Raw genomic sequence first — 144,179 nt, 5'->3', positions numbered from 1 at the left:
GATCTTTTCAAATACACACATATGAGAATCATTATTTTTTGTTAGGAAACTTGAAGTTTTAGACCGGGAGTCCCTTAATACATATTGTTTTTCATTTTATTGAGGTAAAGTGCACATAACATAAAATTAACCATTTTAAAGTATATGATTGAGTGGCACTTAGTACATTCACAACATTTTGCAGCCATCACCTTTATCTAGTTCCAAATATTTTTATTATCTTGAAATAAAACCCCATATCCATTAAGCTGTTACTCCCCATTTCTCCCTATTCCCAGCCCCTGACAATAGCTGATCAGCTTTCTGTCTTGATGAGCCATAATTCAGTTTTAAACTTTGGGAATATAGATATATTTTCTTTTTCTTTCGAATATTGGATGAACTAGGATGAGAGATCTACATGAATAATGGTGGACCAGTGAAGATTTCATAAATTTTATCCCAAGGCTAGTTATACATGATTAAGATGGTGAGATTGATTCTGTTTAAACCAAATCCCAGAGATATAACATGTTACAGATTTGTTGGGAAACACGCCTGGTCTTTGTAGGATATTTTCATAGGCAACTGCTAAACTGACAAAGAGGGAAAAAAGGAGATAGATTTATCATTGTGCCATATGTATCAAAGTAAGATATTTTTTATATTTTAGAATGACTAAATTTGAATAAAAATTCATTATTTGAAAGAAATAATTAGTCAACTGGACCGAGTGATCTAGAAACTGAATCAGTAAGTTAATATATATGGCAAACAATCTGGTTTATAAGTAAAGAGAATACAGTTTATGTTGAAAGCGAAGTGATTTGCCACTTATTTCAATAATGGATTTACAGTTTATGCTTCATTATCTGAGGTGTAGAAATTATTTCTCCTTTTCAAGATTAAAAAAACAACCTTCTTAGAATTTTTTTTGGTCTGCCTTTTGGTGAGGAAGATTGGTCCTGAGCTAACATCTGTTAGTCTTCCTTGTTTTTTCCTTTTATTTTTCTCCCCAAATCCCCAGTACATAGTTGTGTATCCTAGTTGTAGATCATTCTAGTTCTTCTGTGTGGGATGCTGCCACAACATGGCTTGATGAGCGGTGCAAGGTCCATGCCCACGATCAAAACCAGTGAACCCTGGGCCACCAAAGTAGAGTGCACAAACTTAACCACTTGGCCACGGAACCGGCCCTTAGAAATTTTTGCAAAGAAAATTTCCAGGATTTTTTATTAATTTTTTTCTTCCTATTCAGATTCAAGTTAAATATTTAGGATTGAAGATTACAGGTGGTATAGGGAAAACAGAGCAAACTCTCCAAATACTTAGATTGAAAGAGTCATCTTTGAAAGTGAAGCCAAAGTTCACTTAGCGCCTTCAGTATCCACTTCATATAAAGTTTTCTACATTGTGTGGATCTTGGTTCCCTAATATTTCTTTCTTGCTTTTCCTATCAAACTTTTCTCTCAGAAATGATCTCAAATTTACTATTAGCAGTGTCTGAAGAGCTAATAAAATTTCAAGGTGAAATTAATTATAATTTAACATGAATTAAAACCTTAAACTAATTGGATAAAGTTTTAATAGGGAAATTGTTCGGGGAAAATAGCAGACCTATTGAGGATCCCAGGGAAAAGTACTGAGGCATCTCCTAGACTGCGCATAAGAGGTCTTTCCTGATGATGCAGATAAAATATGATGGTGATTTATCTCAATAGGTAATGAGCACAGATGAAAAACAGAATAGGCCATAATTTGATTGTTGTACAATGTTACTCAACAGTGGGAGAAAATAAACTATGCTTTGTAATTCAGTGAACATTTATTGAATAACTAACGCAAGCAAGAAAATAAGTTAGAGGAAAATATATAGGATATAGAAATATACTAAAAATTCCTAATGAAGGAAAGTATCTTGATAAAGTATTATACTCAAGGAAGTATATAACAGATTCTTTAACTGTGGTACAAGAATGTTACTAGAATTCATAAGAGAGAGAAAAAAATTATTACTGGGCTATTGAGGAAAGCTGAATAGAGGCAGTGAGTAGAAGCTGGACGTGGAAGAAAATCTGATTTCTAAACAGCAATAAACCTAATCAAAATTGTGTGACATGAACAAAAAAGAAATTATGGTTCTGCATACTCAAAATAAGACTTGCGTTTGTGTTTGTCAACAAAGCACAGATCTTTGAGAGAGTCCCTGGAAGCCAGAATGCATGGGTGGTTTGGTGGATGATCATTACAAAAAATGGTGCAATTCGAATTAAATAAATAGTGCTAGAAAACTGGGAAGGCAGGAAGATCTATATTGTTTCAATATAAACATGTTCCAAAGAATCATGGCACTGTGAATGACAGCACCATTGCTCCCTATTCCCCATATCAAGAAAGGGACAGATGAAATTAGCCAGAAACAGCACATTTGAAAATAAAGAACATGAAGAGATATTTTCTGGAAACTACAAAGAATCTTCATATGCACTCAGTAGACAATAAGGAAATTTATAACTATCTTTTCTCTACTAATTATTTCTAAATCTTCACCAATTAATCACCATCGCCCACAAACAGACAGAGGACCCTGCAGATACTTCTGGTGAAGTCTGAGCATTTTCACAGTCTAACGTCAATAAAAAATAATTATATGATAGAATAAGACGACATTTCTGAGTGAATACAGTGTGCCAGACACTCTTCTAAGCATTTTGCCTAGAATGCTCCATTGTAATGCTTAGAGCAACACTATAAACATAGTGCTCCTATTATCATTATCCCCTTTTGAAAATTAAGGGAATTAAGGACCCTGAGATTTCTAGAATTCAATATAAAAGTGTTCTGTACTTCAGGTGCCAGAACAATTTTGTGCAACATATAGAGATTGGCAGATTTGCCCTTCCTTGTCAGCTCTGCAGCATCCTTTCCATCTGGCTGCAAAACTTCTCTCCTTGGGTTTCTGGTCTCACAAAGTCTCTCTTGACCAATACGCTTTCCCACTCTCACCAGTATCTTATAAAGATAAACAGCAATCTCAGCTTCTGACCCATGTGAGATTTCAAACTCATGTGAAGAGAACACATTTTTAAAACCTGCACCCTTTGTGTCTGGGCCAGCCACCAAATCACCAGTATTCCCGCCTCCTCCTATCCTCTAAAATAAAGTAAAATACAGCAAAAAGCCTCCATGCGTATCAGTAACAGAGACAGTGAAGTGTCAATTACTGTACGTACACCTGAACTCTCACCTAGGTAGGCAGAAAAGCATGTTATCTTTGTCTAATCTCCAACACTTGCATATCTAGACACCCCTGGGCAGGTATTAATAAGCATTTTACAGAGGAAAGAATGACTTATTAGATCAAGTATGTCTATACATATTTAGTTTTGCATTGATTGACTTTTTTGAAAATTTGTTTGCCAGTAAATTTATTGTTTTGTAGCTTCAGAGAGAAAAGATCTATCACTTACCTAAGAGCAAGTATACTAATATTCTTCCAGTTACCATTTTCTCAAGTAGAAAATGTTCAAAGGAGAATTAAATGAATCATACAGGATAAAGCTGACACCTCAACATATATTCTTTAAATAGAACTCATCAAGCGATATGTAGAGGAATAACACTGATTATGGGGAGAACATTAATTGATATGTCAACAAATAAATGGTCCAAAAGCGTTTCAGAAATAAAAACTACTATACAAATATTCACTGTTAATAAGTATTTTATTTCATATTGTGTACTATAGGTGCAGGTTGCCACTATTTACCTTTGAGTTTACAATAGAATTACAAAACAACCACTGGTTATTTTTTGAGAAAACAATTTGCAAGCACAAATGGGAAAAAATAGTCATATCTGATATTTACTGACACATGACTTTAAAAATCAAGATAGACTAACTCTTAAAATTTTCAGCAGACTTTGTTTTGGTTGCACACTGAATTTTCTTGATAAAAAGCATCTGAATAGAAAGCTTGATGTTCCATATTTGCTTAAAGTCAACTAAAAAGGCATATAAGCTTGAATTTTCACTAGTTTCATGTCACAAACTCTAGTATGACAGCTGTCATATTTCACTTGCTTTCTGATCTTTTTACTAATGTTTCATGAAGAAACCATAAATAAGCACATTGATAAAGCTCAACTCAGGAAAATTGGCTTTGGGTTGAAAAAATGAGTAACGCTATGAAACAGGATGTATTAACGTTTTCCCAACTGTGTCATTATTTATTTTTGTAAGAGTACATTTGATCCTCACTATTGCATCATGGTTGAAGTTAGTAAACATAGTTCAGATGTTCATGAATATGCTACATTTCAGAACATTCAGCTTCTACTACTTAACCACTTTTGTTTGGTCCAATTCAGATCCATGATATTTTAGACTTTCTTGCAATACATCATGTAGCCTCTCCAACCAAAAAGATATTCATAAACTGATGAACTTGGCTTTCCTTAAAGAAAAAGAGCACATCAATGGCAAATGCACTGGACCAGAGAGTTTGGAGACCTGGAGTCTGGTCTGACTCTGCAGTAGGTGATATTGGGCAGGTTTTTTCGTATGCTTCTTTGGATCTGTTCCCTCATCTGTAATGCCAAGGATCTAACTGAGACAGCAACTTGCAGCTTAAAATTCTGCTCATTTAATCTCTAGACCTCCTACTTCATCCATCACTGATGCTGAGTTTGGAACTTATGCTGTGAGTGTACAGTGAATAAGGAAGCTGAAGTCACTCACTACTGATCTATCAAAGCTCTGCTCAGAGGGCTGGATCATGTTGCTTAGTCTTGGAAGGGCTTCCATGGCCCTTCCCTCACTCTCTACCTTCCTCCCGCATCTTTATCCAGTAGTGACACCGAAGAAGAATAAAGGGTTCCAGTATCAATGCAGATGGTGGGAGTAGTTTTAGCAGATAAGCTTAGGAATGGATGATCCCACAGACTTCCTGCCCTAGGACAGCTTTGTGTTTGAAGCTTTACAGATTGAGGAGAACACTTGATAGGGAGTAAGGGTCTGTTTACAACAAAGGTGGCAAATTTGTTATACGAGTATAAGGCTACCCCTACTACCACCAGGAACCAGATCTTATGCTCCATCCTACTCCCTTAAAAAAGGTAAAGCTCTACTTATAGCAGGAATATATATGTACATACATATAAGCATATATATACATTTAATTTAATTTTCTGTTCATGCCCTCATATATAAAAGCAGGAGATTAGGCTGTGTTTGTGCTAATATTTCTTCTAGCCTCAGCATCCTGGGAATTCATTTGGTATAAAAGCATTCCTTATACTATATGAAATCAGAAGTTATGCCATCTGTCTAGTGATGTTTCTTTTATATCTCCATTTAGGTAGCCATCCATTTTATTTACTTTCATGTTTTTATTGCTTCACATTTTATTTTGGTGCTAGGCTTGAACCTATTGAGATGATATTTGCTCACATTCATCTCATTTTTTTCTCTTCATGTTTTCTTCCCTTGGGTCAGCTGAAAAAACTCAACCTATAGACTTTCCCCAAATCATCTAACATTTCTGCCTCTTCTTCTAAAATATGGCTGTTATTACTCCTCTGCTCAGTGTGTTGTTTCTACTTTAAAATTGGATTGGTGAGAGCATGCCTGAGGCAATGAAAGACAATTATTTCTCTTATGTTCTGCACGGTGATTTTTTTCAGAAATTCCTTTTACGAAGACATGTTCTCCTAGCATTTTAAGTCCCACAAAGCCATTGTGAAATTGTCACTGACATGATTTCAACATAGAGACTAACTAAACATCTTTGAGAGAAAAATGCTGACAAAGTCATCATTATGGGCTAGAACTTGAATCTGGAATATACATTTCCCATGTTACAACCACTTGAGGCAGGCATTAGCAAAGAGATGTGAAGTGCCTGCAAGAGTAAGAAAGTCATAACATTCACTTTTATATGCATGCACAAGTGCACTTACTCTCTGCCCTTTGTGACTCCTCCAGACCCCATTTATTTGGGGTACCTTGACCATCTAGATTAACAGCCCATGTCTGTGTATTGTTGGAGAAAAGATGGATGCTTACCCTTAAATTAAGAAAAATCAGACTCCAAGGCATATCTTTTCCAGATTTAACAATGACCACCAAATGTATTGGGCATAGAATCAAAATAACCTGAGTTTAAATCTTAGTTTATTGCGAGCTTAGACAATTTTCTAAACTTCTCCAAAGTTCAGATTTCTCCGCTTTGAATTAGGGGAAATGAATACTTACTTAAGCAAGGATTTTAGAATAATTAAATATGATAATACATCAAAATACATATCACAGTGCCTGGCATATATTCATTTAACAAATAATTTAAATAAAATTTTAATAAACATTCATTTACTAAACATTTTATGACTCTCATTTTACAGATGAGAAAGATTAGGAGAGAGTTTAGGTAACTGAAGTCTCAAAGCTAATGAATGGGCTATCGTGGTTCAAACCCAGGCAGCAGAGCTCAGAATGCATGCTCTTGACCTCCGCTTTCAGTAATGTGTAGTCCTTATCAATATGTTTGGATTCCATTCCTCCTCTTGACAAGAGCCAAAGGTTTCCAACCATGTCATAGTCCTCATAAAAAATTTAGTATAAGCCATGAACACTTTGCTACTACCACTCCAAATTCTTCTACAATGCATTACTCCCAACAGGTTTCTAGAATACTGTTTTTCTCTCATTCTTCTCTAGAACAGCCAAAGCAGTTTAATGGTTCTCCAAGTGCCCCCGAGATTTTTTCTCTGGCAGTGAAAATGGCTTCAATTTGATATCAGGTACCTGTGAACCACTTATACCATTTCAGAGCAACCACAGAGGCCCATGGAAGAGCTGACTGAGTCGAAACTTGTTAATCTCTTTGATATGGATTTTGGTGGTTCATAGAACTTAAGAGGCCAGGATGTTTAATAGGCTTTACTCATGCTTCTGAGAACATTCTATAACTCTGTGAGGCTCTGTTTACATATTTTTGTTTTGTTTGTTTTTTTCTCTCCAAGGAAATGAAAATGAAGGGCAAGGAGAAGAATAGGAAAGATGGTGGTTGCTTAATGAGTATTTAGTGATAGGAGAGAGGGAGCTTGGGACATATAGGTCTCATAGCTTATTTTTAAATTTAGACAAATTGGCATTTTTGTAAAAATTAAGAGGACATTAGGCCTATTTGATTCTTTCTGATGAACACTAAAGCCTTTGCCTTGGCATTATAAGATATCATAACATAGTTTCAATAATCACCACAAAATTGTAATCTCAAAAATATATGGCCACTTGATATTTACCAAAATCTTGAAAAGACACAAAAATCAGCTTATCCATTCTTTTATATAAGCTACTATGACTCTCTGGATTATTCAGTCTGTAAATTAGAAAGACGTCATTTGTCAGAATGCATTTGAGAAGTTTGATTGTTTCATTGAATAGAGTTGTGTTTCATTAGGTTTATGGTTGCATTTAATTTCATGAAAAGAAAAAAATCTCATAACTATTTTTCAAGTGTGTTGCAATAAAACTTAAAGCCAAATCCTCTATGAAATGTGTAAGGTATTATCATCATGATCATATTTAGTCTTCGTTGAACATTTACTATACTCTAGATGCAGTTGTTTAAGTGTTTTTGGGCATTTTGTAATTTGTCTTTTACACCAGCCCTCTGTAGCAAGGAGTGAAGTATCAATTTACATTTGAGAACTCCAAGCTTAGAGAGTTAAAGTAATCTCTCTAAGTCAGGTAAATTTGCAAGCAGGAGATCAAACTTAATTTAGCCTAACTCCAAATTTATGTTCTTACCCACAATGTTATAACACCCTGCCTTGCATACATTTTTTTTCTAGTAAATTCACTCATACTTTCCTTCCTCCATTTTTCATTTGTTCTATTTATCACCTAATTCAAATATGTTATCTTGCTGAATTATATTTTGTCTGTGCTTATATATGCATAAATCCATATGCTTATATTTCCACATAGCACTAAATCTAAGTAGACACAAGGCAGAATATAAATCAATAATATATAGGAAATGGGAAACTGTGATTAATGGGGGGTTACAGAGGAGCAACAAATCAATAAGGGAAAAACCAAACATACAATCTCAAAATATCCCTTGCTACAGAACAACTAAGGTGCAATTTAAATTGCAGGATTATATTTCGAAAAAATGTTATTCAATTTTTTAAACCACTGCCAAAATGATCAGATATTGAAATCTTGCAAGGTAAATTCGTATGGTCATTAGGATATTTCCTTGTCAACTAAATCATGGGTTTTTGTCAGTCCAAGACCATAATTTACATAATTTCACAAAGTCTATTTCTAGTTTCTGTCTCATTTTTGTGAGAATGAAATATTTCAATTTTCATGATAGGAATAACATGTAATTAATTGAAAGTGACTATGTTAAATATTTAACAAATTGTACTTCTACTGAAACAAAAACTAAAATAAAACCCTTGTTATTGGGACAACATTATATTTCACTTTGGTTTAAGTTTATGGCCTTAAAAATATGTTTCTTTGGCAAACTTACTCAATTCTTCTTCTTTTTGCTACTAACACTGAAGGAAAAAAGTCTTCACCTTAATTAAAAGTACCCTATTATATTTTTTAGAATTTCAACATCTGCAAACAAAATTATGTAAACAGATTTTTATAAGGTGGTCCATAATTCTATATTTGTTTTCCCTGAACACATTTCATTTATAAGCACCATAAGACATGAGATATTTGAACCAAATTCATAGCTAGAGGTGGCAAGTTTCATCTAATTAGGAACAAGAGCGATATTAACCTTTGTGGCTAAGATTTTGCTTACATATTAAAGAAACAGCTGAAGATAAATGAAGCAGGGGTAGAGGGGGATGTGACACATGAATTTACAAATGGCTGGTGAATGGTTTGCCTTTCTGGAGTACATTATTTAGTTAACTTTTAAGATAGCATCTGTTGTCCTGGTAACCTTTTAAAGCATCTAATCAGAGCATCTCACAAATGCAGGGAGGATGCTGAGAGAACAGGTTTTTGGCTTCTCAGTTCGTATCCTGATGGGAGCTTTATTCATCTGAGCCATGAAAGAAAGACAGAATGCATACACAGCAAAATGGTGAAAGGAAGCTGATGTGAATGTCTGGAGCTGATCTGAGCACAATTTGTGTCCCCTCATTAATACTTAATTTACTTAATAAAATTATGTTGTAAGTAAAACTGTCTGTACAAAATTAGAGGAATCTAAAATTATTAATGGAAAATTGAGGGAAATGATTCTTTAAAACACTTCTTTATTGAGGGCTCATGAGGATTGGGCTTTGTTTTTAGTCTCTTCTGTATATTATTTCATTTAATCTCCCAAGAACTTCATATAGTAGGTACTAATATAATGACTACTTTTCATATAGGAAAACACTGGCATTATGTTCAAAAATAATATAACTATTAAGGCATAGAATAGGGATCTCAACTCTGGCAGCGTGGACTCTTAACTACTAGGCAACGCATCCTCTTTGGCTCTGCATTGTTTTAAATAATGATGCTCTCTCTGCTATCCACATATTTTAAATCTCCCCTTAAAATTGTCATTACAGCTTCATATTACCAAGACAGTCTTAACTTCAATGTAAGATTTGGCAATTAGGTGATTTACTAAAGAGTAAAACCACAGGCTAACTGGCATACGAAGGGACAACAATGCCTACTAGGAATCAGAAAAACAGTGAATTGATAGAAAAAGAGAGAGAGAGACAGAGACAAAAACAGAGAGAAAGAATGCACACTTTACACTTAGTGGAAAAAAATTAGAAAACAGGATAATGCCACTTGACTGTGGGAATGGTGATTCATATACTTATCAGGAATGTCAACGGTTGCAGCCATTTTAACAGGCAATATGGCAATAGCCATACTAAAGATAAAATAATCTCATATCCTCTGTCAAGCGATTCCATCATCCCACACCCCTATTCTTTTCCCACATAGATCTACTAAGGGCTGTGCACAAGAATGTTCCTTGCAATGATGTTTGTGGTAAGGATTTAGAGTACGATAAGAATCTACATATCCATTACTGGCAAAATGTAGAGGATTGACATCAAAGTATACAATAAAGTTAAAAGTAACTGGCTAGACAAATATTTAACAACATAGATTGAACTTATGAACAAATTACCTTAACGTGTGTTAATAACGCATATGTTAACAAACACCTTTTACATGAACAAACGAAGTCTAACGAAATGGTTGTCAGTAGGATGAGAGATGAATGGGAAAATTAATAGGAATGAAATCAAATTAATAGCCAAGAGAGGGCCCATGTGGGTGCTTATGATGATAGTGTGCCAAGAATTGAGGACTATGATTAACTTAATCCTCTGCGTTGTGGTCTAACTGGACTGGGCAGCTAGGGTGAAAAGGTGGGAATATTTAATTAATCTCTTATTCAGCAATCTCCCTTACACTCACATGTTCTAACATGCTATAGTAGCCTATTGATTCTGGACGAGTCTATATTCATCATAACTAATTGACCCAAGGAAAGCACTCTTTCTCTCTTTAGAGTTAGTAAGAGAAGATTTTTTTATATATTCACGTGAATTTGGATTGTTGTGGTCTATAATATTTGAAACCCCAAATTTTTCTTACTTCACTGGGCAGATGGTATCTTTGTACGGGCCTACCTGTTGGGCTGAACATAAGTGAGTTTCTGAGCCAAGATACATAAATACTTTATCTCCTTAAGGGATCCATCTTTTTCCTTCTCCGTTTATACTGCTTGTTAATGATCTGCCTACCAGCTAGTTTGGCATGAACGTGTTTCTTCATGCAGGCAACCATATTGTTTCATAACAGATTGAGTGACATTTTCAACATAAATTCCAACAGGGCACTTTTGGATCTTTGGAATTAGCCTTCATATTCTAAATGGAAGTCACTGTAATTATGCTTTTCTTTTAATGAGTTTTCTAAAGGGCTTCCCCCTACCTAGTCTACTCTTAGAAAACAGTCCATGAAAGACATAACAATTGTCAGTTAAAAACATTTAACTTCTTACTTTTTGTGTATGACTAGGATTCTAGATAATCACAGACTTTTGGAATATAAAGAGGTATCACTTACACACAGAAAATACACGCCACATCCTCTAATTCAACTGTCCAGAGTCAATTATTAATCTAACTATAAAGTGTCAATGATTCTAGATCAATATAAAAGATGTATCATTTCCCATAAGACTAAAAATTACTCCATTTTTATAGAAAGATCAGAAATGTAAGAAAAAGAAATTTTTTACTGTTGCTGAACCTGATTCTCATTATTTTTTTCTACCTACCTTAACTTCTGTTTCTAATTACCATGTTTTTGTTCATGATAGATAACCTAGAATGGATTAACTTTCTCCTGTCTTCATTTTCATTCTCTTTTTCAACGTTACACCAGCTACTGACCAGGGTAGCTTCAATCTGATCAATATCATCATAGTCTTCTGCTTGCCTTCGAAAATTCTGAATAGATATTCTCTTCCTGGTAATGTAAACTTCTTATCTTTATCTTCTTCTGGCTCCTTCACACTTGTTTAAAGGGTTGCTGAATCATCCTACATTATTCTGTCTATTAGCCTACTTTTTACTAGATTTCATGTCACATCCAATTGGGGTCACATCATTGTACATGAAAACTACAGGAACTCTTGCCATTTTTTGACAAGTTTTACTGAACTACTCTCCAACATACAATCCCTTCTATCATTAACGTTACTGTTTACACATACACAAACACACATACACACACACAAAATATGTTATATATACATACATTATACACACATTAAAATATTCATTTTTTCTAAGATGTATATATGTTCAAGGAACAGTTTGAAGATACAGACAGTATAAAGAAGATGCTTTTACATTCCAAATCCAACCACACCAATATAACAACTAATACCATTTTTAATGTTTTTATCTTTGATGTTAGAGTCTTTTTTCACATAGCATACAGAAAAGGCATCAAAATGTACTATTGGACAATAATATTTTTAAATAAAATTTAATTAACCTAAATGAGTCTAGTGTATATATATATATGTGTGTGTTGGGAATGTTGCTGAGGCTGATAAAGTCTGAGCCGACCAAGTTACCAAAATAATTTTTATTTACATGGGTTGATGGGAATATCCCACACCTTGTGTTTATCAATCTTGCTACGTTCTGTCAGACCTAATGCTTACTTAAAGCAATCTATGAGTTTATTGTTAAATTAGGTTATAATAAGCTCACTGAATTGAAGGGGGAAGGAAGTAACCAGAATATTTTCATATTTGCTTTGAAATAAGTTCTTGTGCTTTTATTTGATTAAAATTTTTTTGAGTGTGCTTACATGTTATTATGTGTTAGAACTGACAATTCATTTAACACAAATTGTCCTTTCTTTTACAAACTGTAACCCATCTATTGCATATCTTTCCTACTCTATTCCTTCCTCATCCAAACCTCTCAAAACTCACTCATTCCCAGCTCTTTCCTAAAATAAATTCTGGGAAGAAATAGTTTTCCTATTGATAAAATTCTTGATTGTGCTTTTTATTTTTTTTTTAAAGGAAGATTAGCCCTGAGGTAACTACTGCCAATCCTCCTCTTTTTGCTGAGAAAGACTGGCCCTGAGCTAACATCCATGCCCATCTTTCTCTACTTTATACTTGGGGCGCCTACCACAGCATGCCTTTTGCTAAGCGGTGCCATGTCCGCACCCAGGATCCGAACTGGCTAAATGCTGGGTGGCTGAAGCAGAGAATGCAAACTTAACCACTCGGCCACAGGCCAGTCCCTTGAATATCAATTTTATTTGCATTCTTTACCTATTATACAAACATGGAAAGTTTTAATAGGGGCAAATGGCAAGACATGAAATTGTGACCTGTTACAATGTTACATTTTCTATCTTCAATCATTTCCTGAATGATGCTCAGTAATCCTCTTACTCAACTATATTGAGCTTCTCCTAAGGCTTAGTTCTACAAGCCCTGTTGTCTCATAACTCAAAATCTTATCTACCTTTGCCATCTGCAGGAATAAAACTCTGTTCACTGAAAGCTGAAGTCAATTTTACCCTCCTCTTCCTAACATATCTATTTATTATCTACCTATCTATCTATCTTTTCACCCTTTCTTCATTTGTCTAGAAAAAGCAAAACACATCTGGTCCTCCCCAGTCGGCCTCCAATAGGCCTCTTCCACGAAGATCCTTGTGGTGGAAGGTCAAGTGTGTCTCTGGGAAATACAGGTGGTCAGGACAAGATGTGAAATAAGGTGGAAAAGCTAAGGAGCACTCTGAAGTGATCCAAATGGAAGTTTTGAAATATTTTTTATGGTAAATGAGAGGGAGAGCTTTGGCTTCTTTGCCTTGTTTATTCTTCGCCTTTTAAGAACCATCACTTGAATCTTGCTAGTGGAACCACATCTTTCTTCCTTATTGATTTTCTCTTGGTTGGCATGCTTAGGTCTCTATCTACACTCTTTGCATCATTTCTATATCTAATTATCCTGTTAAAGTAAAATCTTCATTTCTGTCTTTAATGCAATACTTTATCTCCACAGCATGTAAACATAATGGGCTACTTCTGCAGCTTGAAAAAATTCATTTGACACTGATGTTCCTTCTCTTTACTGATTTATTTTTCTCCTTACTTTGGTGATCTATACCAATGGCTTTATTTGCCAACTTAGTGTTGAACACATAAATGCATAAGTAAATGCACTCATGAAAGTCACTGGTGAAACTACCATTGTCAAAAAAATGGGATCATCTTGATTTTTAATTTTCTGCAGGATGAGAAAATCTGAACCACCCGTTTTGAACTTATTTGATATTCTTCCCCATCCAATGTTAAACATTAAAAATTGGCAAGAACTTATGAAGTTATATTGTTTTTACTCTTTCACAAGGCTAAGATTTTTCTTTAGCTTCAAAGTCAACCTTTGGGTGAATACTCTAAGTCATGTTTGTGATAGTGTACTCATTATTTTCAAGGCAAAGTGTATTTTTTGTTAGCATTAATTACTTTAAATCAGGCTTCACATTGACCAAAATCAACCTGATAATCTCCCAAGCTCTGTTAGGTATAATAAAAAGCACAATATATATTTCCATTAATATTCTTTAAGTATTGTTTGGAGACAACTATTGATACACCCTTCCTGTTGCCATCACTCTACCTATTCTTTAGGCAAAATGATTACAGTTCTTTCGAAGATTATTCACTTGACATTTTCCAGGCATTTCACTATCACAACAGCCCTTTTCTTAACTTTTAATATCCTTCTTATAAAGTGATGCCTAAATTTACATTCAATACTTTCAGTTACGATATTAACAAAACAGAACTGAATTCTGATCCCCTTTTACCTCCAGCCCACAGGGTGGCGGTAGCTTCCTGCTCTTGCAGTTCCTGGATTGTGTCAACATTTTCTGCTGTCTTTTCAGCTCTCCCACATCTGTTATCCCATTTTCAATTTTCACATGGAACTAACTAATATCAATTGTGATCCCAACTGATCTTGACTGATATAAATGCAAAACAATTGTGAAAATTCAAGAAGTCCTTAAAATAAATCTTAAAAGGAGAAATCAACAACAGTGACAGTAAAACTCTAAAAGTAGCAAAAAGAAGAAAGAACAAAAGACATTATGAAAGAAGAATCAACAAGTCTGGGTGTTTGGAGGTAAGAATAAAGGATGTAGGAAAAACGGAGTTAAAAGTGATGTCAATATTTTAGACCTTGGGATCAAAAGAAAAAGAATATTCACAGAGCAAAGCAAAGACAGTCAATAAAGGCCAATAAATCAATTTTTGAGCAATAACGATGACTGTGCTTTTGGATCTGATGAGAATGAGGTGATGGTAGAAAGTTGAAGTAAAAGTTGTGAGTGGATAGGTGCCAACCATATCAGAATTAGAAAGAGAGTCAAGATTCATCCACATAAAACTAATGTGTGGTCTACTATATTTTGTAGGACAAAATAAAATGCATTAATAATGAACCTTGGAAAAAGTCAGTGGTGTGCATGGAGAAAGGAAAAAGAAGAGCAGGTGCAAAATGATACACTAATATGTGAATAATTCTTTACAGTTTACAAAACATTATTAGATGTGGATGCTTATTTTGACTTCACAGAAACCTGTTAAGTTGGCAGGGCAGATGGCAATAGTTCTTGTTTACAGGCAAGGAAAGAAAGTGGGAGAATAAGAGAAAAAACAGCAAAAGATGAAACAGGAAGTGGAAACAGGATAGGATAAGATCATGAAGCAGGAGGGTAAAAAATTGGCTTAAATGTTAATGACATTATTTTTACTCATATTGAGAATTAATTGAGATGCTGAAGTATTGACATTAATTCTGAAGTATTATATTTAATTCTATTAATAATAATTTACATCTAAAAAGAACATTAACAGATAAAGAGGAGGCAATGAGAATGATAAATGGCCTGGAAAAATGCCACATTAGTGATGATTGTTTTCAGAAGGTGGGGTCAGGAGGGAGATAAATATTTCCAACTTATGTTATGAATGAAATTAAAGCTAAAATCCATTTGGTATATAAAAAAATGTTTTACATAGGGATTTAGAACTATGATGGCACTTTCCTAAACATAATTTCCTTGATCAGGATCCTCAGAACTTGGTGCTGCCCAGTGGGAACTGGAACTACTGAGGAGACATGACTGAAGCAGAGGACTTTTCCTGTTTTATAACTTATGCTCAGCTTCCAGTCTCCCACCAGGACCAGCCATTGGCCAAGCCAAGCTGGAAGCCAAGGGTCATGGAAGCTTGAGAAACACAAGATGGGGAGGGTTAGCTCCCCACATAATTAGCAGAACGGATGAAAGGAAGGAAATGCATCTGCAAACAAATGACTGGAACTCCTATGGTATCTCATTTAATGCTATTGCAATCTCACGAGGAAGGTATTATTTCTATTTTACTGGAAATAGAGGCTGAACTAGCTGTCTTATTTATTCTGACTACATGTTCTGGGATGCTATGTACATTAAATTAAAATTGTATAAATATTTATTACTTCAATCTTGTTATCTTGACTTATAGTACTATTTCAATATTTATTAGTTTTCTCTTATGTTTCAGAACATGTTAGAGACATCATTTAGGCTTCAAATATCCTACTGTTTTTCCTAATAAGAACCAATGATTAAATAAATGATAGTAAACATAAGTTTTGTGCAAAGTAGTACTCATATCCAAATTGTACTTGTAATTATTTGCATTGTGTGCATGCAAAATTGATTGGGATTTACTTAATTTAGTAATTAATTGTGCATTCCCAGAAAAAATGGAGATAAGATAAAGTTATATTGAACTCTCATATGTGAGTCGGTGGTATGTTTTCTGCTTTGCCCCTGATTTATGGGTTCAAGTTTTTAAGTTTCATCCTTCATTGAGATGAATTGTGTAAAGTATGTGGAATAAGTTATCTCTCTGCTAATGATGATTTTAGAAAGTGGATGGGGAAAATTAAATCATCCTGATTGATGTTATAGATGGAATCCAAAGCTAAAATGCATAAACAGAGGTTTAACTAACACTTGCACAGCAACTGATAAGAAAACACTTTCCTAAATATTATCTTTTTGATCAGCAATTACATCAACCTTTTTTTAAGGAATCTCTATTTTTGTATCTCTATTTTTTTTTAAAGTTGGCCCTGAGCTAACATCTGTTGCCAATCATTTTATTTTCCCTTTCTTCTTCCCCCAAACCAGCCCAGTACACAGTTGTATATTCTAGTTGTAGGTCCTTCTAGTTCTGTATTTGGGACGCCTCCTCAGCATGGCTTGATGAGCAGTGCCATGTCCGTGCCCAGGATCTGAACCAGTGAAACCATGGGCAGCCAAAGTGGAGCGTGTGAACTTAACCACTGGGCCACAGGGCTGACCCCTTTGTATCTCTATTTTCTTAGACATTATGAGAGTAATATTCTATATATATGTTATATGTATACAGACACACACACACATATATATATACACACACACCTTATATATTGTTATTTATCTCAGGGTATTTTAATAGAATATGTTCCTTTCTGTGGAAAGTAATCATCCTAGTTTCTTAGGGCTGCCATAACAAATTGCCACAAACTACGTGGCTTAAAACAATAGAAATTTATTCTCTCATAGTTTTGGTGTCTAGATGTTTGAAATTAAAGCATCAGCAGGGCCACACTACCTCTAGAGGCTCAAGGGAAGACTCCTTCCCTGCCTCTTCCTAGCTTCTGCTGTCTCCAGACAATCCTTGCCTTGACTTGTAGCTGTATCGCTCCAATTCCTGCCTCTGTTGCCACATGGCCTTCTACCAGGTGTGTGTATGCCTCCATATTTCCTCTCCTCTTCTTATAAAGGCAGCAGTCATTGGATTTAGGGTCCATCCTAATCCAGTAAGATGTCATCTTAACTAATTACATCTGCAAAAACCCTATTTACAAATAAGGTCACATTCTGAGACTCTGTGTGGACATGAATTTTGTATGTAACTGTGCAACCCACTAATGTGGTGACCAAACAAGGAGGGCAAGAAAGCAATGGTGTGAAGGAGGTCCACGACCAGGACTGAGACTTTGCTTCCAGTCATCTGTGATTAGAGCATTCCAGGAATCTATCTGGGGAAGAAAGGGCCGTGATTAATTTGAAATCAGCACTGTAAAATACTTTTTCTAATTAGTAATATTACTACCAGAATATCAATTAAGCAAAAGGATATAATGTCTCTTAAAACCAGTATCTATGTATACCTAAAGGGCCAGGAAAATTAGGAAGTAGAGCATCCACGATATTTTTAATCAGTATTTTCTATTTCAAAAAAAGTTAAATCCCTGAAATTTCTTAGGCCACAAATAACAGCTGTGAATTTTAGTTTAATTTTTTTATATATGTGTTGGTGTGTGTATATGTGTGTGTTTAGGAAAAGATCATATTCTGAATGCAAATTTATGTTATTTGTCCATTTAACTTAATAGGGTCAGTTTTCCATAAAACTAAATGCTATTTGAAAACATAACTTTAGTTTATATCATCAGTGAGTCATCTTCCATAAGTCTGACGGAAGGTTATTATTGATTATGTAGGTGAGTGTTGTGTTTTTGTAAATAATTTTGGTCTTTCCTGGGACTAACAGCAGTCTATGGCCGGCAGTTAAAGAAGGTGGAACAAGGCGGGTCCTTACTGTTATCGAGCCACGGTGCTAGTTCTGCACCACTGCTCAGAGTGTAATGTGATAAATACATGTTCATCCTGTTTAAACAACTGTGTTTTGTCACCTCATATTACAACAGCCTCGTCAGTTTCACAAGTAATTAAGGTTGTCTATTCAAAAATACATTAAGTTGTTTTGCTAAACAAAAGCATATCTAATTTGGGTCTACAGTTTTTCTAAGCCTTTCTTGCCCCCAAAATAGCAGACACGTTGAAAACATAATCTCAGGAAACAGCAGTGAGCTTAATCAAGAAAGTGGCATGTGTGCCTGGCTGACTTCAGAAATGTTAATGAGCATTAACTACTGTCTCTCCCACTTTCCCAGTTTGTGTCTGGCCTCATCTATTATGCTTATCCTATGTCTGTCCCATCATTGTTTGTTGGGAACATAGGGATAAATGCCTCGTCTCTTTAATTCACAGATGTTCATATTGAAAGAAATCATACTCAACGAACGTCTTCTGGACCTGAACCTCTTTAGATGACAAGATCATGGCCTGACCTTAAGCCCAATGTTGTAAGGGAACGCAATTTAAAGTGAGTGCTGGGCGTTGGGAGGAGACACTTGTATTTTACATATAGGAGGAAAGTAAGTAAATCGAAATCAGAGGGCAGGCTGTGGTGGTTTTAAAACACGGCTGCTAATTCTTTGACAATCCAAGTCTCATTGAGAAGGGCCTATGTCCCTTCCCCCTGAATGTGGGTGGGCTTGTGACTGTTTCAAGCAATAGAGTAAATCAGAAGTGACACTATGTGCCTTCTGAGTCTAAGTAACAGAAAGTCATGTAGCTTCTGCTTTTTGCACTGGAGGATTCACTTTTGGAGCCCCAAGCCTTTACGTAAAAACCTGAAGCCTAGTCAATAGCAGACCAGGGACCTGCAAGCTGACACTGTCAGCTAGAATTCTCACAGCTTGTCTCGCCATGTTGTGTCGTGGAATGCATCTGCTAACTACTTCCCAGGTAAGATCTATTTTCTGAATTTGGTTGAGGCAACACAGTCCATAAGCATTTCTAGATCCTCAGATTTGCTCCAGTACCACCAGTATCTAGTCTACCAGGCGCTAACAGCTAATTACAGCTGTTTCAAATACCATAGTAAGTGACAGACTGAGAAAGGCAGACGCTATGACAAGGGCCAATAATAGGAGAGTCAGTCAAAACATGTGGTAGAATGATTGGTGAGTGTCTTTTGTAGAAAATGTTAAATAGAGTGAACTTCCATAAAAAGTCATTTATTGATAATATTTTAGAATCTTAATTTGGCACACTAGGAATCTTAACTAATTTCTTGAACTATTTGAGTATGTAATGGTTTTCTATAGAAAATAGCCATGGCTTAGTAACCACACTGTGCTTATGAGTGCTTCAACCATAAAAGTGCAGTAGAAGTAACTAGGTGCTACTTTCAAGGTTTTGTCTTTGGTTTTCAGAATTTTAAATATGATGTATCTAGTTGTGGGTATCTTTGTGTTTATTCTACTGGGAATATATTGAGTTTCTTGGATATTGCAGATTAATTTTTCATCAAATATGGGAAGTGGTCAACTCTCACTTGAAATACATTTTCTGCCCTTCCTCTCTCACTTGTTTTTCCAGGATTCCATTGTGCAGTTGTTGGTATGTTTGTTGGAGTATCCCAGGTCTCTAAGGCTCTGTTTAGTTTTCCTTTCTGTTCTATAGCTTGAATTATCTCTATTACTCTGTCTTAACATTCACTGATTTATTCTTCTGTCAGCTCACATCTCTTTAACTTCCTCTAGTGACATTTTTATTTCAATTATTTCACCTAACTCCAAAGTTTTCACTTTGTTCTCTTACATAATTTACCTTTATTGATACTGTATATTTGATGAGTCAATATTGACAAACTGACCTTTATTTTATACATATATATATATTTCCTTTGGTTCTGTAAACATTTATAATAGATTTTTTGAATTCTTTCTTTGCTAAATCCTTACTAGTCATACTTCTAGCTAATGTTTTTTTTCAAGTGCATATATTTTAATTTCCTGTTTCTTTGCGTCTCATTTTTCTTTTGAAAATTTAAGATTATAGGTAATATATTGTTTCAACCCTAGATTCTAATCAATCCTGCTTTTGTTTGTTTGGTTTGTTTGCTTGGGATAATTCAATACAGTATGTCTCCCCCAGAATGAATGGCTACTGAAGCCTCTGCTCAGTTTTTATTTTTATTATTATTTTTTTCTTCATTTTTATTATAAAGCCTGGCTGCCTAGCATCTTTTCTCAGGTCAACATAGTTTAGTGATCAGTCAATGATTGGTAAACAGTTATACTTAAAATCATTGAGTCAGTAGGCTTTACTCTTTGTTGCTAGATCTGTGTATGGTTTGGAAATAAAATCGAAGGTCAATAATTTTACAATTCTTCTCCAGCTTTTAATGTCTGTATGCTGAAGCCCTCATAGTCAGCCAGAAACAAATAGACAACTAAGGTTTTCTCTGGTCTTTCCTGAGTGTGAAGAGCCTTGCATATTGCACAATATTCCACACCATCATTATTGCATGAAAACTTATCAAGACTCATAATGCCTGTCTAGTTACTCAGAACTTCCTGCTAAATTTATGGCTAGTCTGCTGGTCTGTTGCTTACTCTAGACTCTATCATGGCATTAGACTAGGTATGATGTGGCCATCTCAGATTGTTTGCTATTGTTCCAGAGTTGTTTCTCCATTGTTTTCAATAGTGTGTCCTGGCATGGATTTTTTTCAAGCTCCCATAACAAATCAAATCAGACACTTTGGCAGCAAAGATGCAGAACCTCATGGCCTGCCCTGTCCTCCATGCAGTGGAGTTGTATTGGGGCAAAATGGTAGACCCTCCTCAGGCTAAAACACCACAGATTCTCACTATGCTTAGAGAGGTTCAGGACTTCTCGAGTAAACATTTCTCAATTTGTGTATGCCTTTGGTCAATTTCCAGAATCCTAAAGTAGTTGTTATTGACAATTTGTCCAATTTTATCATTGCTTTCTTTTTTAAGATTTTATTTTTTCCTTTTTCTCCCCAAAGCCCCCCAGTACATAGTTGTATACTCTTTGTTGTGGGTCCTTCTAGTTGTGGCATGTGGGACGCTGCCTCAGCGTGGCTTGATGAGCAGTGCCATGTCCACGCCCAGGATTCAAACCAACGAAACACTGGGCCGCCTGCAGCGGAACGCACGAACTTAACCACTCGGCCACGGGGCCCGCCCCTATCATTGCTTTTTAAGGAGCAGTTTTATTGAGCTCTTTGCTCAGCGATTCCAGAATTTTCCCCTGATCACTCATTTAAAATGTACCTTGCATCTCTGAAGCCCCTAGCACATAGTGGTTTGGACACAGGAATTAGTCTACTGTTTGAATTAAATGTAAATGTTTGATTGCATTCACAACAGGGCACTTGTCCATTTGTATTTAATGTCTAAAATGCATACCTCCTTGTTTGTCACTCTCCTTCTTGTTCATTTTTTAAAACTACCGAAACAGAATACACTCTTGACTTTTGCTTAGCTACTCTTGTTATTTCTTTCTATCTCCTTAGCTGGCTCATTCTCTCACATCTGTCTTTCATATGTTAGGATTTCCTAATGACTTGATGTCAGGTCCTCTTCTTTTCTCGCTTGACCCTCTTTCCTCTGGGGGACTTCATTCACAAGCCTGACTTCAATTGGCTCCCTCTAACTGCAGATGATACTTAATGTCTAGGTCAGATATCTGAGCTCCATGGTTTCGGTTCTTTCAGTCTAATTGACAGCATCTTTCTGATGCCACAAACATACCTCATATTCAGTATATCTAAGTCTGAACTCACATTCATCCTACCAGAACTGGTCCTCTTTATATATTTCCTATTTCATAGAATGGCATCACAATCTATCCATTTGGACCACTATATAACACATGAGCTATTCTTGCAATTATGCTTATTTGTTATCCCACATTATGATCATCACAACAATGACGTTCATTGTTGCTTTTAATTTCTACCCTCAGAATTTATGCTTTGATATACAAACTTTCTTATAAAAATTAATGAGTCTCCCCAAAATTGTACAGTTGTGAGCTCCTTCTTCTTGAAAAAACAGCATTTTGGTGTTGTGCCCATAACGAAAATAAGTATAGAATTAACACTACAATGGAAGAATAAAATGATACAAACTGTAGTACAGCACTGTTTAAAAATTATGTTTTCTTTGATATGATATTATGACATTAAAAAACGCTAATGGCACTATGAAGAATATTATGCTGAGGTAATCTTCTTCTTATATAGAAAAGTCAAAGTTTCCTGTCTACTTTAGGATAGCATTATGTCCACTTTTCCAAAGTATTCAAAACACATGTAGATGTCTTGGAGAGGTTCCAAAAGAGGTCATGATAATGAGTAAGAGGTGAAAAAACAACACCTGTGCTGAGAAAATGAACTACTGGAGAAGAAAAAAGGGAATTTTACAACAGTTTTCCAATAGACTTATATTATCCTTGTGTCAAAGTTTATTCCAATGGCTCAAAATCCCATCCAAGCTAATAACCATAACAATTGTGATGAAGAATGGAAAAGATATCATCATTGCAATTACACAAATGAAAAAATTGGGGTTCAGGGGGGTTGGCTTGTACAAAATCTTAGAGCTATTGTGGAGGAGAATTTTCAGCTTCAAAATGTTGGGCTTTTTTACTGTAGGAGCAATCACATAGACAGTTGTTACTTTCATTTGATCAGTGTGGAAGGCTGGCAAATTTTTTCAATTATATGCAAAATGGATAGAATTCAAAGGAAATTTATTCATTAATTTGAAAATAATAAATTCAGTTCAACATAGAGTTAATGAGCATATGTTCTAAACATAAGCCTGTCCCAGGAATTAAGTTGCATCCACTTTAGTGTTTTGGATATAGCTCTTGATCTTTTAGGACAGGGGAAAATCTTTAAGGAAACCACACTTAACTATTTTAACAAAGATTTTCTACCCTATCAGAAACATGGATTTTTTTGCATGTGAGTGAAATTTCAGAAAAGAAATCAGGGATGCTAAAATCAAACAAACTTTTGAAGAAACACATCTTTACACATTTATTGCCCAGTCACATTCAGAATAGACAAAAATATGAAATGATTTTAAGTCAAAGCAATGGGGTTCTCCATTTACGTGTAAGGGGAAAATATGGTTTATAAATATTTATCTTTCTAAAGCATATTACTGAATGTATTTCAAGGAACAAGATCTGATAGAGTAAATGCTTATTCATACCTAGATTCATAGAAATGGAATCTGAATTAAATTAGAAAGATTATCCTTAGGATTAAAATATGATGCTGCTTCTTTTTTCCCCCTTTTTAATCTTTTTTTTTAGCCTCTTTATTTGACATTATATTCTCACTTAAGGAAATGGGTGGTTGTTTATTCTTCCACTCTAGCCTTTAAAGATCTTTCTGTCACCTATGGTCCCAAGATAGTGTATGTATTTGGTGGAAGAAGAGCAACACATTTTTGGACTGAAGAATGAAAAAGAACTCTTGCCTTTGTGCCATTTCAAGTGATTTATTTTACTCAGCAGGTCTCTCTTATTGGCCTGGGAGTTTACTTTGCCCAGTGAGCCAAGATGGGTTGGCTGGGAAAGGTCCTTTGAAGTGCCAGACTCACACTGATCCAAAAACAACAACTATCAAATTGACAGCCTCTGAGCCTCTGGCAATGGTTGCATGCACTGAGCACCACCTGAAAATTTTATGTTTGGTTGATTAACAAATAGGAGGTGGAAGAACAAGAAACAACATGATATTTGGCATAAGGATGGAAGACAGTAAGTTAAATAATGACTATAAATTATATTAAAATTAAGTAAGTGGAGTAAATAAATTACTATTTGTCAGGTAATATGATGGTTGTTATCACATGACATGTCACATAGTCATATCAACTGCTGTATGAAAAATTTTACTTTTTAAAGATGAGGAAATGAGCCTAGATGTGTAAACAGTTTGCTGCATGATGTACATTAGGTGATCATCAAATTGTTATTGATGTGAATAAACAAATGAATAAATATTTTTTTGAATGGCAAAATCGGGGCAGAACCTAGTGCTTAAAAATGGAAATATAATTTTCTTTCCAATTCACCACTCATTTCGAAGTACAATTAGGGGAACAAATAATTTTATAATTCAAAGACACTCAAGATCTATAAAATTACAATAAAATGATTACCAAAAATTATTTTACTTCATATATCATAGTGTTTTGAAATAGTTTAAACCTATTTATTTTTGTTATTTGGTTGCTGACTCAATGTTTACTACATTTTTCAACTTATGTTAATAGAATTCATCCTTTATCAAGATTGATTATATGTAAATTTAGCCTGTAGTGATTATAAATATTATTTTTAAAAAATTATCATGGGGTCTGGCCCCGTAGCTGAGTGGTTAAGTTCGCGTGCTCTGCTTTGGCTGCCCAGGGTTTCGCCAGTTTGAATCCTGGGCGCTGACATGGCACTGCTCATCAAGCCATGCTGAGGCGGCATCCCACATGCCACAACTAGAAGGACCCACAACTAAGAATACACAACTATTACCAGGGGACTTTGGGGAGAAAAAGAAAAAGTAAAATCTTTAAAAAAAAATTATCATGGCTTCAATCTCCATGTAAAGGACTTGGTCACCTATATCTCTAATTGACCTCTCTGATTCCTAGTTTCTTATCCCTAAATACTTACTTTGCAGGCCTATTTGTCATCATTACTATTAACCCAGCAAGCATAGCAGAGAACTCATAACGCTTTTGCTTAAAGAGCCTCCTTTTTTTGTCTTCCTTGTTACAGGAAAAGCTCATAACCATGACTGAAAAGGATAAAAAATAAAAGTTGGATGTATCCTTGGTTGGTAGAACTGGCTGGTAGGGAATCAGAGGTCCTACCATTAATATACTTCTTGGGCAACATGTGAAATTAGAGGTCAGACTAGTAAGAATGTCAGAGTAAGAGCCAAGTGGTTTGAGTGGACAAGAGTGACCCCAAGTGTAGAGGAGATGTTGAAGGTGAAGAGAGATGTTTTAAATAGGGAGAATAAAGACAATCTACAGGCAATCAATCCACAGTTGGTTAAGGGATATTTTAATTCAGTTCAAAAGAACAAATTCTTCATTCTTATGAGATTTCTTTTATGGATAAATCTTAATGTGACAAATTTTCTTAAAATTTTATAAAAGCTAAAATATTCATATCTGTCACTATGTTTGTTAATGGCCTATCTTAAAAAAAAAAAAAAAAAGCATGTCTTTATGAAAATTCCCAAAGGACAGGAATGGGAACTATTTCAAAATTTCCAATGATCAAGTATCATCTCTTATCAAATGATGGAGTAGCACTCTAGTGAATTTCTCAGGAATCAAAAAGGGATACTGTGCCTTGAAATCTAATCTTTGGACAAAAGGAACTCAAGTGAAAGATCACTTTTCCAGATAAAATTCACTTTTAATCTATAGACTTGCTATAGGGCAAGTACATACTTCTTAGAGCCAAAAGAAAAGCGATTAGTTTGTTTCAGGGCAAGGCGTAGATGTCTCTAAGATTATCAAAGTGAATTGGCATCTTAGGCGATAGGTAGGCCACTTTCAGTCATGACAATACAGTAAGAAATAGGAAATAAGAATCTGTATGTAACTCCAGTAGTAGAAAGATCCCTGAATTCTGATCTGTCTCCACCACACCCTAATGGTATAAGGATCAAAATCCTCTGTTTCTTGGCTCTTTTGACCTGGCTTGCTTCTTTTCTCTGGAAAACAAGGGAGAATTCAAGGAGCTACATAGGTCTTACCTTAGGTTTGCATTATTTTGCTGGTTTGGTAGTGAACCTAAGTATATCTGTGTTTGGCCAGGCTCAGTTTGACACATTGTGAGTTTATCAAATAATTATTCTGTATTTTGAATATGGAAGCTGGACATGTTTGTCTTTTTAAATACTTCTTGGTTTAAATTATAGGATATTATTCCAAGAATATGTCCAAATCTCAGTTTCTTGATTTATAATGTGATCTCATTGAATTACTCGATTGTTTCTATGGCCACATTTAACTTAAAAAATTATTAAAAAGTTGTAAAATATGGAAACACAAAAATATTTGACAGATATCCATCTTTGGCCATCCTGTCCATATGCTGTGTTTTATTGATTGACCCAGGTTCATACGCAGCTAAATTCAGCTCATGCTTCAACAAACATTATGGCGTTTCTACACACAAGCACTGTCCAAAGTGCTGGAGATATACAAATAAATAGAGTCTCTTCCAAACCTCAGAGATAGAAGTAGTTATTAAAGATGCTATGATAGAAGTAAGGATCACTATGAAGGCATAATATAAGTAGTGGCCAAATAATTTGTTTTTAATCATTTTAATTTTCATAGGAAATTTAGCGTTTGGTGATCATCTTTGTTTCAGCAGTAAAACGCTTTCCTGGGCCAGTCTCCTGCTAGGATTTGAGCAGCAGCTTATTTTACAACCAGAGCAAAGCAAGCCAAGGAGTTTATGCTGCCAAGAAAGAAATCCATAAATTCAAAAGATTAGTGTCAGGCCTAGGGCTTTTCGTTACTTGAACTGCACAAAACTTAAGTTGCACACTCAGATTCACGTTTTCCACTTGGAGAGTTCAATCAGATACTGGAATTAAGTCTTCAGCTACTGAAGTAAAGCTTTTCTTTTCTCTTAACGTTAATAGAGTTAGCAATGTGTCCATGAGTGGAAAGATGATGATGATTCCACTGAGGTTCAGATCAGAAACCACTCTAAAGTTATGATAAAATTGCCTGAATATTAATAATAGTTCACCGTTGAATTAATAACTATTAGCTCCACAACAGTCTTTTTTTATTTACCTGAGAACATGCAATTCATTTTCTTGAGGCCAGTAACAGAGGAACTTAAAAATATAAATTTTTACATAGTACCTATATAGAAATTCTCATTAAACATTAATACTAATAAAGGTCATAGGTGATTGCCCCTATTTGTTTCAAACGACAAAAATGCCTAAACTTTCCGTAGCAAGTTATGAATATAAAATGTATACAAATATAAGAAAAAGCAATAACATATTTTTTCTCATAACTGTACTTGGACAAGCAATAATAAATGGTGAAATGTAACATGTTTCCAATTCCCTTGCTCATCACAGTTTTACAGAGAAAATTACTGAAATAACCTGGCTTCTCTCCAGCTATTAGTAAGGTCTCTCTTGAGTTTCTTATTTCCATAAACGCTTTTGTTCATGATCAGACAGAGGAATCAAATGCTACAAAAGGAATCTGTCAGGATTATTTTGAGAATAAAAATATCATGGACAAAAAGAATAATTGATGTTGCCCTCAGGAACTCCTCTTATGAATGTCATTTAGGAATCCCTATTCAATTTTTGTGAATAGACATGATAACATAAACACAAATATGATTCATTCATCTGTTTGCAAAAATCAAGGCATGGAGGGGGCTGGCCTGGTGGCCGAGTAGTTAAAGTTTCACGTGCTCTGCTTTGGTGGCCCAGGGTGACATCCCGGGCACAGACCTACTCCACTCATCAGCCATGCTGTGGAGGCATCCCACATACAAAATAGAGGAAGACTGGCACAGATGTTAGCTGAGGGTGAATCTTCCTCACCAAAAAAAAAGAAAAAGAAAAAGAAATCAATGCATAGAGAGACACATGATTCCTCAAAGATAAATCTATAACATTTTCATCTGTACATCTCCAAAAGCTATTTTGTAGTTTATTGGTGTTTCTGTAAATGTATTTTAGGGAGCTTTCTTCCAATTGCCCTAAATTCAGGTCTTTTTCTTGTTTGTTTATCTTTTAGTGTTCATTCATTTATAAGCTTTAGTTTTATTTTTTCATATATATACTAATGTGCAAAAAAGCAAAGCATAAAGCTATTTTATCCTTTAGCCTCACTCCTTATGGAAAATAATTATATCAATATTTTGGCTTAGATTTTTCTTTTTAAAGATTGGCACCTGAGCTAACATCTGTTGCCAATGTTCTTTTTTTTTTTTCTCTTTATTTTTTCTTCTTCTCCCCACAGCCCCCCAGTACGTAGCTGTATATTCTAGTCATAGGTCCTTCTGGCTCTGCTATGTGGGACACTGCCTCAGCATGGCCTAATGAGTGGTTCCATGTCTGCACCCAGGACCTGAACCAGTGAAACCCTGGGCCACTGAAGCAGAGTGCGTGAACTTAACCACTCGGGCACAGGGCCAGCCCCTCAGCTTAGATTTTTAATCATAAGATTTATGCTCTGCAGAACTGACTGGTCAAGTATTTCATTGTGTTGTTTAGCTCACCATACTTGTAGAACACATTTGTTGTTTCTCAACAACTGTTTCAAGCAATTTAAAAAGGACTTCCTAAACTATTCAAACCAAGTACTTGCTCAAATGCTCATGGAATTCAATATGAATCAGTTCTACTTGAGTGAAAAACTGTTTCACAAGCCAGCAAATCTCAGAAACCACTAGTATCTGTTCTGGTCATATTTTGTCCACTGATACAATTCATTCTTTATGACTCGCCACATTTCTATAACAATGGATCAAGTTGTGGGACTGTTGAGAAAATATTTCATGTTTCTATATGCTTAGGGCTTTCTGATTACATATATATATTCTAATACATATTTCTGAATATTTATATCCATATTAGAATATTTGAATAACCATCTCTTTGAATTTCTCATCCATAATGTAGGATTTGACAAAATATTTTGTGAAACTACACCTTTCACCTCCACTTATAAGCCAAGAAGAAGGCCCTATAAGTATTTCCAAGATAGAAAGGGCAATTTATAACACTGGGAAGGATTATGCTTTTAATATTAGATGCTCCTATTAGAGTCTTTTTGTAAAAGTTAATGGAAACTTCAGTGGATGCTTTACCTATGTATGCGTATAAGATTTTATTGAAAAAACTCAAGTAAAAGTAGTTCTAAGAAGAAAAGAGAAATTTCAGTCAAGAGTTTGTTAAAAAATCAGAAATTATTATTAAACACTTTGGAAAACCACCTTTAGCCATTTGATAAATCACAAAGCTAAGAATCAAACTGAAAAATGAAAGTAACCTCCTAGTTAAAATGACTACTCATCTGCTTAAATATCTATTTTGCTGATCTTTTATTGGCTTATTGACAAAATGTGTTATAAATTCAGTGGACAATTAGTGAAATCATTAGCAGGAAACTGCCTGTGCCCTCTCTAAATTGCTGATGATCAGGATACCTGGCTGTGTTGTTTTTATCAGGAAATAATCTCTGCTCAAAGAGGCCATCATATCAAAGAAGATAAAATAAATATAAAACAAATTACCACAATAACAACAATAAAATTTAAAAGAGTGTTTCAACATGTCAGGAACTTTTCTAGAAGACATCTTCATTTAATGTCCTTCCCATTTAACAGATCAAGAAACTGAGGCACAAATAATTTTGCCCAAGATTACACAGCTAGTAAATGACAGAGCTGGGATTTGCCCCCTGGCAAAATAGGACCCAGAATTTGCATTTTTAAACATTATGCTTAAGAGTCATCGGGTATCAAAGGAAGAGAAGTGAATGATTAGGGACATTGATAGGGGTTAAATGAATAGGGAAAACAATATGTATTCCAGTTGTCTTGGTTACAAATTTTAGTAGCAGATTTCTCATTTTGTCTTATATTTCTCTAAAGTTACTAATCCATGATTTTATTATATATCATGTTTGCCCCTCAAATCCTTATGATCCACTAATCTCTTGGCTTTATACCTCTGTCTTCAGTTCCCTTAGTTTTCAGAAAACAAAATTAAGAAGAAACATATAACCTAAAAAATATGTAGGTTATATTAATAGGCCTCTTCCAATTTTCAGTAAAAAATAAAGTTTACTTATATACCTTTGTTGTATATTTAAAAACTGGTTAAACGACTAAAATTAAGTATGATAAATGACAAGGAATTGAGCTGTGAGAATCAGAATGGTTTCAGAGCTTGTCTTCTCAAAGATATTCATTAAATATCTAGCAGAAGCAATAAACGAGCACACAAATTAAGTTTGAAAATGATGCTAAATATGAGACTTCATCACTAGGTGAAGGGAGGAGAGAAGAAGAAACCATGAGACCTTTTAGGATTCAGAAATATGGGCAGAATTACAGAGGATTAGGGTCCATGATATTTATTATTAGAGATTTCTATTCTGTGGCTATAAACGAATCTAAGATTGAAGCAAATTTTCCTTATCAGATTTTGGAAATTTCCTCTATGAATATATATTTTAAATCTTAATTTATTATCACTGTGTTTCTGTGCTACTTTTGTTTTAATTTTGAAGGAATATAAATGATTAATCTTAATTCTCAACTATTTATAAACTAGTTGATAGATTCTCTCTTACTTGTAAACCTCTAATTTATTCTGACTTGGAAAGAAACTGAGACAAAGGCTCAGTTATCAACAGAATGTCTTCATCCAGTGACGGGGCGGGCGCCGAGAGGCGACATGCAGCAATTACAATAGACTGCGAATCAGAGTCTAACTTAAGAGCTCTGGCTGTGCCATGAAATTCTGTCTTTCAGAATTTTTCATCTTAGAAATATAGTTTAGCGGCCGGCCCCGTGGCCGACAGATTAAGTTCTCACACTCAGTTGCGGTGGTCCAGGGTTTCGCTGGTTTGGATCCTGGGGGCAGACACGGCGCCACTCATTGGGCCATGCTGAGGCTGCATCCCACGTGCCACAACTGGAAGGACCCACAAGTAGAACATACAACTATGTACTGGGGGGGATTTGGGGAGAAAAAGCAGAAAGAAAGAAAACAAAAGAAGAAGATTGGCAACAGTTTTTAGTTCAGGTGCCAATCTTTAAAATAAAAAAAAAAAAGAAAGAAATATAGTTGACCTTATCGAACCTCAGTATTTTGGAATTCAAGACAACATAATATTCAGGGTCATTTCCAGCTCCAAAATATATCAATTTGTAAATAAGAATCTAGTAAAGATACCTTGAGAAAATATACATTTTACATCTCAATGTGCATTATGAGAAGTTACTGTGATGTGAAGGATTCACCTGAGAGAGAAAGTTATAGAAATGGTATAGATCTTATTTGTTTTCTGAGCCTAAAGAAACTTCCTTTTAAACAAAGGATTTAGGGTTTGAGAAGTTACTTAACTTGGTATTATTTATTTATGTTTTTGTTCAAAATTTTCTCTTTGACTCTGCCTTATTTTTATAACCTATGAAAATGCTATAATTAAAATTCTGAACTTACCTAAATGTTCCTCTATGCATTAAAATGTGAAATGTTAACAGTTTAAGCACCCCCTTTTGCATTTATAGGATATAATCCTTCCTGTGATTCCTGGACAATATTACCAATAAGAGAGAATGTATATTTAATATGCTTAAATCATTAGGGAATAAGCCAAAAGCATATAACGTCTTAAATTTCATACAGAAACTCTTTCTGACTCATGCATCTTAGTCCTTAATGCTACTAAAATGTGCCACATGTTCTAGAAATTTTTCCTTTACAAAAATGATAATGGACACCAATGTATCTGCAACATTATTGTTATAAATTGACTAAATGAAAACAAGTGAAACCCCAGAGATAACAGAAAATCAAAATTTCCAAATAGGGTGGCATACTAAGTTTAGAGAACTAGAATGCCAATAGTCAGCAACTTCAGAAACTTTCCAAGTCATATCAAAGATTAGCCTAATAAAATACACTTTTCTTTTTCCTCAGGGGGTAAAACAACCAAGAAGTACCATATGTTGAACGAAATATTATCTAACTGATTTTAAAAATAACAATTTTACTAAGTTACCATAGAGATAACATGGAAATAAAGAAGTTGCATTTATGTAGCCTAATATAGAAAAGAAAGCAAAACATAATATGGTTCCCTGTGAGCCTGTCTTTTTCTAATCACTAAAAGGCACCAAAAAAAGACTGGTATATATTCCGAGTGTGTAGGTTTCAGTGAGCTTCCTTTGGAATTTGCAAACAGATAGAATGCAAGATTTCATTTTAATAGAATGAAAATCCATACTGGAGACTATAGAAATTTAGATACATCAAAACTTATCAGGCATTCATTGAGAACCTGATTATCATCTTTGCCTGCTTTTGCCTTCATTGTGACTACAACCCAAAAAACATAGATTGAAACAACAAAACCAAAGCGGAATGTAATGTAATTATTTTTAAGCTCAATGGATACTGACTTGATCTGTTAGAAGAAATTAGAAGTACTAGCTTGAAAAAACCAATAGTTACCAAACAGAAATTCTTTGGGATAAATACGCAAGAGTTTAGGAGAGATGATATACAAAAATACAGAGTTATATATTGTGTTACAGCTGTTAGGAATGTAAATCTCAATTTTCTCCATGGTTTACTTCCTGCCCTTTTTTTTGCATCAAAAATTGATATAAATTACTTTCAGCAACTCATTGCTTCCTCATAGCTTAAAGGACTCTATAACTATTAATAGATTTGCATATTACCTAAGAAACAGTGGTATGTAATGTCATCACTTCTCACCTATATCAGAATTGACTTACTGCCTTCCAAAGCATAGGAGAAAATTGATCTCAGAGTTATCTGTCGTTGACAAAACTTTAATAATTCCTGGTATGATTGTGAATAGGCCTTTGTTTTGTTACTTCATAATCCTATTAACTCAATTTAAGTAAAGCTAGTTCAGATTTGCCAAATGATATTTATATTCCTCACATTATCAAGACTGTAAGCTATCTTTCTTGAAAATGTGTCCTATAAATGAATTCCGATTTTAAAATATTAAACTAACATCTGTGCACAAGTCCACCATTTATTCACTTCTGGACCTTCTAGAACTGTGCTGCCCCAAATAGTAGCCACTAGCTGTGTGATGCTATTTAAATTATAATTTGATCAGTTGAAACTAAATTCAATTAAAATTCAGTTCCTCAATCCACAGCTATGATGAAAGACTGAAAGCTTCTCCCCTATGATCAGGAACAAGACAAAGATGTCCATTCTCATACTATTCATTCATACTATTCAAGATAATATTGGAATTCCCAGTCAGAGCAAGTAGGCAAGAAAAGGAAATCAAAGGCATTCAAATTGCAAAGGAATAAGTAAACTTATCTCTATTCATAGGCAATATGATCTTATATGCAGAAAATCCTAAAGATTCCACAAAAAACTATCAGAAATAATGAACAAATTCAGCAAAGTTGAAGAATACATAATCACATGCAATAATAGTAGTGTTTCTATACACCAACAATGAACAGAAAAAGAAATTAAGAAAAAAATTCCGTTCACAAGAGCATCAAAATAATAAAATACTTAGAAGGAAACCCAACCGAGGAGGTGAAAGACTTGAATACTGAAAATTACAAAACACTTCTGAAAGAAATTAAGGAGGACACAAATAAATGAAAGACATCCATGTTCATTTATTGGAAGAATTAACATTGCTAAAATGTCAATACTACTTAGAATAATCTATAGATTCAATGCAATCTCTATCAAAATTCCAATTACATTTTGGCAGAAATAGAAAAAAAATCGTCCTAAAATTCATATGGAAACTCAAGGACCCTAAATAGCTAAAACAATTTTGAAAAAAGAACAAATTTGGAAGACACATATTTTCTGATTTCAAAGCATATTCCAAAGTTACAGTAATCAAAACTCTGGCACTGGCATAAAGACAGACACATAGACCACTGGAATAAAATAGAAGGAGTTGAAATATAATCTTGAGTATACAATCAAATGATCTTTGACAAGGGTGTCAAGACCACTCAATGGGGAAAAGATAATATCTTCACCAAATTTTGCTGGGTAAACTGGATATCCACATGCCAGAAAATGAAATTGGATTCTCATCTTACACTGTATACAAAAATCAACTCTAAATGGATTAAATACCTAAATGTAAGAACCCAATACTATAAAACTTCCAGAAGAAAACAAAGGGCAAAACTTCGTGACATTTGATTTGGCAATGATTTCCTGAAAATCAAAAGCACAGGCAAAAATAGACAAACATTACTATATCAAACTTTGTTGTTCATCAAAAGACATAATCAATGGTGAATAGGAAACCTATGGAATTGGAGAAAATATTTGCAAATCACAGATCTAATAAGGGATTAATATCCAGAAGGTATAAAGAACTACAACTCAGTAACAAAAAGTCAAGTAACCCAATTGAAAAATGGGAATAGACTTGAACAGACATTTCTTCAAAGATGATATAGACATGGCCAACAAACATTTGAAAAGATGCTCAACATCACTAGTCATGAGAGAAATATAAATCAAAACCACAGTGAGATGTCACTTCACATCCATTAGTATGCCTACTATAAAAAAATAGCAAATTTTGGCAGGGATGTGGAGAAATTGGTAGCCTTGTACACTGTTGATGGGACTGTAAAAGGATGCAGCCTTTATGGTAAACAGTAAAAACAATTAAAAATTAAAATAACAGTAAAAATAAGTAAATGAAAAATAGAATTACTATGTAATCCAGCCATACCACTTCTGGATACATATCCAAAAGAATTGAAAGCAAGATCTCAAAGAAATATTTTCACACACATGTTCACAGTAGCAGTATTTACAATAACCAAGAGGTGGAAGCACCCCAAATGCCCCTTGACAGGTGAATAGATAAACAAAATGACATACACACACAATGGAATACCATGAAGACTCGAAAAGGAAGGAAATTCTGTCACATACAGCAACATGGATGAACCTTAAGGACATGATGCTTAGTGAAATAAGCTAGTCACAAAAGGACAAATATTGTATGATTCCATTTATATGAAGTATCTAAAGTAGTCAAATTCATAGATACAGAAAGTAGAATGGTGGTCACTAGGGTTTTGGGGGAAGGGACAAAAGATTATTATTTACTAAGTATAGAGTTTCAGTTCTGCAAGATGAACAGGTTCAGGAGATCAGTTTCACAACAATGTAAATATACCTAACGTTATTGAACAAAAAAATGTAAAGATGGTAAATTTTATATGTTTTTTACCACAATGAAAAAAATTTCATTTCCTCTGTTACCCCAGCGACATTTCAAGTGTTTAATAGCCACATGTAGCTAGTGAATACCCAATTGAACACCTAGATTATAGAATATTTCCATCCTTACAGAAAGTTCTATGGGACAGCCCTGCTCTAGAAATTTTTCTTCCCTTTTTCTCCACTTCACTTGCTTTTCTATAGACTAGATCTCGTACACATTCACTATAGATTTTTAGTTACACTTTCAACATCTTGATTTCCTCTTCTGTCATTTCACCATTCACACAAATACCAAACATTGCATCAACACAAATTCCCATCTTTTATTTGTCACTAAGGCAGCTGAACAGAACAAGAGAAACAAACAAACAATCAAAAAAGAACAAAATCATGTGGATTAGACTAAAATAATCCTTCCATTATCAGTTGATCAGTCTTTGAAATACCTGTAATTAGCGCCTTCTCATCTCATTCCCCACAGCAGAGCTGTTCTAAATCTTTTATCACCCTTCTCAAACCCTTCAGCTTCTCTCTTTTTGCAAATATACCTGCTTCTGTGAAACAGATAAGTGTAGCTATAAGGAATACCCTGTTGGTTGTTTTCCTGTAGAGGGTTTGAGGCATTAGGGGCTGATTTTTTCTTTTAAAGTTATGACAAAGAAATCACAGTAGCACAGATGAGCTTGATTTGTGAGACTGACGAGTGAGGATGTTGAAAAGTCTCTCACAGCCTGAGACTCTCCAGAGGCTATGGGGGCATGGGAGCCACCATCCAGAGGGAAGGGGGTTACATGTCTATGTATGAGAGAGAATCTCTGGGTCAGAGAGCTCTGAAGGGTAGCAGCAGCTTGGGGTCTTTATAGTCCCAGATTTTATGTTGTCTATGGCTAGCAGGTGGTGGGCACAGTTTCAAAAGGGGGCAAAGCAGGCAGAGCGGAGATGGCTAAAAACCTTCTTATTTGGCTATGTTTAAAACAATGAGATGTATAAAAATTCCAGTTTAGCACCAGCAGGCTTTTGAGCTAATGGGTCTCATTCTGCTGTGAAGAAATGAACAATCTAGCGGCCAATACACAAAGGCCATTTTTAGCTTTTTCATATAACACCTCCTTCCTTAAAACATCTACAACCTACTCACTTCTTTCTTCTTTCAAGTTTCATAGATGAGGATCCTTCCTCTTTTCTAAGCCGAATATCTCTTCTTGTGCTCTGGAGTCTATCCCTTGTTGACTCTCCAGGAGAATAGGATTATCAGTGGGGCCCCCTTCACTTGGAACATCATTTGTGAAATATTGAGGAGCAAAAGAACCTGTTGTTCTTGAGAAATTAACACTTATGTTTCTGCAAAACATAGGCTAGCTCTGTATTTACCTTGAGTTTTTATTGACTACAGTCATGCATGGCTAACAACGGAGATATGTTCTGAGAAAAGGGTCATTAGGCAATTTTGTTGTTTTGCGAACATCATAGAGTGTACTACACAATCCTAAATGGTATAGCCTACTACACACCTAGGCTACATGGTCCTAATCTTACAGGACCACTGTCCTATATGTAGTCCATCATTGACTGAAATGTCATTAAGTGGCACATGACTGTAGTTTGAATTAATAAGGGGAAAAATGCCAAGTATATTAGGAGCCTTTTCCTGCTTCCTGCCCTAAAACACAAGATTGTGAATATAGGCCTTTATGTCACCCAGGTTTATACTTTAATGGAATAGAGAGGGCTGAAAAGAACATTCTTTACCTTTTTGCACTTTGTACCATACAACAAAAGATAATCCTCAAATCCTTTATTTTGCCCAAAGGTGAACTTTAAATATATTACCTCTCTTTGGCATCTGTCTCAAATTTAATATTAACATTCTTTATTTTTTCTCATTATTTATGCCAAATCAGATTTTCTCTGTCTTTAAAAAAAGATATATACAAGCTCGCACACACACACACACACACACACACACACACACACTAATGGCCCTGGGACCTTCCCACTAGACAGCGAGACCATTGAGGGTATATAATATGTTTTAGTAGATATTTATAGCATAATTTAAACTTCTCTTTATGTATCATAATTCATAGCTGTATACGCTTCTTATAAAGCTTCAAAGGTTTAATTTGTTATATAAGATTTTATTCAAAATATGAATTTGCATTTTATTACGATGTATAGTTTTATGGTTTATGACTTTTGTGCTCTGTTTAGAGACTTGAAGGATAAAGAGAATTTGTACCAATCCTGCATCATCTTTTAAACTAGGCTATCTTAGGCATGCTGCTTAATCTTACAGCTTTATTTGCTCCTATGTTAAAGAGGAATAAAACTGTGTAAACTATATAACACGATAGGAAGATGATAAAGTGTACACATCATGCCTGGTATGCAGAAAACTTTCAATCAATACTTACAACTAGAACAGAAACATCTATGTCCCAGAGCCATTCCCGCTTCACCCTGCTTTCCCCCTTACTAATCAAACCTCAAGGGAAGAATCGGAATTGGTCTTAGCCACTTGTGGATTTCCAGCCCATTTCTGCTCCAGATTCACTGAGATTGTGCATGTAACCTACTTTGGCCACTGGAATATAAAGGAATTTTGATTGGAGTTCTAAGAAACATCACTCCTCCTAACAAAAAGAGAGAGAAGAGCATAAAGACCAGACTCTTTAGCCTATCCTTCCTTCTTTTGGACGCAGGTGTGTGAAGACTTGATGCCAGGCACTGCTGCAGCCTTCTTGCCACCACTGGGCGAGCCACCACTGGTACACTGACTATGGCAGAGCCTAAATCCGAAAAGGTCCTGGGTGCTAGATGACCTCATTGAACTGTGGAGCCAGTCTAAGACAAATAAAAGCCTATAGCTGATGAGAAATTATTAAGTTAATCAGTTAAATATTGTCTTTCTTACAGCATTCTAACTAATATAGATGCTCATAGTAGAAGTAGTATTACACGCTGTCTTCAGAACTGAGTGTTCATGCCAATAAAATTGAGAGCAGTCGATGATTTTCATTCTATCCTTAATCTATTCATTGTTATCACTCTTAGAACCGCCTTCAAAAGCTTTTATTCGCAGGTGATTTTCCTTCCTTTTAGTATACTTTTCTTAGTTTCTTTTTTGTCACTGAGAAAAAGCATAAATAATAGCTCCCTCATATTTTACTACACTCTTTAACTAGCTTTCCAAATATTTCTAATATATTTCCCTGCACTGTTATTTCTCTTAAAGATTGGCACCTGGGCTAACAACTGTTGCCAATCTTTTTTTTTTATTTTCTGCTTTTATCTCCCCAAACCACCTCTGTACACAGTTGTATATCTTAGTTGCATGTCCTTCTAGCTGTGGGATGTGGGACGCCACCTCAACATGGCCTGATGAGCAGTGCCATGTCTGTGCCCAGGATCCGAACCCTGGGCCGCCTGCAGCAGAGCGGGCAAACTTAACCACTCGGCCACGGAGCCGGCCGCTGCACTTTTTTTTCTGATTCACTTTTATAATTCTCTTTTACATTTTCCCTTTTACATCATGTGTATATTTTTTATTTGAGTTCTTAACTTTTTATTTTCCTGTTTTTTCTTCTTTCTTTTTTTTCGTATTTTTACCTTTACTTTTCCTTAGACATACATAGAACTCCTTTAATAGAAGTGACGTATTTGATTTATATTGCTTGTATGCTTCTACCTTTTTCCATTTACTACACTATTTCCTTGTTTTTCTTTCTTTTTTTAGCTGTCACACGTTGCTTTCTTTCTAGAAGTCGTATGTCATATATTCTGAGTTCTAAACAATTTATTTTGAGCTGTACTCATCCTTACAGAATCCAGTTTTCCAATATTTTGTCTTCAGTAATGCACAGATTCTTTAAAAAAGCCAAACAAAACAAAAAATAAGCAAGATTTTTCTAAAATAACACTGGACACAAATCATAAAAAGTTAATATTAAAATATTTAGAGATAAAGTATAATTTATCTTTAACTATGATTTCTTTTGGTTACGGAATTATGAATCTATATTGAGTAGATAGATATGCACTCATTAGCATCAAAACAACCAAATGCGATATTAATAAATTGGATATTACCCCTCCATAGGAAACATACATGTAGGTTTACCTACAAGGTTGGCGAGAAGAGGGAAAAGTGAACAATCTGGGGTATTTCTTTGAACTCCTTCAGCATGCACTTTGAGGAACCTAGAAGCTTTAACTAGTGATAGAAAATGTTAGTTCAGGCAAAATTACTAAAATTTACCACAATAATATAATATCAGTGAGTAAAAACTGCTCTCCCTATTTACACAAAGCTGATGGTTTTATGAATGTACAAGAATAAAAGTTGATTCCTATTTATTCAGAAAATCATGGAGATTCCAGGATATTTATTTTTTATTCTTTGTACCTAAAGTGTATGGACACCGTTGGTGACTTAGAAAATGCCGAGCTTGCTTCCCATACTAAAACTGTCAGGACTGTTCTTTAATGCTGAACAAAGTTCCATCGATTGTCATCATTTTTTTAGGCCCTGTCAGAGTAGATATAATGGTTTCAAAGAGAAAACACCAAGTGTATATTATGTTAAAGTTTAGAAGAAATCTCAAATCTCAGATCCGTCTTGGGACAAGCTAATTTTTTTTTTTTTTTTTGATGAGGAAGATTGGCACTGAGTTAGCATATGTTACTCATCTTCCTATTTGTGCTTGAGGAAGACTGTCGCTGAGTCAAAATCTATGCCAGTCCTCTTCCATTTCATATGTAGGACGACACCATAGCATGGCTTGATGAGCAGCGTGTAGGTCCACCCATGCCCAGGATCCCAACCCACAAACCCCAGGCCGCAGAAGAGGAGTTTGCAATGTCTGTCCTCGAGCCAGCCCTGGGACAAGCTAATTTTTGAAATGTTCTTTTAAGAAATCTTCATTAGATCTGAATTCACCTCTGCTTTTGTCTCTACCAGCTCTAGATCTAGAAGCCTTCTTTATACTCTATCTCTAAAAGTGGTTGCATAGCTCTCTGAAGGTTGAAATATATGTCCAGAAGCTTCCATTCTGGAAATCCAAACAAACAAAACGTGTCCCCAGACTGTGGTGCCTCCACACCATGTCTGCCTTCCCAGACACTCCCCACACAAATCCGAATCACCTCTGACAATTCCTGCCTTTGGTATCAGTGTTTCACTTGGAAACTTTAAGCCAGCGATGTTCCCATCTATCTTTGCTTAATTCACAAATATTAAGACCCTTTATTTATTTTGTCTGTTTCCTACAACCTTGTGCTAACTTTTTCCCTTCCAACTGCTCCTCTCTCTCTTACATGTTCTAACCAAGTCCTTTGGAAACTTTGTTCTAGGAAAATCAGACCTCAAGACTCTAACCATGGAATGTTTTCTTTGAACTTTACTCTGTAGCTTTGTTTTACCTGAAACCAAGCTTTCCTATAAGAATTTATATCACCTTGACCAAGGTCTGGCTTCATGACATGTGACCCGTACAGCGACACAGGACCCTGTGCTCAGAAGAACTCCATGTTTGATTTAATGTAATGTAGTCACTATTTGATAGTCTCAATATTACCTCTGAGAAAAAATTCTTTTAAATGTGAAATCTGATGTGCAATAAGGTATAGATGTAGACAGAGTGGACACGTGCAATATGGGTGTCTCCTATTGTTCTTTGTCACCCCATTTGTGTATAACATTTGTGATTCCCCAGGAACACCAAATTCCAATGGACTCATGCTATATGGGAGGTTAGTGAGGCTAAAATGAGTACAGATTAGTATGTATGTCTTCAACAGGGTAAGCAGGGCACTGACAGTCCCGAGAAGCCCAAGAGGCCACGCTTTATATTAGAAGCAGAACTTGCTTTGAATCCAAAAAGAAATCAATGGCATTCAAGGACACAAATGAACAAGCAACAGTATAATATCATTTTGTATTCCTGTTACTTTCTTGTATTATCCAAGAATTTATGATGAAAATGAAGATATAGAAGGAAAGGGAAAGAAAGCCAACCCACTCTTCTTTTTCTTTTAGATCTTCCTTATTCATTAGTAAGTTAAGGTAGAGAGCATTGGTAGTATGTGTGCATTACAAACAATAAAATAAAAAGACTAGAGTTAGTTTTGTGCAGTGTTTCCACTATTTTGGTAAAAACAAAATACATATGCATGCACAAACCATGAAATACAAATTGCTTAATTTTAGTGATTCTGCATATGAGTTAAATACTCATATTTGCATTTAAAATTGGCGTGCAAAATATGAAGATGAAGAGTAGAATTTTTGCTCATAATTTAAATTTTTAGTGTTTCTTTTCTTAGAGCAACATTGCATAGCAAAAACAAACAAACCAAAGCCACCATATCCAACCAAGAGGGATACTGAAGAAGAAAAGAAAAGTTTTTTATTTTAGTACTTTTAATAGCACTTTTCCCCTACTTTTTGGATGAAAGACCCCATATTTTCATTTTGGAGAGGGGCTCACAAGTTAGGTAGCAAACCTTGCCTGGACCTTCCCATTATAAAGAGTATTTTTTCTCTCATGTCTCATACTGCACGATGCACAATTAAGATCAGCATAATCTTTGATCTTCATTAGCAAATATTACAGTTCCATTCTAAGGTAAAATCTTCTCCTTTGAAATTCACAACATCTCAATATGCCACAAGTTCCCTTTCCTCAAGACTTCAATCTTTTGACATCTAGGCCATTCCACCTAATCTGTTGAAACATCAAGGCTGCTCTAATTTAGTCTGTTCTACCATCACACCATCATTTCGGCTGATAAATTATGGATACGGATTACAAGTTAACAACCTACCTTCATATTCCTTTGTCTTCCTCATCCTCACTTCACTTTAGTCGCTTATATCATATCAATACTGTGAATTTTTGACCAGCCATAATTGCTTCATATTATAAATCTTAAACTTTGATATTCTAGTTTGTTACGATACTCTTGTATCTTTTCAGTTCTTTCATTATCTCGACCTATGAGAAATTGTTCTGCAAATTTATACAGACTCCTAATTTTACACTTCCTTTTTTCTTAGATGTTCTGTCTTGCTTGGTTTCACTTAAAATTTAGACTAAATTAAATGGGTGAATAGTTTAAATGGTACCATGTACAAATTCAACTCTCTTGTAACAATCCTTGCAAACAACCACTTAGCAAATTCCTACCCTGGTATGGCTATTATAATACACTCATTTTCACCCATATGAAGGCTACCCAGAACACAGAGATAAAAAAAGAAAAAATGTCTTCTACAATTTCATTTGGACTCTTAATACTAGTAGGTAAAATTTTACTTTTCCTTGGCTGCCTCTTCCATTCTAAATTCTCAATATTCTTCCAAAAATTCACATTCAACATTTACTTTTGAGAAAAATATTTTTTCCCAAGGAAATGAGGAAATCAGGGTGGCATTATCTCGGCTATGTTACTCCTCTCTTCAAAACATATCTGGATCCATGATGTATGCCCCATTTGGTCCAATCTTGGAAAACAGAATGGATTAGTAGAGAAAGTCTCACCAATCCTAACACATTGCGTGGATGATCAAGGTTAACATCATTAGTGATAAATCAGGTGGATAGAATGTACCATTGATATGATGTGATGGCATTGGCACTTTACTTCTGTGATCTTCTTCCCAGTAATGCATAGCACCAATCTACTCATGAGGAGAGCATCAGACATATCCCAGATGAGGGCCATTATACAAAATACCTGATCAGTACTCTTCAAAACCATAACGGTCATCAAAAACAAGTAAAGTCTGAGAAACTGCCACAGCCATCAGGCCCCTGAAGAGAGATGACAACTAAATGTACTGTGGTAATCTGAATGGGACCCTGGAACCTAAAAATAACATTAGGCAAAAACTAATGATATATGAATAAAATATGTTCTTTGGATAATAATACTATGTAAACATCAGCTCATTAATTGTGACAAATGTTAACAACAGGGGAAACTGAGTGTGGGGTATAAGGGAACTTGCTCTATTTTTATTTTATTTTTCTCAAAATATAAGACTCTTCACAACTAAACATTTATGAAAATGTATAAAGTTCATTAAAATGTATGAAGGATATTTTAACAGCTCTACAAATACTTCATTAAAATATCGCAATGAAATTTGTCTCCTTTGTTTCACTTTTGTGTCCCTAAAATCACATGGATGCTTTTAAAATCTAATCAGATCTTTTCACTCCTCCACAGAAAATTATCTCAGGAGTTTCCATTGAACTCAAAATCATATGTGACCTTTCTACTGTGGTGCGCATTCAAGCCTCCTTGTCCCTCTAATCTCACTGTGACATGATGGCAGACCGCTCTCCTTCTTACACACTATTCTTCAGTCACACCTTCTGCTTTGCTCTTCTCTAAACACCAGACTTGTTCCTGCCTCAGAGCCTTTGCTCTTGCTGTTCCCTCTGCTTGGAGATTCTTCCCCCAAATATTTTCATGGCTTCTGTCTTCCATCATCCAAGTCCAATTTCAAATACATGCCCAATATGAAATAGTACTCCCTATCACTTTCTATCTCCTTTGCCCTCCTTTCTTCATAACACTTTTCACTATCTATTACTGTAGATATATTTGTCTATTGTCCAACTCATCCTCTAAAATCTAAGCTCTGTGAGCAAAGGAAAACTGTCATTGCTCTTTTCTGTTGTGAACAAAATGCCCAGGAGGGTGCCTGATGCACACTAGACATATAAGAAAAATACGTGGAATGGCTAAGTGAATTTGAAATTTAATTAAATATAATCAATCATGCATAAAATTTGAACATTTGAATGCAGTAGTAACCATGACAGATACTGGAAAATTTTTTAATTCTCTATGAACACTCACAATTTACTGTAGTTCAGTTTACTGCAGTCTACTCTAGTAAATTTTAATCAGAACACCAGATCAATCCAATGCTTTTAAACTGTATCAAAACGGAAATAAAACAAACCAAAAAACCTTAGTTTTCCTAATAAATTGAATTAACAAGCTGATATTAAAACCAGACAAAGTTTGCATATGAACAATTCTACTTATACATAAGATTAATAAAATCCTAAATGTGGTATTTTCCATTCAAATTTAGGATTTAATTAAAATAATAATACATCTCAAAGAAGTAAGATGTATTCCTATAGAAAATTGAAAGTTCATTCATATAATTCATCAATCAAAACATCATCAGGGGAAAATAGACTTTTGTATTTGAAAATGTAATTGATGGGGTTATCAAGGTCAAAAGACTTGCTGAAAACAACCAAATGTTTTAGGTACAAAAAGACCTGACAAACTAGTAAAGTATTTCTTAGGTGTGTGGTTATCCTACACATTGAAGTAAGATTGAAACTTGTTTGGATCAGAATTTTAGCAAGAGTTGTAGACACTTTAGAAATTTTGGAAAATTTTACCTCTGATAAAAAGATCACTCATGATGTCTTAGAACTGACACAACACCCCTTTCATTTTCTACTTATAGGTTCGAGTATCTAAATATTTCTGGGTGCCATCTAATCCAGCTGCACCTGGACATTTGCCTACTGAGATACATATTACTCTGATGACCTTCTCAAATAAAGGAAATGGTTTGCTCTTATTTATTGGAAATTAAGTGATAATATATTTATAAAAGACATAATAGTGTTTAAATAAAAAAGGGAATTACAAATTCAAGTCTACTAAAGATAAAACGTATTCACCATGAAAGGATAAAACTACCTAGAGCTCCAAATGTCTCTGCATTTCTTAAAATAGTTTCACATATCAATTTCTTGGGAGCTTTCAGTTAAATGTTCTGCAGCTTAGAAAGTATCAAATACAATGAGTTTGAAATGTGCACCTTATTTACTCTAAATCTGTCTCTTCAAATAAATATTGAAAGGGTCTAGATTTCTGAGTTATACAGAAAAAACACAAGGGTATAATTAAGCTGATAAGGATTGCAAAGAAGGCATTACTATTGGCCGCTCAAGTTCCTTCATTAGGCCCTGAAAGTACTTTAAGTTCCGGCCCCAATTCTAATCATTTATTTTTATTATTCAAATTATAGGCATTACTATGCAAACAACCTTAGACAGGATAAATGTCTAAATTAAAACATAGGTTCACTTAAATGTCAAAAGGAAACCTTAGACCACAGAGTTACCCATTTCAGACGATTGAATGCAAATGGATAGATTTCAAAGAAGATTCTAAAAGAATTCAAATGAAAATCTAGTGAATCCAAACAGTATCCTACTATGCTAGTCACATGTCAACAAATATGTAATTGAAATGTGTCTATAACGTAGGAGCCATCAAACTGGATAGTCTATTTGCCTAAATTTTAAAGAAGACTTATTTGAATAAAATTGGACTTTGCTTTATTTCAGCAAAGTTTAAAGGAACACCATATTTTGTTTTGTTTTGTTTTAGTTTTGTCTTGCTGAGGAAGATTTGCCCTGAGCTATCTGTTACCAATCTTCTCCTTTTTCTTGAGGAGGATTCACCCTGAGCCAACATCTGTGATGGTCTTCCTCTATTTTGTATGTGAGTCGCCACCAGAGCATGGCCACTGATGAGTGGTATAGGACTGCACCCAGGAGCTGAACCTGGGCTGCCAAAGTGGAGAGCACTAGACTTAACCACTACACCATGAGGCCGGCCCCAAGAAAGACCATGTTTTGATAATTAATGGAAAATATAATTCTCTTTTGCTTTTTAAGTGATTTAAATTTAATTTATAAACTGATATTCCAGTGAAAGTAGGATCCTTGCACTATGAAAAAATGAAAATTAAACACATATATGTCTGATCAACATTTTCTTCCAGAAAAGAACTTATGCAGCATATGAGCTGAAAAGTCACAATTGAAATATAGTGAAGTCTAAAAGACGAATTGATAGGTGACGGAATGTGTTGCTGTCTGAATTCTGCAATAGCAGAATGAAAATCTTATTTTTATTTCTTGAGTTTGTTTCAAAGGCAACACCTTTTTTAAAAATCTACTTCTTATTGTGAATACTTCATAAGATTACTCATTTGATTACTTGCAGAGAGGTTTAATATAAATTTTGCATATATGGTAAAAATTGAGATGACGTCTTAACTTCATTTTTCAAATGGAGGTCTTGCTGGAGCTGAGATAAGAATGGCATTATGTGCTAAATAATCTAGTTTTAGGAAGTATCCACTACAGTACAAAATGTTCCCCCAATCTTTATCTCTACCATTTTTTGCAAAGTAGTGCACATTTGTGTCATCCAGGTAGGTTTAAAAACCTATTTACCCCCTAACCTCATCTCCAGCTATTCTAACTTAATTAGTTTGGTGGTAAGATCCAAGCAGCAGTATTTTTTTTATTGAGGTATAATCGATATGTGACATATTAGTTTCAGGTGTACAACATAATGATTTTCTATTTGTATGTATCATTAAATGATCACCACAATAAGTCTAATTACCATGAGTCCCCAAAAATAGTTACCAATTTTTTTTCTAGTGATGAGAACTCTTACAATTTACTCTTAGCAGCTTTCAAATATGCACTACAGTATTATTAACTATAGTTGCCATGCTGTACATTACAACCCCATGACTTTATTTATTTATTTTTTTTAAAGATTTTTTATTTTTTCCTTTTTCTCCCCAAAGCCCCCCGGTACATAGTTGTGCATTCTTCCTTGTGGGTTCCTCTAGTTGTGGCATGTGGGACGCTGCCTCAGCGTGGTCTGACGAGCAGTGCCATGTCCGCGCCCAGGATTCGAACCGACGAAACACTGGGCCGCCTGCAGCAGAGCACTCGAACTGAACCACTCGGCCACGGGGCCAGCCCCCCATGACTTTATTTTATAACTGGAAGTTTGTACTTTTTGACTTCCTTTTTTCATTTACCCACCCCTCATCTCCTGCCTCTGGCAACGATCAATCTATTCTTTTTATCTATGAGCTTTAGTATATGTGTATTTTTAGATTCCACATATAATTGAGATTGTACAGTATTTGTCTTTCTCTGTCTGACTTATTTTACTTAGAGTAATGCACTCAAGGTCCATCCATATTGTTGCAAATGGCAAGATTTCATCCATTTTTATGGCTAATATTCCATTGTATATATATCCCACATTTTCTTTATCCATTCATCCATCAATAGATACAATGTTTCCATACATTGGCTACTGTAAATAATGCTGCAAAGAATATGAGAGTGCATATATCTTTTTCAGTTAGTGGTTCTGTTTTATTTTGATAAATATCAAGAACTATAATTGCTGGATCATATGGTAGTTCTATTTTTAATTTTCCTGAGGAAACTCCATTTTATTTTCCATAGTCGAGGCACTGCTTTACACTCCTAACAACACTGCACAAGTGTTCCCTTTTCTCCACAACCTTGCCAACACGTGTTATTTCTTGTCTCTTTGTTAATAGTCATTCCAACAGGTGTGAGGTGATATCTATTTGTGGTTTTTGCTTTGCATTTCCCCGGTGATTGTGATTGAGCATCTTTTTAAGTACCTGTCGGCCTTTTCTACGTCTTCTTTGCAAAAATGTCTATTCAGATCCTCTGCCCATTTTTTAATCTGATCATTCATATTTTTGCTATTCAGTTATTTGAGTATTTTAAAAATTTTGGATATTACACCTTATCAGATATATGATTTTCAAATATTTTCTCTCATTCATTAGGTTGCCTTTTGATTTTGTTGATGGTTTCCTTTGCTGTGCAGAAGGTTGTAGTTTGATATAGTTCCATTTATTAATTTTTGCTCTCATTGCCTTGGCTTTTGGTGTCAAATCCAAAAAATCATAACCAAGACTGATGTCAAAGAACTTACTGCCTATGTTTTCTTCTAGGAGTTGTATGGTTTCAGATATTACATTAAAATGATTCCATTCTAAGTTAATTTTTGTGTATGGTGAAAGTGGTCAAATTTCATTCTTTTGCATGTGGTTGTCCAGTTTTCCCAATACCATTTATTGAAGAGAGTGTCGTTTCCCCAACTGTATATTCTTGGCTGCTTTGTCATATATTAATGACCATGTATGTGTGGGTTTATTTCTGGGTTCTTTACTCTGTCCCATTGATTTATGTGTCTGTTTTTGTGCCAGGTACCATATATTTGGATTACTATGGCTTTGAAATCAGGAAGTGTGATGCCTCTAGCTTTGTTCTTCTTTCTCAAGATTGCTCTGGCTATTCAGGGTCTTTTGTGGTTCCAAAAAAATTTTAGGATTATTTCTTCTATTTCTGTGAAAAATGCCATTGGAATTTACATAGGAATTGAATTGAATTTGTAGATTACTATGGGTAGTATGGACATTTTAACAATATTAATTCTTCCAACCCATGAGCATAAAATATCTTTCCATTTATTTGTGTCTTCTTCAGTTTCTTTTGTCAATGTCTTACAGTTCTCAGTGTGCAGGTGTTTCACCTGCTTGGTTAAATTTATTCCTAGGTATTTTTTTCTTTTTGATGGAATTGTAAATGAGATTTTTAAAAATTTCTCTTTCATATAGTTAATTATTGTATAGAAAGGCAACAGATTTCTGGACATTGATTTTATATCCTGCAACTTTAGTGAATTCATTTATCAGTTCTAACAGTTTTTTGGTGGATCTTCAGGGTTTTCTATGTATATCACATCATGTGCAAATAGTGACAGTTTTATTTCTTTCTTCCCAATTTGGATTCCTTTTATTTCTTTTTCTTGCCTGATTGCTCTGGCTAAGACTTCTAATGCTACATTGAATAAAAGTGGTGAGAACAGGCATCCTTGTCTTCTTCCTGATCTTAGAGGAAAAGCTTTCTCCTTTTCACCGAGTATGATGTTAGCTGTGGGCTTGTCATACATGGCCTTTATTATGTTGAGGCACATTCCCTCTGTACCCACTTTATTGAGAGTTTTTCTCAACAAATGAATGTTGAATTTTGTCAAATAATTGTTCTTATTCTATTGGGATAATCATATGATTTTTATCCTTCATTTTGTTAATGTGGTGCATCACATTTATTGATTTCTAGATGTTGAACCATCCTTGCATCCCTGGAATAAATCCAACTTGATCCTTTTAATATATTGTTGAATTTGGTTTGCTACACATTCTTTTAGAATTTTTGTATCTATGTTCATCAGGGATATTGGACTGTAATTTTCTTTTTTCGTTGTGTCTTTGTCTGATTTTGCTGAGGGTAACATTGGCCTCATAAACTGAGTTTAGAAGTGTTCCCTCTTCTTCTGTATTTTGAAAGAGTCTTTCTAGTCTCTATTTCATTTATTTCTGTTCTGATCTTAGGCTTCATTTGTTCTTTTTCTAATTCCTTGAGGTGTAAAGTTAGGTTGTTTATTCGAGATTATTCTTGTTTCTTGATGTAGGCATTTATTGCCATGAACTTCCCTTTTAGAACTGCTTTTGCTGCATCCCATGAGTTTTTGGATGTTGTATTTCCATTTCATTCTTATTAAGGTATTTTTTTTTTAATTTCACTTTTTGATTTCTCTTTTGACTCATTGGTTTTTCAGTACCATGTTTATGTAAATCTCCACTTATTTGTGAATTTCCAGTTTTCTTCTTGCAATTGATTTCTAGCTTTGTACTATTGTGGTTGGAAAAGATACTTAATATGATTTAAATCTTATTAAATTTGTTAAGACTTGGTTTGTGACCCAACATGTGATCTATCCTGGAAAATGTTCCATGTGCACTTGAAAAGAATGTGTATTCTGTTGATTTTGGATGGAATGTTCTGTATATATCTATTAAGTTCACCCAGTCTAATGAATCATTTAAGCCTGATGTTTCCTTATTGATTTTTCTGCCTAGATAATCTATCCATTGATATAGTGGGGTATTAAAGTACCCAACTATTATTGAATTGCTGTCTATTTCTCCCTTTAGGTCTGTTAATATTTGCTTTATATATTTAGGTGCTCAAGCCACAGTATTTTTTAAGTTCCCAGGTGATTGTACTGTGAGACTGGGTTTAAGAAAAACTAGATCACAGCAAGAAAAATGGATTGTTGTCATCCTTTTTTTTTTTTACCGTATATCATTGATATACACAATTTATAATATTGTAATTAACAGAAAGAGTATCCTCTTTTGGATAATGTATTCGAGTATTAAAAACTTAATCCTTTATTGCTCTAATGTCATTTACTATAATTTTTGTTTTATTTTGAAATGTTTCCTGAAAGGGAAAGTAAAATAAAAATAATGCACAAATACCTATGCAATCATTTTCTAGAAATTTAACATTTTAGTTTTCTTTTTCAAATTATAAACCACTTGGGTTTACAGGCAATTATTGCCATTTGAGAGAAATTTAGGAAATGACACGCAAGTTTACAAATGTTGGCATTTGCAATTTTAGTTCTTTTTTATGAAATAGGACAAATTTGAAACCACTCACCTAAAGGCCATTTGAGCTTTTTTAAATCAACACAGAAATAACAAATACTCTGTTTTCTTACTTTATTGCATAGGTAGTATAGACCATAAACTCAGTACTTTGATATCTTTAAAGCCTCAGACTCCACAAAATGTATATCTGGTCAGACAAACAGAATTAGTATATTCCAAAGTGAAATATACTTTGAAAACAAGAATTTAGGTACAACCTACCTACCCCTAAAACAAATATTAACAAATTGAGAGGATGCACAATGAAGTTTCAGTGAAATATATATTTGGAAAATCATATGAAAAAATCCAGTCAATAAAATTAAGAAAATTGTGAAATGGATTTCCTTTTTAAAAAATTTATTTTGAAATTTTATTGCTTTTTAAAAAACGCTTTATTGAGGTATGTTGAAATATCAAAAGTCGTACATATTTAATGTAGACACTTTGATGAGTTTAGAGATAAGTGTACACCATGAAACCATCACCACAATCTATGCCATACCTATCCATCACCTCCAGAAATTTCCTCCTGCTCTATTCATTATTATTATTATTGTTGTTGATAAGAACTATTAATATAAGATCTACCCTGTTAGCAAATTTCTAGGTATACAATATTGTTAAATGTAAGCATTATGCTCTACAGTAGATCTCTAGGACTTATTTATCTTGTATTTCTGAGAAATGTTAGAAAATTATTCTTTTGGACTTCATGATGGTACTCACAGCCTTGTGCACCACAAGCTAGGCTTGGTTTTCATTTCTAATTTCCATTGATTCTATGCATGCAGAGGCATTTAAAGTAATCATGTTGTGAAAAAACTAAAATCAGTGAAGCTCTGACTCAGCCTAGGATCCCAGATCTAATGGAAATGGGTGAGAGAGAAGAGAGTAGTAGAGAATGTCATATGATAGCCTTGCCAGATCTTAACCCAGAACTCAAGGTAGGTGCATGAACATGTCACGTATATTTCATCTAGCAATTGGTCTGGCATTTTGTGTTCTTTTTTGTTTTATTTTGTTTTGCTCCATGATAAAGTAATATTGGAAAGCAACATAAATTGAAACATTAAATATTCTGTACTGGCTTTCCATAATTAAACCTTTTAGCCCTCATGTGATAAGAAATTGGAAGACACAACATTAAAACCATCATTCGTATACATTTTTACATATGGAGAAACTTATGTGACCAAGTGTCATATTTAAATTAGGATTTTAATGATTCATTAATGAAGTTACTCTTTAATATATTATTTTTAAGTGGTGTTTTATAATACATGGATGTGTTAGCTTTCCTGTGGTATCTTGTTGTTTAATGCTTGATAATTATTGCATTTTTAATAGATTTTTATACTGTCACTGAACCTATTTCCAGAAAATGGATTCTTCCAAAATTTGTTGCATCTGCACATTATTCTAATTGCCTTCACACCAAAGCCAAAAGTTAATTGGTAGTCAATTCCATTTAACATGAAGAAAGATAAACAAATACTAACATAAAACATATAAATAAGCCATCTGAATCTAAAATGCACATTAGTATAGACAGGTTGTAAAAGCTCAGTAGGTAACTTCTGCTTCAGTATGGATATATATGAACAATATTTGTGTTTCAATCTTGGATATGGAGTGATGAGATAAAAGAAGACGAGCGAATATACATGGGTCGTGGTCTAGTTGAGTGACTATTCTGTACAGCAACATATCTCTTGGAAAAACACACTGCCAACAAATTTTATACCTAGAAGAGTTCTAGCTTTACTAGTTTATTTACCTTCTTCATCAAAGCTCATTGACGACTGCATCATTTTTGTGAAATTAAATCATCTATGTTTTAAACTTGTTAACTTTTCTTTTTACTTTCCCACTCACTAATTCCCAAGAATTGATTCTAAATTCATTTACACTTACTTCCTCAGTGAAGACTTATTTCTGTCTTTAGAATATGAGGACATTCGTATACTATACCATACATCCTTGATAAAAATGTATTCAACTCTGTGCATACATTTTCCACATACAAAGTTATATGATCAAACCTGGCTTACCATAAATGTTCAAATTATCTATATTACACATATTTGGGTAAAAATATGCTTTTTATTGTTTTCCTACTCTAAAACTCTCACTCCATGTACCTATTTATCTACTCACTAGAAAATAAGCTCTTTCTGCAGTACTTGCTATAAAAGCTAAAACCTCTGAGTAAAGAACGGTATACTCATGACATTGTAGAATTAATTTATGTATAAAGTATAAAGTTTATTAATATACTACTGATATATTAGACTTTTTAGTGACTGAGGCACTAGGGATGTGAATGGCAGTGATAATTCTCACTAAAAGAAAATTGATGCTTATTTTTAAGATTTCTACAACTCCGTACGTAACAAAGCACACAAACAAAAATACTTCCACCTCAGAAAATCTTTGCAAATCATATATCCAACAACAGGTTAATTTCCAAAATATATAAAGAACTCATACAACTCAGCAACAAAATAATGAACAACCCAATCAAAAAATGGCAGAGGACATGAACAGACATTTTTCCAAAGAAGATATACAGATGGCCAACAGGCATATGAAAAGATGTTCAACGTCATTAATTACTGGGGATTTGCAAATCGACACTATAAATGAGATATCACCTCACACACATCAGAACGTCTATAATTAACAAGACAAGAAATAGCAAGTATTGGAGAGGATGTGGAGAAAAGGGAACCCTCATACACTGCTGGTGGGGATGCAAACTGTGCAGCCACTAAGGAAAACAGTATGGAGATTTCTCAAAAAATTAAAAATAGAAATACCACATGATCCAGCTATTCTACTACTTAGTATTTATCCAAAGAATAAGAAGTCACGATATCGAAAAGATATATGCACCCTTGTGTTCATCACAGCATTATTCACAATAGCCAGGACTTGGAAGAAACTGAAGTGCCCATCAACAGATGAATGGATAAAGAAAGTGTGGTATATATACATATATACAATGGTATACTGCTTAGCCATAAAAAAAGACAAAACCATGCCATTTGTGACAACATGGATGCACATTGAGGGGATTATGCTAAGTGAAATAAGGCAGACAGAGAAAGACAAATACCATATGATTTCATTCATATGTGGAAGATAAATAAACAAACAAATACACAGATAAGGAGAACAGATTGGTGGTTACCAGAGGGGCAGGTGGTGGGAAGATGGTGAAAGGGGTAAAGGGGCACACAGGTATGGTTACGGATAAAAACTAGACTATTGGTGGTGAACACGATGCAGTCTATACAGAAGCGGAAATATAATAATGTACACCTTAAATCTACACAATGTTATAAGCCAATGTGACTTCAATAAAATAATTTCAAAAAGTAAAAAATACCTCCATCTCAAAAACATGTATTGCTCTTGTCACTTTACAGGGAAACAGGCACTTACTCTCATTCTTTTGCACATTATCTTATTATTTGCCCAAATTGGTGTTATTAGAGAATGTAGAATAATTTTGCATGGATAGTTAGAAAAGAACATTGCTGAAGAAAAAAAAAGGAGATAATAAATATTTTGGATCATGTTCTTTTCTTATGCCCTCAACAGTTATGGCTTTAGCATGTTACTGAGTTTCACCGTAAATTGATAAAAAAGTAAATATCTAGGGTTTTTGTGTAAATTAAATGATTCAACATACGAGAAGAGTATCTCACATAGCTTTCTACTTAAAAGGAGGCAGAGATCAATAGATACATGTATTAAAGGGAAGCTCTCTAATGAATATACATAGCATTCTTCATATTGCAAAATGATTACCTTAGTTAAGGAATTCACAATTAAATTGAGATTAGAGAGGATTTTCACAATTAAGGATTAGCAATGTGAATGCCTCAATGACAGTTAAAATAACATCTTTCCAGATATTTTCCTAATATAATCTAAAATTGGTAAGGATTCATTTCTTGGGCTGATTTTGATTATTTTAACTAAATCAGTAGACTTAATAAGTAATAGTTATTCTGTTAGTATACTGGTTAGTAGACTAAGTAATAGCTATATATCTATATCTATATCTATATATATATATGTAAGTATAATAGTTAGTAGACTAAGTAAGTAGTAGTTATTCTGTGTTCCTTGGATATGTCTTAAGGAACTAGAACTACAAGCCATGCCCCTCTATTTGGTTCTTGTTTTACCTTACTATCGCAGGCCATTGCCATAAAGAGTTTTGTGAGATTTTCCTTTAGTGGATGAATAAATAAAATGTGTCCACTCCTAGATAGCTAAATTTCACAAAGAGTTGGCACACACAATTTACATCAGAGTCATCATTGGTTCCCAAGACTGAACTTCTGCATCAGAACCTTTGGGACATGGAGCGCCACATTGTAGCAAGCTCCAGAGGTGATTCTTATACTCTCTCTCATCTCCCACCTCCTCCAATTAAGGAGACATTCATAGTTTTATTGCATTATTTTATGAGGGAAGATGAAGCAGAAGTAATCAGTTTTCTTTTCAGACTAATCATGTGCCTGTTTGAGTGTGTGTGTGTGTGTGTGAGTGACAGAGAGATAAAGAGACAGCACACTTGGAATTGGTGTGTTTACATCAACATCTTATCACATATGAAATTTCCATTGTTTCTTGTCAATTTAACACCAGCACAACAATTTCTTAAATGTATGGGAAGTTTTATATTAAATCATTATTTGACTTTATCAATTCACATGGATATAATACAATTTATATGGAATGACCATAAGAAGAAGGTCGATTATCTAAGGTTTAAAAAATGAGAACTACCACTAAAAATAACCATTGACTCAAAGTAGTTCAGAGAATCATAAAATGTCAACATGCAGTGAGAACTAAGAAAACAAATTTAGTGATGTTAATATTACCTTCTGGAGTGAGGAGTAAAGCCCTAGAGTGTTAGCAGAATTGAAATCCAATTTTTTTTTCAGAACTAAGCTTTTAGTCTCTTGGAATCAGAACAAACTAAAGTGAACAAAGCGTTGCCATTTCTTTTTTGTCTCTGAGAACCCAACATGAGCTCAATATTTCTTAGGCATGAAAGTGAGGAAAATGTTCACCTGCTAGAGGTTGGGGGCTTTCTGATGTCAGATCACTCCACATGACACTGCCTTATATGTAGAACATAATATGAGACTTCAAAAAGACAACCTTAAATACCCCGAGAAGTCTTATTGTTTAGTTTATGCACCATTCCTCAAGGAAAGTTACTTTAACTGTAGTTTGTATCCATTAAGATTAGTCTAAAAGAAAAAAAGTTTCTTAAATATGTTCCTTGAAGATACAATAATTTTTATTTTCTCCTCAAAATGTGAATTTTGTATATAACTTCTGACTACTGATACCTCATGGTTTGTCAACGAATGCCTATTTAATATATTCTGTGCAATTTCTGTTGAACAATAGGTAGCTGAAAAGTTTCAGGGTAGAAAGTTTCCAAGTTGCTTTTGGAGACATATACTAATGGTGCAATCATCCCTGATGGCCAGAATAACAACAATTCATCTGAGAGAATTAATACAAACAGAACAGGAAGAGAAGATGTCTCAAGATTAGAATTAGACTATTTCAGTTCGCTATAATTTGGGTGCAAAAATGAACTACCATTGAGAAGGAATGTCTATCCCTATGACAACGTCTGTTTCTTCAGACACTAGAATCATTTATTACTCATTCTCCATAAGGGGTAACCATTTGCTGAACAAAGAAGGGAAATGACTCCTTCCCTGCCTACTATCATCAACGTTTTATATAAGCATATCAATATTTGGGAAAAATCACAATTTTATGACACACATTTGTGAGTCAGCTGTTTTGCCCTGCCTGCCCTCACTTCTTTACTAGACTATTCATGTTGATTTACAAGGCCTAACTCAGGTCTTCCCTTCAGGAAAGCATTTCTGGACACTATAAGCAGAGTGACTCCATATCACTTTATTCATGTGTTTTATAGAATTCATCATGTAAACAAACATTTACTTGCCCATTTTTCTTACCCTTCATGCAGTATGGTACTTGATAGTAGCGATCATAGTTATTTACCAACAATTTATTCCAGAGAGAGCAGAACAGAGTAGACACTGAATGAATAAATGCAGAAATGAATAAAGAGAAAATACTTTATATACATCTATACACTAAAAAAGTCTAAACTTTAAAAATAATTTAACCTGGATTACTACCTATTATTACCAATTTTACCCTAGATTATTAACTGTTAAAAGTACAATTTTTATTTATCTTTTTCCTTGTTTTTCTTGTCCAGTTGGCATAGGAAAGATACAATGATTTTTTGAACAATTGTTTACCAATTCTGTTTATGAACTTGTGTGTCTCATTGAGTAGAAAAGGGAAGCATGACATAGCTTCTACTGAGGGTCTATAATCTATCTGGACCTCTGCTGGATGTCTTACTCACATTCTCTCATTGTATCAGGAAAAAATTATTAAAAAATAAAAAATTAATGATTGCTAATTATTCATCTTACAAAATAAATGTAATGAAAATGTCCATATAGTTTCTGTATATGATTTGTTTTTTTAAAAACATTCAATTTTAAAAAGTCATAAAAATAAGATAATTTTTCAGAAACATGTCTTTAAGAAGATGTATCTATAGATATTTCTTAAACATATGGATTCTGGTTAGAAAAGCAGAAACTGTTTTATAAATTTTTCAAAATTCTTGGTTGGACATAAGCAAAATCTCTCAAGTTATATATCTCTGTCTCTAAATTTTATGAGAAGAAATGGGTTGATTTCAAATTGTATATTCATTAATGTTTAATTATGTAAATAATCCATGGAAATTTAATGAAATGGATTCTCAATTATATATTTTAAAATTGAATAAAGTCTTAATCACTGACCCTCCTCTAAGTAATCAAAATATGTAATGACTGTGCATAGAGTCATAAAAAAATAATATTCCCTCACGAAAACAAGATGACTAAAATAACAAAGCTTATTTCTGATAAGAACTTGGAAATTTAAAACCTGATTAATAGAAATATTGTAGAATATAAAATAAAAAGCACAAACTGTTATTTTCATAAATGTGCATGTAGTATATATGCCTAGTAGAAACTTCCAAAAAAATGGAGCCACTTTTGTTCAAAATAATAAAAATAGTTCCAATAAATTATTCAAGTTACATTTTACTATTGTTTAATAAAATTGTGATATTTATTACTAATGGCAATTTTTAAAGCACACAGGAATTGTTTATAGAAGGAAAAAGTAGCATGACCTAACTATAAATATGTATGTACTGAGTTTACATCTTAGTATTTGAGGGTAGTGAATTTGCCCAGAGGACTATTTTCATAATCTAAAAATACCTAAAGGTATCATAATTCTGCCAAAATGGAGGATTATCAGAAACTATTGACTTCCTTCCTCAAATCAACCCTGGATAAATTTTATAAACAAAAGACAGTTGGGGGCCAGCCGGTGGTGCAGCGGTTAAATTTGCACGTTCTGCTTCAGCGCCCTGGGGTTCCCTGGCCTGGATCCTGGGTGTGGACCTACATATTGCTTGTCAAGCCATGCTGTGCCAGGTGTCCCACATATAAAATAGAGGAAGATGGGTACCGATGTTAGCTCAGGGCCAGTCTTCCTCAGCAAAAAAAGGAGGATTGGTGGCAGATGTTAGCTCAGGGCTAATCTCCCTTAAAAAAAAAAAAGAAACAAAAGACACATATATTTGATATAAAGATGTAACAACTCCAGTCAAAGTGAGAAATCTATGGGACTTCTGCAAGATATTATGAACTGACATAACTTGGGATGGAGGGGACCAAAGCAGTAACAACAGAATAAGTAAATAAAACAATCTTCAAAATCTCTTCCTCCTTCCTCAATTATCTGAGGCAGTTGGAAGCAAAATTTGCTGAAGTAAGGATACCTTCTAGCATTCACTTCACACACTTACCATCCAATCTTCCAAAGCTGGGGATTAGAGACCAGGTAAATCTCTAGAATCCCGTGATGCTTGGTAGAGTGGTGGTAAAAGGTCTGAATTCTGTCTTTAGGCTCATCCACTCCCCTCCCATTGAAGTAAGTTGACTGACACAACTAAGGCCTTGTCTTTTCCCTTCCACAGTGCACCTCCGAGACTACACAGAAGCAGGAGGTTAGTAGCTAAAATACATGAACCCAAGGAGCACAACGACTATAAAAAGTGACCCCCACAAAAACCAAAATCTGAAAAATGTGTACAATACGAAGGGAAATTATTGGGAAAAATAGGTCCAAAATTGAAAATAGGCTTGAGACAAGAAAGACGTGGGAAATAGGAAACAAGAACACTACCACCACCAACAAGTGTAATTTTAACAAATTAGTCATTTAGACATCAGCTTGAGGGACTCTGTCAGAGTTGAGAGGAAAGTATAAAATTATGGGGAATATAAAAGACAAGTTTTAGATGTGGAGGATAGGATAAAATAAGATAATAGTACTACCAGAATGGTAGAGAAACTAAAATCGAGAGTAATAAGCATGTGACAAAATAATAGCAAAACATTTCCCAGAATTAAAGAAAAATGAAAACACACTGATTAACAGAGCATCCTATAGGATGCCAAATAAAAAATAAATGAACATACTCATATCTAGACACATTACAATGAAATTAAAAGTTACCAAAGGAATGGAAAAAATTCGAAAGGCTATTAAGTAGGAAAGAGATGTTCCTACAAAGAAAGTGTATCAGTGCTACAACACTGGAAGAAAGAAGAAAACAGAGAATTACTTTTAAAATAATGAGTGAAATGAATATTTAGAATTCTGAAGCAGCAAAATAGTCAACAAATAATCCATATTGACAATGCTCTTAGAGTATACGTGAAATAGGAAGAAAAACAAATAGAGGTGATGAGCTTAAGAAATATGAGAGATAAAGGTAACCAAAAACCTTGGAAAACATTATTCATGGCTAAAGAGTGAAAAACTAAGATCAAAGGGAAAAAAAGTATTTTCTAATAATACAAAATTAAAATTCTAAGTAATATCAATATGAAGAGGAAAGAATAAGAGGAGTCCAAAGGGGTAAAAAAAATTGTTAAATGACTTGTTTTTATAAAGAAATCAAGAGGGCTGTGTAAATATGTGCTCACGACTTCAGCTGAGAAGGATTCCAACACAGATATAAGCAACAGAAGAAATTCAATTTATTTATTTTTTGTGAGGAAGATTTCCACTGAGCTAACATCTGTGCCAATCTTCCTCTATTTTAGGTGGGATGCAGCCACAGCATGGCTTGAGGAGTGGTGGTAGGTCGGTGCCTGGGATCTGTGAACCCTGTGAAACCTCTGCCTGTGAACGCCTGGCTGCCAAAGTGGAGCTCACGAACTTAACCACTATACCACTTGACTGGCCACAAGAAATTCAATTTAAAAAATTGAAAGCAGAAAATTTTTTTAAGTACATTGAAAAGGGAAAAGAAGATAGAATTTCACATTAATTATGTTAAATATAAACGAGTTGAAGTAATCAGTTAAAAACAAAGACATCAGGTTGGAATAAAAAATTTAACAATATATAAATTTCTTATAATAATTATATTCACTATTAATTAAACTGATTAAAATCACATTTTACATATATCCTAGGCAATAAAATATATATGTACGTGTATATAAATGTGTGTGTGTCACATATATACACATATATACAACATATACAGGGAAGACGTAGAAAGAAACCATCGATTCTTTGTTGTAGCTCTAAAAGTCTGGCTGTAAAATTTAATAAACAGTATTTCTATCAACAAAATAGTTTAGAATTACAAATGTACTGATTATCCATTTTGTCCTAGTCCCTACTAAATGTAAGTACGGAATATTCATAGGGTCAGATGAGATTCCAATATGTTCATATAAATTATCTTTCTCCCACTGAAATAAGATTACTGATAAAGTTAGTCAACAAGACTGTCTTGTGTTCTAATGGACTATTGTGAAACAAACTATTCCAATAATTAATGGCTTAAACCTGCAACAATTTATTATTTCTCCTGGTTTTGTGGGTTGACTGGGCTCAGCTGGGTAGTTCTGCTCCATGTGGAGGTGATTGGGGTCATTTAGCTGCATTCAGATGGCAGGCTTGGCTATGCCAGAGAATCCAAACAGACCTCGCTCACATGTCTCTTGCTATACATATTCTCTGCGTGTAGATAGCTTGCACTGCTTTACACGGTGACTCATAGGAGAGAGCAAGCCCAGGTTGCAAGTGTTTATCACGCTTATGTTCCTGTAATGCTTACTACTAAGTCAACTAAAGGAAGTCACGTGGTCAGGCCTAGATCCAGTGTGGAAGGAGCCTCCACAAGGCATCAACGCAGAGGTTGGGTCACTGGGGACTACCAGTCTAACAGTCACAACATTCGGCTTTCACTGCTAATTAATTATGTCTCCACATTTAAGAGCACTTTTGTCTCTGAACCATTCCTTCTAAAACAATGCTATCAAACTATGTTAAAAACTGGTCTTTTGAGTCTCTTTTTAATCATTCCACCATGTATGAGAAACCTAGAAAATATGTTCTTCCAAAAGTTATGTTTATAGTTATAATGAGATTATTTTTGCTGCATGAGAAGTGAACTATGGAACCAGACAATACAGGTTCAAATCCCAACTGCCATTTACCAGCTGTGTGGCCATGGGTAAGTCATTTAAAATGTCATTTCCTCTTCTATAAAAATCTAATTTCTCATTTGTGAAGTCTGAGTTAATATACATATGGTTATTAAAACAATGCTTGGCAACCAGCTTTGTTGACAACGAAAATAAGGATGAGAATGAGGATGATGATGATAACGACGAAAATGACAATGTTTATGATGATAATGTGCATAAACACAAATACTTCCTCTCTCTTGCTCCAACCTACCAGCAATGGTTGGAAAGGTAATAGCACTGTCCTAGGCACATGGTAGCTTTTTAGCAAAGTTTCCACTCATGTATTTATTATCAATCAGTATCATATAAATCTATTGCATATGGATTTCAAAGTTAAATTAATTTTCAGCTCTTCTTTTGCTTCATTTACCAAGTATTTAGTTGGCATAAAAGTTCTGCAATTTAGGGGTCTGCCCATCCTTTTCCCTGAACAAAAATGGTAACATTTCTCCACTGGAATTATTTTGCTTTTCAGTTGAAAACAGGCAATTTATATGCAAACATCTCTAGGGATTTTCCAGGTTGCACAGAATTATGTGGCATGCTGCTTACCACAGGAAGCCATTTCATAACCTACAACAGAGAGTAGCTCCTGAGTCTGTACCTAGAGGTAATGTGAGCATCTTTGATTCATTCAGTTTCTAGACTAAAGATACACTTCATGGCAGTAGCATAAATAGTCTCGGCACAAATCTGCTCTTGTGGGAGATTTAACATCCCAAAAACTATATTAACTTGAAAATGCAGGCTTAAAAACTAACTGTAGAACATATTTTTCTTCCTCAGATTTGATAAGTATCAAATAATATAAAAATGTCGTATTTTAAATCCCAACAATGGTGTCTTATGAAGGCATATCTCTGATTTCCATTTGTGAATTAATCTACTTAAGAGAATTGTCTATAGGCAAAAGATATTATTGATTTTTATTTTGCTTTAAGTGGACTTTAAATTTTCCTCTTTAATAATGGAGCTAAGAATAATTTTGTTTTTTTTGAGGAAGATTAGCCCTGAGCTAACAACTGCTGCCAATCCTCCTCTTTTTGCTGAGGAAGACTGGCCCTGAGCTAACATCCATGCCCATCTTTCTCTACTTTATATGTGGGACGCCTACCACAGCATGGCTTGCCAAGCCGTGCCATGTCCGCACCCAGGATCCGAACTGGAGAACCCGGGGCTGCCAAACTGGAATGTGCGAACTTAAGTGCTGCGCCATCGGCCGGCCCCAAGAATAATTTTGATAAGTGTAATCAGTGGAAAATTTTAGCTCTTGTTTTAACTATATGTGAGATCCATGGAGGAAGGGAGTTAATCTCCTTTTCTCCTATATCATCAGCAACGTGCAGTCTAGCCACATGTTAAGCACTCAGTAATTATTATCAGATAAATTACTCAAATACTATACAAGACTCCTACACACACAGGGGGCGAACTGCTTTTCTTTTTTACGTCTATTCTCTTTCTTTTCTGGATTTACTAATAAAATGTATTAAACTACACTGATAATTATTTAAAGAAAGAAGAAAAAAGTGAAAATTACAATGTTCTGAGTAACGCTCACGTAGCAAATCTTCCACGGGGAAGATACACTGATGTTGAGAATCAAATGACATTTGGGTAAGGGTCTGAAAAATTGATGTATGGTCCTCCATGAGTAATTAAATGATGTGGATTTTCATCTTTAGGAATGAGCAGAGAATACTCTAGAAATCACATTGAATTAGACAAAGAGTGACTAATTTTATCAAGGGTAACAGTCACAAGCACCATTTTACTGACAACACTTATGATTATTTTATTCAGCTTTAAAATATAACCCACTTACTTCATTGAAGAAATCAGACACATATTTACAGTATTTCAGTTGTGCATTTATTTTTGTGGCTTATTTTGTGAATAATATTTTCATCCATCAGTATGCTGCAAAATGGAATATTTTTCTTTACATATACTTGACTGTCTGCAGCTGAAATTCTGTAAAGCTATATGTATTTAGGGTGAACCATATGGAACTGCATATATGTGACCATTTTGAAATAAAAAAATGGAAATTTCAAATACGTTCATTGACATCTTGTTGCTACAAACTTAAAGGATTGCTTATAGCCTTAGGAGTACTGTTTTGCATTCATGAAATATTGTTGACTGATTTTTTCTGCTTCAAAAATTGAGTCAAATATGATCTGTATTCTACACGGTTATTAGTTTCTTATGCTTGACTGAGAGTTGGAGCAAGTTGTAACCCCTACTTTGCTTTGGTGTCTAGTTTTCTTAATTGAGAACTCTGATCTCAGGTCGTCTTTTGAACTGATGACCTTGTGATTGTCACAGTACTCTAAGCAGGAAAAAAATAGGCAAAGCTTCTTTTAACTTATTTTTGGAGCTACAACTACTATGATGAAGACTTTTATATACTTAATTTTTAAGCAGAGATCATTTGCCATAGGAAAACCAAGCATGGTTATCCTTGCAGTTCACTTTGCTGACGTAATGTTAATGCCATTTGGTCACTGCTGACTTAAGTCACTTTTGAATTAACCACTAACAGCTGCGGGGCTCTGTGTACTTGCTCCTACAAATCTCCTGGCAAAGCCTCCAGCAACCCTCAGTGCATTTCACAGTTTATTCTTCGTGAGAAGTGCTTCTTTCCTTTTGAACTCTCATGTTATGAGCTAAGGAAAATGAGTGCAGTTTTCTTTTCATTTCACAGTTTATATCTAAGTACTTCTCACCAGGAGAGCTTCAGAATTTTGCTGTGAGCTAAATGTATGTTTCCGTAAATGGTAGCTTTGACCTATGAAACGTGAAATGGTTCTTTTAATATAAAAATGCCTAAATTGCTAAGAGTTGGATAGTTCATTAAATAATTCTTAAAACAAAAATACGATAATTTATATATTATTTTGATATGGATAAATATATTATACATTTTAATATATGATATTCTGTTATGCTTACCATAGTGATTAGTGTATTTTCTAAAGTAATTATACCTATTTTAAATTTGAAAGGTAATTTACTGTACTATTACAACTGCTATATGAAAAAAACTTTAACGTAAAATATGTTAAAATTAAATTCTTCAATCGTTAAATTTTTTAAAAAACTGAATGCTTAATGTATTCTTAAGGATTTACTTCGATAAATATGTACTGACGGATAAAAGTATCTGGTAGATGTTACAGCATATGCCCAGATGAAAACAAGTTTATCTCTTACATCTAAGTTCTTCAAATATACTTTAAAATGAGGATAAATGGACATAAACCCCTAAAACAAGAAACAGAATAAATGCTATCGTAGAAGCACAAAAGTCTATTTGAACACAGGTTAGGGAAAGAATAATGCTTATGTGAAGTGAATCTGTCACTGAAGCCTCCTTTTTGCAGACTGCCTATGAAAAAAAGTGAAGTTATCTATGTATTAGATTTACTGTGAATTAATAAGTATGTTTTATATCTGGTCATCCTGAGAACACAATTGTATGTGGCTTACAAATGAAAATATCTTGTTCCAGACTGTTGTAAGATTGAAATTTCAGTGTATACGTGACATTTCTACTACACAATAACCACAAAACAATACGACAGTGTAATAGTCACTTTTAAATGGAACTGCTACCTTATGATCAACCACAAAGCCATTGTTAAGAAGCGTCAGTCTTCTAAAGTAATATCTTTCAACAATAAAGGGCCCTGGGGATTTTATTATTATTATTATTTTTGAGTAAATTTTTTGTTGATTTTGTGCATTTTGTTTATTTGTTTATTCATAGGTGAGGAAGCTTGGCCCTGAGCCAACATCTGTTGCTAATCTTCCTCCTTTTGCTTGGGGAAGATTGTTGCGGAACTAACATCTGTTCCAATCTTCCTGTATTTTGTATGTGGGACACTGCCATAGCATGGCTTGATGACCACTGTGTAGGTCCTCTCCTGGGATCTGCACCAGCAAACTCCAGGCCACCAAAGTGGAGCACTTGAACCCAACCAGCCTGCCACTGGGCTGGCCCTGGCAAAGTTATTATTTTAAAAATAAAACCTATGACACTTTTCTTTTGGTGGTCAATAAAGAGTGTGTGTGTATGTGTTCAGGAATGTAGAGTCATTATTTTTAAACTTTTATAAATGATGTAGAGGAAAAAAATGTCATTCTTCAAAATGATGATTGATTTTTCATGGTTTTAACAGAAAAAGACCATGTCCAACAGAAAGTAGAACTAATTTTTAATACTTTGGTATCTATAACACAAAATTTATGTCAACAATGTACATCGTAAATATTGATTTTTAAAATTATTCTTTACTTTTAAAGTTGTTGTCATTAAAGGAAAGTGGAAATATTATCCTGATTCTTTGGGTGAGCTATGCAAAAGCATTATTTAATGTATATTGAGTGCTATGTCTTCATATATTTTTCTGCACATAGCTGTAAACCAAAATGGTTACATCTCAGAGTTCTACGCATGTCCACTGATTTGAGAGGATAAATCTTTTGTTTAATATTCTCAATTATATTATTACTCCTAACATTAGGAGTGTCTGGCTTTCATATGGAAATATGTAGGAAGGAAAACAGGTCAAGTACATTAGAATTCTCTCTTAAAAGAGTCCGCAATTCCAATGGAGAGAGATTTTATCAGCAGCTATAACAATTGCTAAGAAAAAACAAAGACAAAGCTGCACTAGAAGCAGGTGGGTTTGCCACTAAACAGATGGGCTTGAGAAAGAGTGAGGAAAAAAAGAAAATAAATGACTTCAGATAGAGGGAAAAGAGTGAACATTAATCAGAATGCTATGCCGCGTATAGAGGGTAGTGTGAAATGAAGTGTGAAGTTTGCAGTGGGTGAGGAAGACATATATATAACATGGAGGCATACTTACACTAAGCACTTATGATATTTGGGTTTCTCACTTCTTTGTCATTGAAAGATTTCTAAATCCTTGAGAGCATGCCCTCAAGGCATGTGACTGGTTACACTTGCCTAAAGAATAGTTGCATTTGCAGTTTTCCTAGTTCATAATAAAACTTAAGAAAATGCCATGCTTAAAGATACTTTATGTTCACCTGAAAATCTGTCTTACAAGAATATGAGCTATATGAATAATACTAGTTAATTAATAACAATAGTTTATTTTGATATTTTGCCTTTATATTTCGTGTTTTACATGTATTCTTGTTTTCTTTTGAATTATAAACTCAAATGCCATTAGCAGTTAGGCAATGTTCATTGATAGATAAAGAGCCTGGTGTAAAACAATAGTTGTGGTGAGGCTTTGGAGCTAAAGACCCAAGAAAAACAGGTACATGGGCTGAATGTAGCCATTGAGGCCTGAAAAATTCTGGAATGACACAGGTTAACATATGCTTAATCTAGACAACTCCAGCAATTTACTTAATCTTTCTTTCACAGAAAAAGTTGAAACTTACATATTTGACAAAATATTGATCTCACTTTGTTGTACGTAAATATGGCTTAAGACACAGAACAAACTTATCATTTAATATTTATCCTAGAACTTAGGACAACACATCATTTAATAATTATCCATTTAACTCTAATCAATCTCTCTTCACTTTATTAGAAGCCATGGCCCAAACTTCAGTTGCCCTTCTGTCAGCATACCAAACTCTTACCTTTCCTTCCCTCCTTTGCACCTATCTGAAAAAAACGGAGTGGGGTCTGAACTCCAAAGGCCGGCACTTGGCTCTTGCACCTGTTTGCTGAGATCTGTGGGAAGAAATGACATGCTAACCAAGATTTGTGTTAGTGTAAATTCATGGTCCAGTACTGCCTGGTAATCCAATTAGGTTTACCTATATACAGTTCAACGATCAACTTTCAAAGCTCTTCTCCAAAATGACTGATTCAAATGAAATCTACATTTTTTAAAGCTGTTTTTCTCTCATCACACAGGTGGTCCTACTTGTATCAAGGATAAGTCTTGCTAACTCGGCTCTGAAACCATGCCAGTAACCCTCATTTAGAATCTTGTCTATTTTTTATTCTGTGTCTTACATGAATTTGTAACCTTTCTGTCCTGCTGGTTACTTTCCATTACTATATAAGTATTAAGTGATAATGGGAAGTCAAACAAAATAAGGAATGATAAATATAAACTATATTCAGCAACATACAGGTCATTGGTAACCTTAGTGAGAATAGTGTCAGTCAACTATGAGGGCATAACAGATGTCATCAGATGCTCCCTTCCAGTCCTTCTTCCACATCACCATAAGAGTAATTCCTCAATAATACAATTCTGATAACTTCAGTCCTCTACTTAAACTATTTTAATGGATTCCAATTTCTCTTAAGATAGGATATACTGAGCTTAGAAAGCTAAGCTGTGCATAATACATTCTCTTAACTATGCCCCATTTTTTCTTGACTTTGACCCCTTATGCATATTATTCCTTTGCACAGAAATACTTTCAGATTCTTCATTTGCTCCATCAGGACTCAGGTTTTAACATCATATTCTTTTTTTTTTTTTTTGAGGAAGATCAGCCCTGAACTAACATCTGCCGAAGCTCCTCTTTTTGCTGAGGAAGACTGGCCCTGAGCTAACACCTGTTCCCATCTTCCTCTATCTTTTTATATGTGGGACGCCTGCCACAGCATGGCTTGATAAGTGGTGCCATGTCCGCACCCGGGATCCAAACTGGTGGACCCCAGGCCACCAAATCGGAACGTGCACACTTAACTGCTGTGCCACCGGGCCGGCCCCTAACATCATATTCTTAAGAGACGTTATTATAGTTACTTTGTATGTATGTGGGTGTATGTGGGGGTTTATGTGTATATTTTAATCTCTAAACTGGATTAGACCCTCATAGTGTATGTACCCACTGATCCTAAAATTTTATTTTTAATACTGATGTCACTTAGTTTACATAAAATGCTTATATGTATTCAAATCCTGTGAAGATTGAAACTTTGTTACTTGCAAATGAACCATCAGGGAATTGCACAATAATTAGAAAACATCTAATAAATGAATAAATACATGGATGAATTAATTGATAGATGGATGGATGTATAGATCTGTAAATGAATGAATAAATGTTGCTGTTTTATGAAAAACTCTGAGGGCACAGAGTTAAATAAAATGTTAAAGACTGAGTAATACCTTTAAGTCAAGTCTTGGATAAAAATCATGTCCATTTGTGGGAGGTCCATAACAGACTAGGAGATTAACAAAGAATTTTTTGGTGAAAGTTATGAAGTTATTGCTGACAATCGATTATTGTATTTAATTCCCACAGTGCGGTGGAAAAGATAGAGTCTTGGGAATGATAATCCCTACTCCTCCTTATAAACTGAAACTTGGTTAGGTAATTTACCTGTCTAAACCTATTTCTATCAGTAACCCAGATGAAATGAATACCTATTTAAGGGCATAGTGAGAGTAACAGAAATTAAATAATTGCTATGTGCCTGTCCCAGAGTAGGCATTTAATAAATACTACTTCGAGTTATATTTCTTATGTTATGGACCTCTTTTAGGTTGTTGTTTTTGTTCCTAATAACTTCCAGCTATTTTTGGATCCAGGACTGACCCAGTCTGTCACTGATAACCACAGAAAATAATGTATAAACACTCAATTCCTATTACCATAAGAGATTCAAACTAGGGAAAAGATAGTTTTTAACAGTTCATTCATCCGACAAAAATCCATTGGAAAACATACGAAATGCCAGGATCTGTCCAGGCCCTGGAGATAGAGTAATTCACAATTGTTGATAGATGCTGTGAAGAAAAACAAAACAGAAACAGAGAAATGGTAGTGCCACATTGCAACTTAGAGTTGAATAAAGTTGTCAGAGACCATCTTTCTCAAAAGGTGGCACTTTATCAAAGACTTGAATATATCTGAAAAGAAGAGGGAATAGCAAGTTCAGGCCCTGAGGCAGAAAGGTGCCTGGCATATTTAAGGACTTCTAAGATTGGAACAGAATAAATGGAGGGTTAGAGGTCAGAACAATAACAACAATAATGAGAAGACTAGATGATGTAGAGTTCTGTTCTACTTAGAGTATGAAGGAAACTCATTGAAGAGTCTGAGTGTCTGAAGGATGTGAAATGACAGGGATATAAACAGTAAGATTTGAGAACAAAAGGGAGAAATGATATACTGTGCAGAGACTGGTTTGTAGGGGACAAGCTTGTAATCAGTAAGACCAATGAGGAGGCTATCACAGTAATCCAGGAATCAAGATGATACGGCTTGAACAGGGGTGGTAGGTATGGAGGTGGTGAGACCTGGACAGAGTCTGAAGGTAGAACCAATAGGATTTACTCAGAGATCACATAGAGGATGAGATCACATAGAGAGGAGGGAGTAGTGACTCCTAGTTTTCTACCCTGTGTGACTGCCCATTTTTGCAAAATGGAAGGTGTCATAGAAGCAGGTGGGAGTATGTTGTGGCAGGCATAGATATGTGCTCTTAGAACCCCTTCAAGAAAGGAATCCGGCCCAGCTCTGAGGAATACTGCTTGCTGATGGCTGCCAGCTGCTGATTCCTTCAGGGTTTCTTCAGCTCTCAAGCCGAGGTCCCGCTTTCCTCAGGGTGGCTCCAGCAGAATAGCTAAGGAAGGTGATGTGCCAACAACACATTTTTCTGAGAGTGGTTCCCAGAGAAGTGAGAAAGTCATTCAGGAACCTAGCCATTTCCACTGAACATTAGACACTTCTAAAAAGGGCAGTCTTTGTCCCGGAGCTCTCCTTGGGCTGGTAGAAAGTGTTAGGTCAGCATCCTGGTCTAATAGCTCCCCCTGCTGAATCATGTTTCCTCCCTTTAACTTTCACAGGTCTTACCCCTGACAAGTCTTTTGCATTATGAACTCAGTTTCTGCAACAAAGCATCCTCAGGTTTTAAGGTAACAGTTTATCCTAGGAAATTAGTTTTATTAATCTTTCTAAGAAATCAGTTCCTCCCACTTAGTCCAAATCTCTACAGAGGGCAAAGTACAGCATTCTAGCAGGTTCCTCAAGTGTAACTGCAGAAACAAAGACTCAACTTTCTCTTGGGCATAAGCATTTTCTTATATGGCCTGAGTGTTTCAATGTCCAAAACTCTAGATGAGCCTTCCTCAGGCGAAAAAATGGCATCTCATGAAGTCTAACTGCCTGTCTCAATGCCGCAATCCAATGACAGATAAAACAAATTCCTATTTTTGCACATGAATGTTCTCAAAATGTTTGAAATCAGCTATCACAGTTTCCTATATCTTCCCTAATTTTAAGCTAAGTATTGTGAATTTTTTCTAACTTTCGTTGTATTTGTCATTTCTTCTTTGCTGTTAGCACTACGTTCTGACAAGCCAAAAACTTGTGACATTAATCAGAGTAGACCACCTAAGTCAGCAGTATTGATGTCGAGTAGAAGAATATTATTGCTCTATTTGATCTGGGGAGAAAATATACTCTACTGGAAGCCATAATTTAATCAATTAAAATAGCTTCAAATACTGGACTGTGTAATAAGATTACTTGATAGTTAAAAAGTAAAATGGAGAAAATAGTAGTGTTAGATTTACTTAAACTTTTTATTATTATTATTTTGAATATGGAAAATTTAGTATCATAGTATTTAAATGTAATTTTATTGATAGATATCTGTGTATATATCCTTATGTGTATGGCTTTATTATCTACATCTAAACACTATATTTAATAAGTTATCATGTAGTAAAAAGGACTTTGGATTTTAGACAGAAACCTGAATTCCAGTTCTGATTCTGCTAATTCTTATGGATTTGATATAGCCCAAGTCATAACTGCTTAACTTTGGGTTCCTTATTTTGAAGACCTGGGATAATAGATGTGAGCACTTTGTAAACGAAATAAATACGTCGCCATGTACATAGATAACTATATAGTTATGATGTGGTTGTTGGTTTGAAGGTTTGTATGTCAAACTGGTTGGCTCATCTATCATAATATTCACATATTAAACAACATGTTTGATGTCTGATTCAATTAGCAGTTATCTCCGCAGTTTAACAGGCATGAATCCCCTAGTCATTTGCACGTTAATTGATTGCTTGAAGATAAACTTGTAAACAGTCAATCTAATTGATCTTGGGAAAGTAGCCTAAAATATTGTCAAAAGGTAGAGTGTACTGAGCATGTGCCTGTCCATTTATTCATTTAGAAGACTGCTGTTCAGCATTTATTGTATTTCAGAGGAAACATGCTGGGTCTAGCCCAATACTGTGGCACTCTGGTAAAGTATACACCAAGGTTATTGCTTGAACCATTCACCCTCATCATCTAAAAAGTCATGCAAATGATAATAAACTGTAAATATGTATATTCAAGATGTTTTTAAATTCAAAGATTTAGTTCTGCTTTTTTATATTGGTATAAAATAATCATTTTTCTTTAAGAATAATTTATGTAAAGTGCTAAAATCATCTTATTTTAATTTCTCTTCAAATTTGACATGGCATATAATAGAATGTCATTAAGATGAATGAATACCTGAAATGATATATATATATATTCATTTAGAAATAGTTTATTAATTTATTAATAAATTTATTATGTATTAATTATATATAATTCTGGAAAACACTCATATGTATATAAACATGTTTTCCAGAATTGGGCCATTTGATAAGGGATTCATGATAACACTTGGCTACAATTTTTTTTTTTTTTTTAAAGATTTTATTTTTTTTCCTTTTTCTCCCCAAAGCCCCCAGGTACATAGTTGCATATTCTTAGTTGTGGGTCCTTCTAGTTGTGGCATGTGGGACGCTGCCTCAGCGTGGTTTGATGAGCAGTGCCATGTCCGCGCCCAGGATTAGAACCAACAAAACGCTGGGCCGCCTGCAGCGGAGCGCACGAACTTAACCACTCGGCCACGGGGCCAGCCCCCACTTGGCTACAATTTTAAACAACTAGATTAACTCATCAGCCATCTATCAATTATTCATTCTATATGTAATGTTTTTTTTTTTGTTTCCTTCCCTGTGTGATTAGCCCAGTTTCTCTGAATGTGAAATGTGCTTAATCTGATTTAGCTCTCATTTCTGAAAATCCCTATGTCTCAAGAGCCAGAAGCACATCCTATATTACGTGGAGACACAAAGTGCCATTTAATCACAGCTAGTTAAACTGTTCCTTTAAAAAATTTGTCCAGGGCCAGCCCTGGAGGCCTAGTGGTTAAGTTCGGTGTGCTCCACTTCGTCAGCCCGAGTTGGCCCAGGTAAGTTTTCCCAGCACGGACCTACACCACTCACCTGTCAGTGGCCACGCTGTGGCAGGGGCTCACATACAAAAAAAGGAATATTGGCAACAGATGTTAGTTCAGGGTGAATCTTCCTCAGCAAAAGAAAATCATCCCATAGCCTCATTTTTGCATTCCCTACATATTTTTCTTAACTTGGCAATGAAATATGACCCAACATTAGCAAGAGAAAAGAGGAAGTTTGAAGAGTGGCTAGTTTTGTTTGTTTACTTTGTTCTTTTGGACTTGGGTTGGTCTAAAAACACAGCATACGTAACAAGAGAGCTTATTACGTTCTTCTTTTGGTTTGTGAGTTTCTCTGTATAGTGTGTATTGAAAGTTGGCAAGTGAAATCAGATCGTGATGTGCACTTCATTCATCCTTCCAGAATAGACTACATTCCTCTGAACTGACATAGAATTGATACATTCTAGTGTGATTCCACCACTAAAGACAAAAGACTAAAGATGAGAGGCAGATTCCATAGAGCTCTGCGGATTCCCTGTAGCTCTAACAGTTCTGATTGGACATCCATTTTCTTAGAAATTTCTGGGGTTCTCAGAAGATAGCAGAACAGTACACATAATTCTTAAATCTGTCCATCTAATAGCTGGTGGCTTAAAATTTTGGGAAACAACGAGAGAAATCAACGTGTATGTCCCTCCTATCTTCCCTTAGCATCTACTGTAATTTCTTATAGACTAATAATCCAATTTTATGTAAAATATCAGCCAAGCCTCTCAAGCCAAATGGAAACATAAAAATACCAGCCCCCAAATCAGAACATGTTTACAAACCTCCCAGGCTAAAGAGCTACACATTTTGAATACATTTCCATTAAAGAAAGCGAACACATGCATACAGCTCGAATATGCGTGCCTTTTCAATTTTGCTCATTACTAATTTTAATGGGACTTTGTGTAATCAGAATGATGCCAAGGTATAAACTGAATATATTTCTGTGATGAAAATTGAGATAATGATCATGGCTTCTGATGCATGCAATGTGATAAAGACAATAAAAAGTAATTTTGGAGGCAATTACTTTACATAATATTTTTATTATGTATTATTTCATTTAGAAGATTTTGTTGAAATAAAACAAGTATGTCATCAATTTCAATGCTGCTGTGTAAATAATATGCAGCACAATACAGTATAAAATTTTAAAAAGATAGAATAAAGTGGCTACTGTTAGATGTTTTATTGTAATCTTAATATTCTCTAGCAGTTCAGAAATCTAAAAATATAGTTGCAATATATAATGGCCAATATAATAATTTTAATCCATTTTAGAGTTTATATAATGGCTACTTATTTAATGAGAGATGAAAAACATCTTCACTCTCAGTTCTTTGGATTAAATTATGACTATATAAGGACCAGGACATAGTATTATGTAAATAAGTTGGAAATATTATAGTGATGTAATAGATAAGAAAAAAATTTAGTCTTCCATAAAAATGACATAGACTGACTCTAAAACCTGCGTGTCTATCACAATCAGATAGAAAACTTGTCAAATATTGATTCCTGCATGGCCAATCCAGATAGTCTTATACGTTTGGGGTTGGAACTAGTCTACAATTTGTATTTTTAAGAAGTAACTTATGTGATCTTGCTTATGGAAACTTACCTCTGCACCGAGCAAAACTAAGTTGTAACAATTTAAAAATACCTTACCTATAAGCAGAATAGTTGACTATATTCAGTGGAAACGGGAATATCTTATTGAAAACAAAATATTTTTCCCATCCATAGCTAATTTGACACTTTGATAATTCACTTATTATGATAGCAGTTCAAAGTCATGTATTCATGCCCAAATATTTCTCCAGACTCATGTTGTCTGCTTAATTTTTACGAGGTTTTAAACCTTACCTTATATTTCATACATATATTTTTGATCTTGAAATATACTATACCAAAGATAGTATGTAATGTACATACATAATTTAAAGAGTAATAAAACAAATACTAATGTGCCAACAATTTATATAAAGCCATAGACTATTATCTGAACTTTTCAAGAACCCACAGTTCCTCCTGAATTCAATGCCCCTCCCTGCTTCCCAGAGAATAATTAGTATGTTGAATTTAGTGTTGTTATTCCTTTGTTTTTATTTTTTGTTTGACATATGGCTGACCCTCAAAATATTTAAAATCAAGCACTGAACAACTAGAATGGATGCTGCTGTGTAGCACTGGAGCGGGGTCCTGAAGGCCCCATTTGTGCCAGGCATGGGTGCATTCAGATACTGTGGGGACTGGGGCTGGTACAGTTTGGGATGAAACAGGGGGGGAATCTCTTTCGATGTAAATACAAACTGGAACCCAGGAAGGGGGCCCTGCCGGTAAAGGACCATGAAGCGTAAATTTCATTTGCTTCACTGTAAATCTGCCTCTGGTGAGAAGCGGTAAGTTAATAGTGAAGACATCCAGACAGTCCTAGGATATGGGACAGAGCATTCTGGGCAATTGGCATGGTTGAGGTGGGGAGCACCTGTGGTGAGCAAGACAATGGCAGCTTATCAAACAGTATAGAAGCTTTTCAACATTTTCACAACTGGTATCCTCACACTGAGGCAAACTGGCTGTTAGCACTGTTTTACCATATCTCTATGTATTCCGATATGGTATCACATATGGTATCAATATATGGCATACAAACACATCTGAATATATATTTAGTTTTGCCTATGTTAAATATTACATAAATGAATTTATGCATATACTCCTCTAACATTTGTTTGCACTTTCACTTTCATCATCATGTGGTACTTAGCTATATGAACACAGTACTAGTATTTAGTCATTTTCTTTTTAATGAACATTTATGCTCTTTAGTTTATTTCACTATATCAACAATGCTTTTCTTTTTTTTTTTCCTGCTTTATCTCCCCACATCCCCCCGTACATATTTGTATATCCTAGTTGTGGGTCCCTCCAGTTGTGGCACATGGGATGCCTCCTCAATGTGGCCTGGCGAGTGGTGCCATGTCCGCGGCCAGGATGCAAACCTGTGAAACCCTGGGACACCAAAACAGAGCGGGCGAACTTAACCACTCAGCCATGGGGCCAGCCCCTCAACAATGCTGATGTTGATGATTTTGTCATATCCCCTGTGGATTTCTGTGGAGTGTGTGTATAGGGAATTCATATTTTTATAAGGGATATACTTAGGAGTGGAATTACTGCTCCTTGACTCTGTGTGTATTCAGTTTTAGTAGGTAATCCCAAATGATTTTCCAAAGGTTTTGTACCAATTTATACTAGAAGTCGGTTTATAAATTGAGAGTTCTAGTTGCTCTATATTCTTGCCAATACTTATTTCCATATGGTAGATAAAATCATTAAAATTATACTTTAATTTTATTTTGCATTTCCTTGACTATTAATGAACTTAAACGTCTTTCCTTGTGTTTCTGGACCATTCTTGTTTCCTTTTCTGGGCAGTGCCAATTCGTGCTTTTGGCCTATTGGATTATCTATTTCTCATTGACTTTTAGAAATTATTAATATATTTAAAACAATGAATCTTTTTGGTTAAATATTTCTAATAGTTCTCTTACATTCTTTTCACTCAACATTTCTTTTCACTTTGTCTTTTGATAAACTGCAAGCTTCATTGTTAATGTGGTCAAATTCATCAGTCTCTTCCTTCGTGATTTATACTATTAGTATCTTATTTTAAAATTTTCCCTATCATGAAACTTTAAAAGATTATACTTTATCCTGTCATTACATTTTTAAAAGTTTTGTAGCTTTTATTTTACATTTAAGTTTTAATCTTCTTGAAATTGATTTCAAATTGATTTTTATTTGTTGTTATTTATTTTGCGAGAAACATTCAATTTCTCTCTCTTTTTTGTTCCTTGTGATTAACCAGTTCTAGCAACATTTACTGTAAAATTTATACTTTCCCTCACTCAACTGTAATGGCCCATATATCAAATATCAGGTTTTCATATACGTGTCTTTCCATTTTTGGTCTCTTCTTAAAATTCCTTTGGGCAATTGTTTCTACCTATTCAATTGCACACTATCTTAATTACTATAATTTTAAAATAAGCCTTATAAGGCACATCCTCTCAAACGATTTCATATTTAAGAAGCATTCTTTTATTTTTTCTTGTCTATATAATTTTTAGAATTAACTTATCACTTTACAAAAACATCCCTGTAATGATAGTGTCATTGCATTGACTCTTTACATTTCTTTTTCAGAATTGACATTTTTTAATCAAGGAAATTTTCCACTTTTGGATATTGGTGTAACTTGCTTTTTCCTTAAAGATTGGAACCTGAGCTAACATCTGTTGCCAATCTTTATTTTTTGTCTTCTTCTAGTACATAGTTGTATATTCTAGCTGTGAGTGCCTCTGGTTGTGCTGTGTGGGATGCTGCCTCAGCATGGCCTGATGAATGGTGTCATGTTGGCATCCAGGATCTGAACTGGCAAAGCCCTGGGCCATGGAACTGGAGCACATGAACTTAACCACTCGGCCACAGGGCTTGCCCCTTGGTCTGACTTTTAATTCATATTCTTATTTAATGTTTTCAATAGAGATAATACATTTTCCTCCTTAAGGGTCATGCTCATAATTGTTTAATATTTATTTCAATCTGCATTGTAATTTGTAATTATGTACATGACATTGCTTTGTGTGTGTGAGGAAGATTCTCCCTGAGGTAATGTCCATTGTTAATCCTCCTCTGTTTTTTTTTCTTTCTTGAGGGAGATTAGCCTTGAGTTAACGTTTGTGTCAATCATCTTCTACTTTGTATGTGGGATGCCTCCAGAGCATGGCTGATGAATGGAATAGGTCCGCACCTGAGATCCAAATGTGTGAACATCCAAACCCCAGGCTGCCATAATGAAGCAAATGTTAACCACTCGACCACAGGGCCATGTCCTGTACAAGACATTTTTGAATAAAATTTTAATTGCTGTTTGTGTATGGAACTGCAGTAAAGCACTTTTATAATTGATTTATTGCAGAAATTCTGCTATATTAACTAATTAGCTTTTGTCTCTTTTCTGTAGGTATTTTAAAGATTTCTAGATAGATCACAGCATATACAAATAATGACACCTTGGCTTCATTCCTTTAAATCCTTATACATTTTATTGTTTTTCTCTCTTATGACCCATAACTTTTGTACAATGCTGAATGAAATGTTAATAGCTACTTATGTTTTCCTGTTCTGATACTAAAACAAATGCTTTTTACTTTTCACCCTTGGGTATTTTGTTTGTTGTAGGTTTTGATGCTCTTTATCAAGTTAAGTTTGTCTAATCTTAGTTTTCAAAGACAATTATACCAAATGTTAGTAACTGTTGTCAAAAGCTATTCCCTTATACATTTAAATAGTTCATACAATTTTTTCTATTTAATGTTTTAATGTGGACATTTGCATTAATCAATTCTCAAAAAATGAAGTAACCTCCACATCCAAGAAGAAATCATTCTTGACCATGATTTGTTGTTTATTCACTACTGCATTTGATTTGCTATAATTAATTTTTTTTAAGATTTGCCTCTTCATGAATGAGATTGGACTTTAATTGACCTTTGTTTACTTGTTCTTTCCTGTGTTTGATAGCAAGAATACATTAAATTTTTTTAAAATGAGTTGGTACATACCTTATTTTTATACCTCCTAAGTTTGTGTAATATTAGAGTTATTTATTCCTTGAATATTTGATAGAAATCCTCTCAAAAACCCTCTTGGCATAATGTTTTATTTTGGAGAGGGTTTAAACTAAAGATGAATTTGAAATGATTCAGACTATATATTTATCTTGAGTTAGTGAGGGTTTATCTTTTCAGGATATTTTTCATTTCATCAAATTATTCATTTTTTGGCATAATATAATATTTATAACATCTTAATTTGTATACTTATTAATTACTTTTCAGGGTTTTTTTCTTAGCTAATATAAATACTTAGGGCTCCAAATTTTTCTCTAGTACTTCTTTAGTATTATCCCTTAAGTTTGGATATGTTGTAACTTAGCTATCAGTCAGTACTAAGCATTCTAAAACTCCCACTATCCTTTCTGTTTTACATCATGATTGTTTATTATGGAGAATTTTGTTTTATTATTATTGTTATATTTGTTTTAGTATTGATTCTACATTAATATTTTAAGGTCAGAAAAGTAGTAGGAATGAAACTTGCATTTTGAAAAATGTTGACAATTTATATTTCCAAAAAAGCAGTTAATCGTATAATTTTTCTCTGTGCTTGAAAATAATATATGTCCCAATTGATGCTATTACATTTTATTTAGATTACATGTATTAATTGTGTTGTCCAAATTCTCTATATTTATCCTTTGAGGAGAGGTAGCTGGAAAATCTATCAATTACTCCAAAGGCTTATTAAGATTTTCCATTGATTATAGTTTTGCCAATTTCTACATATATTAGGCAATTTTTTCTACAAATATTATTAAACTCTTCTAATGTTGCTGTTGCTACTTTGCTATAATATATATTTTGCCTGATATTTATATCACCACTCTAGCTTATTTGGATCCGTACTTGGTACATATGCATATATATAGAATGTATTTTAATCTTTCAACTTTCTTCCTTTAAATGTACCTCTTATAGAAGCATAAAATTGGGAATTTGAAAATAGAGTCTGATAATTTTTTGTCTTTTAACTAAAAGGTTTAAGCACATACATGCCTATGTTACTGATAGAGTTGGATCATTTTCACATTTTCTTTTGTCCTCTACAGGTCTTCTTTTTCTTTGCTGCCCTCTCCCATCATGTTTTCATTTTCACTTACTAAGTTGTATTAATTTTTTTCTCAATCTATTACTTTTTGTCTCCTAGTATTAAAAGTATATACTGTAGGTTTATTGTTGTTTTTCTAGAAATATTAAATCTTATGTTGAATTGAACAAAATCCAAAATAATCTATATTTATTCATTTCTTCCTCAAACAATACAAGCTATTTAGAATTCTCCAACATCGATTGAACTGTCTTTGTAGTTATATGCTATTGTGATGCAAGGATTTTCTTCTGGCTTTATTAATATTAAGTCCCCAAATTATAAATAATTATTAATATTTTATATGGTCAATGCTTGTTTATTTCCACTCACCAGTTAACATCTTTTTTCCTTCGTTTTATTAATATGTGTGGGTTACATTATGCTGATGTACTGAAAATTCTCAACCTCAGTAACTTACACAACAAAGCATTATGCCTCAGTCATGAAGGTCTGGTGCATAGCCAGGGAATTCTCCAGGGAGACAGCTCTTGATAAAGTGAGCCTTCTTTAACTTCATTATCTGAAACATGCAGCATCCATGGTAAACAAAAAAAAGGAAAAGAAGGAATAAAAAGGGCTACAAAATGGGAATTCAATGTTTCTTCTTATAAATAACTCACATCATTATTCCTCAAGATTTCTCTGCCAAAACTGGTCCCATGTACCAGGTTAAACACAAGAAGTCCTGGAACTGTACTTCCATCTGCTCAAAAAGAAGAAAAATTGGCTACGGATGTGCCATATAAGATTCATTGTTTCTTACATTTCAGACCATGTGGGATGCTTTTTCTTTTTCCTGGATTATCCCTCTTTAGTAATTCCTTTAGTGACATATGATTTTGTTTGCATTGGGGTATCTTTACCAGGGGTTAACATTTGAAATATAATTTTCCCAAATCTAAAATTCTAGATTGACAGCTATATTCTCTTAGTATTTTGCATTCAGAAAAGATTCTTTTGTCCTTTAGTTTTACTATTGATCTTGAGAATTATGTTGTCAGCCTGAGCATATGTTTTTCCTAGGTAATATATATTTTTCCTTTCCAGCAGATTTTTGGCCACTGGAATTCTGAGATTTCACTATAAGATATTGGGAGTGAATTTCTTTGCATTTGTCCTTCTTTGAATTTGTTGGGATTTCTGAATTTAAGGATTGATATTTTTCATAAAATGCAGAAAATTATCAGTTACAATCTCTTTAACTATTGCCTTGCCTCCATTCCTTCTTTCTCTCATTCTGGTATTTTCGTTAGCTATATGCCTTAATGTATTCACTCCGTGCCTATTATGTACTCTTTTTATGTTGCTAAGTTGTGCATTCTGTTATTTTTCCAAATCTATCTTCTAGTTTAATAATTCTCTCTTTAATTGAGTTAAATGTGGTGATTTCAGCATCTGTTGAATTTTATATTTGAATTATTAAGTGATTAATTCTCAAAAATCTATTTTTTTTAAAGCTGTCTCATTGAGTTTAACTTCTCTTATTCCATCAACATATTTAAATCACCTATTAGAGAAAGAGAGAGAGAGAGAATTCTTATATTCCTTGAAACTTTATCTGTAGGAAGGCTTTCAAGCCTATCATTAAAATGTATTCAAAGAAAGAGGGTTTGTTTTTGCCTCTACAGATTGCCTAGATTGTTGGTTGGTTGGTCTGTTGGTTTTACTGTGGCTCATTCACTAAATGATGTATTGCCTTTACGGAGTTCTGTCTGTATGCCTCTATCATTGATATGCACTTCTCACTTCACTGACCATTGGTTTTCTTCCCATCTCCAAAGTAGAGGTGGCCTATCAAGTCCAAAGCTCTGCTTTTGTCATATAAGAAGCAGAGCACACCTTCAAAATCTCTGGGTTGTAGCATGACACAACTTCATGCTTCCAAAGGTCATGGGTCATGAAAAAAGAAAAATCCTAAGCTCTAGAGAAGACAACAGCATGTGTATATTTGTTATCTATTGCTGTGTAACAAAATAATCCCAAATTTCACGGCTCAAAACAACAACCATTTATTATCCTACAGTGTCTGAAGATCATAAATATGGGAGTGAGGTAGATGGGTGAGTCTGCTTCAGAGCATCTCAGGAGTTTGCAGGATTGCAGTCATCTCAAGGCTCTACTGAGGCAGGACAATCACTTTCAAGTTCACTCGCATGGTTGCTAGGAAGATTTAGATTAGGTATTGAGGGTCCATACCTATGGAATCCAGGAAGAATCCTGCAGCAGAGCTGGGACTAGAGTGAGGCAGGCTCATAAGAGCGAATGCCTCCTTAAATTTGGTGCCCTGGGTACTTCACTTGCCTCACCCCAGCCCCCATTCTGTTACTTGTGGACATAATCATTTGATATATAGGGAGTCATGATACAAGTATTTTATGGAATGAGGACATTTTCCAGACAGCTTTTTGAGATTTAAAGTCTAGAGAATCTATATATAAAGTATGAACATTTACCTATCCTGGTGGTTTGTTGGATGTCTTAGAGGAGTGGGTTCATATGCCAGGCCTATGCAGACCATGAAACATTTAAGGGCAATTTTAACAGGTGTAACAAGCAAAATGTTCTCATATGCATTTCTTAATTAATGCCTGTCTTTTTACTATGGATGTGTCTGATTAAATAATGTATTTTTGCTTTTTTTCTCCCAAAATCCCCCCAGCACATAGTTGTATATTTTCAGTTGTGGGTCCTTCTAGTTGTGGCATAACGTGTTTTTTGAATGAGGTGAACTTGACAGGATGCAAACAACATTTTTTACATATCATAACTTTTTAAACTTAGTCTTTCTACTTGATAGTTTGTTTTTCCTCCAACACTAAAGGAAATCTCAGACAGTTGTCACAGATTCTATAGACACAATATGATGATAAATAGTTACATTTACACGGTAATTTTAAAGTTTGGTTTAATAAGAGAGGTCAAAACTGCATCTAATGTAAATGTTTTCCTTTGTGAACCCACACGTGAATGAGAGTGGGAAACCCAAGTACAACAGCAGGTGGAGGGAAAATAAGGACAAGTTGAGGAAGATAGCTTATTTTCTAAAACCTTATTCCTTCTTTAATTCCTCTATCTTATACATTATCTGGAGAGTTGAAAGAACGATGAAAGTCAGGTAACATTTGGTTTATTAGAAGAGTAATATTCTGCTACTGACGTCCTCCGTGTATAATAGATTTCTAAAAATTGCTTTTCCTCTCCTGTGGCAATTTCCTGGGCTTTTCAGAACCCTCTTACTCTCAGTGCCCTGTCCTTTGTTGAGAATTGCCCATCTACATTTGTTCTAATTCAGGCGATGTTAATCTAGCTAACTGATGATGACTTCCGTCTTGAGACTCCAAGACCTCCTACTGGGGTTCCCACATCCATTCAGATAGTTCTTTAAGTGGAGTTTTTGTGTGATTATTTAACCCTACTATCTTTCTATGAGCTTCACATCTGGAACACAGGAAACCCATATGACTTCTTGTCCTGCCAAAAGCTGGAAGGGCCTTCAGCTATTCCCAATCCAGCACTGCCACTGCTCAGCAGCTGGACAGAGATGAATCCTGCCAGAGATTCTTCCCTTTAGATGTTTCTCCATGTTCTCCAAATTATTCCAGGGGCCACATGCCAAGCTCTCTGAATGACTAATGTGCCACTGCCCCTGCTATACACTGTGTTAAGGAGAGGAGGAAGCTGTTTTAGCCCATAGGCATGGATTGCAAAAAACACCTAACAGCAACAGTTCTCTAATGACCTATTCTATCTCCCTAAAGTGTCTTTAACCTTATATAAAGAGCTAGAAGTGGCTAATAGGCTAATTAATACATGTCGAATAGTTTTTTATAATCTTTCATGTATACTACTTAGGTGGTCTAGCAATTAGTTTTAGAATATGGGGTCACTTGGCACCTATTTTGCTATTCTTTGTCTCATACAAATAATTACATTTTATACAAGCTATCGCATGTTGATAAGTATCACATATGCCTCATACATCCAAAAGGTTGATAAGGTCTGAGGAAAGCCTCTTGCAAAATTCCTGTTCATTTCCCCATGCCTTGTAAGCTCCTTAAGCTGTTTAAATACTTAGAAAATCAAATGATTTTTGCCTTCACCCACAAACTCCATATCCTTATTTATCAAAGCAATTGATGAGTTGATTTGCTTATGCTAATACATGTGTAACTTTGATCACTTTAGAGTACAAAAGAAATTGGAATTCACATTGTATCTATATTCTCTGTCACTTAATTGTACCGCATGACACATATTATCCCTTTTTTATTATTCTTCTTCAAATCTGATTTTATCCTGTTTTAGTATTTAACTACATCAAGCATTTTTTTCTTAATGAAGTAGGGACATTTATATCTCATTATTCTTTTGCCAACCATGCAAATGTCATTACTGTCTACTCAGCTTCTGCTCCAATGTCCCGTAGACATGAGTTCCTTTGATTTCACTTTCAAAATCATTATTCAATATATCCTCCTTTTTCGTTGTCTCCAATTCTGCTAGTTTATTTTACTTCATTTGTCTAACGTAGACTATTTTATCATTTTTTATTTTAATAAACATATCCTAATTGGTCTCCTTAGCTCAATTCTCCCCATTCTGAAAGGACTTTTACACATATTAAATGACTGTAGGAAGGAGTCAATAACCAAACTTCCCAGAAATGGTGGGAAAGCAGCTGGGCTCCAGGAACAACCGCAAACCAGCATGGGCGCACATGATGAATATATCTCATTGTCTGCCTTCTCTGGCTTTATTCCCATTTAGAACAGACCGCCTTTTCCCAGATGGCCAAAAACAGGACTCCTGCTAGGTAGTTCCCAAGTTACACATCTTGGCACTTCACAGTCCTGGGTTTACATGTCTGTACCAATTGTTAGAATATTGAAATAATTCTATACTCTCAGGTGAACAGCTGTGATAGCTTGTCGTCCTGCACATCCCTCATCCCTGGTTCCTACTTGAATATTAAGAATCTGACGTTTATTCTTCACTCAGCAGGGATCATCCTGGGCCCTGGTCCTCGGGCAATTCTGCCTTTGATTTTTAAATTTCCTAAATTCAATATGATAAAATGTTAAAAATTATCTCTAGATTTATCCTCCTAATTCCAGGGAAGAACCTATCTTTCTAATTTCATGAATATATACGTGTGTGTATGTACATATGTGTACATATATAATCCAAATGTGGCCTTATATATTTCATATTTAATATTATGCTTCATTTTTTCAGAGAAGAAATAATTTTACTAAAATACTTGTAGCGTTACTACCCCTCATTCCCCTTTCTATTTTCTCTTTTTCTTTTTTTCAAAAAATTCTTTCCTATTTAAAGAAGATAGAAATTCCTCTTGATTTGAGAATTGATTGAATAGTCAATCCTGGGGTTAATTTATTTCCTGAAGGGCAACTTTCTCTGTTATTCTCGATATTTAGTCACTTGATTTCAGTCTGGAGGATATTCCCTTGATCTCACTGCTACTTTAAAATTCTAATCATCAAAAGAACAGTCTTTTGTTTGACCTTCTTTAGCACAACTTCATAGTAATTCACATGGCCGATCTTTCTATAGATCTCTCTTTCCTTGTCCTCAATAACAGGGGAAGGATTGGGGATTCTGTTGCATCAACTCTTGAAAGAAATGTGTCAAGTACATTGAAGCTAAGTGACACCTGATATTACTTTGAAATTAAGTAAAATATACATAGCTGTTGATTAAATTATGACAGTCAGTAAGAGTGACACAGTTGAATATTTTTTAGAAATTGTAACTGATGTGAAGACAATTGGACAATGAGATTCAAAATTGGATACTGTTTGCGAAATACTCATTTCTTCGTTAAACTGCTAGGGTGATAACATGATAACAGTATTTGGTAATAACTGTCTCTCCACTGGTAAATAGTGAGCGATGCATACTACTTTGATTCTTGTTCTTGCTCTAAGATAGCAATTCTTTTATTATTTTTTTAAATCTTCTGTTTTGGACTTCTTCTAACTAAATTCCTTAAAAAAAAGCAGTTCTTGCATAGCCAATTCAAGTATATTGGATGTGATTTACAGACTGCACACAAAAAATGTCCCTAAACACTGAGAAAAGAGTTGTGGTCAACTACTGAACATGCTTATTGTATTTTCAAATCGGCTTTGTAGATTTGGCCAAGTCTATGCGCACATAATTCAGTATATGGGATCCAGAAAAGCATTAAACAACACAATAGTCAAATGAATTAGTCAATTTAATCTATATTGCTTGGGATCATGGACTAGATTTCACAATTTTCACCTTGAAAAATGAAACTCTTACGAAAATGTTTCTAAACATTTCACAACAATATTTCTACCCACTATGACACTTAAAAACATATTTTTGGCTGAAATTTAAGTATTATATATACATTTATCAAAGTAATGAAAAATATTGGATGGCTCATTGATAGATAAAAATTTCTTAAAACTGACTCGGACTTTGATTATATAGTTTTTCTTTGAAATATTTTTAAAATCTTACTAAATATCCATATGGGAAAGTGGATTAGAATTTTTCACAAACAATTATTCCTGTGAATTGTGAGTGGATCAAGAAACTTAAGATTGGGGTGTTTACTGCTTCTGAAATAGGCAAACTCATATACTGTCAACCATACATTTTAAATAATATTTTCATTCTAACCTAGGTTGTCTGATCACATATGAAGTTCCATTTTTTCCCCCTCATTTATTTATAGTTTATCTGCACAGCTCAGAATGGACCTTACACAATAAATGTACAAAACCAAAAGTTTCTTGCATAATTATTTGAACAATGCTTTTGAAGATAAATGACAGTAGTTGAAAATTTTAAGAGATGCATTATTTCTGGGGCTGGCCCATTGGCATACTGGTTAGGTTCAAGTGCACCTCTTCAGCAACCCAGGGTTCATGGGTTTGGATCCTGGGCACGGACCTACACATGGCTCATCAAGCCGTACTGTGGCAGCATCTCACATACAAAACATAGAGGAAAATTGGTACAGGTGTTAGCTCAGGGTGAATCTTTCTCACCAAAAAAAAAAAAAGAGGTACATTATTTTCATTTCTGTACCTCATATCTTCAAATTACATCATTAAGTGCTCTTTGCATGGATGTTTCCTCATGTTCCTGATACATTTTGTTCTGTCATAGATAATTTTAATTCTAGCCCCATGATGTTTTGTTTGCTTATCTGGGGAGCCTGCATTTCTTAATTCACCTTTGACTCATCTACAAATTTATAGACAAGCAGACACATCATTTCAGTATAAAGATAGCTATTGTTTTTGAAGTAAGATAGAGGTGCATGAGCATCTGTCTAAATCACCTTATATTATATTTTCTTTGAAAATAATTAAGCTTGACATTTCGTCACAAGCAGTATATCACATAAAGTTAGTAAGTATAATAGTCATGCTTTTCTGAGGCCATTTAGTTTTATTTCAAAGACGTCCACTAAAACCATTAGTATCTATTTAATGATGGAAAACTAGTCATTTTCTAATTAGTCAGTATGTAGATTCCATCTACAAAAAAAAGAACAGGTATACCAAACTTGCACTAATTTAAATTTGACTTATTTCTAACTATGATATGGAGCTTAATATGAACTTGTAAGTCTCCAATTAAAACGCTGGGGAAAACACCACAAGTGCATTGAAGCTTTTTCTGGTCAGTCAATCTGTTATCAGAGTAAGCAGGGCTGTGTGTTCTGCTGTTCTCCAGTGCCAGCGTGACAGTCACACCATCTGCCACCTTCCACTTACTGCTGTCCAGGCTCCATTGCTGGTTATTCATTTGGCTTTTTGGTCATCATAAGTCAGCATGTTTGTGAAAACCCAGCACTGCTTGCTGAACTAATACATGTACAACTGCTATTGAATTGAGGCTTTGGGACTTATATTGCGGCACTGATAATTTCCTATGGATTCATCTTCTACAAAATTCATGGACTAACATATTGTACTGAAAGCATGCAGTGAAATAAGGCATTCATTTTTCCAAAGGAAAGAATATGAGGAATCATCAGACCCAGTTTTTCCTTTTTCATCACTATTGCTAACGTGCAATTTTACTTGCATGCATTGGTCTCTTTTACTTAAAACTCACTGGACATTAGCTTTTATTTGAGTGATCTATATTACTAGCAAATTGCCTCATAGAAATACATACAAAAATCAAGCTTTTCCAAAGTTCAGTGTGAAACAGCTAAACCTCTACCCAATGTCCTGGTTCCCAACATGGAGAGGAATAGCCATAGTTCTTTATTGCTGTGGATAATTACCACTTCGTATAATCCTTGGGCACAACACCTCATGATCCCTTTCGTCTCCTATATTCAAACAGATATATCTAACACAAACTTTAAATGTCTATCATTCCTGGTTCTTCTTATAAAACTCCATATAACATGCCGTGCTTCAGCAAACTCTTTTCTTCCAAAACCCACAAAAGCCACTAATTCCCCTTTTTAAACTCAGCAGCTAAGTTTGGTTTACTTATGTTCCTTAGATTATGGTGTTTATGCATGGCATATTTGACATTTTTCCCATCATCTTTCATGGTCTCTACCAGCAAGTGTGAAGAGAAAGTCTTAGAACTTTGCACAGTTTTATAATAAAAAGAGAGCCTGAGAGTTCTGGAGTTCCGTTTAAGACCACCCTCTCTTTGCCTCCATGACTGCATGGGAAAACATGACTATGTTTGGAAGGCCACGCTGCCCTGCCTGCTACCTTTCCCTCATCACCACTGATGTCTTCTAACCCTAAATACGAATCTCATTTGTCCTCTATTCCTCATTTTGTCAGGTACCACAAGAAGCCCGGGACTCCGGGTCAGGTCTTTTCCTCCATTCTTACTCCTATATGTCTGTATATACTCTCTTGTGAGCTCGTCTTCCCCTCTTTTCACACTCCTGAAATATTTCCCTAACATCCTCCTCGTATGCTCTTTGACCACAATCATCATGTTCTTGCTGTAACTGAAATCCAGCTCCCTCTGGAAGACAGTGCATCTTTTACAGCTCTGTCAGGTGATGTCTGTTTTCTCTCCCAAATTGTGTTGCACTGTATTTGGATGAGGAGTTTTATCAGTTTCCTATTGCTGCTGTGACAAACTACCACAAACAAATTACCAAAAACTGGCTTAAAACAACAGAAATTTATTATATTATAGTTTAGGAGGTTAGAAGTCTACAGCAGGTCATCAGAGCTGGGCTCCTTCTTGAGACTCAAGGGGAGAGCCCATTCCTTTCCTTTCCAGCCTCTAGAGGCTCCCATATTCCTTACCTCCTGGCTGCATTGCTCTGACCTCTCCTTCTGTCTCCCTCACTGACTCTGACCCTCCTGCCTCCCTCTTATAAGGACCCTTGTGATTTGGCCCACCCATGATGGTCCAGGATAATTTACTCATCTCAAGATTCTTAACTTATTTACACTGCAACATCACTTTTGCCATGTCAGGGAGTAATCATAGGTTCTAAGGATTAGGTCATAGACACCTTCAGGTGACCATTATTCTGTCTACCACAGAAATATATCCTTTTTGCTTCCAGTTGCAGCTTCTAGACAACTATGCCTCCAACATCTTGAAAGTCAACTTTGAATCTCACATCATCAGAATACTCCACCCACTAATGCCCCTGTTTATATCTGGGCACTCAATATGCTCTAGTCAATTTCTTAAAGGTCTTATCTCCTGTCTTATTCTCACTCTCTCTAATATTGCTGTCACAATTCTTGGTGATTCATACTTCAGGAGACACGATCTTACACACACGTTGGCAGCTGAGAGCCTTCACCACCTCTCTTTGAATGATCCAGTCTTCCTTCTCACTCTAGTCATTCTCATCCCTGGTAATGCCTGAGACACTGTCATTAGCAAAAACAGAATCCTCTCCATAGTCTCAATTTTAAACATCTCCATCTGAGACTTCTATCACCTCTCTATCAACCATACTTGCTCTAGTAACCAGAAGTTGAAAGTTAATCAACCTCCATTGAGAGTTACAATCCATCAATCATATTGCTTTTCACTGATATCCATCCTCATGTTACCACTTTCTCTTTAACTAGCTTAAATATTGATGGTCTATAATTATGCCCTTGGAAGAAAGGAAGGAAGGAGGGAAGGAGGGACGGAAGAAAGGAAGGAAGGGAGTCTTAAGCCTTTGACAGCTTTGCACATATTAATTGACTCTCCTACTTAGATAAGAGCCTACATTTCAAACTAAATCCCTGCCAAGGGTATTTTTAAATATTTGATGCAACTGACTTCCATTTAACAAGTAAAGGAAAACCTAGTTTCATAGAGTATGAAAATAATTTTTCACTTTAAGTTTCCAGGTAAAGGGAAAGTTTGAAATAAACACACAATCAATTTTTTTGAACATTAGAAAAAATAAGAATTATAAATATTTAGCTATATTTACTATTTCTAAAATACAAACTTCAGGTTTAAAATCTCCTAAAAAAAATTTTGTGATAAATGTAACTTAGAGGGTACATTTAAAAATCCATAAATTCAAGGGGAGCCTCAGTGGTGTAGTGGCTAAGTTCACACTCTCTGCTTCAACAGCCCCAGGTTTGCCAGTTTGATTCTGGGTGGGCCTACACACCACTCATCCAGCCAGGCTGTGGCAGCATCCCACATACAACATAGAGGAAGACTGGCACAGATGTTAGCTCAAGGACAACCTTCCTCAAGCAAAAAGCAAAAGACTGGCAACAGATATTAACTCAGGGCCAATCTTCCTCACCAAAAACAAATAAATAAATAAATCCATTAAGTCAAGTTTGATAAATCAGGAGGTTATGTTTCCCTCTCATCTAGAAAAATGTTTCTTTTAATAAAATATATCTTGTGACTCTTCAAATACTTGTTTAAGAGACATTTTAAGTTATAGTGTTAATGAAAGTGTAGAAAAATAATTAAACTTGCTTTATAGCATAAAGCAATTATATATTCAAGCTGACACAGTCTCAATGAACACTATGTTTTTCTACTATTTTTATTTGTAGATTTTCCTAAAAATTAAGGGGTCCCCCATATAAAAAGAATCTCACGTTTTTTATAATTGCAGAATTTGACAAAATTTCCAATCCATGAGAATGTATTTTGAATAGCAAAAACAAAAAACTTTGAAAAAGTTATTTTTAAGGCAGTTTTTTCTAAAACTTTTTGTTACTCAGAAAGTAAGTAGATTTTTCTCTATAAATAGAGTGTAATGAAGCAAGGTATTACATAGATGTTGTATCCAATATCATCCCTATTCTAAAGATCCCAGTTAACATGTATCCGACATCACTAATACTCGAGCTCCTGAGCTGGATCTCCGTAGGATGCAGCTTCATATGCTGCAATCATTCAGCTTCACATTTGTTCGGCTACCTTGGCTGTCCTTCCTATTTTGAAACCCATGCCCTTCCAGCTATTCACTCTGTCCAAATCACTTTCATGAAGTCCTTGGTCCCCAGTGACCATACTTCTGTTGTCCTGAAGCTGAACAACTTCCAAAGGCAATAAACGCTTAACTTGTACCACCTTTCTTCAAATACAATTTGTTGTTGTTGTTGTTGTTGTTTTTACTTAAACATAACGTTCGACTGCAGTGAGAAGGGGAGCATGGTAGAAAGGGTCTCTAAAGGGAAATAGGATGGGTCCTCTTTATTCCTGCATTGGCTACAAATGTGAATAAACTGAAACAAGGCAACATCTGTATGTGGGCAGAGGTTCCAGGAAGTTACATAGTTTTAGAGATGTAACCCAGAGGGCAGGTAAAAGACACAAAGATCCCAGGCATGTGGATAATTAAACATGATAAGACAATTATAAGTATTGTTATATCTAATTAGTTTCACAAGGCAGAAAAGCAAGGCACTAATTTTCAGCTGCTGTGTAGGAGTCAGGTGAATATTGGTTGACTTTGAGAGAAATGTTCTTTGATACAGGATCTCTAATGTTGCATGCATTTGGTGCACAGGTAGAGGGTATCCTGTGCCCCAAAGGAGAACTACGATAAGTGGGGAACTTTAGTGCTAACCAATTGCCTGGCTATAAGGCTTGTATTCAAAATACAAATTTAAAAAATCACATTTTATGTTCTATATTGATTATTTTAAATAATTATAAAGAATTCCACATTCAATGTACTACCCATTCATATGCCATATGAGAAAAATTAATTAGCCATTTTTTTCAGATCTGTTCTATTTTAACACTATGTATGGCTAAACATGATTATGAAAAACTACCAAGTATTAATGGCAACAATTATCGAATAATGAGATCACTGTGTCACTGTTGGTCACTTTCTTGGTAATTTTCTGAGTATGCTGGGCAGGGATCATCTCTAATTCCATTATTTCTAACATTTCAGAGCAAGAAAAACAATCAAAGAATGTTTTTTACAACTTCAATTATGAAAATGCAGGATATGATAAATTAATACAACCTTATTGAAATTTTCTTAAAGGTTCAGCAGATGTGGCCTCTCCTTCCTCCCTCACCCAACCCCACAGCCTGGGTATGAACTGCTCTGCTAATTAGCTTTCAATGAGAATATTTCAACCAAGGGTTTGAAGCCATTTTGTCCAAAATAAAATTACTGTTTTATCTAATATTAACTGTTTTACTATTTTGAAGTGCTCCCTGTGATATACTGAAGTTTTGTTATTGTTCTTGAGTAGAAATATCCAACTTTTAACAGTTTATTTCACCTCAAGAAGCATGCATTGTGTGCTTACTATGTGCTCAATAACTTAGAATAATATCTCTTAAAATAAACAGCATAAAGTAGAAGGCAGTTTTAAAACTATAAATTGTGGGTTTACTTTATATCTTTGAAAATAGTGTTGATCGTTTATTATTTTAATCCAAAGTACATGTTTTATTGCACATTTTATCATGTATATTTTTAAGATAATTTTACACTTCTTCCACATGTAAACTTACCATTTTCTTCACTTAGAACTTAAATGCATATACATACTCTGTATTTTAGAGAAGACAGTCTCTTGGAGTGAATACATCAGTGAACAAGGCTCTTCCAATATAAGGATTAACATTAATTGTTCCATACACATAAGTACACATATACACACTCTTTGAGATCCCTCAAACTATGATCAATGATTTATGGATCAGGTATACTGACACATATAGTAAGACAGACACAGTTTCTTAAATTCTCCCTAACTCCAAAAGCAAATACAAGATCTCAAATTATTTACAGATTCTCCATTTTTTGTAAAATAAATATTGTTTTACTTTTTTCTACTTGGAAAAAAAGGATTTGTTCTTTATTTTTTAAGATAATTGAAGTTGGGTCACTAAACTTAATCAAGTGTATTTATTTATTTATATTTTTTGAGGAAGATTAGCCCTGGGTTAACATCTGCTGCCAATCCTTCTCTTTTTGCTGAGGAAGACTGGCCCTGAGCTAACATTGGTGCTCATCTTCCTCTACTTTATTTGTGGGATGCCTACCACAGCATAGCTTGCCAAGTGGTGACATGTTGGCACCCGGGATCCGAACCAGCGAACCCCTGGCCCCCAAAGCGGAATGTGCGCTATTAACCCATGTGCCACTGGGTGGCCCCTCAAGTGTATATATTTACAAAGCAAATAGGATTATCCCTCCACCCAAAACAAAATATTAAGTTATGTTTTGCTGTTGATTTGATTTTTGTCTTTGAATTATAAATCGCAGCTTATACACATCTACTGTGAAGGTTTACTTGTACATGAAAACATAAGAGTTCACACAGATGGTAAATTTTAAAGTATAATAAGTGCATACATGAATATAAGCACAATTAGATTTCCAGCTCTGATACTGGGAACAACAACTTTTGGTAAAAATCCTTCATGTGTATCCCTTTACGTCCATTTTTAACAATCTGACTACTCACACAGTCATGGATGCAGCTTAAAGGGAGTCTGCACTGGTTTTGTATATCAAACATGGCAAGTGATCTGAAGTATGCTAAAGGCCTGAACGATGGCAGCTACGGAAACACAGTATGCAACTCAAAAGCACTGTATTTCCCGTGCAAGTATGCACTTGCCTTTTTAAAAAAACATTAAGTGCCATTATATACACAATTTTACAATAGAAATTTTGGGAAAGCTTTTCATATCTTAACTTTTCACAGAGTAACATTTAAATGGTTTGTTATAAGAACAAACTATTCTTAAGAGAAAAAGAAAACTATAACAAAATGCTCCAGAAACAGTAATTTGAAATTCATTGTATGTAGAAAAATTATACAGCAATAGGTATGTAAAATTTCTATCTTTTCTCTCCATGTCTTATTGATAAAAATTCCTTAACAATGATAACTCATAAGTTCTAAAACAAAGCAATCTCCTAATATTTAATTTTCTTTGTATTTTCTCTTTGTCGTAGTGGGAATAAAATGCACACAGCAGAAGGATAATGCACTCGTAATGTGACATGATGTACTGAGAATATAGTATTACATTTCTAATGACATGCTTTCCAAAGCTGTCTTTATTATGCCACGGAGAATCCTGCCCTCAGAGAATGCATCTGTTGAAGTGGATAGGTCATTCTAATAGCTTTAAAATTTTAGATTTGTAGATTCTAGCATTAATACATCTCCTCTATCAAGGTGAACAAACAATGAAATAAAACTAAACAGCAAGAAAAGAAAAAGCAGAATTTAAAATACAACTAGTAATCTCTCTCTCTCTGTCTCCGTGTATGTCTCTTTACTCTCTCGAGTACTCTGCTATTAAAAAAAGTGTCGTATAACAAGGTACAATATTTTAATTTGTATATTTTATATACATGTAAAATTTGTATATATATATAGTAATTTGGAATAGTATAAATCTACTTTTTAAAATAATATAAAGATGTTTTTGTATTGATTATCGAACTATTTTCTCTCAGTGTCATATCCATCTTTCAATATCCTGATGGTGCTGGGGCAAGGATTCTGCATTTTTTTTCTTTGCTAGATGCATTACTGCTACATTCAACCAATGGCAAGCACTATAGAGAGAGAGACTGAAAATCGGAAGGAGTTGGAGTGGTCATGATAGTTCTAATTTGCTCATTATTTTTCTTAGTTGATGCTGGGTTCTCACTCCCTATGGATAGGTAGTTAAAATGGCAGCAATTGTTATCAACTTCCTGTTAGCACTAGCCAGTTGGGACCTCATCCTAAAAGGTCTAAATGCAAGCTTCATGAGGGTACTTCTGAGCTCCTCAGACAACAGCACTTGCCAAGTAGTGCCTTCTACTTACAGAGCTGAGCCCTATATCTGCGGGACCACTTTCTATACATTCTAGGTTCTAATGACTCTAACTTTTTCCTTTTGTTCTCCCAGTCCTAGATGCGGTAGCTATTTTCTGGTGTTATTACTTTGGTGTTCCCTCAGTGTTTCAGTTTTCTTTTTAGTTCAGTTTTTAAAATCAATATATTATTTTCTTTCTGTTAAAAATTTCCAGTTTCTGGAGGCCAGCCCTGTGACTGAGTGGTTAAAGTTCCATGCACGCTACTTTGGTGGCCTGGGGTTTACAGGTTTGGATCCCAGGTGCAGACCTACTCCACTCATTAGCCATACTGAGGGGACATCCCACACACAAAGTAGAGGAAGATTGGCAGGGATGTTAGCTCAGGGCAAATCTTCCTCACAAAAGAAAAAAAAAATCTAGTTTTTCATAAGATTGTAGAGAACCAAAAAGAGAGTTCCTCCTGCCCTTATTACAAGACAATGGCTGAACAAGCTGAAAAGTAGTGACTGTTTTGAACACATGAGAGAACTGAAGGTGGAGAGCAAACACCCAAGTTGAAATCTGGAGAGAGAGGTACCTGCAAGGGGAAACGGGATCAGACCATTGGATGACTTTAAACAGATGCCACTGAAGACCCAATAAATTGCTAAGAAGATTCAGACAAAGATGATTAAAAATTGCTAAACATTGAGTCTGGATTGATGTGAGAGTGAGAAGTCCCTGGGGGCTGTAGGGATTTACAGAAGGATTTACACTCTCTTACAGACTTTTCCCACGGGAACCTCTCCAAGTGCTCACAAGAATGATCATGGAATTGTGGGAAAATTTCCCACAGAAAACTTAGTGCTATCTAAGGAAGAAGATCAGTTGCCACTGCCCAAGCTCTACCCAGATCCATATCCCCTATTGTCAAAGAAAAATGTCACTGACACATTAAAAAACACAAAGTTGACTTTATTTATTGCAATAGTGGTCGAATATATTGTAATAGGGGAGAGACTAAACTCAACCCCACTGAAATAAAAGGAGGGAGGGTTTCAAACACTGAGATACAGAAGTGCTGAAGGACTTTAGGAGTAACAACGATCAAAGATGTTGATCAATGTATTTAGGCCATCTGTGTTTGTTAATTGGTGCTTATTGAAGCTAGGCTTCCGCAAGGGATACTATCTTTCTTGAAGATTACACTTCAAACAGATAGCTCCCAGGTACTTGAACAAAATATTGCTGGGTTGTAAAACTGCAAGAAACTAGGAGAAGATTTACATCTCAAAGGGGCAGAGAAAGGATTTACAAGGGCAAGTTTTCTAAAGAAAACTAGGAAAAGGGAGCTCTAGGATCTAACATCAGGAAGAAGCCTGTCTAAAGTTTAATCACAGCTGAGGGGAGCTTTAGGCTCTTTTGGTAACTATCTACTCCTGCCCTCCATGCTACAAAAAAAGCCTTAATCTGCAAGAGAATAGACAAGAAAATTAAACTCAAGAGTATTGGAGGAAACTCACCACATCTGTGGGAGAGGAACAGGAAAAATAAAAGCTCTGGCCACAGGGGAAGGGCAGAAATAGGTAGCTACATCTGGCAGAGAGGAGGACGAGTTTTGAAGGCCACATTCCCAGGACACAACTTTCGAGAGCCTTACTAAGACTGAAGTTTTAATCAATACATCAGAAAATCTCCCCACTCCTATGAACCCACCAATATGCCAATAACCATCAAGTAAAACTAATGGAGTAGTACAGCTGGGATTGCAAGGAAGAGTCAGGTTATCTCTAGGAATTAGCACACAAACACACATTCAAAGTCAAGCAGGGAGACCCAAAGCCAATTGAAGAATAAACATTAAATAAGCCCAATCCATCTCAATTAGTGCAAGGCCCCCAGAAATGGCCCTGCAGAAGAAAAGTCATTCTCATTCTCAAGTCTAAAAAAATTTTACCTTGATGTCCACTGTTTGACTAAAACATATTTTGCTTAAAAAAAAATGCAAGATATATCAAAGGCAAGAAAAGCTCAGTCTGAAGAGACAAAGAATTCATCAGAACCAGACTGAGATATGATACAAATGTTTGAACTGTCAGAGATGGAATTTAAAATAACCAGAGTTAAATTCTTAAAGGATCTAACACAAAAAAAGTAGACAACATACAAGATTAGGTAAGTATTTTCCCTAGAAGGAAACTACAAAAATGAATCAAAATGGGAATGCTAGGGATGAAAAACAAGTAAAAGAACAACAAAAAGTCTATAGGAGTGGAGAAAAGGAATGTCTTTGACAGGCTTATCAGTGGACTTGACACCACTGAGGAAAGAATCCATGAGACTGAAGGTAGGTCAACAGAAATTACATAACTTGAAATGTTAAAAGAACAGTGGCAAACAACAGAGAGAGAGAACAATGCATTAAAAAATGTACAACAATATCAAATAGTGTAACATATGCATACTTGGAACCTTAGAAGGAAAAGAAACAGAAAGAGACAGAAGAAATATTTGAAGAAATAATGGCCAAGAATTTTGACAAATTATTGATATAGTCTCAGTCATATGTCCAAATATCTTAGAGAACACCAAGGAGGGAAAATATTTTTAAAAACCCACAGAAATTAAAAAACTTAAGCATGTCACATTCAATCAGCTGAAAATCAAAGACATAAAAATACCGCAGGCAGACGAAGAAAAAAAAAAAGATAATTACCTAAAGAAAAATAAGCATAAGAATTACAGCTGACTTCTTATTCAGGAATCACGCAAGCAAGAAGATAATAAAGTAGCTATCTTAAAGGCTTTAAAAAGAAAAAACTCTTCCAATCCAGAATTCTATACTCAGTGAAAATATCTTCCAAAGTTATGGGGATATAAAGATTTTCTGAGACAAGCAAAAAGTTGGAAAATCCATCATTAGCAGAAGGATTATACTAGAAAAGTAAAAGGAAATTCCCTTGACCAGAGGAATATAATATAGTGAAAAAATTGGATTTATGTCAATAAATAAAGAGTTTTGAAAATGGAATAAGTAAAGGTAAAATAAAATGATTCCTTCATTTTTAACTTCTCTAAGCGATAATTGAATGTTTAAAAGAAAAATTATAACAATATACCATGTGCTTATAGATATGTAAAAGTGAAAAGTTTAAAAAATAGCTAAGGGATAAGTGAGAGAAACTGGGAATATCTTGTTATAAGGGTCTTATACTATAGGTGAAGTGTAGATCCAGATAATTAACAAATTTATATTGTAAATCCTGGGAAAATGCTAAAAAGTTTTGAAAAAGATAAAATAAGTCAATAGAGAAGATAAAATTGAATCATAAAAATGCTCATGTAAACACAGAGGAGGCAGAGAAAGAGGACTAAAGAAACAAAGAACAATTGAAAAAAACCTAAAATGCCTACCAAGATGGTATATTCCAATCTTACTACATTAAACATTATTTTAAATGCGAATGGTCTAAATACCATTAAATAGGATAGAGAGAATGAATGAAACCAGGAGCTGATTCTTGGAAAAGATGAATAAAATTGATACCTCTAGCCAGGCTGAACAACCAAAGGAACACCACCACCATCCCCACCACCCCCCCAAATATATATTTCACAGTGTCAGATGTGAAAGAGAGGGCAGCACTGCTGAGCTCAAGCTTTTAAAAACATGGTAAGGAAATACAATGAATAATTTTATGCTCATAAATTTGAGAACCTAGATGAAATATATCAATATGTGAAATACATACAATACCAAAAGGACATTCAAGAAAGAAAAGATAATCTGAAGAGACCTGTATCAATTAAATAAATGAACACAGACAGATCTTCAACAACAGCAATAAGAAATCATTAACAAAATATTAACTAATCAAATTACAACAAAATATAGACTGAATAATATATTACAATCATATGGCTTTCATCCCAGGAATGCAAGGCTCCCTCAGCACTCTGAAATCAATCAATATAGTTCTCCATTTTAACAGACTATGAATATAATCAACTGATATAGAAAAAAATACCAAAAAAGATTTAAAAATCTCAGAAAATTAGGAATGAAAAAAACCATCTTTAGCCCAAAAAAGGACAAGTAGCCAAAAAAAAGAGAGAAAAAGTTAAAGATGTATCTCCTACACTATACAGAATTAAACTCAAAATGTATCATAGACCTTGATGGAAACATGAATTTATACAACTTCTAGAAGAAAACGGAAAAAAATGAATTTTAATAACTAAGGTTCCAAAGAGAAATGACTGAATCTAGGATGGGGACAGGGAAAACTTACAAGGTTTGAAGCTTATAAAAAAACGAGGACAAGCTTAAATAAATAACGTAGACAAATAAACAATAAATAAATGAATAAGGGGTGTGCCACAAGATCACGGAAGTCAACCTGAAAGAATTCTCAATGATCGAAACTGGAACTATTTGAGCAAAAATAAATACTTATTTGTTCATTTTGATAAGAATAAATTATTGAACAAATGAACAAATGGAGAGAAAGAATAAATCTTTCCTATAGAAGAATTCCAAGCAAGAAATGTATAAAGAACGAAACAGCAAGTCATCTTCAGAAATCCACTGTAGTAATTACTGGTATCCAAGATACACAGATGAATACTAAATCAGTAGGCAAAGCCTTAAAAAAAAGAGCAATGTCTCCCCTAATATATTTATTAATTGCTATGGTTGTTTTAACATATATTTACAAATTCTTTCATACTCTTTCTCTAGTAGTGGAATTTAGTTCCTCTGCCCTTGACTGTTGGTTGAACTTAGTGATTCCCTTCACTATTCATTAAGAGAGTATGGAAAGGGAAAGAAAAGTGATTTTACAGTGGAGAAACCTATGAGACACTACCTTAATCAACTGATCAAGGTTAGCATCATCGTGTATCCCTGATACGAAATCACTTCACCTCTGTAGTATTCTTCCAAAAATCATGACCCCAATCTAATCATGTGAAAACATCAGGCAATCCCAAATTGAGGGACACTCTAGTTTAGCTAATAGAGTTGTGTACCAATATTAATTTCATAGTTTTGATCAATGTACCAGGATTATACAGATATTGACATTAGGGGAAGCTGGGTGAAGGATATACAGGAATTCTTTGTACTATCATTACTACTTTTGTATAGCTAAAATTATTTCAAAATGAAACAAGAGAAATGCAGTTATTTCTGTTTTCCTGACTGAAAGCAACTGTCAGTGTAATCGTATACTTGGTAATAGGAATGATCCCAAGGACCAGACTCTCTTAGATGGGATTCTTGGATTGTTTTAATTTATTTCTTGAGTTTTAATGATGTTCTGATGTCCTCAAAGATGGAAAATAAAATGATCACCTGTAATTGGTTTTGATTATCTTACCATGCAAACAAAACCAAAGTCCTGTGTGTTTTGTTTCCTGCCTAACACAGTAGCCTCCTTTCTTTCCTTTGCTCTCTGCCAGATTGTCCTTTGTCACAACTAGAGAATGTTCTATCTTGCAACAGATAATCTGCATGCTCTACATGTTAGCATGGATGTTTGACTGTTGAAAGGAAACCAGAAAAACAGGATCTAAACAAGCTAAGTTTGTCCTTTTTCATATATCCGTCCAGGTATAAATAATTAAGGTTGGGTGTTTAAACCGTAGTGTCAAGTCAAACCCTTTCAGCCTGTTTTCTTCAATATCTAGGGAATTACTCCCATCTACATGGTACTGGAGAGGCCACCCTGCCATTTTCCCATGTTAGCCAGATGGATGGAACAAAAAAAGGAGAAATAAGGCATGTCTTTCACCCTTAAGGTTATGACAGACTTTGCACAAATTATTCAGCCCAAACATGTCATATTGCTTCTCTTATATTATGTGTGACTGAAAAAAACAGATTTCAGTTGGTCCTAGAAAAAATTCTATTATTATGAGAATGGGAGCATTTTATTCAGTCACTTATAAACACGGTATCTGTTTATAGATACCTTACGTAGGTGATTTTATTAATAGTTGTCCTCTCACAAAAATGACAAAATACGTGAGAGGGAAGAATATAAGATTTTTAATTTTAATTTAATTTTATTGTTATTATTTTGCATTCTGCACCCCTATCACTGACACAGTTTCTGATTCATGTTACATACTCAATTAACACCCTTAATTTATATTTATATTATAATTTTACACTAAAATGAGATCCTATCATGTAAAATATTTTATAATCTAATTATATATTTTCTTATACTTCCTTCCCACAATATTATTTATAATGGTCTGGGAGGATTCCATCTCAGCTCTATTTTATAATCATTAGCCAGTTGACTATCATCATTTTCTTGGCTTCCAATTTATCACTAGTACAAACAATAAGCATCTTTGTAGACAAATGTTTGTATACATCTATAATTATTTCCGTATAATTAAATTTCTAGAAGAGATATTTCTGAGCTAACAGATTTATACACTGCAATGTGTTTTGATGTAAAAAGGCAAATTGCAGTTCAGAAATTATGAATTCCCCAGCAATGTTTCAGTGTACTCACACCTTTGGCAATATGGAAACAACACAATCTGACAGATTCAAACCATATCAAGCATTTTTAATTTGAATTGATTTGCTCCTTATTGATCATTTTATATATTTATTGTATTTTGCTTGTGATATTCCATATGTAAGATCTGAATTCCTCTATCATTGAGATTATTAGGTTATATTGCCAAAATCAATTGACTACTGTGACTCAAGTACATCCAAAGGGAGTAAAACTGACAACTTCACCTTAGAAAAATCAGTATTTTGAAAAGATGCAATCAGAGACACAATGCCTGGGTAAAAGATAGAATTTTATCTCGTCACTTATTTAAACTTTCAGATTGAGAGTCTTCCTTCCTAAAAAGAAACACATTTCAAATAAACAATGGTGTTTTCTATGATAAATGTACAATTACTATGGCAAGTTGAATTTTACAGATATTTTAAGTATTATGCATATTAAAACGATAGAATTATAGTCTTCCTCTAGAATTAAAAATATATTTTATAATTTTAATGTTAAGCAGTTGGAGCATTTCAGAAATGAACCCACAAAAAACAGATTTGTTTCTTTGCCCTACTGGCTGTGTTTGAATGTAAAGTTAATTGTTTTTTTTTCAGTGAGAATCATATATTCATTTCTGTGATCCTTCAAAAGATGTTAATGGAGGATTTTCCTTAAATATGGAAAAAAGGTAATTTTACGTTCCTGCCCTCTCTTGTAATCCACTCAAAATATTGAAAATTATCAAAAGAGGAAAAATAGAAAAGAAATCCATTTTCAATAAAACAAGAGCCAAGCCATAAATCACAAATGTGCAAATGTAGAATTCTGTTCTACAAATCTACCAGTAATCAATAACGGAAACAAGAGTGTTCAACATGTTTCTTCAGTTCTGGAACAGGTTGGATAGTTGCCACCACTCTAATAGGTGGCATAGTGATAATTTATTCAAAGGAATTAAATCTAGAGGCAAATACCTGGGCTAGATTAACAATAATCAGAAAGGAACCAACATAGCTAGATCCATCCATAAATACCGAAAAAATAAGAAGGAAAAGAAGAAGGAGGGGGAGGAGGAAGAGGTGCAGGAGAAGAAAAAGAAAAAGAAAACCAGGAGAACAGAACAAGAATGGGGAAAAAGAAACTTACTCAACTGGCATCAAAGACAAAGTCGAACTGAAATCATCATGAAAGAGAAATATACAGACAAATGCTTCCTTTGTTCCTTAGTGAAATTAGAAATCATTCAGCGTGACCTGTTTGAAAAGTTTTAAGGGAAAGACACGGGTCTGTATTTGATTTCAAAATTATTGAAAGTGGACATGCTACATTATGACTCCCTTGAACCCCAAATAATAATTAGTGAAAATAAGAAAATGTATTAAATACATCAAAATAATTCATACTTATTTTGTAAAAGAAGAAAAAATTCTTAGAAGACTTGTGAAACTATGAGAAATCACCAACTAATAGGAGAAATAATCATGCTCAAGAGGGAAATTATAACCCAGGTTGGGCAAAAAAGCACTCTAAAAATGTGAGTGGCAAACTCCAGAGGTAAGCTGTAACTGGAATTGGAAAAATATAGGAACAAGATGCCAAGGAGGAAAGAATCAGATTAGTCAGATTATCACAGCAGTAGCAATCATGATCATCCTTTCCTCTCTCACAGAAGCCAGTGTGTCTGCAAAGACATAACGCAGGAGAATAGTTCACTGCCACTCGATTTCATAGCTTCACAAGGCATTTTTCTGTGTGCAGTCTTTGAAGCACAGCTCCAATACTATATTATATGTAGTGCTTCCTGGTGTTGTGAAATTCAGTGACCTCAAACTGGGATCATTGCTTAAGTGTCTGAGTCAATGAGAAAGATGAGATCAGGAGATAAACCAAGAAGAGCTCGAAAAACTCACATCTAATTTGTTTTCCACTGTCCTTGAAAATGGTAGGAACTAGTGCTTCTGTCTTTATCTTGCATATGCATTACCTGGAAATTTGCTAAAATGCATGCTCTGATTTGGTAGGTCTGAGACAGAGCCTGAGATTTTGCATTTCTGTAAAACTTTCAGATGATGCTAATACTGGTTTTAGACCATGCTTAGAATATTAAGGGCTAAACTACAATCATAAACCATTGATTCTTCCTCTCACAGTTTATGTGCTCATGCAGGATGTCTTAACTCCAAAACAGGATCGATTAAAAAAAATCACCACGTATTTAAAGAGTAGCATTTACATGAAATAGTGTAAAACAAGAATGAAAATTAGCAAAACAAAACTTTAAAACATCTATAAACAAAAAGAAAAGGAATGTTATTGCACCTATATTGCAAAGAAGAAGTCACAATCTTATAAAAATAAAAATTTTAAGTAAAATAACTATGGTGAATAGCAGATTGCACACAGTGGAAAGGCAAATTCATAAGCTGGAAGAAAAGACAAAGGAATCCTTTCCCTTCTGAAAGAGTTGGAAATATTAAGACAAGAAACATGGAGGGGGTTTGGATTGTGCCTAGGGTGCAGAAAGCTGGAAAGAGTGTTACTCCCACTCTTAAGTAGAGGAATTAATAGAAAAACTACAAAATCATATCTTCTCTGGAGACCAAAGGTCTAACAGCAATATTATATATATTATTACATATATTATGTATATACATATACCTATACATAAACAAGATATACAAATACAATATATACATGTGTGTGCATATATATTCATATATATATGAAATGGCTTTTCTTTTAACTTGCCAAGATAATTAAATGAATAAAAGACAGGTTTTCTTTTTTTAATTGCTTCTAGGACAACTGGATAGCCATATATGAAAAAAAAGAAAGAAGCTTTGACTCATACTTCATACCATGTACAAGTATTAATTCAAAATGAACCATAGACCTAAATATAAAACCTGAACTATAAAACTTCTAGAAGAAAACATAGTCAAAAATCTTTGTGATCTTATATTAGACTAAGATTTTTTATATAGAACTCAAAAATCACAAACAATAATTTTCTTAAAAGTCAAATAAATTGGACTTCATCAAAATCATATCCTCTTCTTTGAAAGACACTGAAAAGAAAATGAAAAGACTAGATACAGACTGGGAGAAATGAAAAACACATATCTAAGCAAGGATTCACTTCACATCCAATGTATGTAAGAACACTCACAATTCAATAATACCAAAACCAACAACCCAATAAATAAGTGACCAAAAGATTTGAATTGACACTTCGTTAATGAATAGATATTAATGGTAAATAAGCACATAAAAAGATACACACAATCTTCAGTCATTGGAGAAACAAAATTTTTTTAAGAAATGGGATACTACTACATATCCATCAGAATGGCCCAAACAAAAGAAAACAACAAAATCTGACAACCCCTAGTGTTGACAAGGATTCACAGCAACGGTAGCTCACCTACATTGTTATTGAAAACAAAAAATGGCACAGCCATTTTGGAAAACATGCTGGCAGTTCTTACAGAGTTAAACATACACTTGAGATACAACCCAGCCATCCCATTCACAGGTGTTTTCCCACCAGAAGTAAACACACAGTCCCCAGAAAAATCAGTACATGAATGAGTATATTAGCTTTTTCTATATTTGTCAAAATCTAGAAACAATGCAGTGTCCAACAAATGGTGAGTGAATAAACAATTTGTGGTACATCATACAATGAAATATTATTTAGAAAAAATATGAAAAATATGAATGAAATATGAACTACTTGTACATGCATGGATGAATCTGAAAAATATTATGAGAAATGAAAGAAGCCAAACTCAAAGGACTATATACTGCACGATTCCAATATATGACAAATATTTTTTATTTTTTCCTAAACTGATGGTTGAAAAGGGCATTTCAGTAGTTTTTTGTTTGTCTTACCATGTGTGACATTGAGTATCTTCTCATATTATTTCATTTTCTGTGAACTTCCAGTTCTGTCTGTACATATGTTTTACCCATTTTTAAACATTGAGTTGTTGAGTTTTTTCTCCTTAATTTTATCATAAAATGTATAGTAAATTCATGATGCATAGTATCAATTTTTAATAATGCAATGCAGAATTTTCTGCGCTAGAATTTTATGTAATAAGTGGTTTCATTAATATTTTGACATGATACCTTGAAAATTACAAGTCCCACCTTATTGTCAAATTATTTCACAATTAAGTGAGGGACAGTTAAACGCTCAAATAAAACATACTACAGAAGTGTTCAGAGGGTGCAAGCAGGGGGTGTTTGGTGAGAATGATGTATCAGAAGCACTTTATCTATCCTGTGTGGTCAGCAAACTTTTCTCCAACTAACTGTGTGTCTCCTGAACTCACTCTTTCTGTTCAAATGGTAAATCTCTAGAAAAACCTTCCCTTCATCAAGAAACACAAAGTCCAATTTGGGCAAGAGCCCAGCAGATTATGAGTCAGATGGGAAAGAGATTAAGTAAGAAAACTTTTGTTCCTTCATTGAAAAGTACCATGCATTCATGCCTGTAAACTAGATTCAGTCCAATACCGGATGAGCAACTGGTGTACTACTCACCACAAGTGCATTGTAAAACCTCATCCTTTGCCAACAGGAACATTTCAATGGCAGTGAGATACTGAAGTAATTAATGTATAAACTCCATGCTGTTCCATCTCTCTTGATCCAAATGGCAAGTTTATTTTACTGAGCCCAATTATTGAGTACCCAAATTGCCTATGTCCTATATTACTCATTTGAAATGATAGGTTCTGCTTTATTACTAGCTCCAACATAAATTGGCCAATATATGTAACCTAGTAAATTACAGTTGCTTACAGTTAGATATTTCATTTCTATTAACAACCCTTTGACCATCAATATGCAATCCAAAATAGCAAATCAAACTCTGCATAACGCTTGTGATCACAATATAGCATTCCTAACACTTAACCTATAGTTTAATACCAGTTATTTCATCATTAATGAGAGAATCTTTCAAAGGGACAGCATAGACATATCAATCATTGTTTTCTCTTTAGGAATAATACTGCTTTTCTCAAGTCATAACAAGTTCATGACTACGTATTTATTTTTATTTTAAGATGTGATTAAATATTTGCTTGTGTCAACCTAAATAAAGAAGCAAAGTGAGGCAAACTCAAAGGACAGAAATTGAGTTTATTTGAGGACAGCAGAGGAATTGCAATTCGGGACACTCAAACTGTAGCAAGCCATGGGCAAGTTCTGTTGAGGGTTTCGGGTGGGCTGTATTCACGGGCAAGGAGGGCAAAGAGTGGGAAGTGCAGCCAGAGTCCAAGCAGCATTGAGCTGTATTGAGTAGTGTTATATTTTTCAATTCATTTTTAGTCCACAATTTAATGATTTCCATATTATATATATTCTGAAAGAAATAAAAATTAAAAGACATGATAAATATTTAATTCTGTTTAAGCCAAATCATTATTAAACTAACCTTTTTAAGAAAAGATCTTGAAAATTAATTGAATTTTGTAATATCTGGAAATGCACATTTTTTCCCCTAAATGTATTGATATTGTATTTATTGATATTATGGTCTCGAAATTCATATCCTTTTGATTAGACTGGAATTGATTGACTCATAATAAATATTAACTTGCTAGTTTATTGCCATCTAACACTGACTTTAACAATTTTGCTGTGCAACTCATAGAAATCTAAATAGGTCAAATTAAAAGTTGTCTTCTTAAACATCCAGAATATTTCCTACTTTTCCAAATTATTTATCAATTGGTGTTTGCAATATTAATTCTACCTCAATATTAATACATCATGATATAATACTAGAAATGTCATTTAGAATTATATAACTCAGGGGGCTGACCCAGTGGCGGAGTGGTTAAGTGTGCACATCTCGCTTCTCGGTGGCCAGGGGTTTGCCTGTTCGGATCCCAGATGTGGACATGGCACTGCTTGGCACACCATGCTGTGGTAGGCGTCCCACATATAAAGTAGGGAAAGATAGGCATGGATGTTAGCTCAGGGCCAGGCTTCCTCAGCAAACAGAGGAGGACTGGCCCTAGTTAGCTCAGGGCTAATCTTCCTCAAAAAAAAAAAAAAAAAGAATTATATAACTCAGAATAACTGCATGTATTTAAAGAGTGATTTATAAGTTCTAGAGTTCTTTTACGCGTAATGTTTTTTTGATCCTTACAACACACCATGTATGATTGGTAAGTCAGTCAGTTTAATGCCTATTTTACACATGTAAAATTTTAGGGTCCCCAAAATTTACTGCCTGACGTTTGTCACCGGTTTATAAGGGAAGAAGACAGAGACCCCAAAACAAAGGTCTGACTCCAAAATCAGGTGTGCCCCTCTTTGTACCAGCCCTCTGACCTTAGTCACATAACATTGTAAAATAAAACAAGAAGGTTCTTTGTTGTTTCACTTGCCTTTCTCATTTTTTGTATGCTAAAAATTTCATGTGATAAATTTTTCATTAACATTTTGATAAATTACAGACCAGATATTGATGTCAAGGTATTGTTTCACAGGTAAACTCTTACTGAACCACGTTCGTTTTTGCCTATCGCTCAGAAAGCCTGTCACCGAGACGATGAGATTGCAGCACAGAGAGTTTTAATCACAAGACTGCCAAGTGAGGAAGCAGGAGAAGCAATCTCAGACCAGCCTCCCCAAAAATTGGGACTCAGGGGTATTTATGGGGTAGAGGGCAAGGTGGTCCGAAGTATGGGAATAGATGATTGGAGGTAGAGAGAAGTGAGGTAATTGATGATCAGCGAAGTGTAGTCAAGCTTCATGCCTCTTCGTAGGACACATGTTCACAAAACGGCAGTGTTATCATGATCTGAGGAGGTAGTTTTTAGCCCCTTGATGTCAAAAAGGTCACTTGTCAAACATTTGGGCAGGCCCAGTTGATGGGTTGGTGGTCTCAACAGGCCTGAACTGGACAAGAGGACTGAATTGGACATTTCACTTCTTTAAAAACCACTCTTAATTACTCTGTTGATAATACGGGGTTAGTTGAACTGATTCTGGAGGGCCCATGGTTACAAAACTATACGAAAAGCTGGTATTTTCTGACACAGGACATACAGAACATGGGTTCCAATAAATTAAACAAAAATTGCTGAGAATTTAAACAGATTATGGTTTTATATGTAATCATCTTCTTTAAGTGTATACTTAGTACGTTATTTCAGTACTTGGTAAAAAAATACTAGGCACAAATTTTAGATGACTTTTATATTAGATTTTAAATATTTTAAAAGAAGATAAAAATAAATATCTATGATAATAAATGAACATTCAGTGCAACATAGTCACTTATACTTAAATATCTTACAACTCAATGTAATATATATTAAGAAAGCATTTCTCTCTTCCACCTTTGAAAACACACTTTGAACTATATGGGCTCTACTGACGACATTTTTAGTCTTTCTGATTATTCTGAATTTCTTCTTTCAGTGTTTCTGTTTATATCAACTCGAGCTGGTTTCACTGATTCTTTTCAAGCTAGTTGATTTTTGTCATGTGGAGTTTTGTAACACAAAAGTGAGTTTATTGCTTTTTAACATTAAAAAAATAACATTATATAAAGTTAACAAGACTAACACACTGAATAACTGAGTGTGAGCTTGTGATTACTTATAATAGAAATATATAGTTAGTCTTCAACTGTATTCCTGGCACAGAGCTCCTAAAACTGTTGGCATTTCCTGTAATAAGAGAAATAAAGGTGTCTTTTTTTATACCAGTGAGGTGACTCTGGAAAGCCCTTAGGTAACATAAAGATGGCAGCCAGTTGCCAGGTGAACCAACCCTATGATCAGAGTGTTGGAACTTTCAGTACCCACCCACAACCTCTGAGGATGGGAGAGGGCCTGGAGGTTGAATCGATTGTCAATGGACAATGATTTAATAACTCATGACTATGTAATGAAGCAACCGTAAAAACCCAGAAGAATAGGGTTCAGAGATCTTCCAGGTTGGTGAACACACAGGGATGCTGGAAAAGTGGCACACCTGGATAGTGCATGGAAGCTCTGTGCCCTTTCCCCATACCTTGCCCTATGCATGTCTTCCGTCTGGCTGTTCCCGAGCCATATCCTTTTATAATTAACCAGTGATCTAGTAACTAAAATGTTTTTCTGAGTTCTGTGAGTCACTCTAGCAAATTAATTGAACCCAAGGATGGGTCATTGGAATCTCCAATCTGTATCCAGTGGTTCAGAAGCATAGGCAATAATCCATATTTGAAGTGGTGGATGGGACAGTATCATAGAATTGAAACTCTTAACCTGTGGCATCTGATGCTATCTCCTGGTAGATAGTGTTACAATTGAGTTGAATTGTAGGGCACTCAGTTGGTATCTGTAAAGTCACTTGGTGTTCTGTGGGGGGAACCCCCCAAACTCCACTTCCACAATGGAATTGAGTCTTAGAACACATATTTACCAAGAAATTGCTATTTGATGTAAGAATCTGCCATTGAAAAACTAATTTCATGTTTCATAATAGTATGTAAAGAATATTAATTTTTGACAATATTTTGTAAATTATCTAATATTCTCCCCTAATTTCATGAAACTAAAGAACAAAGAAGTTAAAAAACTTGATCAAGTTCATGCAATTGGTTAATGTTTAAACCAAGCTGAGTCCCTTACACCTCTGAATGCACATTTTTCCCCAATGGATTTTTGCTTCCCAGTATGACCTCTGCAACCCATTTTTCAGTGGCCTTTCCAAAATACTTATCTAATTAGTTCTTTTTTAAAAACTATAAACATTTTGCTTTTGTCAAATTAGTCCCCATCGTCTAATGGATACAGTGAAAACATAACATTGCATTAATGGCCCTTCATCTTCTGACTTAAATCTACTTTTCCTACCTAATCTCTCGCATCTCCCCATTGGTATTCCCACTCACTAGTAAAACCAAATTATGTCCAATTCTCTGGGCATCCATGCTATCTCTTTTCTTTATGCCTTTTGTGTTCTCTTTGTGTAAAACACTGTCTTTCTCTACTTTGAGTTCTACTTGTCCACAGAGGCTTGATCAACCAGCAGTGCCAAGACTTCTAAACACTCCAGTCTAGTTTAAGTCCTTTCCTTGGTTCTGCTCCAAACATACCTGTGACTCCATTATAGCACTTAATGTCGTGCTTTATATCTATCTCTTTACTGGTCTGTGTCACTTACAAAATTGAAAGCTCCTCCAATATCTAGCGGTGACTACTGAACGAATGAATAATTAAACACATGTGAAAGGATTTCAATCTCAAATGGAACTAGAAGATATAGAATGGAGAATCGTGTGCATGTGCCCTCAGAAAAACAAAACTTAAGAACTGAGAGACTGATTTTCCATAAATTCCTGATTCACAGAAGATCAAAACTTATCTTCTGACCAATGAACATCCACCAAGAATCTCTCCTCATCCTCAAGACAATGAATTTGCTGCTTGAACTCTGGCTGGACTCTCCTCTTTTCACACTCCTTGCCCATAAATACAGCCCACCCTAAACACTCAATGGACTTGCCTGTAACTTGCTATAGTTTGTGTGTCCTGAATTGCAATTCCTCTGCTATTCCCAAATAAACTCAATTTCTGGTACTTTGAACTTGCCTCAGTTTACCTCTTTATTTAGGTTGACACATGCTACACTATTTTGCCACCTTTTCATCTATTCGCTTAACCATTTATGTGTGTGTGTATGTGCTCATATAGAAATGATTTGTGAATAACCATCTTTGTGTGAATAAAATCATCAATAAAGCCAGCTATTACCTTCTACTGTGCAACAGGAACTGACTGCACTTAGAAGTTTAACAGTCTCACTTAATCTTCACAACAAACTAACAACATTGGTCTTACTATTTTGCCCATTTTAAGGATGAGGAAACTGAAACTTAGAAATGTTATGTAAGTTGTCCAAAGTCTTGCGGCTAGTGAGAACAGAGCTAGGCCTGGCTCCCAAGCCTGTTTGCTACCAAAGTCTGTGCTGTGAGCCATTGTATTACACTGCTTTTGTGGTTTTAGATGTTTTGGGGTAGAGTATAGGTCATAACTCCAAAGGCCTTTACAGTATTTAGGAAACACATCTCAATAAAATATTTTATAAATTCATAGAAATATTTTAGGAAATATTAGGTCTTCTTTTCAGGTAGACAAACACACTGAAACCCTTTCCTCTGTGGTTCTTTTGAGACTGAGTAAAAGCAGAGATCAATATGCATTGGGGTCTTATCTAAATGAGACTGAAAATGCCCAGAGCTAATATTGGTATATCAGGAGAAAAATCTAAAGAAAGCACACACTGTTACTTACTCAGAGCTGAAGGATTAAGCAAGATACTACTTGCCATCTTTGAAACCATCCCCTCTTATCTATCAACCAACTAGAAGCTGCTGAGCTGCAAACTTAAGGAATTTTCACCTCAGGGGGATACTACAACTCCAGAAAAGATATTTTTCATCTTTATTTAATGATTTATTTTCATTTGAAAGTTTCAGAATAGTACAAAAAAAGGTAAAAATTCCTATATAGCCAGAAGTAAAATTCTCTTCTTGAGATGAGTATGTGGCTGACTTGGGATAATGCTGCATGATTCTTTTGTAGATGTACACAGACCTGAATCTTGACTTCTCTGTTCCTGTCTCTTTGTGTCTCTAAATATATCTCTCTCTCTTACTCTCTCATACAAAAATGGAATTATAACATTAGCTTCAATGTTACAGATGTCACATCAAAAGATTACAAAAACAGCAATGGAGCCAGACTCCTCTCAGCATCTCTGTTAGAGTTAGAGGGGCAGGTTACACTCTCAGTGACTCAGTATGCTTATCTGTAAACTGGGGCTAAAAATAGATTGAACTCATCAGGATGTTCTAAGTAGCTAAATTCATTCATGGAAATTGCTAGAATAATTCCTACTCATTTTAAACTTATTCTTCTATTTTTTCTCTTTAAAATCTACCATGATATTCAAAATTAGAACACATAGATGTACCTCACTATTTTTAATGACTGCAGAGTATTCCATAGTAGGGAATTACCATGCTAATATACTCATTCTCCAATTAAATGAAATGAAGGAGTTTTGCCTTTGCAAACCATGGCGTTATAAATGTATTTTGAATTTTTTTAATGAATTTTTTTTTAAATTCAGCAGGCTAGATTCATAGAAATGGGATTGCTGAGTCAAAGAGAAAAATATTTTAATTTATTTTGACATTACTACCAATATCAGTTCTACAAACTTGCATAACTATCAACCTTTATGAGTATACATTTTTCAACATTTTGGGGTAATATCAATGGTTATTTTTATGACTTTTCTCATAAATATCCATGTTCATTATTAAAAATTCAAGAAGTGTGTGGAAGCAAAAGGAATCTATCTCAAATTCCCTCACCTAGAAATAATTAGTGTTAATAAATGGCAAACAGTTCTTTGGACATTCCTCATTTTATATGTAAAAGACAGAGTAATAGAAGGATGGAGTGTATATGTAGACACACAAATTATTCAAAATGATGACATTATATATGCTATATTTAATTTAAAACTATTAAATTTTACCTGAATCAAATAATAAAAAAGTGAAACTGAAGAATTTGATGAGCTTCTGAGAAATGGTTCTCTGTCACAAGTGATATTAGTTCCTGCAGTGGACATTAATCTTTTTAGGTGTCCTAGCATATGCAACCTTTTTATGTTTGGAGAATTTTCTACTTGAAGAGCCTTAATGGGAACCAAGTACTCTTCCTTATGCAAAACTTAAACATTCTGCCAATAGGACACTTTGAATCAAGAGCTACAAAGACAAAAAAGAGAAGACCAAGAGAAGCATTTCTGACTGTAGTGTCAGTGTCAGGTAGGATGACCAACTTTCTCTATAGGAACCTGAGGTACACTCATATTTGACCTAATCTGAAAAGCATAATAAGATAATATATAATAATATACAATCTATTTTTATTTCTTGCGTTTCTTCCCAATAATACTTCTCTGAAAGTATACTTTCTGCAGCCTTTAGTTCATTCATCTTTTCTTCTATGTATTATTAAGACTGAATGCAGTCAAACATAAAATTCACTAGGAATGTAGCTCTGCTCTTAAAAGGTGCATTAAACTGATCTCTAGTATTAGTCCAACGTGATGACATCAAACTAATATTTTCTCAAGAAACACAATTTAGCACGGAATCTTTATGATTTACTGACTTTACTTACTAACAATAACAGGTTTTTAGACATGTAAGTCATATCTCAGAGATACTGTGGGTTTGGGTCCAGATCACTGAAATAAAGTGAATATCAAAATAAAGTCATTCACATGAACTTTTTGGTTTCCCAGTGCATATAAAAGTTATGTTTACACTATGTCTACCCACAATAGAACTTCTTTCAAAATCGGAGTCAATCCTCTCAAACTCTGCCACTGCTTTATCAACCAAGTTTATGTCATATTATAAATCCTTTGTTGTCATTTCAACACTCTTCACAGTATATTTACCAGAAGTAGATGCCATCTCAAGAACCCACTTCTTTGCTCGTCCAAAGAAGCAACTTCTTATCTGTCAAAGTTTTATCATGAGATTGTAGTAATTCAGTCACATCTTCAGGCTCCACTTCTAATTCAAGTTCTCTTGATATTTCCACCTCATGCAATTACTTCCTCCACCGAAGTTTTGAGCCCTTCAAAGTCATCCATGAAGACTGGAATCAACTTCCTCTAGATGCCTATTAATAATGATATTGTGACCTATTCCCATGAATCACAACGTTCTTAATGGCATCTAAAATGGTGAATCCTTCCCAGAATGTTTAAAATTTACTTTTCCCAGATCCATCAGAGGAATCACAACTATGAAAGCTATAGTTTTACAAAATGCATTTCTTAAACAATAAGAATCAAAAGTCAAAATTACTCTTTGATCCATAGGCTGCAGGATGGGTGTTGTGTTAGCAGGAATGAAAACAACATTAATCTCATTGTACATCTCCATCAGAGCTCTTGGGACCAGGTGCATTGTCAATGAGCAGTAATATTTTGAAAGGGTCTTTTTTTTCTGAGCAGTAGTTCTCAACAATGGGCTTAAAATATTCAGCAAAGCATGTAGTAAACAGATGTGCTGTCATCCAGGATTTGTTTTTCCATTTATACAGCACAAGCAGAGCAGATTTAGTATAATTCTTAAGGGCTGTAGGATTTTCAGAATGGTAAATGATAATGGGCTTCAACTTAAAGTCACCAGCTGCACTGGCTCCTAACAAGAGAATCAGCCTGTCCCTTGAAGCTTTGAAGCCAGACATTGACTTCTCCTCTCCAGTTATGGAAGTCCTACATGGTATCTTCTTCCAATAAAGGGTTGTTTCGTCTACATTGAAAATCTGTTTTTCAGTGTAGCCATCTTCATTAATTATCTTAGTCAGATCTTCTGGATAACTGGCTGCAGCTTCTATATCACCACTTGCTGCTTCACTTTCACTTTTACAGTAGGGGGACAGGTTCTTTATTCATGAGCCAACCTCCGCTAGCTTCAAACTTTTCTTCTGCAGCCTCGTCATCTCCCTCAGTTTTCATACAATTGAAAAGAATTAGGGCTTTATTATGGATTAGGTTTTGGCTTAAGAGAATGTTGTGACCAGTTTGGTCTTCTATCCAGACCACTAAAACTTTCTTCATATCAGCAATAAGACTGTTTCACTCTCTTATCATCTGTGTGTTCTCTGGAGTAGCACTTTGAATTTCCTTCAAGAACTTTTCCTTTACATTCACAACCTGGCTAATTGTGTGGCACAAGAGGCCTAGCTTTCAGCCTCTCGGCTTTCCACATGTCTTCCTCACTAAGCTCAATCATTTCTACCTTCTGATTTAAAGCAAGAGACATGTAACTCTTCCTTTCACTTGAACACTTAGAGACCATTGTAGGGTTATTAATTGGCCTAAGTTCAATATTTTTTGTCTCACGGAATAGGGGGGCTCAAGGAGAGAAAGTGAGATAGGGGAACAATCGGTTGGTGGAGCAGTCAGAACACACACCACATTTATCAATGAAGTTTGATGTCTTTTATGGGCACGATATGTGGTGCTTCAAAACAATTACAATAGTAACGTCAAAGATCACTGATTACAGATCACCCTAAGAAAGAAAATAATAATGAAAAAGTTTGAAATATTGTGAGAGTTACCAAAATGTTACACATAGACACGAAGTGAGCAAATTCTGTTGGAAAAATGGCACCGAAAGACTTACTCAATAGAGGGTTGCCACAAACCTTTAATTTGTAAAAGATGCAATATCTATGTTGTGCAATAAAACAAGGTATGCCTGTTATTAGTTTCTAGCTCTCTAAAAAAGAGAGTTCATTTTTTAATCGACAGGCTTATTTTGGTAGACCACCTCTTGTCAATTAAGTCCCTTTTATCCCTAAATCCATCATATAGGCTACCCACAACTAAAATTCTCATCATTTTTATCTTTTTTTTTTTTTTTTTGAGGAAGATTAGCCCTGAGCTAACTACTGCCAATCCTTCTCTTTTTGCTGAGGAAAACCGGCCCTGAGCTAACATCCATGCCCATCTTCCTCTACTTTATATGTGGGATGCCTACCACAGCATGGCTTTTGCCAAGCGGTGCCATGTCCACACCTGGGATTTGAACTGGCAAACCCTGGGCTGCTGAGAAGTGTACGTGTGAACTTAACTGCTGTACCACTGGGCCAGTCCCACAAATTCTCATCATTTTTAAACACGTAAAACATACACCAGAGACCACCATATTGGTGAAAGTCATCTTCATTGGACAGAATCAGAGTTAGCATAGCCATGTCAGTCCACCATCCAAAGGTAGACTGGGATTTTTAACAACTATCAGCAACCCAAAACCATGAGATCTGCTGTAAATATATTTACTACTGAAGGGGAAAAAATTTTTACATGGGACAGTAATTGGAGAAAGTAAAAGAATTTCGTGTTCAATGAGTCGATTACATACATAGCTGTAGACTTTGAGTTTTTATATGAATCCCTTAGTTTGGTGCTGATTTCTCTAACCTATGTTCCTCCTTAAAAGGAGCAATAATTATATGTTCTTAAAAGTAGAACACATAATTACTGAAGTTTAGATTATATTAAGTCAATTTCACATATTTTTGCTGACTTTAGGGATAAAATCATACATTCAAAAGGAATAAATAGCACGATAATTATATTCCTTTACAACAGCTAAACATACCTTTACTATCTTGACTATTTTTATTATACAGTACTTTATGTATACATGGTAATTATTATAATCATCCCCATTTATATAAGGAAAACTGATATTACAAGAAGGTAAAGTTACCTACACAAAGCAACAGGATTTTCAAGTGTCACATATTCCATTTCACCAATGTTTATTAAATGAATACTATATGCCAGCTACTCTTCTAGGGCCTACACATAAGTGGCAAAGAAGTTGGATAAGATCTGTGCTTCATAGAATTTCCATTCTCTTGAAAAGGTATGGTAGTGGACACTGTCAGAAAATAAATATTTAATTATTTCATAATTATTTCATAATTCTCAGATATATGCAAATAAAATACAGTGGAATGATATAATAGAGAATGTTAGGAGTTATGTTACACTGAGTTATTAAAAATAAGCCTCTCTCTGGAGGTAGTTACATCTAACATCTTTATCTGAGAAGTCAGTGGAATATAAAGATTGAGACAAAATATTTGATATCAGAGATTTCCTGGTGGAAGGAGTGACCTTGGCATCTTCAAAGAAAAATGGAGGGTATCTGTGGTTGGAGAAAACTGAGAAAGAGGGAGGGAGAAGTAGGAGAGGGTGGAAGCCTGACTGATACACCCAGTAACTAAGTTTACGAGATTCCCTTTTCCTCACCCCTTCTTCTATTAGAAATATGCACCTATTAATTGTATCCCTCAACATTAAAAAACAACTTAAAAACATCTTTAAGAAAGTTTTTTTTGTTATATTTATTGCCTTTACTCTTTCTCCATTAAACTGTTCCATTCTAATTGCTGCAATCACTCACCCACTCGAGGAGTTCTATGTTTATCTCAATTAAATAAGAGACCTGAAGGCAAAGGTGAGTCAAGAGCAACTCAGGAATCAACAACACTGATGATTAAATTTAAGTGAGGAATATATCTTAACTTTGTTTCTCTAGTATGGTTCAAACACTCTGCCAGATTAGATGAATCTTGTCATATCTGCAAGAAATGTCTAGTTTTCATAATGAACTATTAGACAGTCGTTAATACATTATTAATCCAAAGATAGAATATAGAAAACATTACATTTGGTTGGGAAATAGGTGAATACTTTATTTTCCTTTAAGATGGTGAAATTTTTTAAAAAATTGTAATATAGTTGTTTTAAGCACAAAGAGATTTTCTGTAAAGCCACCTGCATTCACTCTTGGCATACCTTTCTCACTCCTCTAGATAAGCACATCTCAATATCTTTATTGAGGTGCAGTTGACATTCAATCAAATGAACATACTGAAAGTTCATAATGTGATAAATTTTGACATACATATACAATGGTGAAACCAAGATAATCAACATATAAATCACTCAAAACGTTTCCTTGTTCCCCTTTGTAATCCTTACCTCCCACAGTTCCCAATACCCCACCCTTCTCTCCAAGTCCACCACTGCACCGCTGTCTAGTTAAGCACCGTATTTGATGAAAGAAAATTAAAAAAAAAAAATAGTACACAATGGGATAGGAAATAGTACTTGCTACAAATATGAATAGTGCCCCTATTATTTTATATAAAGTATAGAAATTATGAGATAAACACACTTTTAGAAAGTATGGATATGGAAAGTTGTAGTCCTATACTACTTGATTCCAAGAATTACTAAATAGCTGCAGTAATCAAGACAGCATGATATGGGTGTAATATAGACCTATAGTTCAACGGAACAGAATAGAGACTCTCCTAATAGAACTGCACATGTAAGATCGATAAACTTTCAAAAAACTAGTGAGACAAAACACATGGAAATAAAATACCTTTAAAGCAAATAATGATGGAAAGACTGGACATCCCAACGGATTAAAAAAAGGAAATATCACTTGCTACTTATGCCCACACACACACACAAAATCTGAGCTAAAACCATAAAATGTCTAGAAGAAAATTTTCATAAGCTTGAAGTAGGCAAAGATTTCTTACACAGCACATGAAAAATCATACACCATGGGAGAAAACACACGCAATATTGAACTTCATAAAAAGCTCAAAAAAGTTAGTCTTTGAAAGACATCATTAAGAAAGTAAAATATAAGCTACAGAATGGGGAAAAATGATAATGTGTGTCATTTTTATATAACATATAATATTAAACAATAAAAGAAGCTTCAAAACCCATTAATAAGAAGATAAGCCACTCAACTAAAAATGACAAAAACATTTGAACAGAAAATATACAAATAACTAGTAGGCACATCAAAAATTCTCAATATGGTTAATCATTATTGAATTGCAAATTCAAATTTCAGTGAGATATCACTATGCAACCCTTAGAATAACTAATATTAAAAAGTCTGATCAAAACAAATGTTGTTTAAGATGTGTTGGAACTGGACTCTCATACACTGCTGTGGGAATGCAAAATGGTGCCACCATTTTGAAAAAGTTTCAAGGTCTTAAAAAATATAAGTACACATCCATGTTAGAGTCTGTATATTTCAAATATAGATATTTTAGGGAAATAAAACATATGTCCAACAAAGACTTGAATGCACACGTTCATAACAAATTCATATAGTAGCCTAAAACTGAAAATAATTCAAACAAACATCACTAGATGCATGGATAAACAAATGAAATATAGTTCACAATGGAATACTACTCAGGAATAAAAATGAATACTAAACAGGAGACAACATATATTAACAAAAATCATTTTACTAAATGCAAGAAAACAAACTCAAATCAATAAAGAAATAAATGAATAAGTAAATACTAAAAATAGAAAACCCCCTAAACGAAAACTAAACTCTAGAGACAGCAGGAATTTGCTTTAAGATGGGTATAGAGATAAGTATGCAATCCAGTGAAGAATGGGAAAACTTTTGGAGTTGATGGAAATGTTCCATATTTTGGTTGCAGCAGTGGCATACGGGTGCACAGATTTGTCAAATGGCATTGAATCAGACACTTTAAATGATTGTAGCTTATTGTATGTAAGTTATACATTAATAAAGTTGATCAAAGATACATAAAGATATGGGAGTTCGGCTTCTGGTTGGCCAGAGTATGTTCTTACAGGAAAGACGACACTCACACAGCTAAGAACTACAGAATCTAAATGAAATGCCAAAAAACACAACGATCTATCTGAAGACACTAGAGAGTGAAATAAAGCAGGCAGATTCTGCACTGACAGAGATTCCCATTTTATCTATATTTTAGCCAGAGAATAGCCCACTGTTGTTGCTGTTTGTTATGGCCAAAACTTTGGTAGAAAATCTGCAATCTTTTTGGCCCAAAAATGTATGGGATGGAATTTGTGACTATCATGGTCAGTAATAAAGTGAAAAATAATTATATATATCACCTATATGATATTATAATTTATATAACAATGTTATATAAATAATAATATTATATTAATTTTAATATAATAACAATAGAGGGACAAAGACAGAGAACACCAAATCACCAAATCTCTGTATTGTCTGCCCAGATATCTAGGTATGTGGCTAAATCCCAAGACATTTATTCACCTAGCAAATAGCAAGCAAGTGAACCAAAACTACAAAAACTGAAACAAAATATCAGCTATAGCCCAATGTAATTTGAGTCCTGCTGAACAAAAACAAATTGTACTCTTCAGAAGAGTAAAACAGAATGCACTGTTTCCACAATATATCCCTAACAATGTTGATGAGGCAATCCACATTTCTAGTCATATGAAGCGATATCCTCAAAAGAAAATTCAAATAATAGAGATTGATGATGAGAATTCTTGACAGAAGAGAATTTTAAAGCAACTATCTTAACTATGACCAGTGTGGTAAAACATGATCATTATGAATAAAAGCATAGGACATTTCTGCAGAGAAACAGAAACTATAAAGTTGAACTAATTGGAAATTTTAATACTAAAAATGAAAACATCTGAAATTACAAAAAAATACTGGACTAGTTGTTGTAGGCAGAATAATGCCACTTCCTCTCTTGAAAGAAGTCTGAGTCTTAATACACAGAACTGGTGACTGTGTTACCTTACACGGCAAGACAGATGTTATAAACATGATATTCCTAACTCATTTTATGGGGACTAAATTACCCTGATACCAAAACCAGACAAGGACAAAACAAAAAAATAAAATTATAGGGCAATATCACCGATAAACATAGATGCAAAAACCCTCAACCAAATATTAGTAAATCGAACACAGTAATACATTGAAAGGATTGTACACTACCATCAAGTGGGATTTATTCCAGGGATGCAAGGATGGTTCAACATCTACAAATCAATCCATGTGATATATCATATTAACAAAATGAAGTATAAAAATCACATGATCATCTCATTAGATGCAGAGAAAACATTCAGTAAGATTCAGCATTGATTTATGATAAAAACTATGAATAAAATGGGTATAGAAGGAAAGTACCCCAACATACTAAAGTCCATCTATGACAAACTCACAGCTAATATCATACTCAACAGTCAAAAATGGAAAACTATCCCTCCAAGAACAGGAACAAGACAATGATGCCTACTTTCACCACTCTTATCCAACGTAGTATTGGAAGTCCTAACCAGAGCAATTAGGCAAGAAAAAGAAATAAAAGGGATTCAAATTGGAAGGAAAGAAGTAAAACTGTCACTATTTGCAGAGGACCTGATTTTCTACGTAGAAAACTCTAAATTATCCACCAGAAAACTTTAGAAATAATAAACAAGTACAGTAACGTTTCAGAGTACAAAACCAACATACAGAAATCAGTTGCATTTCTACACACTAACTACAAAATAGCAGAAAGAGAAATCAAGAATACAGTCTCATTTATAGTTGCAACAAAATTAATAAAATACCTAGGGATAAATTTAACAAAGGAAGCGAAACCTGTGCAGTGAAACTATAAAAGATTTTTGAAAGAAATTGAAGAAAATAGAAAGAAATGGAAAGATATTCCATGCTTATGGATTGGAAGAACTAATATAGTTAAAATGTCCATACTACTGAAAGCAATCTACAGATTTAATGCAATCCCTATCAAAGTCTCAACAACATTTTTCACAGAAATAGAATAAAGAATCCTAGGGGCCAGCCCCAACACCTAGTGGTTAAATTTAGTGCTCTGCTTCAGTGGCCTGGTTCACAGGTTTGAATACCAGGCATGGACATATTGCTTGTCAGCCATGCTGTGGCAGCAACTCACATATAAAGTAGAGGAAGGTTGGTACAAATGTTAACCCAGGGCTAATCATCCTCAAGGAGAAAGAGAGAAAGATTGGGAACAAATGTTAGCCAGGGCTAATCTTCCTTAGCAAAACAAAAAAAAAAAAAAGGAAAGAAACAAAGAAAGAGAGAGAGAGAGAAAGGAAGGAAGGAAGGAAGGAAGAAAGAAAGAAAGAAAGAATGAATGAATGAAAGAAAGAAGAATCCTAAAATTTACACAGAACAAAAAACCTGTGAATAGCTAAAGCAATTCCCAAAAAGAAGAACAATGCTAGAAGCATCTTACTCCTTGATTTCAAAGTGTACTACAAAGCTGTAGTAATCAAACCAACATGGTACTGGCAAAAAAACAGACATATAGATCAATGGAACAGAATTGAGAGCCCAGAAATAAACCCACACATTTTTGAACTGCTAATTTTTGACAGAGGAGCCAAGGACATACATTGGAGAAAGGAAAGTCTTGTCAATAAATGGTGTTGGGAAAACTGGATAACCACATGCAAAAGAATGAAAGTAGATCACTATCTAATACCATACTCAAAAATTAACTCAAAATGGACTAAAGACTTGAATGTGAGACCTGAAACCTATAAATTCCTAGAAGAAAACATAGGCATTGGTCTTAGCAGTATCTTTTTGAATATGTCTCCTCAGGCACAGAAAACAAAAGAAAAAATAAACAAAGGGACTACATCACGTTAAAAAGCTTCTGTATAGCAAAAAAAAACATCAACAAATGAGAAGACAACCTACCAATTGTGAGAAAATATTTGCAAATCATATATCTGATAACAACTTAATGTCTAAAATATACAAAAATCTCATACAACTCAACACCAAAAAGCAAACAACATGATTAAAAAATGAGCAGAGGACCTGAACAGATATTTTTCCAAAGAAGATATGCAGATGGTCAACAGGCACGTGAAAAGATGTTCAGCATCACCAATTATTAGGGAAATTCTAATCAAAGCACAAAATGAGATATCACCTCATGCCTGTGAAAATGGCTATAATTAAAAAGATAAGAAATAACAAGTGTTGGAGAGGATGTTGGAGAGGAGGATTGGCACAGGTGTTAGCTTGGGGATAATCTTCCTCAAGCAAAAGAAGAGGAGGATTGGCAACAGATGTTAGCTTAGGGTAAATCTACCTCACAAAAAAAAGAGTGAAGATTACATAAAAACATTTTCAGATTAAAAGAAACAGATAATTAGTTGCCAGCAAACCTTGACTAGAAGAAAATTTGAGGAATTCTTCAAGTTGAAATGAATTGTGGAAAGATCTAAACTTGGTTCTTCAGGAAGGAATAAAAAGCAGCAAAAATCAAAATCTAGGTAAATATTAAAAAATGAGAAAATAGGAAGTCAAAACCAGAGTAAAAGAGACGTATAAGATTGGACAAAATTAAAAAGACTGATAAGCTCAGTTAGGTGAAACCAGAGCAGCTTTCAGTTTAGGGTGAATTTTGCCCACTACTGTGTTAATCACCTTATGAATACACAAAACATTCTCTGGGAGTTACAAGGTTGATGGGGACATAACTATTTCCTGTGAACCTAATCCCTGTGTGAGCTCCAAGGACGGTTCACTGTACTCCTTTAGGGTGTTGTGGAAGGCAAAATAATGGTCCCAAAACATGTCCACCTCCTAATGCCTGGAATTTGTGAATTTTACCCCTTTACATGCCAAAAGGGAGACAAGTTGCAGATGGAATTAAGGTTGCTAATCATCTGACTTTAAAATGAAGAAGTTGTCCTTGATTATCTAGTTTAGCCAAATTTAACCACATGAGCTCTCAAAAGCAGAAGAAAAATACTTGTCAAAAGAAAACAAACAAAACAAAAGAAAAACCAAAATCATCATCTTTATAGGAGCATAAATTGAAAATAACAAAAGAGCACTTGGTTTAGCATCAAAAGAAGCAGAGCTCTCCAGAAATGTGAAACTTGCAGAGTATCAAGGAATAAATATACTCCACTCAATGTGGACTAGTAATCGAGAAAAATTATCCATGAAATCTGAAATATATATTTAGATAAAATATTATTCAAGAAAAAGAAAGAAATAAAATAGCAAAAGATATGAAAACATAGAACATTTATCACCCAGAGACCTCTCAATAAATATTTTTTGTGGAAATAATTGAACAACAAAGAGATCTCAGAAGGATGAATCCAGAATTCACCAAACAAATGATAAGCACAAATATAAGGAAAGTTGTTGGTAAAATTGATGAAAAAAGTATTAAATAATATTTAAAAATTGTGTATTGGCCAGTTGTTAGAAGTGCCTTAAGAGAGTAAAAGTGATGCATGACACTTCTGGTCAATATGTACCTTGATTGCTTTGATTCCCACTGATAACCTTGGAGGCCGGGTGTTCTGGACAGTGCAGCCACCAAGCAGGTGGGACACCTGAATGCCATCAGACGTTACCCAACTGACATCTAGGAGGATGAGAAGATGACTGCCACTGAATAAACCTTACAGAGAGAGGCAAGCACACAAAACAGCAACATAAACAAAACTGCTTGTTATAACTGTATAAATACATTTAAAGTATACAAAATGGAAAATAAAGGTCCAGAACAATGTCAGTATAGTGAATACTCATAGAGAATGGGGAGGGGGGGCTCTGGGAGGATTAAAAGATGTGGCTTTGTCTATAACTGTTATACTTAATTTCCTAAGAAAAGTCTGAAGCAAATTTGGCACGTGCTAATATTTGCTAAATCTGGCAATATATTCTGGTGAGTTGTGTGATTATTTTAAATCTCTATGCTCTTCTTATTTTAATATATCCAATTATAAAAAATAACAAAGAGAACAAAGAATTAAAATGTGAGTGGAAAAGTACAGGGTAGCAGAGTTCAGTACAGTGAAGGGACTATTAGCAAATAAATTATTTTTCTCCCCAACAAAGCACCACAGACAGAGAGGACGGCAGATCTCATCAGTTCACATAGAGCAGAAGGGCTTTTTCTTCCTCATCTTTCTTTCGGCTACTAAGGTTGCTCACCAAAGGTAATTCATAGATCAAACACCCATCATATGCAGAAATATGTTCTAATTTTCACCAAAATTTATTATGGCTGAAGGCAGGACCTGGTACATAATTTACAGGTTCCAGTGCAAAATGACAGCATGGGTCCCTTTATTCAAAAATTATTAAAAATTTCAAGATGGCAATAGCATAATATTAAATCAAATGTGGGATCCTTCTAAACAAAAGACTGTGAGACTGCATGGGTCAGTCAAAAGCCCATGAAGTCAGCTGTGACTGAAAGATTTTTCACGTCTCACACTTACAACTCAGTTCGTGCTTCCAAAGCTTCTCTTATGTAAGCTGCATGGACTCAGATCAACATTAAGGTGCTTTTCATCTCCATTTTTATTTCAGTAAACAAGGCATAGTGGCAAGATTGGATGGATATGTGGGGAGCAGGTTAAAATCAGGCTTCTAGCACTTCCTGAGCTAGATTCAATGGTCCTTTTCTCTAAGCTTTTCCTTCAACATTCATCAGAGTCCACCTAAGTGCACTTTCCTAGATTTTGTGATTGCATCCATCTGAAGAGCTTTTATTTTTCTATTCTAACCATACTACAATCAAACTAAAAATAAAAACAATGCTCCAGTTGAACTTGAAATCAACAATTCAGTTTTAAGGCAGACAAGGACACAAGAGGGAAGGACATCATGGTAAAAGATGAGAGTATTGCCGTGGTAATTTGAAAGTCAAAAGTCCTTTAAGCTATAATCTAATTATGAACTAAAGCATTTAAATTAACTATCCAATAGTCCCCATGAATTAATGCAGTTGTGTAAATTTACATTGAATTGAAGATTAAATAGTGTACTTTTATCCTTGCTATAAGTGACATATACAGACAGTCCCTGACTTATGATGGTCTGACTTACAATTTTTTGACTTTACGATAGCGCAAAAGCCATATACGTTCAGTAGAAATCGTACTTAAAATTTTGAATTTTGATCTTTTCCCATCTGGCGATATGACAGTCTCTAGTGATACTGGACAATGTCTGTAAACTACAGCTCCCAGGCAGCCACATGATCTTGAGGGTAAACAACTGATACACTTACAACCATTCTGTACCCACACAACCATTCTGTTTTTCACTTTCAGTACAGTAGTCAATAAATTCCACGAGATATTCAACACTTTATTATAAAATAGGCTTTGTGTTTGTTGACTTTGTCCAACTTTAGGCTAATTAATGCAAGTATTCTGAGCACGTTTAAGGTAGGCCAGGCTAAGCTGTAATGTTCAGTAGGTTACGTGTATTAAGTGCATTTTTGGCTTACCGTATTTTCAGTTTACAGTGGGTTTATCAAAATGTAATCCCATCATAAGTCAAGGAAGATCTGTAATGGCGTACTACTACATGAAAAAGGTAAAGAATTCTAACAACACAAAAATGAACTAATTAAAGATTTGAAACTTTGAATGCATTTTAAAAAGATGAAAGAAATAAGACGTTTTGCTAATTGAAATGAAAAAGAGGAAACATGGTGCAGATTCTTTTGAGCACAGTAAAAAATAAGATAAAGTCTATCTATTTTCATTCCCATTGTGAGAAGCACAGAGGAAGACAAAACATAGTATTTAACTATACACCCAAACGCCTAAGAAGGTTTGGGGAGGGGAGAGAACTACAAAGAGACCTGAACTCTCTTTAGTGTGCTTATTTATTTGTAGTGGTGTGGTTAGAGCAATCATGAAACTGCTGTAGATGTATTAAGGAACTAAGAAAGTGAACAAATATGTTTCTGTTGTTAGGAGCCAGGATTTGCACTGTAGAAGAAGGGAAATACAAATATGCAGTGGGGAAAGAACACTGAATCTTCAGTTGCAATTGCAATTGGAATTGTCTTTGTAAAAAAATTATTTCTGATGTGTAAATATATACACAAATATATATACATAGATATATACAACCTCATTGTTATATTTGTATGCATGCATGTATGTTATATGTATATGATTAAATGTATGTATGGGTATATATATATATATATATATGTGTATGTGTGTGTGTATGTACAAGGATTTATTCTATACTTCTGTTTGTTGACAGGATCAAGAAGCAAAGAGGAACACAGCTATTGCCCAGAAGTTGGTCTTTGATACCATTCTCCCTTAAAAAAACCCAGAGCTCCTTGGACAAATTTTTAATTTCAAGGTTGGGCAGGGTAGGTATAAGATGAATCTTGAATATCTTGTTTTGCTAGAATTTAAGGAAGGGTTAAAAAAATAATACTAGGTTCATGCTGTAAAGTCACAGAAGTGAGCTTAAAGGAGGTCCCATGGTCCAATAATATACTCACACCTGCATACACACATAAAGACATGAAAACAAATGAATAAATGAATAGGCCGAAGGAAAGTCTCCTGTTTATAGGATATTGCTCAGTGGTAACTGGTAAATATGGAGGGAGTATCAGAACTGTAACATCATCATGCTTCCACCATCTTACAAACTGTCAGCAATTAAAGACTGGTTCCAGCAAAATCACGAATGGATGCTAAATCTCAGGGGAAATTTTGATAATGAATGAGTGTTGGCATGGTCTTAAAGTGTATACTAACAAACTGTTTCTTAATTGCAACACCAACAATAGCAATGCACAGTGGAGAAAGAAGACCGCACTCTTGACTGAGTGATCCAAACTGGGATCATCAGTGAACGCTAAATGGGAACTGTGTGATTCCAGATGTGATGTCTGGGAAGAGCACAGCACTGAGTATGTAACACTCTCACTAGAAAAATGTAAACTGAATCTACTTATGAGGAAATATTAACTGATCTCAAATGACAACTATTTTATCAAAACTTAACAAACAATATTCCTCAAAAATATGAGTGACATAAAGGATGTAGAAGTGATCTAGATTAAAAAAGATTAAAGAAACATGACAACTAAATAAAAGACCCAATTCTAGTTTGAATCCTGAACTGCAGGGAAAATAACACAATGAAGGACACTATTGGTTCAACTGACAAATTTGAAATAAGAACAATATATTAGATAAATATTTTATCTCAATGTTAAATTTACTGAAGTCAATACATAATTATATTTATGTATAATTATATCCTTATTCTCATGAAATACACATTGCAGTCATTAAGAATAGGACAATGATGTATGCCAATTAGATAATTAGATCGATAGATGAGAGATGAGAGACAAGGGGAGAGAGATAAGGGGAGAGAGGGAGATAGGTAAATAGAGCAATGATAAAGCATATCGGGTAAAACAGCGATAATAGATGAATCTGTAGCAAATGTTGTACAAGTGTTTTTTGTTGTTATACTCATGCTTGCCACTTTTTGCTGTTTTAATTTTCAAATAAACAATTAAAATTTCAAAAAATATTCATTTCATCATTTCAGTATTCTGTTCATGATATATACAATATCAGTGACTTAGAATTGCAGGTACTGCATGGAGTATACTAAAGTATAATTTCACATAGTATCAGGTACAATAGAATGTTCTGCATATAGAAGTCAGAGTGTTCTAGATATGTCTAAAAAGAGGACTGATAATATTCTGTCTGGAAAACTGAGAACAGAATCACCTAACATATATAGGGGGGCGTTCATGACTTTTAATCTTTTTCAATTCTTTGAATTTATGCGATCGTCTAAAGAAAGAAAATAATCTAGTAAATGGAGTAATATATCTTCGTAAGTGGATCTCCTTAACTTAGTTATGTGAATCTGGACCTCTGATGGGTGAAGTCAAAGAATAATCAAACAAATGAAGAGATAGTTTATGTCCATGAATAGAAAGACTCAATACTGTCAAGATGTCAATTCTTTCCAACTTGATCAATAAATTCAATGCAATCTCGATCAAAACCCTATTATTTAGTGAATATTGCAAATTGTCTCTAAAGTTTATGTAGAGAGGTGAAAGCAGTAGAATAGCCAAGACAATATTAAGGCAAGGAACAAAGTCAGAAACTGACATGTGTTGATTTCAAGGCTTACTGTAAAGCTATAATAATCAAAACAATGTGGTATCGGCAAATAATAGATAAATAGATAAATAGAATAAAATAGAGATCCCAGAAATAGACTGCCACAAATATATGCAACTGTTCTTTGAAACAGAGCAAAGGCAATACAATTGAGCAAACATAGTCTTTTCAAAAATAGTGCTGGAAAAACATCCACACGCAAAAGCTGAATCTAGACACAGATCTTACATCCTTCACAAAAATTAATTCAAAATGGATCACAGACCTAAATATAAAACACAAAACTCTAAAACTCCTAGGAGAAAACCTAGATGACCTTGGGTATGGTGATGGCCTTTCAGGTACAATACCAAAGGCACGATCCATGAACAAAAGAATTGATGAGCTGGACTTAATTAAAATTAAAAACTTCTCGTTTGTGAAAGATGAAGTCAAGAGAGAGAGAAGACTAGCTACAAAGTTGAGGAAAATATTTTCAAAAGGCACATCTGATAAAGGAGTGTTCTTCAAAATATACAAAGAACTCTTAAAATGCAACAATAAGAAAACAAACAACCTTATGAAAAAATTGACCAAAGACGTTAACAGACACCTCTCCAAAAAAGATATAGAGATGGCAAATAAGCATATGATAAGTTCCATATTATATCTCATCAGGAAAATGCAAATTAAAACAATGAGATACCACTACACACATACTAGGATGCCCAAATTCTAGATCACTGACAACACCAAATGCTGGCAAGGATGTGGTGCAAGAGGAACTCTCATTTATTGTTGGTGGGAATGGAAAATGGTACAGCCACTTTGGAAAGCAGGTTTGTGGTTTCTTGGAAAACTAAACATACTCTTATCATATGATCCAACAATTGCACTCCTTGGTATTTACCCAAAGGAGTTGAAAATTTATGTCCACACAAAATCCTGCACACAATGTTTATAGCGGCTTTTTTCATAATTGCCAAAACTTGGAACCAACCAAGATTTTCTTCAGTAGGTGAATGGCTAAATCAACAGTAGTACATCCAGGTGAGGCACTAAAAGGAAATGAGCTATCAAGCCACGAAAGTACATGGGGGAAACTCAAATGCATTTGTTACTAAATGAGAGAAGCCAATCTGAAAAGACTACAAACTTATGATTCCAACTATATAAGACTTTGGATAAGGCAATATTATAGAAATAGTAAAAAGATCAGTGGTTGCCAGGGTTTGAGGTGGAGGAGGGATGTTAGGTAGAATACAGGGGATTTTGGGGGCAGTGAAAATACTCTGCATGATATCATAATGATGGATACATGTCATTATTCATTTGTTCAAACCTGTAGAATGTACAACACCAAGGGTGAACAGTAATGTAAATTATGGACTTTGATTATGATGTGTCAACGTAGGTTCATCACTTGTAACAAATATACTCTCTGTTGAGTGATGTTGATAATGGAAGAGGCCATGCATATATGGATTCATGCGTACATGAGAAATCTCTGTACCTTCTCCTTAATTTTGTTGAGAACCTAAAATTGCTCTAAAAAAGTCAAGTCTTAATGAGAATAATACTTATAGTAACATCACACTTTATGCTGACTGAATACATCTCCACTAAAATCAGAAGGAAGTCAAGGATGTTTGCTTTCACCACTTCTACTCAACCTTGTACTTGAGGTTCTTTCAGGGTTCCAACTTTAAAAACAGCAGTAAAACAAAATCTTCAGACAAAATGATCTTTTTAATAGAAATCTCTAAGGAATTCACATGCAAACAAACAATATTAGAACAAGTAAATAAGTGCAGCACACATGCAGTTTGCACAATAACGTGAAAAAATCAATTGTATTTCTGTACACCTCGAACAGTGGAGAGTGTTAAGTAATTGTAGCAATGTAAAATGGCACAGCCACTTTGGAAAACAGTTTGAAATTCCTCAAAATGTTAATTACAGAGTTATCATAGAGCCCACAATTCCACTCACAGGTATATAGTCAAGGGAAATGAAAACATATATCCATATAAAAACTTATACACAATATGTTCATAGCAGCATTATTCATAGCATCCAAAAAGTAGGAAAGGAACAAATATGCATCAATTGATCAAAACGTGGTCAAAAAGACCACATATTATATGATTCCATTAATAATTAAGTAATATGAAATGTCCAGAACAGGCAAGTCCACAGAGATAGAAAGTAGGTAAGTAGATGTCAGAAGCTGGGGTTAAGGTGAAATGGAGAGTGACCATTAATAGGACGTTTTTTTTTTTTGAGTGATGAAAATGTTCTCAGTTTAGACAGTATTTATGGATGCATATCTCTATGAGGATACTAAAATTTGAACTGTATACTTTAAAAGAGTGAATTTCATGTTATATGATTATATCTCAATAAAGCTTTTATGAATAAAATTCTATCATCAATCATCTTCTATTCCTTAGCAAAGTATTCTCTAAATCCTCTTCAGAAAATGTCTCCTGCTCTTGCAGTATACCTACCTTGAATAATTCTTTTTTCAATTTTATTTTTGCTGTATATCTACAGCTGAACCTTAATCTGTTCGCTTAACATCAATTTTTAATTTATTCCTTCTTTATTCATTTAGAATTACTTGGTTATAATTTGTCCTGTTCTCCTTTGCTTGCTAATAAGTTAGAACATATTATAGCCTACCTTCAAGATCGTCCCCAATTCTCCTGATATTCAGACTCTCATATATTCCCCTCCTACATTATATCAAGATTTTTCTATGTGATAACAGAAGATGGCAGAAGTAATGGTATGTTACTTTCAACATCAGGTCATAAAAGGTATTGTGGTTTCCGTTATAGGTCACTATCTCACTCTTGGATCACACATTATGGGAGAAGCCAATTACTACATAATGAACAGAGAGATGAGGTGAGAAATTGAAAGCTCCAATTATATAACCACATGAGTAAGATTGGAACCACACTCAGCTCCTGTCAAACCTTCAATAGAATGCAGTTACTGAAGGCTACTAGCAACAGGCCACCAAAGATCTTGGAAACAGATTACCTGGTAGTAGTCAAGCCTTAGTTGAGTGCAGCCCTAGCCAACGGCTTGACTGCAAACTCATGGCAGACCCTGAGCCAGCTAGACCGCTCTCGCTTTTGTGACACTCAGAAACTGTGAGATAAAAGTTTGCTGTCTTACGTGGCTAAGTTTTTAAGGTAATTTGTTATGCAACAATAGATACCTAGTATACATGCTGAAGTATCTAGTCCCTTGAGCTTAAATTTGTGACTAACCATTTATATCTTAATTTTTCCGTTAATGTTTTCATAGATCTGAATATGATGCCACAAGTTTCCTAAATAATAATAATTTTCTCTCCAACATTTATTCTTGTACTTTAAAGGAAGGCTACATAGCCTTCGTTCCCTCATAGGTTAGTAGATTATGTATTTTCTAACATGCCAACATGACAACTTTATCAACAAACACACTGTTGGTCTTTAATTTTAAATTAATATCTAATTTTAAAATAGTACCTATTTGAGGTACATGATTTTTTAATGTGTGTCTGTGTATGTTTGTGTGAAAGAGCAGACAATGGTCTCAATTGTAAAAACTGAAAATAACTATCTTCTTCAGTCATAGAATAAATCTTTAGACAATCTTTGGGTAAATCAGTGTGCATGCCAAGATATAGAGGAAAAGAGAGAGAAAAAAGCAATACCTCAGTTAAAGTTAAAACTGTTTAAAATATTCATTAACAACTCACTTAAATTTTACTACAACCAAAAATAACTTAGATTGCCTTAGAGCAAGATAAGAGCTAGTTAAGCATTTAATGAAGATAAAAATAAGTTTGTCCTACAAAATTAGTGATGTGGTGATGGAAATAAGAAGCTATAGTTATTGCTTTAATTAGCTTTTTAAATACTCAAATGACACAGATCTATTAAGGCAGGTATCACAGAGGCCCAGTATCATTTACCCTAGTTTTATGAATTTAATGACTGAGCTAAATCCAAATTTAATTCTCCTTCTTATTTTTCACTTTCATTTTTAATTTTCAAGCTTTGAGAGGCAATATTTTCAATATTAAATTATGTTTCTGCCTTTTTAATGTAGAAATCTGAAATAAATTCAACAAACCCCCCAAAAAATTAAATATGTTTATAACATCTGTGAATCTACATAATCTGTGATAATTTTGAATATTTTTGTTCAATGTGAAAATGCCAGTTGTGCAACTGACAAAAGTGTAAATTGGCTGTTAAATCTAATGAGTTTTTTCAGTTAAAGATACCACAGGATGTGGTTGGTTTCTCTTTCCCGTCATTGCACATAGCCAATCAAGCACCTATCAAAGAGGTTTAAGCTTTAGAATGGCTATTCATCTCTCCATTATCATCACTATCTCTCTGGTTATTGTTCCTTATCTGAATAACTTCTATAGTTTTGTAAAAGACTCCTGCCCTCAGGCTTGCACTCATATTTATCTATCCTCTACAAGAGATCCAGTTTCAAATCTCCACTCTATCACTTACTATTGTGTTATCTAGAGCAACCACTTTCTGCTTCAATATCTTCATTTACAAAATAAGGATAATAATGTTACCTGCCTTGTGGGAATGTTTAGTGCTCAGAACAAGACGGCATAAGGTAATCATTCAGTAAATGTCAGCTATTGTTATTATTGCTACATTTTGTTTTTAATTACAAATCCAGTTATATCACTGTTTTTAAGCCTTCAGAATTTTTTCTTGGTCTTTAGGGTAAAGTTAAAATTATTTAACATTATATATAAAGTCTTTCTTGTTCTGGCTACGGCATATATCTTCAGATTTACCACTTCATCATCCCAGATCAGATATTAAATCATTATTCTATTTCTGTGAATACTGCATTTGCTCGGGGTTTCCTCTATACCTGGATTAGAAAGCCTTCACAAATTGTCTAAAGTAATTTTTTCATACCTTTAAGATTTAGCTCAAGCTGTATTCCACCAGAATTTTCTTGAAAGCTCTCCTTTTGTTTGCTTTATGACACATGTTATTTCCTCTGTTCCTATAATAATCTGTAGACAGGTCGGTTTTTGTACTTGTGCCAAATATCTTTCAATTTCCCTTCCGAATCTATGTTCCAGGTCACTGTACATACTGGCAGGCTGACCTTCATTCTACCACTTCCAATTGGGTTTAGTTTTTGGAAGAAGTGGCAGATATGAGAGAGAAAAGAAAATGAATTTGGGGTATTAATTCCCTTAACTTGCAGAAGCACCTGGAGATGGACACATCCAAAGAACACATTCTCTCTTTTCAGGTCCTGGTAACTCTTCTACTTGCATTTTCAGGCCTGGGGATATTGATGATGGCATGACGTTTTAGCCCTGGTCTACTGCACCAGCACTTGTGATTTCTTTACATCTTGATTTCATCATTGGAAATGGTTCCATTCTTAAAATTTTCTTAAATTCTCACTTTCAGAGTACCACATGTTTCTTGCTAGGACCCTGACAGTACTTAAAACAGTGTAGATCAGTCACAAGAGGTTTGGTTATTCTCTATAACAAACAACCCCCAATATCTCTGTACCTTAACAGGAAAAAAAAGCATTTTTTTTTTCATGCAGGCTCTCCTCCAACAACTGAGGAAGGCTCTTTGTGTTTCTATGCTATTCATACCAAGAAAGGGAAAATGTGACAAATCACACAGGAGTTCTTAAAGTTTCTGTCAGAAGCAATACACAGCTTTCTGCTTATACTTTAGCAGCCAAAAGAAGGCGCTGTGATACACCCATTCAAGGAAAGAGGAAAGTGCATGAAAGGAGAATTAGAAATATTTTATGAACACATTATGACTTTTGTATTTTATATAAATTGTATACATATATGATTATTTATAATAACTCTTCAAAATCTCTCAGATAAAATAGGTAAGTACTTCACGGGAAAAGCCTTACTCTTTTTCGGTTCGTCCACATTATATAGCATTGTATTTAGCAGATAACAGAAAATTAAGTAAATGTTTATTGAATGAATAAATAAAACTGTTTTGCTCTATACCAAAAACCCCCAGGACTTAATAAAATAAATTAAATCACAGTTACTTTTGAATAGATTCATTCTACTGAATTTAGATTCATTAGAATGTAACAATCAGATGCAAAAAGTCTAATCTGCCGTTATCACAATATTAATGAACCAAAATAGTTCTACCAAGCCCTATAATTCAGAATAGAAAACATTCTCCAGAGCCTGTGAGTTTCAGCAACAGAAGCTCTGGACTGGTGTTTAGGAAATCTGAGTTTGAAGGTCAATTCAAAATGAACCATCATGTGGCTTTGGACAAGTCTCTAAATTTGAATGTCTCATTCACCTCCCTTGAAAAATACAGAGTTTTTTCATATTTAAAAACACTTTCAGACTTAATATTGAATTTAATGTGGCCTTACTCATTTTAATGGAAGTGAGTATGTAGCGACCAACTTGGAATCTTTTCATTTTGATGACCAAAATGATGGTGCTGTATCATTTTGAATTGCATGCTTTGGATGACATGTGGACACATTAAATGAGTTCACATTATTATACATCTCAGTCTATGCTGGCTGGCAGACTTCAAGTGGTGCTGGGAAGGACAACTGTTTCCTCCCTGTCGTGTCTTTTCCAAGGATGAGAAAAGATGTAGTTGACAATGAAAATTAGTTTTAAAAATATAAGCGACTGGAAAAATTCTTTCAAAAATGGTTTTATGACAGTCTTCTTTTGCTTATATGCTGTTTTAGAGTGTCATATACCTTGATGAATATATATTAAACATATTGCCTTTAGCCAGTTTTCTTATCATGCGAGATATGGTCTTGCTATGATTACTACGACTTAAATTGATACACTCAGGAAGGTAGCTGTTTTTATCTCGTGTTTTACTGAATACTAAATATTCATTTAAAGATTCATCATTGTTTTTTATTATAGCCCATGATGATAAGGAAATCCCACCTGAATTAAGGCTCAAAATATTGCCACTGGGCTATTGTCACTGCAAACAGCAGTCCAGGCTCTGGTTTTGTTTAATCTTATAGTCTACACTCTACTCATCGTACTTAGAACCATCAAACTGTGAAATTTGTGTAAACATATGCAGGATCCATTTAAGAATGCTTCAGTTTTATTTCAAGTGTTCCACCAAGGCTTGCCAAATGAACATTATTTTTAGGATAGATGTTTTAGTTAACTGTGATGTTTTTCAGATTTTTAAACTAAACATTTGATTATAATAAAATGAATTGCTCAACTTTGGAGAGATTAAAGGATATTCAAAGTACAGTTTATGGCAAGATTGAAATTTAGTGTTGCTTTTCAGGGAATGAAATGGAGTGATTGCCATGGACAATAAAAAAGGAGCAAAACAAAAACCTAAAAGGAATAAATAATACACTGTTTTGAGTGAATACACTGAAACGTCAAAACAATCATTTAAAAATAAATGCTTTTCTAGTATTGTAGAAACTCACAAAAACTAGCCAAATTCTGATGCCACAACTGCTTCTCATCCCTAGTAAGTCCATAAAACAAAGTAATGGATTATAAAAAGAAACCAAGTGTCTTAGAAGAGTAACATGAATGTTGCACCGAAATATCAAATTTGACACGCTAAGGAAAACAAAAGATCATTTCCTACAGTTTTTCTAAGGACTTGACATTTGTTATGAATGTTTACAGCAAGAAGAACTTACTGACTGCTACAAAGCATATCACCTGCTGGCATGTGTCTCTGTTTCTTTACTATGTGTCCTCACTCTGACAATGAGAACAATTGTTTTAAAAACATTTCCGTATAACATTTCATAGACCAATAACTAGTTGGTGTACAGATAACCGCAAATAGCATCTTTAGATTTTTTGTTTCTTTCTTTCTCTCTTCTTTGCAGTATTACTCTCAGTATCTTCCTTTGCCTGCCCCATGGCTCTGGTCTTAGCTATATGCTCTTTTTGCATTTCTCACCCTCCTATGACTCCATACTGATGAAACAAATTTATATTTCTAACTATAGTCTCATTGCTGAATTCCAAATATACATAAAACTTTACTTCATCTCTCTCTCCTTGGATATCCTACTGGTACCTCAAAAAAAATTCCTCTTCGTTCTGTTTTAAAAAATCATTTTATTGAAAATAAAACAGATGTGTAAAACCATTCAAAACAATTATATGGATTACTGAATATTATCATAGGGTGAACACCTTGTAATGATAAGCTAAGTCAAGATAGAACTTTGCTACCTATTTCAGAAACCCCTTTATTTACTCTGTTTCAATCACAGTGCCCCCTCTTTGACAAATAACCCCTATCCTGACATTTATACGGATTACTTCCTTATGATTCTTTATAACCTTATCATCCAAATGTGCATAGATTGACATTGTATGTGGTGGATTGGTATTGTGCCAATTTAGCTAAACTGGAACTCTCTCTCCTAATTTTCCCTTCCCTGCATAGTTAAGAGTTACCATTAGCCACAAGAGGTATTTTGTGCAAGATTTAGAAACTGAAAGTGAAGGAGCAGCCATATATTATACAGTTGCAAAGTTAACTGTAGAAACAAGGATCTTTGGCAAGACCAAAATCTGATGACTGAAGATCATTGCTGCTTGATCTGTGGTTGTTTCTGGGCATTTTCAGTAGAAAAGCTAGGAAGGATAGATGACAGAAAGATAGCTGATAAAATTAGTCACATTGATATTTCTAATTCAGATTTGGAGTTTCAGGGTGTTTACTTCATCTCTTTTATATTTCATCTATATCATCTTTTTTCCACACTAAAAGTTCTGTTTTTCAAGAACGCAGGGGACAGCATAATTAGAATATCTCATAATTCTCATTTGCTGTATCCTGCTTTACACAAACAACTCTCAAAGTAAAACAACCATTGCTGCCACCACTAATTATTACTAGTAGAAAAGAAAAATATTTTTTACATGTGTCATCCCCATCCTTCCTTTGTTTCGTGTTCTGTATCTACAGTGTCAGTGCATATGGCCACTAAATAGCATATTCCCTTTTTATAAAGACTCATTTAATCATTGTTCCATAAATAAGCATATATCTGAGGCTCACTACCACTCCTTGTGTCAAAATTTCTCTATTTTGGTTGTCCGAAGTTCATTCTATAGTAATTTCTACCATAGATCTGTATTTCTATTCTTATGGCAGTACCGTATTATCTTGATCATTGTAGCTTTGTAGTATCCTTTAAAATCAAGCAATGAAAGTCTTCCAACTTTTTCATTTTCAAAATTATGTATTCTGAATCTCTGGCATTTTCATATGAATTTTAGGTCAACCTGACTATTTCTGCAACAACAAAAAATGCAGCTGGAATTTTGATAAGGAGTATGTTGAATCAATAAATCAATTCAGGAAGTTTTGCCATTTTATCACTATTCAGTTTCTAATCCATGAACATGGCAAGTTGGTCCACTTATTTAGGTCTTCTTTAATTTCTTTCAATGATGTCTTGTAGTTTTCAATGGACAAGTTTTGAAATTACTCTGTTAAATTTTTTCCTAAATCATTTATACTTCTCTGGATAGAGTTGTTCTTAATCTCATTTTTGCACTGCTCATTGTTAGTGTATGAGTACAACTTATTTTGTATATTGATCCTGAATTCTGCAACTATGCTGAACATATTAATCAATTCTAACTATATTTTTGTGTATTCTTTTCATTTTTCCATGTAGAAGATAGTGTCTTCTGAGAATAGAGATATTTTCACTTCTTCCTTTCCTATCTATAATTCTTTTATTTTTTTTTTTTGCCTAATTTTCTTGGTTGGACCTTCCAAAAAATTGTTGAATAGAAGTGGTAGACATCCTTTCTTGTTCCTGATTTAAGGGGAAAAGTACCTAGTCTTCTACCATTAAATTTGATGCTAGTGTGGGTTTTTCACATATAGCTTTTATCAGGTTGAGGAAATTCCCTTCTATTCCTAGTTGAGAATTTTTATCACAAAAGGGTATTGATATTTGTCCATTTTGTTCTATGTCTATGGAGATAATGGTGGTTTTTGTTATTTCTTATATTGCTACCGTGTGCTACACTGATTATTACATTTTGAGCCAATCTTGCATTCCTGAAAGAAATCCCATTTGGCCATGACGTATAATCTGTTTTATGTGTTGCTGAATTCTGTTTCCTAGTATTGTATTAAAGATTTTTGTGTCTATACTTATAAGGAATACTGGTCTATAGTTTCATTTTCTTGTGTTATCTTGGACTGGTTTTGGTATCTGGATAATACAGAAACTCACAGAATAAATTGGGAGAGTTCTCTCCACTTCTAATTTTTGAAGAGATTGTGATGGATTTGTGTTAAAGCTTCTTTAAATATTTGCTAGAATTCACCAGTGTAGGCATTTGGTCCCAGGCTTTTCTTTGTAGAAAGTTTTTTGATTATATATTCAATTACTTTACTTGTTTAAGTTCTGTTCAGATTTTCTAGTTTTTTGATTCAGTTTAAGTAGTTTGTTTCTTTCTAGGAATCTTTCAGTTTTTCTGGTTCTCTAATTTGTTAGGATTCAATTGTTCCCAGTTTTCCCATATAACTGTTTTTATTTCTGTAAGGTTAATAGTAATGCTTTCTTTTTCATTTCAGATTTTAGTAAATTGATATGTTTATCATATTTTTTGGCCAGAATAACAAAAAATTGTATGTGTATGTGTCAGAAATGCAATAAAATTCTGTTAGATTTCTTATGACAAACATAGTTAAGCTTCCATTTGAACTGAGCTCCCTAATAGACTCATAAGTAATGCTTAATACTATCTTTGATATTTTTTCCTATGGCTCATTGGCCTACTGATCAATAAACATTCCTAGGCACATCTACCTGCCTTAAGCAATGACTTCCTAGCGGGAAAGTTAGGAAAAGCCTATTAGAGGAAGGTAGTTAAAAAATTGCTGAGCATCCAGTCAATAATATCTACAAGTTTAAAAAGTCTCTATTTCTTACAGAAGAGATTAAAGTTTCCTAGAATCTCACCTCTGGCTCTGCAGAATTCCTATGATATGTTTTATAATAAATAATTGGATTTTGCTACTGTCTAGCTGCATGACTGTTAAGTTATTTTAAACATTTATATCTCAGTTTCCTCAACTTTAATATGAAAATTATAATTTTAAAAATGTTCTTGCATAGATTAAATACTACACACATACTAGGCATTTTTATTACTACCATTATAATAAAATCCTATCCATCAAAAGGAGATTTGAAATTTAGTGCTTTCTTATTTGCAATTTGCTACTAAATTTCTTTTGTTTTCATAATCAATACGGGCAAAATTTTAACGTGTCAAGCTGGCAATTCCTCTCGTTGTGTATGTTTATGAATCTTATCCAGCCATTGAGGATAATAGTTGAAAGCGGAAATTCTGGGGTCAGAATCTATACTTGTAAACCTTGGATTTACCACTTAATAATTTTGCCACATTGATCAAGGTACCTATCTTCTCTCTGCTTCAAGTTAACAATCTTTAAAATAAGAATAATTACATTATATAGTCCATAGAGTGTAACTAGGATTAAATAGGTGACTATATGTAAAGAAGAACTTACAATAATGTCAACCATAAATTTGGATTTCCTCAATGAGAAATACTTTGGACAGAAAAGTAAATATTCTATATCAGAAACTAGTTAAACAGCTGTTTCAACACAAACGATGTTTTTCAGTTACTTGGGTCTTAAACAAGAAGATAGAATTTGGTCAAAAAATGTGTCCATTTGAGGGAAATCTTGTAAACTTGATCGTTATTGGTAAATGCTTGGAAATGTAACCCATAATCTATGAAAATATAATCAAACTTCAAAATTTTCAAAGTACTCTCATAAAATTGTCTCTTTTCTTAAATTACTATTGAAACATGATTTTTCTATTTTTATTTTGTAGACTAACTTTTTAACAGCTTTATTGAGATGTAATTTACATACCATACAACTCATTCATTTAAGTATACAATTTGATATTTTTACTGTATTCACAGAATTATGCAACCACCACCAGTATCAATTTGGAACAGTTTCATCCCCCAAAGGAAACTTTGTACCCTTTACCAGTCACCTTTACTTCTCCTCAACTTCCCCTCCAGCTTATGTGACCACTAATCTACTTTCTATCTCTATAGTTGTGAACAACTTTATCTTAAATAGTAGAGAGCTAAATTTTAAAAAATTTTAAGTATGAAGAGGTTAAATATTGTAAGAACCTGGAAAGAGTGAAATCTCACTAAAATGTATCTTTTGAAAAATTACACACATTCTTTTTAATAAAGCACCGTATTAAATTCAGAAAGGTCAAGGTCAGGATTCTGAGTACATCTGAATAAATCTGGGACAGGTTACATCATGACCATATTAAGGAAATAACTCAGTTTTGGCATCGGGCATGATTTATCATGTCACATTCTTTTGAAATGCAAATGGAGATGCTTCATTTTCCATGTGGAGAATATTAAGAGAGCATTTAGATGTAGACAAAGAAATGCAAGCAGCAGTGTAAGTGGCATGAAATTATAATCCGTCTTAAAAATATTTCTTAGCGACCACTAAACTGCCCAGAGTGCGGTAGTCTACCTTGCTTTACTTTCAGTCTTTTTGGAGGCAACAAGTGAAAAGACAACTTTGGTTAATTTTATCTAATTTTGAACTGTTCAATAATTTACTTTTAATTTTGATAGATCACTTTCTCTCTGAAGAATCAGTGACCTCCAGTATTAATTGTGTATATATTTCATTATTACCTGGAAGACTGAGTATTGCTTTACTTTTTAAAGAATTTAGAGGCATCTGCATGCAACCATTAACACATTTATATAAACATTTATATTTTTATGTATTCAAATTATATAATAATGAATTAACAATATCTGTAACCATCTTAACACGTCTATGCCATTCCATTATTTCAATAATACAAAATCTGTATGGATTTACTGAATTCAGCTTTATTGAAGAATGACTGATAAATAAAAATTGTATATATTTAAGGTGGACAAGGTGATAATTTGCTATACATATGCATTGTGAAATTACTACAATTAAGCTAATTAACATATCCATCACCTCACAGTTACCTTTATTTTGTGGTGAGGACACTTAAGATCTACTTTCTTAGCAAATTTTAAGAATACACTACATTATTGTTAACTATAGTCACCATGCTGCACCTTAGGTCTTTAGAACATATTCATCTTACAATTGGAGGTTTGTACATTTTGACCATCTTCCCATTTTCCCCACTTCCCAGTAACCAGTCTTCTATTCTCTGTTTCTACGAGTTCAATGTTTTAAGATTCCACATATCAGAGAGATCATGCAGTAATTCTCTTTCTGTGCCTGATTTCTTTCACTTAGCATAATATCCTCCAGGTTCATCCATGTTGTTGCAAAATTTCCTTCTTTTTCAAAGCCGAATAACATTATATATTATATAATAATATAGAGAGTTGTGTGTGTGTATAAATATATATATATATATAGTGTTTTCTTTATTCATTTATGTGTAGACAGACACTTAGGCTGTTTTCATACCTTGGCTGTTGTGAATAATGCTGCAATAAACATGGGAATGCAGATATCTCTTCAAGATAATGACTTAATTTCCTTTGTATATATACCCATAAAAGGGATTGCTACATCATATGGTTGTTCTAGCTTTTAATTTTCTGGGGAAACTCCATATTGTTTTCCATAACGGCTGTAACAATCTGCATTCTACCAAGAGTGTATAAAGGTTGCCTTTTCTCCACATCCTCACTAACACTTGTTATCTTTTAACTTTTTAATAATAGCCATCATAATAGCTGTAAGGTGATATCTCATTGTGGTTTTGATTTGCATTTCCTGGTGATTATTGATTTATATAGATATTTATATTTTATGTATTTACTTATGTAATACTGCATTAATTATATATTTAATATCTAATCATGTTAGTATTTATGTGCCATTCCACTAATCCAATAACACAAAGTCTGTGCTTCTATATAACATGGCTTATTTGACTGTAGTAGTTCCTCTCTAGTGCTTTGACCTAAAATAATTAATCAGATTCATGTTAGTTAGGTCCTAAAAAGATAAATGCTTTAAGTATATAAAAAGTATAGCTTCTAGATTAATTACATCCCGGTGTTTGGAAGGGATTTATTTTTGGTAAAAAAAAAAAAAAAAAAGAGTAAGGAAAAATACATTTAAATTAATCTTTAAAGGCACTAAATACAACTGGTAAAGGAAAGAAATCAATTATGGGTAAAACAATGCCTCACTTTTCCATCAAACTAATATGCTACAAGTATCTTATTTATACAAAAATATGACACTTCAATTTTTAGAAGTACAAAGGGTAACACTAAAAGAATTGGAAGGTAATGTTTTATAATGTATGATAATATCTGAATAAAAATTTATTTTCTTCTAGTGACATTCCCTGAAAGAATGAAGAGAGTGACTGAACAGCACAATTCAGAAATGAATAGGAAGTGGTATGTGACAATAAACTGATTCTTGGTTCTGTCTTTTTCATATATATGGCCTTAGGAAAGTCATTAATTTTTACAGAATCTTCCTTTATTCATCTGAAAAATGGAATGTGTATGCTCCTTGATTTCTAATAACTTACACTGACAAATCAATCTAAAATGATTTATAAATAAAAATTCGTATGGTCTTTCATTTTATCCTTACTATAATTGACTAAAGTAGGCAGAGCAGTACCTGCTTTCACTGTTGTGTAGATCTAAAATTTGAACCCACACCCTTAAGCTGTTTGCCCATGTTTGTAAGGCAACGAGTGATAAAACCTAGTAAAGAACAAGGTCTGCCGGTGCTTGGGTTAGTGCCTTCCACTGCATGTTCCATTAACCTTTGATCATTATTACAAACTACAACTTACAGATGATTCCTATTTGAGGAACTGGAAAGAGGTGGGAGCTTCCATTTACGACCCAATTGAAAAGATCCTCATTGACCTGCTGTTGAATATTTTTCTACGACATTAGTAGAAATCTATTTGGAAAAATGTTTTTGCCATCAGTGGTGATGTATGGAAAACCCATTTTCTTGGAGTTTACCTATTTTCATACCAACAAAATAACTACTACCTTTAAACTTGTGTGACTTAACCACCCTGTGCATTAGTCTTCATTGATCTGGAACAATGTCTGTTTTTCAATATTTTTTAACTCACGCTCTGATTTTGTTTTCACTTACTCTAAAGATTATCACACATTTTATAAGCTGAAATTTGTAAAAATCATACTACCTTCAGAAAACGTATATTAAATTTTGGTGGCACGCTAGGAAGAGCACTGCAGTTGGAATTAGAACTTCATGTCCTTTCTCCCCCACAAGCCAGTTTACGTCTTTGGACCTCTATCTCCTCATTTTGTAAATACGGGAGCCAGCATG

Source organism: Equus caballus, chromosome 8 (genome assembly GCF_041296265.1).
Source record: "Equus caballus isolate H_3958 breed thoroughbred chromosome 8, TB-T2T, whole genome shotgun sequence".
Classification (NCBI taxonomy): domain Eukaryota; kingdom Metazoa; phylum Chordata; class Mammalia; order Perissodactyla; family Equidae; genus Equus; species Equus caballus.
This window is presented reverse-complemented; position numbering follows the sequence as displayed.